Source organism: Pelophylax lessonae (assembly GCF_965119305.1).
Source record: "Pelophylax lessonae genome assembly, chromosome: 5".
Taxonomy (NCBI): domain Eukaryota; kingdom Metazoa; phylum Chordata; class Amphibia; order Anura; family Ranidae; genus Pelophylax; species Pelophylax lessonae.
The window spans coordinates 486,613,481-486,757,659 of record NC_138772.1 but is presented as its reverse complement, the minus strand read 5'-3'; the positions used below and the strand labels follow the sequence as shown (position 1 = coordinate 486,757,659).

At 46.4% G+C, this 144,179-nt stretch overlaps 1 protein-coding gene across 1 annotated transcript; it reads left to right on the top strand.

The window, feature by feature from the left end:
- The first annotated feature begins 28,735 nt into the window (after nucleotides 1-28,735).
- On the top strand, nucleotides 28,736-91,777 carry YWHAZ (tyrosine 3-monooxygenase/tryptophan 5-monooxygenase activation protein zeta). Its single transcript, XM_082259566.1, has 6 exons — nucleotides 28,736-28,905; nucleotides 55,294-55,598; nucleotides 76,920-77,043; nucleotides 87,035-87,198; nucleotides 87,279-87,374; nucleotides 90,750-91,777. The coding sequence occupies exons 2-6, from the start codon at nucleotides 55,305-55,307 to the stop codon at nucleotides 90,810-90,812; spliced, it is 741 nt and encodes a 246-aa protein (XP_082115692.1). The 5' UTR covers nucleotides 28,736-28,905; nucleotides 55,294-55,304; the 3' UTR covers nucleotides 90,813-91,777.
- Nucleotides 91,778-144,179: the final 52,402 nt, after the last annotated feature.

The window sequence follows — 144,179 nt, the reverse complement described above, 5'->3', positions numbered from 1 at the left end:
CATATGCCGCTTGCATCACTTCACGCACAAAGAGGCGATGCTTCGAAAGGCATAGGAGGCAGGGGATGTGGAGTTTGACGAAGCCTCCGTAAAAATTCTACCGGACATCTCCAGCGCAACGTTACAGTGGCGAGGGATACTCAGGCCACTTCTGGATCTTGCACGCCGAATGGGCTTTACCTACCGATGGGGATATCCCCTATCAATCACTTTCAGAAGAGACCAACGCGCTTTTACTCTCTGTGACCTGACTGACCTCCCGGCCTTCTTCTCCTTCCTGGGTGCTGACCCGATTACGGTCCAGAGCTGGCTGCATTTCATCCCACGACCCACCAGCTGTAGCGCATCGTCCACGCCATGGAGAAATCAGCCACCCAGGCCGCAGTGCGAGAGACGGAGATCCCGTGTTGCTTCTCCAGAGGGTTCACGTGAGTCTTGACTATCCCCCTAGAGCCCTTCGCACTGGTCTCCACACCCCTTTCACGAGCAGATGCTGACTTAATATCCTTTCCACAGCTACTTCTCCAATGGACTAAGAGCCCTGTTCTCTAATGTTTCTGTGACTCCGGATATTGCTCGGAGTCCTCTGGACAAACGTACCCTAATCTCGTTACCCCTATAGGGTGGATTTGTTTTGTCCCTCGGAGAAACTCAGAACTACTGGGCCAATACATTACCTTTACATACGGAAGGCCTTGGTCATATTAGAGATTTTTTGTTTTTCTTACATCTTGAAATGTTCTAGTAACCAGATGAAGACCTTTCACAAGCTATTTGGGGGGGAGTTGCTACTGTTTTTTTATACTATAGCTGCTGTTTCAGATCCCTCTCACTCTCTGGGCAGTGACTCTCCGCACAACTGCATCCCCCCTCCTCCCTCTGGGGTTGGTTGGAGGGGGACTTTTTTTACTGCGGGACCTGTAGTGCTTGATGCCTGGACGAGTGAGGGCAGTTATGGGTGTACCTCTTTTCGACATAAGTTGTGCCGTTATTCTGTTACTGTTATTTGGTCCTTAACTTTTGTATTTGTGGGTTTTGCTCTTCCCTGCTGCTGGACTGGGGATGGCCTGTTGCGGGAAGTTGGGGGGGATGGATGGGTGGTACGGAGCCCTGTATGGCAATGGAAGTGGGCAGTTGGAACTGTATATTATTTACACTCCTAACTTGTTAGCTACGCCATGGGTTTGGCTCCCTTCTTCTCATCTCTCCTATCTTGCCTGGTGGAGAAAGATCTTCTTCGCCAGTTGGAGTGTGGGACCGCCATGCCCGGGGAGTGTCTTAATTGCATATACACTGTTCATCCCTGCCTGTCTGCACTTAACTTTATCTATATTGCTGGGAAGTTACGCCATGTATAGGTCACTCTTAGTCATATGCTCTGTTGGGCTGGGGGGGAGGGTTGGGGCGGACTCTGCATGGGCCTTCTCCTTCCACATTCCCACCTAGGCCGGAACACGCCATCACGACAGTTATCGCCGTGGGCCTTAGCGATTTGAATTGCTTGCTTTAGTTGTTCCTGGATCCCTGGTGTCACCCGGATAATCCCTATCACCCATTTCCTCTACCCCTCTCTTCTGGGATCCTTTTCCTTTCCATATCCCTCTGATCACCTCCTACTATCTCTTTTTCTTCCTTTCTCTCCTACCTCCTTCCTTCTTTCTTCCTCTTCCCCCCTTCCTTTTTTTTTCTCTCCTACCCCCCCTCTACAATACCCCTCCAAATGGAAAATATAATCATACTCTCCCTGAATGCTAAAGGTCTTAATATACCCAAGAAAAGAGGTATGCTATTACATGATCTGAAGCATGCAGATATTGCTCTTATACAGGAGACACAATTTAGAGACGATAAAACCCCTATCCTCAAGAATAGACATTACCCAACAGCTTAATGTGCAACTAATGTAGATGTAAAAGCCAAAGGGGCCTCCATCCTAATCTCAAATATACTCCCATGGGCATGCTGTGCCACACTACTAGACCCCAAAGGTCGTTTTGCCTTTGCCAAGGGTCTAATCGGAGATACTCTGGTGACGCTTGCATCAATATATGCGCCTAATTCCCAGCAAGATACCTTCAAGATACCGCCTCCACGACTAGATTTTGGAGACTAAATGAAAGTCTTTTACAGAACCCAGAAGTCTTAACGGATGTCTCCAGGGAACTTCAGTCCTATTTCCAAACGAATGACCTACCAGACTGTGACATAGGAATACTATGGGAAGCACATAAAGCAGTTATTAGAGACGTCTTAGTTAAACATGGGTCTACACTTAAAAAAGGAGAGAGATACAACTTCAATCACTCCTTTACTAGACTACACATTGTAGAGTCTCAACACAAACACGCGCCATTTCAAACTTTAACCCTGGAAATGACGACTATTCGTAAACAAATTGTTTACATTCTACAATACAAAGCTAAAGTGGCTCTCCAACGATGCGAAGGTTATGAAGCGGGGGACAAGTTAGGTAAAGTTTTAGCGAGATCAGTCCGGGAGCTTAGGACAGCCTCATACAGCCCACACCTCATGTCCTCTGAGGGCAAGACACTATCCCTTCCCAAACAGGTTGTGGTACATGTAAAGAGTTTTATTCCTCTCTTTACAATTTACATGACTCCTCCCCTTCCCGTCATAGAAGAATACATCTGCTCATCGTTACTCCCAAAGCTACCAACAGACTTACTGTCTGATTTAGAGAAACCCATCACACCAACTGAGATCCTACAAACACTCAACTCGATGAAACCTAGAAAAGCCCCAGGCCCAGATGGCCTTACCTCCCAATTTTACCAAAATCTTCTCCCGATACTCAGCCCATACATGGTCAAAATTTATAACACAGCCAGCTCATATTCTGCAATTTCTAAAAACAATCTGTAAGCACACATTACCATAATTCCAAAAGAGGTCAAGACAACAGCTTGTGGAAGTTACATGCCCATTTCTCTTCTCAATCTTGACCTTAAGATCTTTACCAAAATATTGGCTCTGCGTCTAGTACACCATCTTCAACACCTTGTCCACTTAGATCAAGTGGGCTTCATCCCATCTAGAGAGGCTAGAGATAACATGGTCAAGGTCCTTAATCTACTCCATGTGGCCAACACATCCCACCTACCTAGTGTATTTTTGGGGACGGATGCGGAGAAGGCCTTTGACCGCGTAAACTGGAAGTTTATGTTTGCAGTCCTTAAGCATATCGGTCTGGGGGAAAAATGATTCAGTGGATTTCCTCTGCATATTCCACCCCGACAGCTCAGGTAAAAGCAAATGGTATCCTCTCTGAAAACACCAAAACATCCGTAACGGAACACCAAACATCCGGAACAGAACGAGACAGGGTTGCCCTTTATCACCCCTTCTTTTTGCCCTCTTATTAGAGCCATTTTTATGCAAGATCCGCCTAAACCCTGACATTAGTGGTATCCCGGTAGGAGAGATGCAGTACAAAATCTCAGCGTATGCTGACGACTTACTATTTTTACTTACTAAATCTGCAATTTATCTTCCCAACCTCATCCAGGAGTTTGAGATTTATGGATATTTGTCTAATTTGAAGATCAGCTATAGCAAGTCAGAGGCCATGGGAGTTGAATTACCGCCACGTCTTTAGTAGTCTCTGGGGTCGAGATTTAGGTTTAAATAGACTGATGTTGCACTACAGTATCTGGGTACATGCATACCCCCTGTCTTGCCCTGTACATTCAGACTTAATTTCCCACCTCTGTTAGCGTCTAGCGTATTCTCCTGGAGAAGTGGAGTGGAGGTCTTCACTCTTGGTTCGGTAGATGTAACCTAATAAAGATGTGCATCTTACCAAAATATCTATATCTCCTTCAGACGTTACCCATTCCACTTCCCTCCAAATTTCTTAAGCAGGTACACTCCCTATTTTCAAAATTTGTTTTGGCTAATAAAAAACCTTGTTTAACTTGCCATTGCCTCACTCTTTCCAAATTATATGGGGACCTGGCTTTTCCTGACATCAAGAAATATTATCTAGCAACCCATCTCGGTAGGATAGTGGATTGGTGCCGCCATGCTGACACCAAACTCTGGGCTCAACAAAACCATTACAAGGATCTCCCTCAATAGAGCCCCTTGGTGTTTTCAGAGCCTGCCCTAAGCCCGTAAGTCTCACCTCTTGATCGGATCCATGCTTTTTGTCGGCATGGGGGCTTGCAAACAAGCCTCTCTCATCAGCCCAGAATCCCCCCTATACCCTGTCCTGGGGAATCCAGGGTTCTTGCCTGGCTTATCCTCGCAACCAATCTCACTTACATAGTTACATAGTTAGTGAGGTTGAAAAAAGACATCAGTCCATCCAGTTCAACCTATGATGTGTGTGTGTGTGTGGTTGCTGTTAACCGTTTCACTTAGAAACTTGGGGATATTTCAGGTATCACACATCCTGATGGACAGCTGCTGGCCATCGATTTCTACTCTAACTAATAACTTATACTCTTATAACTCTTATAAACTCCAGTTCTGGTGCGCACTGCAATTACACCACTTTCTGCATTCCATCCCTAACCCCTGGTGCTTTGACCGCCAGCTGATGCCATTTGAGGAATTTTGCTCGGGGAAGGGGATTCTGCCAAGGGTCCTTTCCAAAATATAGCAGGAGCAGCCCCGGCATTCCTGGATGATAAAATGGAAGGCCGACCTGAACCGGTCCTTCTCGACAAAACAACAACAATGTATGATTCATTTTGCGCTCCCTTCCTTGAAATGCACTAAGATTCAGGAGACCAACTTTAAAATCTTGACGAGGTGGTACTTCACACCTGCTAGACTATGCAGATGCTTTCCTGACACTTCAGACCATTGTTGGCATTGTCAGGGGTTACATATTTTTTTGACCTGTCCTGAGCTCTCTCACTTTTGGTCAGAAGTCCGTAGGATAACACAAAAATTTACGGAACACATCATACTAAATGATCCCGCTTTCTTTCTTTTGCATCTATTCGACATCCCAGCATCGCAGTACAAAAAGTCGATCATCAGACATCTGTTAAATGCCGCAAAATCCTGTATTCCCCTCCACTGGAAAAAGCTAACACCTCAGACTATAGCGCACTGGTTGCAAAAGGTGGGAGGAGATTAATAGGATGGAGGACCTTATCTCCACTGCTCAACACAAATGCGAACAATACTCCAAAATGTTGGGATATGTGGAATCTCTTTGTCCTCTTGGAGGAAGGTGTAGCTTTACTCCAGTCATAATCACTATCCCACGGACCAAGACAGATACGCGAGACCGATGGTTCTCCCCCGATCCCCCTCCGCCCCTTTTTCTTTCTTTTTTTCCCTCCCCTCTTCTTCTTCTTCTCCGCTTTCCTTTTTCTCTTCCCTTTCCTCCTGACACTACGGATTGCCGTTACTAAATCCTCTGGTTTATAAAATTGAAACAATGGTATGAAGTGGGGGGTATCACACACACACTAGATTTGGCACTTCTATATGTTACGCTATATACAAAGGTTTACGGAAACCATATACACTGATTGTGCAAACGTTGTATGTTCTTTTGCTGTACCCACTTTGTGCTTTAATAAAGTTTATATATGAAAAAAAAAAAATGAACAAATCTAACAGGAAAGTGGACCTCCCTCTGCCACAGCTGGTGTGCAGACCCAGAAACTCAAACAAAGAGTCCCATGAAATAGAATGCATTGTCAGGCATTATCTCTGCAGCATATACCAAAAAATGAAATAGCATTGGGTAGACTGACTCTTTAAATCAGCCAAAATAGCTGTTAAATTAAACAAATTGAACAACAAAATACCTTTAAAGCCCTTGCTTAAATATCATTGGCAGCAGAGGCAGGCCGTATTTACCATAAGAAACGTCTGTGTCCACACATACAGCAGCAGATTAAAAGTTGAACAGCTCCAAAATGTAATATTTTTAGTATTTATGTGGTTCTTTTATTGTTGGTTGCTTTTTCCACTTTGTCTTAGTAAATACAGCAGAACTGAGGATAACGAGTACAAGAACTGTTTAGAGCAGTCACAAGTCCTTCTCTGCTTTGGGTATAATTGCTGGAGGTCTGTATTTACAACACTGCCTTTAATTGTGCAATATTAATGGTGCAAAGAGTGGAACACATACAGTAGACCTAGACAGCATTAATACCGACAAGGGCAGAACTACACAGATTGTGCTGAGAGCAAAGCAAAGGCAGCAAAGGTGCATAGTGCTCCATGAATCCCTGTGCCTTGGGAAGATATAAAATCCTTGCACTTCTTTTTCAGAATACATTAGTCTCAGCCTGCTTCACACAGTGAGCTCACTCAATAATCCCCAGTGTATAATTCCCAACCTCTTAGGTCCAGGTCACATTAACAATCCTGTTGCTGATGGCAACTTTCCAGCAACAATATCGATATGACGAGCACCCACTAATGCTTCTCCCTTACTGGGTAAAACACTTCAAAATTGCAACGGAAAAGAAGTTGTGATGAAGCAGCACCTTGTTCCCTTGGCCAGGAAAAAAAGCAGTGCAGTAGGAGTAGGTAAGTGTTCTTCCTGCACTGTTTGTGATATTTTGCTAGTGTGACATGACCCCTACAACTGAAATGTTTCTAAAATGTCCATAAAGTAGGAATGCACCTGGGGTTCCAGCAGGTAGGACAAGAAATTAGTCTTTTCTGCCCCTGAAGGGAGCCACTGCAAACATTCTCCCCTCTCTTCAAGGTAGTAACCACCATGCATTTAAGTGTTGGTACTTGTAGTAAACTTTCAATTTTAAACATTAAGAGGAATCATATAGAACGGCCAATGGAAAGTATCTGTTCTAGCTTTTATTAGCCAAAACCCTCTCCTACTTTTCTATTGAGTTGGCCACTGCAAATTCTCATTGGACAGGCAAATTAAAGAAGAGTTTCAGGTATAAATATTTTTACATGGTAACATTGGTCCAGCCTGTAACCACGTCTTTTCCATACCTGTGGGACCCATCTAGAAGCAGGAAATCACTGTAGTAAATACCGCTTCTCCAGTGATCCCCATTAGTTTCTGGGTCCCGTACCGAGCGACTGCCGGGTTTCATGCTGAACACAGGAGGTTGGCTGCTTAGCATGGGATATAGAAGGTAATAGGGATCACTGTGATAGCAATGTCTGCTACAATGATTTCCAGCTTCTAGACAGATCCCACAGCACAGGTATGCTATCCGCATAAGTATATATTGGTCCAAGCTGGACCAATGTAACTGTAAAAATATCCATATCTTGAATTCCTCTTTTAAAAATTCAGGCCCCTAGTAACAAGGTAAAACAAAATCAGAAATGCTCCCAGAAGGGTTTCTGGCCAATAATGGTGATAACAGTCTATTTATGCTATTGTTCTTAAAGTGTATGTAAACCCTAAAGCTGGCAATACATGGACCGAAATTCTGGCAGTTCAGCATGGACTGGCCAAATACCAATCCATGTGTGGCCGCTGCAGTTGAAAATAGAATTCGATCTAGTGATTGGCTTCCGTTCAATCGCCCTGTCGGATTTTAGCCACTCGGCCAGTGCTGCAGGCAATAGGCTGCAGCGCTGATCAGTGTATTCTGACAATGTCAAAGTCTCCCCGTTGAAAACAAAGACACAGCAGGGAGAATTCCTACATCCACCTCGAATGTGGATGGGAAAACCGGGTCAGTTTTTTTTTGTTCAATCTGCTGGTTGAACGAAAGAAAATGACCCTTGTATGGCTTGTTTTACACATGAACTTTTGTTATTTGCTTTCTTTTGGTCTGTTAAAGATACCTTTAAAAGTACTCTGTAATATGTCTTCAATAACTGCTTGTTGATCCTGCCAGAAATGTATTATGCTCCTGAGATATAGGCAGCTAAATCTACATAAAACAGTGACGAAAACAAAACAAAAAGTACAGCACATCTTTGTCCACTGACGAAAACTATGACGAAAATCAAATCCGTTACCGAACAAAAACGGGATGAAAATGTGAGGCAGGGGCGTTTACCTTCATGAACTAACTTTCGGTTTTCACGGAGCTCTGTCTGCTTCTACTCCCAGCAAGCCAGCGAGTTGAAGCGACTGTGTGCACTGTCCGTAATGACTGCCAGAGACCAGAGCAGCAATGTGCATTACAGGCAGGCCTCCCAAATTCCAACGAGACTGTCCCTCTCCCGACTAACGAGAAGACCACCCACGTCCAGAGCAGATTGTGAATGTGTAGTACTAGTGTACATTACAATTACAGCAGGCCTGAGGCCTTTCCCCAGACCATTTTATGTCCAGAGCACTGTGTATGTATTATTACAGGCCTCCTCAGACCACTGGCAGTGGCATCCAGGGCATTGTGCATTACAGGTCATCCCTCAGACCTGAGATCACCATCCAGCACTGTGCTGCATTACAGGCCTCCTCTGATCAGTGACCACCCGAATGGCGGTATCCAGGGCACTGTGCATTACAGGCCATCCCTCAGACTTGAAACCACCATCCATCACTCTGAAATATTACAGGCCTCCTCAGACCACCGTCCAGAGCACTCTGCAGCATTACAGGCCTCCTCAGACCACCGTCCAGAGCACTCTGCAGCATTACAGGCCTCCTCAGACCACCGTCCAGAGCACTCTGCAGCATTACAGGCCTCCTCAGACTACCGTCCAGAGCACTCTGCAGCATTACAGGCCTCCTCAGACCACCGTCCAGAGCACTCTGCAGCATTACAGGCCTCCTCAGACCACCGTCCAGAGCACTGTGCAGCATTACAGACCTCCTCAGACCACCGTCCAGAGCACTCTGCAGCATTACAGGCCTCCTCAGACCACCGTCCAGAGCACTGTGCAGCATTACAGGCCTCCTCAGACCATCCAGAGTGGCTAAATCTGTATATGCGAGTTTGTGCAAACCTTAATACCATAAATAATAACATGACGTTAGATTTGTATATAATGAGTTTGGAAATTCTATAGAAATCCTTAAATAATGCATTACAATTTAACTTAATACATTCGATTTTAGTTGGCTAAAATTATTTTATTGAACTATTGGAGATTATAGATGACTAAAATTGGACTAAAACTAAAATGGCATTTTAGTCAAAGACTATGACTAAACTTAATATAAAATTCAATACCAAAATTAACACTGCCTTATAGAAGCCTTGTAGGGAAGAGCCAAGAGGAAGGAGGGCTTGGAGCCAAGTTTCACTACATGAAAAATAATTTGCATATAAATTAAGCTACTCAAACTCCAAAGCAGGCCATACAAAGTGTAATTTCTTTCATTTTTTTATTTTTTTTGCTTTAAGAACTTGCATTTGATTTTCCAATCACTAATGGGATCAAATTGACATTTGTTTTTTGACTGCAGTGACGAGAAAATTCCAAAGGACAGGATGGAAAATTTTTCTCAAACAAACAAATTTCTAAGAGTGTATGTACTGCAGCTTTCATTTGGTAAAGTGCACGTGTTCCAAAATTGAATGTTATAAGCCCAAAAAAATATAGTAATTTTAAATGATATTCATCAAGTCAACAAATGTACTAAGTATTTTTGCACAAATTTTCAGCAAGGAATGAGCTCTGTTGCCACCCCTTTGCTCGTTGCTCCAAGAGAGTGGGGTTTCTAGGTATGACAGAACATGTGAACTCTTCTACATGACAGTTCTTGGGCCTGAGCCGGCAATCATGAGGGCATGACATCATCCACCCAGGTAAGCTCCAACACATCAAACACTGAAGCTTACCCAGGGTAGATTGCTGCAACAAAGGAAATTAGGATGGTCATAGTTGGGTTGGTATTTTTTGATCAGCCAGATCAGCCAGAGGGCTGATCAAAAAAAAAACAAATGGATTCCCCCATCCACATATTTGAGGTGGATGGGGGAATCCTGCCTGTTGTACTGTTGTATTATTACAGCGGGGGACTCCTCCACTATCAGAATGCGCTGATCATCGCTGCAGCCGATTGGCTGCATTGCTGATTGAATTCAATTTTTCCAACATTCCTGTTTGGAAAAAACTGACATTAGATCAACTTCTCTCAAACAGGAATGACCATAAATTGATCAAAATTCGAAAATTTTCTATCCATCAATGGCCAGATTAAAGCCCCGTACACACGTAGCGATTGTCGGCCGTAAATATTCAGCCGACGACCGATCGGCCGATTGTAGGCTTGTTAGTATGATGCTTCCAACAGCGCATTTTCGGCCGAACAGAATCGGGTGTGCAGGCATTAAAATTTTTGTTGACCAACACCAGAACGGCCGATTGTTCGCCAGTCAGTACAGAATTCGGCCGACAAACAGCCGATTAGCAAGACTGGGCATGCTCAGAGAAGAAAAAACACATGGAAAGTTAACCATCACATGACATCACTTCTGCAGTCGGCTGTTGTTGGCCGACAAAATTAATGTGCAGTCTTTTGCAGTTTTCAGCCGACAGGACAGCACCAGACAAAAGACGGCCGATCGTTCGGCCGACATTCGTTACATGTGTACGGGGCTTTAGTGTATATATCTTGCTGGTTATGGGGTAGACACTGTTACTTTCCTGAGAAGGGGCATAATGGCAATGGTGTAGACATCTAAAGGCAAATAGACTTTGCACTTTGAAAGAGCAGTTGCATTCTACAAGAACATTTGTTACAGAGCTTAGTAAATGAGGGGAACCTATGTTGACCTCCATCATCCAATAATGTGCAAGCAAAAATGCTGTTTTTTTTATTTTCCTTGCATGTGATTGGGTATTCTTCACCTCATTTACTACGCCCTGGAGCAAATGCCCTTGCAGAGTGCACAGTCTATTTGCCTTATCAACCCTAATGTCTCATTAAATGATTCATACTGGCTGACTGCAAATAATTATATAAATATACGTATGTATTTTTCATGTACCATTAGGTAGCTTTGAAGACAAAAGGTAGATGAAACCAATTTATTGCTTTGATTTTGATGGGGCTGCACTTACTTAGAAGACATTTCTGAGTAAGAAATTATGGGGAGTAGGAGTAGAATAAAGAATTCTTAACACACCACAGCTATTGTACATTGTTACCTTCTTCCAAAGGGATAACGAATTCAGAGAAACACAAAAGGCTCACTTGAAAGGTAAACAGAATCACTATTACCAGCTGTATTACCATTGTGCACACTATGACTTCAGTGTCAATACTGTTTAAAAGATAAACTGTTGCAGCATGGCAATTTGTAGAAGGTGAAGGCCAGTCAATGTGCTTTGACATTCCAAATTAGAAAACATAACGCACAATTTGCCATTTTGATTGTGTAAAAAAAACTCAAAATTGAACTTAACTGTATCTGAACACCACAAACCAAAAACACTATGGGATTCATGTTTAATATTCTAAGCAAACTCGTCCATCCATCTATCCATCTCCGTGTTTTATTTTGTTGAGAAATAACTTTAAAAAACACCCCCCTAGCATTTTTTGGTTTTGGCCATCTTGAGCAAGGGCAGATGTTTTATGTAGCATTTACTTCCTGGGATCCATCTGCTCTTGGTTCAGGCATGCAGACAGGAGGGCATGCTTAAATTAGAAAGCACCTCATGAAGACTCCTAGAATGACATAATTTTGGCCTAGGTCAGAAACCAGAGAAAAATGAAATTTTTTTTTTAGTAACAAGTGATATAATATACCTTCCTGTATATATTTACTAATGCTAGCAGCACAAGAATTAAATAGTTAGGGATGTTATAGAGAGTTTAGCTCCACTTTAAAATGAGCCTCTGCTTTGGGCCCTTTTACTATAGATGTTTACCTTATGGTCCTCTGCCACCCCATTTGGGTACTTCTGGTGTTGGAGAGCAAGTGGCGCTCTCTCTCCTTCCTCCATTAATGCGGTGCTCAGTGCCTTAGTAGCCAATCGCCAGTCCTAAAAGCTGTCACATGGGGATGGCGGGGAGGGTCCTTAGCCCTATGAGGCTGTGACTCAAATCAACCAAGAAGAAAGAGAAGTAAGATATACCTGTGCTCAAATCCCAATAGCTTCTACATGTATATAATCCATCAGGTGCCAAAGAGGTGTGACCAAATGCTAAAACTAAATATGCTGCATGAACCCTCTGCACAATGTTAAATACCTTACTAGCTATTTGGATTTGAGCACAGGTATACAGTATCTCCTCTCTATTGCATTGCAGGTGAGTGACCAGACCCATATTGGCACTATATCCACTGGAGCATTTGTATTTTGCAGAGCAGAGTAGGGACTGGCCAGAGAAGGATTACTTTGACACAGTTGGCCAGCTAAAACATGCATTGCAATCTATGTGAACTAAAAATCCCTGTTTTTTTTGCCAAGATTGTTAGAAAAGGCATATAGCAGTGTGCAGAGGTTTCATCCAGATTTTCTAGTGTCAAACCAACATAGGGTTCACACTCACAGGGCTTTTTTTCGGGAGAACTTAGAGACAGTAAGTATCTACAGTGAAGTTGGTGGGTTATTAGACAAACCTGGTAAATTGCCATTCATACAAAAAGTACAGGATTGTTTTAAAAAAGATCTTTGGCTAAAAAAAAAAAAAAAGTGTTTTACTAGTTTCTAACTTACACGTATACTCCCTGAATGGGATTAGTGACCCACCTTTGACATTTCAGCCCTCCTAAAAAACAGATGATAAAAAAGGACAATTACTGCTGTATTATTAGGTATTCAGAAAAATGTGGTCTACACAAAATAGCAGGAGACACACTGATATAGCTAGGCATCAACGTTTTGTGTAGTACTAATGATAGGTACTAATTCCAGAATTTTTTGTAAAGGCCCTTGGAAGTAGAGCAATATGTTATATGCCAGCTGTGGCCCCATATTTGTTGAAGTGGAAGAAAAGCAAAACCCTAACTATTAAGAAGGTTTCCTCCTACCTATCCTCCAGGTAAAAAAAATCTGTATACTTACCCCTTTTAATCTGCTTCAGGCCAGTCACATGATCCTGCAGCTCCAGCTCCTCTGTGTTATTGGGCGGCTGCTACAGGGAAGAGGAGGGAGCGGCGACAATTGCTGGACCATGAGTGGTTGACGGAAGGGTCACGTCTCAGCTCCTGCAATTCATAGCTATTGTTAAGTTCTCCCTTACTCAGGGGAGCCGGAGCTGCAGGATCATTTACCTGAACTGGATGAAAAAAACTGCTAAGTTACAGATCTTTTTTACACAGGGTATGCAGGATAGGTAGCAGAACGGGGGGGGGGGGGGGCGGGGACATTTTAAAGAATAATTTTTGTAAAGCTGGGCATACATGGTGAAAGGTAATACCCCTTGGTAGGCACACTTCTGCTGGCCAGCCTCTTTTGGACCTGTAAAGAATTTACGAGCACTTGGAAATAAGACTTCAAGACAGGTAGGGTCTTTCAGTCTGTATTCAACGGCATTCTGGTCAGGGCAGCTTATATACAGTTCATAAAGGGGATGTGATATTCGTTTACCAGACCAACTAAAAATGTACATATAATATTTAGGCGCAATGGACATAACATATACTGTACATAGTAGGAAACAGATGTATACATAAGAGGAAAGCAAATGCAGGAAAGAAGCATCTCAGAATAGCAAAATACTGTGCGACCAAAAAATATTCTCACAACTCAGAAACAATGGGAGGAAATTTACATCCTCAACAGCAAAATTGTCTAAGTTACAAAGAGAGAGATTTTCAGTAAAATTAAAAGGCAAAGCATAACTCCAATCATTCAATTAAGCATGACTCTATAACATTTAAAGAAAACATAATTTCAACACATGGATTGAAAAAAATGGACTCAATTCTTTCATCCACGCACTCAATGTGGATGGAGGAATCCTCCCGGGTGAGCTATTGCATTCTGACAGGGGGGAGACTTCCCTGCCATCGGAATACACTGATCAGCATTGCAGGCTATAGGCTATAAATTCTGCTCAGGTAGCAACATTTAGATCCATGTTTGGGCAGGGAGGTTGTTCTGAATTTGATCTACTGATGGACTCGGATTTTCCCTGCTCTAGTATGTTGACCAGTGTATTCTGCCGGCGGGGAAGATTCCCCACTGTCAGAATACAATAGCTCAGTGGGGAGGATTCCACCATCCATCCACGAGTGTGTGGATGGGGAAATCAAGTTAGTTTTTTTATTCAAACCGCTGATTGATTTAAAAAAAACGGACTAATCTATGGGCTGCTATAGGCCAGCTATACACTGAGCGAATTTTGCTCGATTCCCCCATCAGCACAGACAGTGTGGATGCGGGAACTCCTCCTGATGGGTTATTGTGTTCTCCCGGCGGGGGGGACAGGTGGACGGGTGAAGGGAGGAGGAAGCCGTCCCCTCCGGGAGAAGACAGTGATTATTACTAGTGGCTATCGATCAACTTGGTACATTCAGGCTGCCCATACACGATTTGTGTTTTTCTAATCTAATTTTTTTAATTTAAAGTCTAATGCAACATAGGTTTCCTTTTGTTAAGTTTCACCAGTTTAAAGAGGAATTGCACTCTGGAATCTGTACCCAGAAAAAAAGCAGGCAGAGGGCGGAGGACTGCTGATCAAGTTTTTTATTGCAGTCTGTGTTCCTGCTGGGGAGATCTGCCTTTGTACATGTACTGTCACCAAGGCAGGAACATGAGGGTAAATTGAATATGATAAGGATAAATTCTTCAATGGGGACACAAACTCTCTAAAATAGAAATTCCGTTCATTTTGGAAATATTTTTTTCTCTTCGCATTTCCAGCAGAGGAAGTAAAGGGAAGCCTTCTCAGCAAGAAGATTTTACCCCCCTTAAAGTGATTGTAAAGACACAAGGTTTTTTTACCTTCATGCATTTAATGCATAAAGGTAAAAAACCTTCTGTGTGCAGCAGCCCCCCTAACCCCCCTAATACTTACCTGAGCCCCCTCTCAATCCAGCGATGTCCACGACAGCCTTGTCTCTCCAGGGACTCACACTCATGATTGACTTTTGGCAGTCACTGAGCCAATCCGGAGACAGGCGGGGCGGGGCCAAGTCATGGCTCTTTGTGTATAGACACACAGAACCATGGGTCAGGAGCGCACCTGCTTGGGTTCCCCCCAGAGCAAGCTAGCTAGCAGGAGGAGGATCTGTGCTGCTCTGTCCAAAACCATTACACAGAGCAGCTAAGTGTAACATGTTTGTTATTTTAAAGAAAAAAAAAACTAAAACTTTAATATGCCTTTGATGACCAGGCCATTTTTTGCTATTCGGCACTGCGCTACTTTAACTGGCAATTGCGCGATTATTCAATGCTGTACCCCAACAAAATTTCTATAATTTTTTTTACACAAATGTAGTTTTTTGGTGGTATTTAATTACCAGTGGGGGTTTTTAATTTTTGCGATGTAAGCAAAAAAAAAAAAAAAATTAAAAAGAAAAATCCCAATGAGTGTATATTACAAACTATGGTATACAGTATCTCGCAAAAGTGAGTACACCCCTCTCATTTTTGTAAATATTTTATTATATCTTTTCATGTAACAACACTGAAGAAATGACACTTTGCTACAATGTAAAGTAGTGAGTGTACAGCTTGTATAACAGTGTAAATTTCTGTCCCCTCAAAATAACTCAACACACAGCCATTCGTGTCAAAACAGCTGGCAACAAAAGTGAGTACACCCTTAAGTGAAAATGTCCAAATTGGGCCCAATTAGCCATTTTCCCTCCCCGGTGTCATGTGACTCATTAGTGTTACAATGTCTCAGGTGTGAATGGGGAGCAGGTGTGTTAAATTTGGTGTTATCACACTCACTTTCTCATAGTGGTCACTGGAAATTCAACATGGCACCTCATGGCAAAGAAATCTCTGAGGATCTGAAAAAAAGAATTATTGCTCTGCATAAACATGGCCTAGACCTAGATGGAAGATTGCCAAGACCCTGAAACTGAGCTGCAGCATGGTGGCCAAGACCAGGGCCGGATTAAGAGCATCATGGGCTTGGTGCTGAGGATTTTGAAGGGCCTTAAGGGCCGTGCCTTGGCATGCACCCAGAGGAGGAAGGGTGCAGCCATGCATGCCTAATTCAACATGGGATGCTGTCTCTGAAGCCCATAAACACATCCATGCATCGGCAACTGTCCCTCCTTGTCCGGCCTTCGTGCTGTGTGGGGAGGTTCTGAGGGAGCTGCCTGGGGAAGCGAGCATAGAAGCCAGACAAGTGACAGAAGAGCGGTAACAGTGAATATGGCCAACCCGGGGCCTATATAAAGGTATGGGCCTGGAGCTGCAGCTCCAATAGCCCCTACGTTAATCTGGCCCTGGCCAAGACCATACAGCGGTTTAACAGGATAGGTTCCACTCAGATCAGGCCTCGCCATGGTCGACTAAAGAAAATAAGTGCACGTCCTCAGTGTCATATCCAGAGGTTGTCTTTGGGAAATAGACGTATGAGTGCTGCCAGCATTGCTGCAGAGGTTGAAGGGGTGGGGGGAGGGGTCAGCCTATCAGTGATCAGACCGTACGCCACACACTGCATCTAATTGGTCTGCATGGCTGTCGTTCCAGAAGGAAGGCTCTTCTAAAGATGGTTACACAAGAAAGCACACAAACAGTTTGCTGAAGACAAGCAGACTAAGGACATGAATTACTGGAACCATGTCCTGTGGTCTGATGAGACTAAGATAAACTTATTTGGTTCAGATGGTGTAAAGCGTGTGTGGCTGCAACCAGGTGGGGAGTACAAAGACAAGTGTGTCTTGCCTACAGTCAAGCATGGTGGTGGGCTTGTCACAGTCTGGGGCTGCATGAGTGCTGCCGGCACTGGGGAGCTACAGTTCACTGAGGGAACCATGAATGCCAACATGAACTGTGACATAATGAAGCAGAGCATGATCCCCTCCCTTCAGAGACTGCTCTGCAGGGCAATATTTCAACATGATAATGACCCCAAACCTACCTGCATGACGACCACTGCCTTGCTAAAGAAGCTGAGGGTAAAGGTGATGGACTGGCCAAGAATGTATCCATACCTAAACCCTACTGAGCATCTGTGGGGCATCCTCAAATGGAAGGTGGAGGAGCGTAAGGTCTCTAACATTCACCAGCTCCGTGTTGTCGTCATGGAGGAGTGGAAGCTCTGGTGAACTCCATGCCCAAGAGGGTTGAGGCAGTGTTGGAAAATAATAGTGGCCACACAAAATATTGACACTTTAGGCCCAATTTGGACCTTTTCACTTAGGGGTGTACTCACTTTTGTTGCCAGCGGTTTAGACAATAATGGCTGTGTGTTGAGATATTTTGAGGGGACAGCAAATTTACACGTTATACAAGCTGCACACTCTTTACATTGTAGCAAAGTGTCATTTCTTCAGTGTTGTCACATGAAAAGATATAATAAAATATTTACAGAAATGTGAGGGGTGTACTCACTTTTTTATAATACTGTATATTCTGGAATTGTAATTTGTTCATTTTTTTTCTATACTACAAATGGCAGTGATCAACAACTTATAATGGGACTATGATAGTGCAGCCGGCTATCTGATACTAACTGGCGATGGGGGGAACTAACTGCCACTAGTGACACTAATACAGTGATCAGTGCTAATAATATGCACTGGCACTGTACTAAAGAAACTGGCTGGAAAGGAGTTAACATCTAGGGCGATCAAGGGGTTAAATATGGGCCTAACTATGTGTAATGTTTGTAAAGTGTGCTGCTTTTACTAGTTGATCTCTAAGTTTCTCATCCCTGTTTTGCACACAGAGATCATTCCCATTATATAAAGCTCTGGGTTGAATGTCAACACAGAGCTCTGGGCTGTGAAGGTACACAGCGGATTGGCACATCCCGGCCGTGAACCATTGGCCCAGGACTTGCTGACAGTCTCCTGCTGTGTACAATCATAGCAGGAGCCGGCCAGGGGGAGGGGGGAACCTGGAAGTAGGCAGAGACGTAAGTTGCTTTGCCTACAGCGGCCACCCGTCTACAGTACAATGCAGGCAGGCTACTTTAGCTAAAACAGCAAAAAAAAAAATAAATACACTTTCATCACTACCCTAAGACCCTGAAATCTATAGAAATTCTGTTATTATATACTAGTTTTGTTTTTCATTGGAAAGGCGTTTGGTAGGACTAAATTACACTAAATTACAAAGCAATACAAAATTTAGCACTGCCCCCTTGAGGACTGCTTGATATTACACTTTCCGGTCCCCCTGGGTTACCATTAGCAATACTGGCATTCAAATTTTACCAATTTACTTCTTGGCTCAGTCAATGATCTGTCCAGGGATATGTAGTTGTTTTTGTTTTATTTTAACCACTTAAGCCCCGGAAGATTTTACCCCCTTCCTGACCAGGGCCTATTTTGCGATTCGGCACTGCGTGAATTTAACGGACAATTGCGCGGTCGTGCAACGCTGTACCCAAATGAAATTGACATCCTTTTTCTCCCACAAACAGAGCTTTCTTTTGGTGGTATTTGATCACCTGTGCGATTTTTTGATCATGCGCTATAAACAAAAAAAGAGCGACAATTTTGCAAAAATAACAATATTTTTCACATTTTTTTATATGAAATTCCCCCCAAAAAAATGTAAAAATCTAATTTTTTTAACATTTTAGGCCAATTTGTTTTCTGCTACATATGTTTGGTAAACATAATCGCAAAAAGCGTATATTGATTGGTTTGCGCAAAAGTTATTGCGTTTACTAAGGGAAAGATTTTTGTCATTTTTATTGGGGTTTTTTTTAACGTGTAATGGCGGCGATCTGCGATTTTTTTTGCAGGACTGCAACATTGAGGCGGACAGATCGGACCCTTGACTGACATTTTTGTCACTTTTGGGGGTACCAGTGACATTACTACAGTAATCAGTGCTATACATATGACACTGGGAGGGAAGGGGTTAACGTTATTGGAGAGGGAGGGGTTAAGTGTGTCCCTAGGGGCGTGATTTTACTGTGATTGGATGTGGCTGTGTGTGTAACAGCACAGATCAACGGTCCTATATAGCAGGACCGTATGATCTGTGCTTTTACACAGGGGAGAATGACAGGCGGCTTTGTTTACATTAGCCGCCTGCCTTTCTCCCTCTCCACCCGACGATCGCAAGTGACCGGCGGACATCGGGTCCGCCGGTCACACGCGTGGGCTTCTTAGGGAACGCGCTCGCCCCCTATTGGCTCCCAGGCTAGTGACGTACCGGTACGTCACTTTGCTTGGGAGGGGCTGACCGCGGCTGTATATAGTTGGGCGGCGGTCGGCAAGTGGTTAAACAAAGATAGGAGAAGGGAATAGTGGGATACTCCATATTAACCAGAGTTGTATAAAGTACTCGAAACCCATACTTGAGTAAAAGTACAAGTGCTCAATCAAAAAGTGACTTGAGTAGAAGTGGAAGTGCTCAATCAAAAAGTGACTTGAGTAGAAGTACTAAAGTATTCAACATTTTTTGTACTTAAGTATTGCAAGTAGTTTTTTTTTTAAATTTTGCTACTCAAGTACTGAAAGTAAAAGTACCAGTAGTTTTGAAAAAAAAAATTGCTACTCAAGTACTGAAAGTAAAAGTACAAGTACTGTGTTATGTAGTTATTAAAGAAAGAAGTCAAAAGTTTGAACATCATATTGTTTTTTATTATTTCAAATGCAGCTTTTATTTATACATACAGTAGCTTTTATTTTCGTATGCGCTGATAATATACATGTTTTGAGCTTCATGAAACCTGCCATCTACTGTTCTGGCAGTGGTAATTTTTATAATAGTAACGAGTAACTATGCAGCACAAAAAAAAAACAACTATTGAAGTAGAAGTATTGAAATCATCGAAAAAATGTAGTGAAGTAAAAGTGGAAGTAGGAGAAAAAAATTCTACTCTAGGAAAGTACAGATACCGCCTTTCGGTACTTAAGTACAGTAGTGAAGTAGTTCTACTTAGTTACTATACATCTCTGATATTAACTATTCACAAGATGGAGGACTTCTAATACTTGATACAGCCAGGCTGTTGTTTACCCTGTCACTTAGGTGAATTTGGGGTTAAAGCGGAGTTCCGGCCACAAAATCGACATAATCGATTTTGTGGCCATCCGCTAGCTTTTCTTCACTTGAAAAGGAAATAGATAGTTACGATTTTTTTTTTTACTTACCTTGTTATTGTAGAAAGATATACTCACCTTTCTTCCACTTCCTACCTCGGAGGCCGCGGCCCGCGCCGTCACTTCCGGTTTGCAATGATTCCTGGGAGCTGAACGTCATCGCTCCAAGGAATCAATGCGACGGCACCGGCCCCGCTCGTCACTTCCAGTGTGACGCCGCATTCCCTGCTAAACAGCTTCTGGGAATGCCCAGAAGCTGTGGAGAAATGCAGCGCCGCACCGGAAGTGACGAGAGGGGGCGGTGCAGGCGCATTCTGGGAGAAGAGGACACGGAAGAGGACGCAGAAGAGGATCGCGCTGGCTTCAGCTGCCCACATCAGAGATGGCAACGCTGGAGAAGAAATTTTAAAAGTGAGTATTTCTTCTTGCAGGTAAGTGCGAACCGGGACAGATCAGAGGCTAGCCATTGTGGAATGTACTAGCCCTGACTGTCCCGGGGGTATTTTCATTGAAAATATTTTTTTGTGCCCGGAACTCCACTTTAAGTCTCTATCCAGATGACTTGATGAACTAAATTCTCTTCAGGACAATTTCCTAGCATCCTCTTTCTTGACCACTGACACCCGTCCTCTGACTATCTAACTCCAGGGCGGCCCCCATCAGGTCAGGCCCCTTGACACGATCCCATGTACTCACGATACTGTTTTTCTAAGGTCTCCAGTGTCTCCCCCTCCATCAGCTCTCCTGGACCTCTGTGTTCAGCTCCGTTTCTCTGGCCCTCAGGACGACCTCCTGATGCCACGTGCCACTGCTACAGAGGAGGAGGCAGCCGCCACCCTCCCTCCGGGACTCTGCTCACCAGCCAAAGACCCGGCAGCACATGTGCTCCTGGCTTTTTTAAAGTATCCCAGAATGCACTGAGACAGCCTGTCTCTGCCAATCACCAGGACTGTATCAAAGCCTATGTACCCATTGGTCAGGTTTCTTCTCACTGTCCAACATGCCTCCCTATTGGACCAGTGTGAAACACTCTCTAGAGCCAATGAATCACATACTGAGCCGACCAATCTCACAGATCCTGCTCTCTGGTAGGCAGAAAGCAATATAGATTTGCCTGCTGCTCCTCTGATAGGCAGACAGAGCGAAAAACTTTACTCTCCCACTAGCACCTACCTAGGAGGGTGCTACAAAAACAATTATACAAAAAAGTGAAAATACCACCACTTTAAGTGCAAACCAACAGCAGCACAAACATAATTAGTGAATACATGATTATTTAATAATTAATTAAATGTTAAAAGAGTACTCTTGAATAGGAGTACTAAAATAATCCAAAAAGTAAAAAATAAATAAAAATAAGTACAACCATAAATTGTGATTAGAGCGCAGTCCAAAACAAAATAATTCACAACATAAATGTTGATTTAGTGTATCTAAAACTAAATACAGGCCCCGTGCATGAAGAATAAAGTCACCGCAAACCACCCCGATCGACTCTTGGCCCTTTTCCTCTAGTGGTCACTGTTAGTCTCTGAGACCTAGGGCTCCTCCCTCAGGACAGAAAACGCGTACCCCAATTAAAATAAAAGGCGGTCCTCCAGGCAAACAACTCAGTATCACCAAAGACTGTACGAAGGCACTCACCTCAGCTTGTGCAAACTGCGTGTCCCAGACAGGCCAACCGAGATCTTCTCGCAGCGTGTGCTAGCTCTGTTCCACACGTAATATGTAAATTTTCTTCCCCCCGCGTTGTCCAATCTATTGTAAACAAGAGTATTCTCTTCTTCCTGTAGCAGGTCACAGATTCCCTACTGATCCTTTCCTTGATACGTCCTAACTACCAGATCTTCTTTCGGCTTCTTCTTTCTTACAGGGCGGGCGGTCCTCTTTCACATAAAAGTGGTCCAAGCGGCGGATTCGCCGCAGGATCACTTTTATGGATAACAAAAGACGGAAACCAGCTTGTCTCTTAGCAACAGAAGGAAGCCAAGCAGTTTCTATTAGAAGCCGTTTGTCTCCTATCAACAAAAGGAAGTCAAGTGGTTTACATCAGAAGCTGCCTGTGTCCTAGCAACAGAAGGAAGCCAAGTGGTTTACATCAGAAGCTGCCTGTGTCCTAGCAACAGAAGGAAGCCAAGTGGTTTACATCAGAAGCTGCCTGTGTCCTAGCAACAGAAGGAAGTCAGGTGGTTTCCATTAGAAGTTGCCTGTGTTGTAGGAACAGACGGAAACCAGGCGGTTTCTACCAGAAGCTGCTTGTCTCTTAGCAACAGAAGGAAGCCAGGCAGTTTCTAGCAGAAGCTGCCCATCTCCTAGCAATAGAAGGAAGCCAAGTGGTTTACATCAGAAGCTGCCTGTGTCCTTGCAACAGAAGGAAGTCAGGTGGTTTCCATTAGAAGCTGCCTGTGTTGTAGCAACAGACGGAAACCAGGCGGCTTCTACTAGAAGCTGCTTGTCTATTAGCAACAGAAGGAAGCCAGGCAGTTTCTATCAGAAGCTGCCTGTCTCCTAGCAACAGAAGGAAGCCAAGTGGTTCCCATCAGAAGCTGCCGGTCTCCTAGCAACAGAAGGAAGCCATTGGGCGTGCAAAATTATTCAGCCCCCTTAAGTTAATACTTTGTAGCGCCACCTTTTGCTGCGATTACAGCTGTAAGTCGCTTGGGGTATGTCTCTATCAGTTTTGCACATCGAGAGACTGAAATTTTTGCCCTTTCCTCCTTGCAAACAGCTGAAAGTTAAGTGAGGTTGGATGGCAAACTTTAAACGACACTTTTTATGGATATCTTTAAGAAATGGCTTTCTTCTTGCCACTCTTCCATAAAGGCCAGATTTGTGCAGTATACGACTGATTGTTGTCCTATGGACAGAGTCTCCCACCTCAGCTGTAGATCTCTGCAGTTCATCCAGAGTGATCATGGGCCTCTTGGCTGCATCTCTGATCAGTCTTCTCCTTGTATGAGCTGAAAGTTTAGAGGGACGGCCAGGTCTTCGTAGATTTGCAGTGGTCTGATACTCCTTCCATTTCAATATTATCGCTTGCACAGTGCTCCTTGGGATGTTTAAAGCTTGGGAAATCTTTTTGTATCCAAATCCGGCTTTAAACTTCTCCACAACAGTATCTCGGACCTGCCTGGTGTGTTCCTTGTTCTTCATGATGCTCTCTTGATGCTCTCTGTGCTTTAAACGGACCTCTGAGATTATCACAGTGCAGGTGCATTTATACGGAGACTTGATTACACACAGGTGGATTCTACTTATCATCATTAGTCATTTAGGTCAACATTGGATCATTCAGAGATCCTCACTGAACTTCTGGAGAGAGTTTGCTGCACTGAAAGTAAAGGGGCTGAATAATTTTGCACGCACAATTTTTCAGTTTTTTATTTGTTAACAAAATTTGAAATATCCAATAAATTTCGTTCCACTTCATGATTGTGTCCCACTTGTTGATTCTTTACAAAAAATTACAGTTTTATATCTTTATGTTTGAAGCCTGAAATGTGGCAATAGGTTGCAAAGTTCAAGGGGGCCGAATACTTTCGCAAGGCACTGTATGGCCTTGCAACCAGCATATTCAGAGTGAGAGAACTGATGGCAGCCCAAAGATTGCTTTACACTTGCCACCCCTCTGAAAAGCGACCCAAAGGTGTTTAATGGGTGGTGAGGAAGGAGATATCCTTAGGCAGGCCATAGACAGTCCCAATTACTTTCCTGCACACGATTCCCCCATCAACATAGACGGTGCTAACAGGGAAATCCCTACCACCAAGACATTGTATTCTCCCGGCAGGAGAGCAGGGGAAGCCCCCCCCCCCCCCCCGCCCGGAGAAGACAGCGATTATTGCTAGCGACTACAGCAGCTGCTAGCGATAATCGCAAATAAATCCAGCAGACTGGTTGTACCCAAGTTGATTGATTTGGTTGGTACATTTAGCCTGCCCATACACAGTTCAAATCTCGGCCGGCTCATTGAACCGTCTATAGCCAGTCTTACTGTCTGGATTACTCCTGGAAAACTGCACCACTGTGTCATAATCAGTTGCAGCACAGCCAAATAGATGTTAGTTGATCGCGTTCCAGGCTGTAATGCTCCTTGAATGCGACATGCTGTTTCACTTTTGTTGTGGTCGCTGTATGTGTACATCTCTGAGCGGCTACATGTCATGGAGCAGTAAAAGCACAGCTCAACCAACTGTTTTTACAGCTCCCTGGCCACTTTTTTGAATAAGATCTTAAAGGGGTATTTCACCATTGCAAAATAAATGTCCTATGCCGGGATGCCAGTAGATAAATACAAACTGTGCTGCTCCTGTTGCTGTAGGCCATTTTCACACCTCCGGAAGCCTGCATGAAAAATTCCCATAACCGGTGTTTCCTAGTCCTGTCTTGTTGCTAGGGCGTTGCCAAGATGCTTAGCTGACACTCCAGTCGTTGATGCTCCGCCATCACAACACACGTGGCACATGTGGGGTTTTCACATGCTAGAGCAGTGGTGGTCAACTTTCTTGATGTGGGGGGTCTCAAGGGCGGCCACTGACCTCACCAAAGGGCCACACGTAAAGTTGAGTGAATATTCAAAATCTGAGACAGCAGATACACAACAGGATATAGTTAAAGACTATGAGCATGATACAAGAGATGGTCAGAGACAGCGTACATCATACAAGAGATGGTCAGAGACAGCGTACATCATACAAGAGATAATCAGAGACTGTGTACATCATACAAGAGATGGTCAGAGACTGCGTACATCATACAAAGGATGGTCAGAAACTGCGTACATCATACAAGAGATGGTCAGAGACTGCGTACATCATACAAGAGATGGTCAGAGACTGCGTACATCATACAAGAGATGGTCAGAGACTGCGTACATCATACAAGAGATGGTCAGAGACTGTGTACATCATACAAGAGATGGTCAGAGACTCCGTACATCATACAAGAGATGGTCAGAGATTGCGTACATCATACAAGAGATGGTCAGAGACAGCGTACATCATACAAGAGATGGTCAGAGACAGCGTACATCATACAAGAGATGGTCAGAGACAGCGTACATCATACAAGAGATGGTCAGAGACTGTGTACATCATACAAGAGATGGTCAGAGACAGCGTACATCATACAAGAGATGGTCAGAGACTGCGTACATCATACAAGAGATGGTCAGAGACAGCGTACATCATACAAGAGATGGTCAGAGACTGCGTACATCATACAAGAGATGGTCAGAGACAGCGTACATCATACAAGAGATGGTCAGAGACAGCGTACATCATACAAGAGATGGTCAGAGACAGCGTACATCATACAAGAGATGGTCAGGGACAGCGTACATCATACAAGAGATGGTCAGAGACTGCGTACATCATACAAGTGATGGTCAGAGACTGCGTACATCATACAAGAGATGGTCAGAGACAACGTATATCATACAAGAGATGGCCAGAGACTGCGTTCCAATATACAAGAGATGGTCAGAGACTGCATACATCATACAAGAGATGGTCAGAGATTGCGTACATCATACAAAAGATGGTCAGAGATTGCGTACATCATACAAGAGATGGTCAGGGACAGCGTACATCATACAAGAGATGGTCAGAGACTGCGTACATCATACAAGAGATGGTCAGAGACTGCGTGCATCATACAAGAGATGGTCAGAGACTGCGTGCATCATACAAGAGATGGTCAGAGACAGCGTACATCATACAAGAGATGGTCAGAGACTGTGTACATCATACAAGAGATGGTCAGAGACTGCGTACATCATACAAGAGATGGTCAGAGATTGCGTACATCATACAAGAGATGGTCAGAGACTCCGTACATCATACAAGAGATGGTCAGAGATTGCGTACATCATACAAGAGATGGTCAGAGACTCCGTACATCATACAAGAGATGGTCAGAGACTGCGTACATCATACAAGAGATGGTCAGAGACTGCGTACATCGTACAAGAGATGGTCAGAGACTGCGTACATCATACAAGAGATGGTCAGAGACAGTGTACATCATACAAGAGATGGTCAGAGACAGTGTACATCATACAAGAGATGGTCAGAGACAGCGTACATCATACAAGAGATGGTCAGAGACTGTGTACATCATACAAGAGATGGTCAGAGACTGTGTACATCATACAAGAGATGGTCAGAGACTGCGTACATCATACAAGAGATGGTCAGAGACTGCGTACATCATACAAGAGATGGTCAGAGACTGCGTACATCATACAAGAGATGGTCAGAGACTGCGTACATCATACAAGAGATGGTCAGAGACTGTGTACATCATACAAGAGATGGTCAGAGACAGCGTACATCATACAAGAGATGGTCAGAGACTCCGTACATCATACAAGAGATGGTCAGAGATTGCGTACATCATACAAGAGATGGTCAGAGACAGCGTACATCATACAAGAGATGGTCAGAGACAGCGTACATCATACAAGAGATGGTCAGAGACAGCGTACATCATACAAGAGATGGTCAGAGACTGTGTACATCATACAAGAGATGGTCAGAGACTGCGTACATCATACAAGAGATGGTCAGAGACTGTGTACATCATACAAGAGATGGTCAGAGACAGCGTACATCATACAAGAGATGGTCAGAGACAGCGTACATCATAGAAGAGATGGTCAGAGACAGCGTACATCATACAAGAGATGGTCAGGGACAGCGTACATCATACAAGAGATGGTCAGAGACTGCGTACATCATACAAGTGATGGTCAGAGACTGCGTACATCATACAAGAGATGGTCAGAGACAACGTATATCATACAAGAGATGGCCAGAGACTGCGTTCCAATATACAAGAGATGGTCAGAGACTGCATACATCATACAAGAGATGGTCAGAGATTGCGTACATCATACAAAAGATGGTCAGAGATTGCGTACATCATACAAAAGATGGTCAGAGATTGCGTACATCATACAAGAGATGGTCAGGGACAGCGTACATCATACAAGAGATGGTCAGAGACTGCGTACATCATACAAGAGATGGTCAGAGACTGCGTGCATCATACAAGAGATGGTCAGAGACTGCGTGCATCATACAAGAGATGGTCAGAGACAGCGTACATCATACAAGAGATGGTCAGAGACTGTGTACATCATACAAGAGATGGTCAGAGACTGCGTACATCATACAAGAGATGGTCAGAGATTGCGTACATCATACAAGAGATGGTCAGAGACTGCGTACATCATACAAGAGATGGTCAGAGACTGCGTACATCATACAAGAGATGGTCAGAGACTGCGTGCATCATACAAGAGATGGTCAGAGACTGCGTGCATCATACAAGAGATGGTCAGAGACAGCGTACATCATACAAGAGATGGTCAGAGACTGTGTACATCATACAAGAGATGGTCAGAGACTGCGTACATCATACAAGAGATGGTCAGAGACTGCGTACATCGTACAAGAGATGGTCAGAGACTGCGTACATCGTACAAGAGATGGTCAGAGACTGCGTACATCATACAAGAGATGGTCAGAGACTGTGTGCATCATACAAGAGATGGTCAGAGACAGCGTACACCATACAAGAGATGGTCAGAGACAGCGTGCATCATACAAGAGATGGTCAGAGACAGCGTGCATCATACAAGAGATGGTCAGAGACTGCGTACATCATACAAGAGATGGTCAGAGACAGCGTGCATCATACAAGAGATGGTCAGAGACAGCGTGCATCATACAAGAGATGGTCAGAGACAGCGTGCATCATACAAGAGATGGTCAGAGACAGCGTGCATCATACAAGAGATGGTCAGAGACTGCGTACATCATACAAGAGATGGTCAGAGACAGCGTGCATCATACAAGAGATGGTCAGAGACAGCGTGCATCATACAAGAGATGGTCAGAGACAGCGTGCATCATACAAGAGATAATCAGAGACTGCAGACATGGTACAGGAGAGGGTCAGAGAATATGGACATAAAACAAGAGATGGTCAGAGACTATGGACTTGCTTCAGGAGACTGTTAGAAGCTGTGAACATGCTACAGGAGTTTCTGGACTAAGGACATGATACAGGAGACATATTAAATGAGATTGCCAGAAGTCACTGCTATAACAGGCCAATAAGGAATCAGATTAATGTCTGCAGGGGCCCTGAAGGTTGGGCACCAGGGTGCCGTCTGAAGCCTCATAGCAAACAGGGCAGGACAGGGATGGAACACCGGCTATGGGAGTTTTTTGGGCAGGCTTCTGGAGGGCCTCCAGCAATATCAGGTATATAAGTAGAATATTCAGTATAGTTGATATCAGCACAGTTTGTTTCTCACAGGTAGCGCCCCCCAGTGATTTCTTACTATCACCTCACACTGGAGTTGTGCTTCCATGTTACTGGTCTATTTATGTATTGAACATTGCAGTGAGGTGAACAGGCCATGGCGGCCTCTTAGTCTTCCCTATCCCGTGTCCTCTCTATGCCTCTGTCACAGTCAGGACACGTCTCACTGCCTTCCTGCAATCATTCCACCAGCAGCAGCAGCCGGGCCCAGCAGCTAACTGTGACTCTGCAAGGCAAAAAAAAAAAAAAAAAAAGGCCCGCGGGCGCGAGCGCCCCACCCCAACCAGCGCTGCGCGCCCCCGCCCGCCTCAGGGAGGGAGCGCGAGACCTCAGGCAGGCGGTTATTCTGCCACCCAGTCAGCGGTTGCCATAGCAGCGCTTGACGTCACTCTCCGGCCCCTGCTCAGCGATTGGAGGAAACCCCGTGGATTCGGTTAGAGCTTTGAGCGCTCGGAAGAGGACCGGACTCTCCTCCCAGCGGCAGCAGCCAGAGAGACGCTCATTCCGCCCAGCCCCGGGGACCCCGACCGCCAGCAGCTCTCCGCCACAGGTAAGGTGCAAGGGATAGGGCGCCGAAAAGAGGGGGGGAAACGGAAGGGAAGGGCCGGTCAATGGCGGAGAGGAAGCATTGTTCTTAGGGAGGGGGCTGTCCCGTCCTTTCTCTCCTCTCTCCTGTCTTATGACTGAGCTGCTATTATCACAATGGCGGCCGTTGCCCCTGACAACCATTCATCTTGTGTCCATGGTCGTCAGCCAGCCATGAAAATGAGGGCATGGTCGAGCTGTTGCTAATGGCAACCATCCAGGATTGGCTTTGCTGGTTGAATAATACAAGGGCTAGCTTGCAGTGTCATTCAGCTCCATGGGGGGGGGGGGGGGAACTATCAGTCTAAGCCCCCCTCCCCCATAATTGGAGAGGAACTACAAAGCCTAGCATGCCTTCTGGTTGTCCATAGGGCGAGGTGACCTGTCCCTGGATTGGAAGTCCCAGCATGCCCTGTTGTGCTGTCACTGCCCTCCCCAGAGGCACCCAGCACCATGGAAATTCTCTGAGCAGTCCTCCTACCCATGGTCCTTTGCTGCTACCGGATTGGGAGCAAATTTTGGCTAGTGGTAGTAAATTGCATTGATCTGGACTTCTATTAAATGTGTCCAACTACTACCAGATCCACCATGACCCACATGAATGAGAACCTTCACTGACATCTTGGCGTTGTTCCAAGGACAGGCAGGTTCTTCTCAGGTAAGCGTCATAGATCCTGAGGAAGATGGATGTTCCTCACCTCCTTCTATAAGAAGAAAAGGTTGGATCTCGCAGTAGAGGTTGGCTTTTTAGGTCCTTTGCACCGTCTCACTCCAACCTCTCCTTGACACACGGCTCCTTTATTCCCCCCCATGCAGGCAGATCTCACGTGGCCACCTCCATCCATCCAGTGTAAGATGGATTTGTCCCTCACTTCTATAAAGTCAAGGCTGGATCTCACCGTACGGTAGAGGTCGGCTTTACGGGTCCTTTGTATCCTCTCTCCATGACCTCACCTTGGCAATAGTGGAGAGGATCCCCCCCCGCAGGCAGTTCTCATATGGCCACCTCTTCCATCCAGTGTAAGATGGATTTGTCCCTCTCTTCTATAGTCAAGGCTGGATCTCACCGTACGGTAGAGGTCGGCTTTTTGGGTCCTTTGTACCATCTCTCCATGACCTCACCTTGGCAATAGTGGAGAGGAGCACACAGCTCTTTTATCTCCCCCCCCCCCCCCTGCAGGCAGTTCTCATATGGCCACCTCTTCCATCCAAAGTATTTGTCCCTTGCACTGTATCTTGCAGTACTTTAGACATCGGCTTTTTGGTTCCTTTGTACCATCTCACCATGACCTCACCTTGCCAGTAGTGGAGAGGAGCCGATGGCTCTTCTATTTCCCAACTATGGAGCCGTGTACCTGGCTCTGGAAGGCTTATGAGGTCTCGGGAGGGTAGAAATGTGGAACAATGGCTTCTGTGGTATAGAGGCTTGTAGTGCACATACAGAAGAACCTTTCTATGTAGAGAAAGAGGACCCTCCCTCCCAGCTTCTCCTCCTTCCTAGCACCCCATATAAGGAGGCTCGGCTGATCTCATCGCTCTCTTCTATCTACTCCATAGCCTTTCCTGTTGTTTCTGGCCATTATCGCATGTGTGGGTATTGCATTAGAAATGTGCCTGCATTCATCTCCAGCACGTGCACCGTATTCCGCATGGTCCAGCCGTGTCTAGGTATACTCTGTGCAGGGCTGTTGCATGCAGCGTCCTCCACTCCCCTCCTCCATGTTGCATCGATGCAGGTTTTTTTTTTTTTGCAGACATTGCAGCACAGGTGAGGCCACCCCCTCCTCCTCTGTGTCCCCAGGGAGGAAGGGAGGTGTCTCCTGTGCGATCATCTTCTCACTGCTGGGTCAGTGGCGAGTAGACAAGGTGACAGTGGCCATGTTCCTGGGAGGGCTGAACACAAAGGAATTGTGTTGTATGGAGGCAGTCCTAAAATTCACTCCTACGTTGTATCCAGCTGCAACATACAAGGATTGCATTGCAATTTTTTTTGTATTTGTTTCTGGCTGGGTAGTCTTTATCCTTACAATAACGCGCTATTATTGCACCAGACCAGGTTTTACAACCAGGATTAAGGTCAATGTGACCTCTCTAGAAATGCAGTAGTACTGTGCTTAATGATTGTGGTGGTAATGGCATACAGGTTCATTGCGAATGATTTTTATGGTACCATCCGTTCTGGTGCAGCATTAAAGTGATCGATGTAAGGAGGAAAAAAAAAATGATCCAATGCATAAAACATTTAAAGTAAAAGCTATATATATATATATATATATATATATATATATATATATATATATATATATATATATAAAGAGAGAGCGATTAGAAATAACCGATACACTTGGAGAGAGGACAGCCCTTCCCGTGCAAGTGAGTGTTAGAAAAAAAATATCATAGCTGCAGTCAGTATTCTTTCTTTGGGGGGTGTTAGCACTATCTTTTGAATAAGGATTCTTTTGAATAAGGATCTGGGTTGCCCCCCTAATGAGGAATTTTGTAGCAGTCAAAGAATGGCTATTGTGAAGGTGGACCATGGACTCCGTGACCAGAGAATAGGCTTTTCCTGACCTGTACATAGCTGCTGTGCACCTCCCCCACACATTCCTATTACTTGGGGAAAGGGAGGTGTTTATCCAGGTCTCACAGGTTTCTTATTCATGTAAAGCTTTGAGAGAAGCCCATAGGTGTGACTTGTAGATTTGAGATTACCTAGGCATTTCATGGAATGGTTTTTAGTGGCAGCTGTCTAATGCTGAGTGGGTGGGGTGATTTGTTAGGTTTCCCGGAAGAGGGGTCTTCAGTGGATGCCTCAGCTTCCTCTCAGAGGATGTAAATGTTCATTTGAGTATTTCCAGATGGGTATAGTGTGTTTGTTTGAGCTAAAATTTCCGTAGGAAATGTATTTTTTTTTTTTGTAACAATCTTGCACTGTAATTGTAGCTCATTCTGGCTTGTATCAGTGTTGTACAGTGCCCCATCTTAGGCCTTATTATGTGTAGCCTCTCAGGTATAGGTTACATGATATCTTTTTATTTAAGGCCCTATTGGATGTAATAAGCAGCATCCTCATGCATAGATTGCACCATACCTTATTAAGGCCTTAATAGGTGTAGCATCTTGTGCATGGGTTGCACAATGCTTTATTTAAAGTGGTTGTAAACCTCAAACATAAAAATGAACAAAGCGTATCCCTCTATAGCAGGGATCCTCAAACTACAGCCCTCCAGCTGTTGCGGAACTACACATCCCATGAGGCATTGCAAAACTCTGAGATTCACAGAGATGACTAGGCATTATGGGAATTGTAGTTCCTGAACAACTGGAGGGCCATAGTTTGAAGACCCCTGCTCTATAGTGTGCACTTGTCCTAATTAAAAGCACTAAAGCCCCGTACACACGTACCGATTGTCGGCCGTAAATATTCGGCCGACGATCGATCAGCTGATTGTCGGCTTGTTAGTATGATGCTTCCGACAGCGCATTTTCGGCCGAACAGAATCTGTCGTGCAGGCATTAAAATTTTTGTTGGCCAACACCAGAACGGCCGATTGTTCGCCAGTCAGTACAGATTTCGGCCGACAGACAGCAGATTTGCAAGACTGGGCATGCTCAGAAAAGAAAAAAGACAAGGAAAGTTAACCATCACATGACATCACTTCTGCAGTCGGCTGTTGTTGGCCGACAAAATTCATGTGCAGTCTTTAGCAGTTTTCAACAGACACGACAGCCCTGGACAAAAGACGGCCGATCGTTCGGCCGACGATCAGTACGTGTGTACGGGGCTTTAGTGTCATTTCTGTCTGTCACTTTGTTCCTCCTATCAGCATTAACCACTTCTGACAAGTTTTTCTGACATCAGGAGAAAAATGGTGACGGGAGGCAACTCCAGCAGATTGACCGCCTGGGCTCTATTCCTGTGTGCTGTGTGAAGGGGTGTTTCTGTTTCATCCAATCAGCTCCCAGAGCTCTCCTCACTGAGCTCTGCATAATGTAACCTCAACTCTGCCCTTTTTTTTTTTTTTTTTTTTTTCTGAACTCTCAGATAAGCTTTATAATTCGGGACTTTGGATGTAGAGAAGAAAAAACTGCAAATACAGATACAACTTATGTAGGAGGATTTGTTTGATCTCTTTGTATCACCTGAGGGCAGTCCTTTCACTGGGTGTATATATAAGGTTTTGCAACCACTTTAAGGCCTTTATTAGCTGTAGCTTCTTGTGCATTGGTTGCATGGTGCTTTGGTTAAGCCCCCTCTTTTTTTTTTTTTTTTGGTGTAGGCACTCAAACAAAGGTTAATTGGTTTCCCTATTAAAGCAGTAGTAAACCGCAGCATTAAAAAAAAAACACCCTGCAGAACAATGGCATAATGTGCATCACATACTAGCACATTATGAAATGCTTACCTTTTAAAAGAAGCCCTCCAGTGGTGCGCTGTCACCGCCGACACAACTTCCATCTTCACCTGATCTTTCTTTTCGGGTTTGCATGCTCCGGCTGTTTGACTGGCCCAGCCGCGATGACGTCACTCCCGTGGCGCAGAGCTTTTAAGGGGTGATATGCTGTCCCTTAAGAGCGCATGTGCCAGAGATGTCACCGGCTGCATTTGTTGTAAATATCTCGTATTTGCAGATATTCTTTGCACCTACAGGTAAGCCTTAATATAGGCCTACCTGTAGGTACAAGGTAAAGAAAAAAAAAAAAAAAAACTTCCACTTTAAGGCCTTATAGAATGTAGCCTTTATTAAGGAAATAAACGGGTCATAGTTGCCTGGATCTCCCTCGTCTCTGGTCCCCTGCACGGAGCAGGCCTGATTCTCCTCGTCTCGGGTCCCCTGCACAGAGCAGGCCTGATTCTCCTCGTCTCGGGTCTCCTGCATGGAGCAGGCCTGATTCTCCTCGTCTCGGGTCCCCTGCATGGAGCAGGCCTGATTCTCCTCGTCTCGGGTCCCCTGCATGGAGCAGGCCTGATTCTCCTCGTCTCGGGTCCCCTGCACGGAGCAGGCCTGATTCTCCTTGTCTCGGGTCCCCTGCACGGAGCAGGCCTGATTCTCCTGGTCTCGGGTCCCCTGCACGGAGCAGGCCTGATTCTCCTGGTCTCGGGTCCCCTGCACGGAGCAGGCCTGATTCTCCTGGTCTCGGGTCCCCTGCACGGAGCAGCCCTGATTCTCCTGGTCTTGGGTCCCCTGCTGGCGGCTAGGTCCCTACCCCTTGCCAAGTGCCTCCATAGCAAGCCGCTTGCTCTGGGGGCACTCATGGGTGCTAGCTCCTGAGCTGGCTCTCAGCGTTCATAAGACAGAGCATGGCTCAGCCCCTCTCCCACCTCACTGGCTGTGATTAACAGCCAATGGCTTCTGCTGCATCTCAGTCAATCATGTCTTTGGTCTCGTGCACATGACTGGATCAGGCTTGGGAAAATATTGAGGGGGCTTCAGTGTGCAGCTTCATGAAATGCATGAAGGTAAACCTTCAGCCTTTACAACCACTTTAAAGACTTCATTATGTGTAGCCTCTTGTGCATGGATTGCATGGTGCTTTTATTTAAGGCCTTTACTAGGTGTATTCTCTCATGCACAGGTTGATTGGTACCTTTTTAATGAAGGCCTTATTAGGTGAAGCATGTCATTCATGGGTTGCATGATGCTTTACTGAAAGACTTCATTATGTGTAGCCTCTTGTGTGTATGATGGAATCTAGATTTTTTTTTTTTTGACAGTTTGTGACCTGGTTGTATAAAGGAAGGAGGCATGTATATAAAACCCGCTTTCTTAGTGCCCGATGAAGCTTAATTATAAAATGATGAAAGGGCTTATTCATGTCTAGGATTTATATTGTCCTGTAGTCTTCCTCTGTGCCTGCTGCAAGCACACAAAATGATCCTTATTAAAGATGGATTACAAGAGCAGTGGTAGGTGGAGCTAATCTTCATAAAAACCTTTCTTCGAGATGAAATGGCTGGCATATGCAATTAGCGAGGCCTCCACCCTTGCTATAAAACCAGTGCGTCTAGGCAATGTCTGCTGTATAAAACCGTGCTCCCTAATTCCTTTCTGCAAGTAGCTGGACACATTGCAAACAGGTAACACAGGCTGGTCAGGGTGGGGCTCTGCTGATATATTTTTTTTTTTTTTTTTTCAGTTCAGACTGCATTTTTTTTTTCTTCCACAGACTACCCTGCCCCCAGCTGGCCTCCTATCTTATCCTCCATTCGCTGACCGGGAGAAACCTTTTCTTTTTTTTTTTTTTTGCTTCCTCCTAAATTCCAGATACAAATCATTGATTAAAGTTTATTGGATTACTATTTAAATATTATTCTGCAGTTAGTAAAATATCCCCATTTTGCTGATATGATTTTATTTGTTTAGGTTTTAATCCTTTTTTGAGGCTTGTTAATATCAGCATGTGGATACTTTTGGGCTCAGTTGTACTGCATGCTGAGTTATCCCCTGAGCAGGGAGGCTCTGAAATATCAGCACAGTGCGGTTTCTTGCTTGGGGTGTGGTGACTTATTTCTTTTATGCATTTGGTTCCTGTTCATACACGTAAAATATCTCTCGGCTGTGGGATATGACGCCTCTTGCGTGCCTCTGTAGCTTTTCCACATTGTAGAGACCCGCTCAGTAGTGGATCAGCCAGCCTATGACAAGTACATTCAGTAGGATATAGATGTTCTCTGCACACCGCCGGCCTGCTGGATTATGGATAATGGAGGGGATCTGAGGATACACAAAGGCTGTATTTCCATCAAGGGTGAAAGTGGAACCCCACTGACAGCCATACATTGTAGAGAAATGGCATGATAACCTGTGGCAAAATGAATGTTTTCTCAAGGCTGCTGGTTTTAGATTTCATTAATTCTCAGCCATGTCATTAGTCAAGCATTGGCGAGAGTACTGTAGGATATTACATAGCCTGGGAATATGCATGTGCTGAGAGGCTGGTAATGACATGTAGCTTGTGATGTGGGACCAGTGCTAATTGCTGAGAGGCTTAACCCTTGCACTGTCTGGTTTTCTCTGCATAGCTAGGCTGTAGAAAATGGCTGGTGAATTTTATTATTGTGTATGAAGTCGCTGTCAAGTACATATTTCTACCCCATTACAATCAGCTATGTTTAAATATGTTCAATAGATTTAAAAGCTGAAATCTGAAAGTTTAAATCTGTTGGGCAGTACCAATGGGTCTATGTCCAATGCTGCTGTTGCTATTATTTATTATTATTATTATTGCTCAATGGTTATAATCAGAATAACTTAATTGCTCCATAAACAGCCATTAAAGCCCATACCTGGATCTTATGGGATACGATTCAGATTTGTAATATTAGGTGTTTTTATTTATTTATTTATCTTTATTTTATTTTTTTTTTTTTTTTCCTTCTTGTTTTAATGAATACAGCTGGCCATACATGGATTGAAATTTGGCCCGTTCTGCAGGGACTGGATGAATTTTCGATCTATGCTTGGGCTAGCTGGTAGTCAATTGATGTGTGTGCAACCAGCCTGTCGGGTTTTGCCCAAACTATCAGTGCTGCCGGTTATAGCCGGTAACATTTAATCATTTAATCATTGTATTCTGCACAGTACACAGTAGTTCAGCGGAAGTAACTCCCACATCGAATATGGCTGGCCATACACTATACAATTTTCTTATTCAATTTCCTTTAGATTTACCTTAAACTGTGTAGTGCAAGGGCCTGCCTGATTGCATACAAATTGAAAGTTTGTAGGTTTGACCCTATATTACATGGGTTTTGGTAAATCTAAAAAGTTGCACAAGAAAATTGTATAGTGTATGGCCAGCCTAAAGCCCCATACACACACGCAGATCGTCGTCATACAAATGTTCGTCTTTTCTCCCCGGGATGTCGGTGTCTGTTGAAAAGTGCAAAGACAGCACAAGGACAGCACAAGAATTTTGTCCGCAGACTTCAGCTGACTGCAGAAGTGATGTCATGTAATGGTTAACTTTCCCTGTGTTTTTTATTTTCTGAGCATGCCCAGTCTTGCAAATCTGCGGTCTGTCGGCTGATTTCTGTACTGACAGGCAAACAATTGTCCGTTCTGGTGTCTGCAGACAAAAATTTTCATGTTTGCAAGAAAGACTCTTGTCCGCAGATTGTGTGCAGACATCTGTCGGAGGCACCATACTAACACGCATACAATCGGCAGATCTTTCGTCCGCCGACGTTTGTATGACGACGATCTGCGTGTGTGTACGGGCCTTCAGACAAGTGCTGGTTCACACTGGTGCGACTTTCTGATGCGACTTGAGTCGTACAGAATTGCATGACAAGTGAAAAAGCATTATTTTCAATGGTGCTCGTTTACATCAATTCGACTGTGCGGAGCAATTTTTTTCTCTTAGGTTCCTGTACTGCTTTCGTGCAATTTGGCTCAATAGATTATGCTAACTACATTCAAAGTTGCCAGAAAGTCACTGTACATAATTGAATTGCAGTAGTGTGAACCAAGCCTAAATCTAAAAGGAATCCTAAAGCAAAAACCAGACTTTTTTTTTTTTTTTTTTCTTGAGTCCAACTGCATTTATTAAAGAGGTCTTTACCCTAAAGTGTTTTCCTGAATTATGCAGTTCATAACTATAGTGTGTGTCTGTGTTGAGGGGATGCAAGCATTTTTGCTGCATATAGCGGCGGGGAGGAGAGCCGCTCTCACGCTGACTGGCAGGGGGAGGTTCACAGCAGAGAGCGGGCTGATGGAGGCACATAAATTGACCACGATATCCTGGCTCAGCAGCCAAGATTACCGTGGTCAGCACATACAGGGGGATACAGGAACAAGCATGATCAACCAGGTATATTAAAACATAAGGAGGGACAAATTACATGGCATAAGCTCTGTGCTATAGATCATGCTTTAAAGGAACCAGTTCTTTTTTTTTTTTTGCTTGGGGGGGGGGGGGGGGGGCTACAACTACTACTTTAATGCATTCGGTGCATTAAGGCTAACAAAAAAAACTCTCCAGAATCTTCTTGACCATTGGGTTAGACTGCCCCCTACAGGAGTAGGACACTAGGCAGGAAAAAGCTTTACTATGCCTATGAGGCAGTCCCAGGGGGTATACTGTCTCTGCTATAGGTTCCCAGTTTTGTTTTTTTCCTGCCTAGTCATGAGTAAGGACCTAGTTCTTTGCTGGGATCTCTGGTGATATACTCCCACACTCTGCTATAGGCATTCAGTTTTTTTTTTTCTTAGTCAGGAGTTAGGACCCAGTTCCTTGCTGGGATCTCTGGTCCTAGCATTTTTTCCTTTTTTAAATGGAATGTTTTCCTCTTTTAATATTTTCTGTTCCTGTGAGAACTAAAATCAACTGCTGGACTGGGCGATGGACTGGATATTCTAGATCCTTAACCACTTAAGCCCCAGGCCTATTTTGGACACTTTTTGTTTACAAGTTAAAATCAGTATTTTTAACTAGAAAACTACTTGGAACCCCCAAACATTATATATGTATGTATGTTTTTTAGCAAAGACTCTGGAGAATAAAATGGCGGTCATTGCAATATTTCTCTTACGTCCTCCGACAGTCGCCGCCTCTTCATATTCCTCACAATGGGGTATTAGACTTTGCTCCGTAGGAGTAGCTAGGCAACAGAATGTCAATATTAAAGCTTTTAACATATCCCCACCCCAGGGGGTGGTCCCCTCAGTCTATACCCTCCTGCTTCCTGTTCCATACCTCAGTTTTCAATGTCTAGCTTTCAGGAGTTAGCTGGCTGTTTCTGTGCTGGGGCATTTTGTCTCAGCCTTTATCTTTTTATTTTTATTTGAGTTTTTTTCTCTTTCTTTACTTAGCTGTTACTTTTGTCAGCATTAGTTCTTCTGATGAAGAGGATCGTGCGGGCTGGGTCTCGGGCTGGCCCCCCTGGTCGCAGGTTGTAGGCCAGTGGCTTCCCAGCCTGCCATCGAGCGTTCAGTCAGGTATTTTTCCTGGCACATGTGAACGACCCATCCCTGTTCGCTGCAGGGATGCTATGGTGAGGTGGCTACCTCACTGGACGCCATGCGGTTTCGCACCGCAGTCCTCCTGCGTCCTGGCTGCGACTCTCCCTGTCTCATGTGCAGTGGCTTGATCGCTTGTGCGGGTTCCCCACGCCACTCAGCAGGTAAGTGTACTCTGTGTGGGGACCTGTCTGTTTAGTGGGTGTCAGTCTGGGACTGTGTAACCCTGCATGTCTGTTCACACTATGGGTCTCCCTGTCTGGATGCTGCTGTGGGCTGCAAGGAGGGGGGCTGTGATGCACTGTTCTGTGTGCATAACTGTGTGATTTCTCTGTGTGACATGCTATGTGTTGTAGGACATGCTGTGGATCATGTTTTGTGCAACATGCGGCGGCCGCTGCTGCGGTCCGCCATTTTAATGATGACTACAGGCAATGAGGGCTTCTTCTATAGCTGGGAGCGGCGTTTTTGGCGCCAAGCACCGCCATTTTGGCGGCGATCGCTCCGACCTCATGTAGCACTGTATTTACCTCCTCCCCCGGCGGCAATTTTTTTGTAGCCTTCCATAGGCTTTATAGGAGCGGCTTCTATTGCATCACTTCCTTTTCCCTGGGCACACCGATCGATGCAGCAGCAGTGTTCTCTCCAGGTTTTTATCCTCCTTAGTCCTGTTTTCCTTGCCTGTGTTTGTAGTTTTCCCTGTGGGGGTCGCATTGTGCTGGTGTGTGTGTGCGGTGGGCTGCGCTAGCCGCGTTTTTAAAGGGGCAGTTACCCTTTTTTTCTCCTGCACACTTCTGGGGGCATGGATTCTCAGGAAAGCAAATTTCCTCCCACCTTACTGGGTGGACAAGGGACTGCTGCTGTTTCCCCTGAGGGGGGCGATTTGGCCACCGTTGTGGCTAACCTGGCTGCTCAGGTGCAGATGCTTGTGGCTGCTCAATCCACTAAAAGGCCCAGAGTTTCAATCTCCTCTTATTCAGAGGGCGAAGGTGATGGGGCTGCTATGGCTGGGGTCCCTTTATCGGGGTCCCGTTCGTCCCTGGACTTTGCAGGGTCAGAGGGGGATGCAAAGGTTGAGGGGGTTGATGATTCTCCCCCTGGCTCGTCTGAAGAGCTTGCAATCATGGATGAATTGGTTGCTTCTATCAAACAAACGCTGCATTTACAAGATGAACCATGTCCACCTGCCGTTCTGGCTTCTTATGGGACACAGCGGAGGCGCAAAACATCACAGGCTTTTCCTTGCACTGAGGATTTTCAGCGCGCTGTTAGTGAACAATGGCGCAATCTCAAAAAGCCTTTTGCTGTGCCAAGTAGGTTCAAGCTGCGTTATCCCTTCACACCCGCCACTGATGACCGTTGGTGTGTACCACCTCCGGTGGATCACGCGGTGGCGGTTTTGAATAAATCCACCGCGATTCCGGCAGAGGATACCCCGGTGTTCCGGGACGCTACGGACAGGAGACTGGAGTCTCTCGCCCGTCATACTTACTCGGTTACCGGTTCCATGTTGAAAGCTATTTTTGCTTCCCTTATGGCAGCTCAGGCTGTTGCGGATTGGACGCAGGTACTCAGGCGCGTCCTGGTGGCTGATTCTGCCCCGCCAGCGATGTTGGCTATGGTGGATCAGATCCATCAGGGTGTCATGTATTTGTGTGATGCGGAATTGGATGTAATTCCTTTGGCTGCACGTGTGCACAGCGTGGCGGTGTTGACACGCCGTTTGATTTGGCTGAAATGTTGGTCTGTGGACCAATCGTCTCGCAAGACCTTGGCTAATTTGCCCTATTCAGGATCTTGCCTTTTTGGCGACTCCCTGGATACACTGATTAAGGGGATCTCTGGGGGTAAGAGCACGCTCTTGCCCCAATCTCACAAGGCTAAGGGCGCTCAAGGTAAGAAGCACGCTTCATTTAGGCCCCCGCAGGGGTCCTTTCGTGCCTTTCGGTCGCACTATAAGGGCAAGCCCTTCAAGGGTCAAGGCTCCCAAAAGAAACCGTGGGCAGGTAAGCAGAAGTCCGGCCAGTCCGGATCCGCTGCCCATAACAACGCGGCCTGAAGGGACGCCCTCACCCAGTTCTGGGGTGGGGGGACGTTTGCTCGGTTTTCTTCAACCCTGGCTGGCCCGCGTTCGGGACAGGTGGGTTCAGGAGATCGTTCGGTCTGGATACAAGATCGAGTTCCTCTCTCGGCCGGCGAACAGGTTTTTTTCCTCAAACCTTCAACTGTCTCTGGAGCGTTTGCGGGATCTGCATCTGGCGGTGCAGGACCTGCGGGCTCAGGGAGTGGTGGTTCCGGTGCCTCATCGGGACAGATTTCAGGGATTTTATTCAAATCTGTTCACTGTGCCCAGAAAGGAGGGCAAGGTTCGTCCAATTCTGGACTTAAAAGCTCTGAACCGCTTTGTGCGGGTTCGCAAGTTCCGCATGGAATCCCTGCGCTCGGTGGTAGCTGCCCTGGTTCCAGGAGAATTCATGGCCTCCATCGACTTGAAGGATGCGTACCTACACATCCCCATTTTCGAGGGTCGCCAAAAGTACCTTTGATTTGCCATTGCGGAGGATCATTATCAATTTGTGGCGTTACCCTTCGGTCTCGCTTCGGCTCCGCGGGTTTTCACCAAGGTGCTTGCGCTGGTTCTGGCGTTATTGAGAGCCCAGGGTATCTCAATCCTGGGGTATCTGGACGACATTCTGGTCCGGTCTGCGACCAGTCAGGGTCTGATGACGGACCTGTCCGTCACGATGCAAACTCTGCAGGAGTTTGGTTGGACGATAAACTTCCCAAAATCGACGCTGTGCCCGTCGGTTCGTCTTCCCTATCTGGGTATGATTCTGGATTCGGTTCAGGCAAAAGTCTTCCTGCCGGAAGACAAGCTCAAGACGCTTCAGGACGAAGTCGGGTCCCTTTGGGACGTTCCGTGCTCGTCCCTCCGGACGGGCATGAGGTGTTTGGGTTTGATGGTCTTGGCTTTCGAGGCGATTCCCTTCGCCCAGTTTCACACGAGGGATCTCCAGGCGGAGATCCTGTCCAGGTGGGACGGGCGACCACAATCTCTGGATCTTCAGATCTCGTTGAGTCTTCGTACGAGAAGGAATCTTCTATGGTGGCTGCAGTCCCCGGCGGTGTCGGGGGGCAAGTCTTTTCGTCCGTTTTCGTGGATGGTGATCACCACGGATGCCAGCCTGTCGGGCTGGGGTGGTGTTCTGGGGGTTCTGTCTGCCCAGGGTACTTGGTCAGAGGAGGAATCCTCCCTTCCGATCAACATTCTGGAATTGCGGGCGATAAATCTTTGCCTTCAATGTTGGACGGACAGGCTACAGGGCTGTCCGGTTCGGGTTCAGACGGACAATGCCACAGCGGTGGCCTACATCAACCACCAGGGGGGCACCAGGAGTGCCCGAGCGGCTCGGGAAGTGGCCGACATTCTGTCTTGGGCCGAGACACGCGTCCCGGCGATAACGGCAGTTCACATTCCGGGGGTGGAGAACTGGCAGGCGGATTATCTGAGCCGTCAGACTCTGGACCAGGGGGAATGGTCGCTCCACCCGGAGGTTTTCCAGATGTTGTTCGCGAAGTGGGGTCTTCCGGATGTGGACCTGTTCGCGTCTCGTCTGAACAGCAAGGGGGGAAGGTTCGTGGCAAGGACGCGCGATCCTCGGGCAGACGCGTTAGTGGCTCAGTGGCATCAGTATCGGCTGATGTATGCATTCCCACCAATTCAGTTGCTGTCCCGGTTCCTTCGCAGGTTGTCCTCGGAACCAAGAACGGTAATTCTGGTGGCGCCGGACTGGCCCCGCCGGTCTTGGTACGCAGACCTCGTGAATCTGGCGGTCGACGCTCCATGGCGTCTGCCTCTTCGGGAAGATCTTCTGTCTCAAGGACCGATATTCCATCCTGCTTTACAGTCGCTGGCTTTGACGGCCTGGCTGTTGAGACCGAGGTCCTGAAGGATAGGGGTCTCTCTCCAGAGGTCATTCATACTTTGATCAATGCTAGAAAGGCCTCTTCGGGGAAGATATACTACCGTACTTGGAAGGCCTACTTTACCTGGTGTGAGTCCAGGGGGTACTCTCCTCGCTCATATTCGGTTTCGAGAGTGTTGGCTTTCCTTCAAACGGGCGTGGACCAGCGTTTGGCGTTGGCCACGATTTAAGGGTCAGATTTCTGCTCTGGCCGTTCTTTTTCAGCGCCCTGTGGTGTCTAATTCTCTGGTTAGCACCTTTTGTTCAAGGGGTGCGGCACCTGGTCCCTCCTCGGAGGGAGCCTTTGCCTCCATGGGACTTGAACCTTGTTCTGTCCGTGTTGCAACATGCTCCCTTTGAAAAGATCAGGGAGATCTCGTTACCTCTGTTGTCCAAAAGGTCGCCTTTTTGGTGGCGATCACTTCAGCTCGCAGAGTTTCGGAGCTGGCAGCTTTGTCGTGCAGGTCTCCGTATCTGGTACTCCACTTGGATAAGGTGGTCTTGCGTCCTAATCCTTCTTTTCTTCCGAAAAGGATTTCGGAATTTCACCTCAATGAGGACATTGTCTTGCCTTCGCTTTGCGCGAAGCCTAAGCATCCGAAGGAGGTGGCTTTGCATTCCTTGGATGTTGTCAGGGCGATCAGGGTTTACCTGAATTCGACAAAATCCTTTTGCAAGACGGATTCTCTTTTTGTCCTTCCTGAGGGACCTCGGAAGGGCATGGCGGCGTCGGCTTCTACCATCGCCAAATGGATCAGACAGACCATTGAGCAGGCATATGCTTTGAAGGGGAAGGTTCCTCCTATGCCTGTGAAGGCGCACTCTACCAGATCTCTGAGTACGTCTTGGGCCTGTCGTCATCGGGCCTCTGTGGCCCAGGTGTGTAAGGCGGCGACTTGGTCGTCCGTTCACACTTTCTCAAAGTTCTACAAAGTGGATGTTCAGGCATTGGCAGATGCTTCCTTTGGCCGCAAGCTTCTTAGTGCGGCAGTACCTTAAGGTCCCTTGTTTTTTTGGGCCCTTGGCTGTTTGGGATGTTTTTTATCCCTATGTTATTTGTTCTTCCTGGGTTGTTGCTCCTGTTGAGCAAGCTTTTTTTCATGTTGCCCAGTTGGTTTCCTTCCCTTGGTAAGGTTACTTTCTCTGATGTGGAGACTGCGTTGCCTTTGGCGCGGCTGCGTTTCCCACCCCTCATGTTTGCACTGCTTTGGGACGTCCCCATTGTGACGAATATGAAGAGGCGGCGACTGTCGGAGGACGTAAGAGAAAACGGAATTTCTGTAAAATCTTACCTGTAAAATTCCTTTCTCTGAGTCCTCCGACAGTCGCCGCCCCCGCCCCTCTTTTGGGGTTTGTGTATGTACTCTACTGCTATTCTACTGAAACTGAGGTATGGAACAGGAAGCAGGAGGGTATAGACTGAGGGGACCACCCCCTGGGGGTGGGATATGTTAAAAGCTTTAATATTGACATATTCTGTTGCCTAGCTACTCCTACGGAGCAAAGTCTAATACCCCATTTTGACGAATATGAAGAGGCGGCGACTGTCGGAGGACTCAGAAAGGAATTTTACAGGTAAGATTTTATAAAAATTCAGTTTTTTTGTTACGCGGTATTTGCGCAGCGGTCTTTTAAAACGCCTTTTTTTTGGAAAAATTTTGAAAAATCACAATTCATTGCATTTAAATAAAACTAAATAGTAAAGTTAGCCCATTTTTTTTTTTTTTTTTTATATATTGTGAAAGATGGTACGTCGAGTAAATGGATACCCAACATGTTACGGTTTAAAATTGCGCACACCAGTGGAATGGCAACAAACTACGGTCAATAGAAATCTCAATAGGCGACGCTTTAAAATTTAACGGTTACCAGTTTAGACTTAGTGTAGCTCTTTTTTTTTTTTTTATTATTGCACACGCTCTGGCGATCGTGGCGATAACTCACGTGTGGTTTGAACAGTGATTTCATTCGCGGCTCGACTTCCATATACGTTTTCTTTCGTGTGCGAGCTAACGGCGACGGGGCGGCTAAAAATTTTTTTCCTTTTTTATTTTATTTATTTATTTTTTTTTTTTTTTTACTTTTATCACAGGTTTAAAAAAAAAAAAAAAAAATCTGATCACTTTTATTGCTGTCACAAGCAAACATCCCTTGTGACAGCAATATGCAGTGACAGGTACTCTTTATGGAGGGATCGAGGGTCTAAAAGACCCCAAACCCCTCCTCTACACTTCCATGTATTCAAAATGCCGAAAAAAGCATTTTTGAAACGGCCGCCTTTAGCAGCAGAGTAACCCGGACGTGATGTCATGGACGCTGCCTCTGGGTTACGTCATCGGAGACCCGAGCGAAGCCGCTTCCGGCTTAGATCGGGACTCCATCCAGCCGGCGGACGGGGGGTCCTAAGGGCTCCCAGCTGTTATCTTGGGTTTGAGGAGCGGATGGGTTCACATCCGCGGGTCAGTGCCGCACACGGCCAGGCCCGAACAAAAATTTAGACAGCGGTTTTGCTGCCTGCCGGACGCTGTGTTGGAGGTCCCAGTGAGGGTGGCTGAAGCCACCACCCTCCGTTTGGACATCCACCTTCTCCCCCTTTGTCCCTGGGCAGTCGGCTCCGGCGGGCTTCGCGCCCAGGTGGTGGGAGGCCCACAGAAACTTGGGCCGCGGCCTGCCGGACGCTGTGTGGGAAGCCCAAGCCAGGGTGGTTAAAGCCACCACCCTTTGTTTGGGCATCCACCCTCTCCCCCTTTGTCCCTGGCCGGACGCCCACAGAAACTAGGCCACAGGTCTCTGTGTGTGTGTGTGTGTGTGTGTGTGTGTGTGTGGGGGGGGGGGGGGGGTGTGTCGTCCCTGTGAGTGTCCTGTAGCCAACCGCCTTCCCTTGGCTGGGATCTGTGTGACTGGGCCTCTGCCAAAATTCACGCTGCAACCAGCTTGTGGCCTTCCTTTGAAGTGGGGGTAGTCTCCTTTTTGATGACAGCATGCTGCCATTATTGCATATGGCACTTTCCCTTTTAGCGCTGCAGACCATCTGGGTACCTTGCCTGCGCACCCGGGGCCATTAATTTTCATGCGGGCCTCCTAAGGAGGGGCTTGGAGGGCGACCCTCCCCCCCCCCCCCCCCCCCCCCCCCAACTGCTCTGGGTTGGCAACCCTCACCTGCCTGTTTTGTGTCTATGTATATAAAAAAAAAATGGAGTTACGGCTGCTGCAGCGGAGGTCTCGGTCCTTTTTTAGTACCACAGGCTCTCCAAGGCGTCAAGGGTGTTTCCCCCCCCCCCCCCCTTCTTCCGCTACTTGACAAGAATGTCACAAAACAATGGGGTTGTCCAAAAAGCACTTGTCTTGGTTATGCTGTGTCTTTCAGAGGATTTCTTGCTTGCAAGTTGGCACTGGCAGTCCCATCTATAATGGAATCGCCTGTTTCCAGAATCTACTTTACACCCGGTTGTTGAGCTCTTACCTTTTACAGCTCCGGGTGATAGGAGGGCGAAGGCTCCGGCCCAGCATATGTTCATTGTGGCTGGTTCGGCACTTAGGCCGGTATTTACTATTGCCCTGGTGTCAAACGCAAACGAGTGGGCTAAACCTTTTGGCCTGGGACCTGTGGTGGGGGGGTTCCCTGCCTTTGCAGAGCCTGTGGACCGTTTTGTCCACCTGGATGATCTTCTTCTGCGAACAGTCCCCGATGGATTGCAGGGAAAGTAATCAGCAAAGTCTGAAGGAGTCTGGTGGGATTCTGATTTTCAGAAGTCTGTTCTGGTTCCGTCCACCAAGTTGGACTGTCTGTCTATGGTCTTGACCTCAGCCAGAGTGTCTTGTCTCTGCAGGATGCAATTCTGCGGCTGCTGTTTAGCAAACCGTTGTCTTTCTAGGCCTACATGCGTGGGCCTGACGGTTTCTACCTTTTTTGAGGCGGTTCTGTTCCACTGTTCTATTTGAGATCTCTGCAAAAGGATTTCTGTCAAATGGGACAAGGTCCTCAGTCTCTAGATAACCTGATCCTGTTGAGCTGGGGTACAAAAGGATCCCTAAATTGGTGGCTTCGTTCCCTGGCACGTCGACAGGGCTGTTCTTTCCTTCCTTTATACTGGACGGTGGTCATCTTGGATGCCAGCCTGTCCGGGCGGGGAGTCGTTCTCGGCACAGACTGTGCTAATGGGGTCTGGATTTTGGAGGAGACTGACGATCAATGTACTGGAACTTTGAGTGTTCAGACCTTGTCTGGATCTTTGGACAATTGTCTTTGGTGATTGACATAGGCCACAGCCAAGGCATTGGCTGATTAGATTTGCCAAAGGGGCACAATAAATATTCTGGCGGCTCAGGAAGTAGCCGGCATTCTAAGGTGGGAAGAACATTCGTTCCAGCTCTCTCTGCTCTACACTCTACAGGAGGGGAAAATTGGCAAATGACCTCAGTCGACAGGTGTTGGATCAGGGGGAATGGTCACTTCAAAGGTATTCTTCAGTTGTGTCTCCGGAGGAGTATTCCCGAGGTGGGCCTGTTGGCCTCTCGTCTTAACAGTAAGGTACAGGTGTGCAGTCTTGGGATCCTCTAGCAGACACCACATACGCACTAGTGGCTGTCTGGGGTCAGTATTTTCTGAATTACGCCTTCTCCCCCCTCAAGCTTCTGCCAAGCCTCCGGGCGCAGGGTTGAGGCAGAAGGAATCCCTGTCATTCTAGTGGCTCCAGACTGGCCTCGCCGGTCTTGGTACCCTGATCTGGTATCGCTGGTCGGCTCTGCTTCTTGGAGAGTTCCTCTCGGAAAAGATCTATTGGTCCAAGGGCCAATCTTCCATCCTGCTTTACAGTCGCTGGCATTAACTGCTTGGCTGTTGAAAGCCAGGTGCTGAAGGCTAGGGGGTTGTCTGAATCAGTGATTCCCACGCTGGTAAAGGCTAGAAAATCTACCTCCTAGGAAGATTTACCATTGCGCCTGGAAGACGTACATTGTGTGGTGTGAGTCTATTGGCAGTCACCCCCCCCCCCCCCCCCATTCCCTTTCGGTGGCATGGATTTTGGCATTCCTCCGAGGTGTTGAGCAGTGCCTCAAAACAAAGGGCCAGGTTTTTCGGCCTTGGCGTTCTTCTTTTACTGTCCTTTTGGCTACGCATTCTTTGGTTCGCACCTTTATTCAGGAGAATAAATGACTTGGAACCCCCAAACATTATATATATATATATATATATATATATATATATATATATATATATATATATATATATATATATATATATATATATATATATATATATATTTTTTAAGTTAGAGACCCTAGAGAATAAAATGTAGATCGGTGCAATACTTTGTCACACCGTATTTGTGCTGCGGTCTTACAAACGCAATTTTTTTTGGGGGAAAATGCACTTTTTTTAAATAACTTTTTTTTTTTCTGTATATTGTGAAAGATAGATAATGTTATGCCGAGTAAATGGATACCCAACATCTCATGCTCGTGGAATGGCGACAAACATTGGTACTTAATCTCCATAGGTGACGCTTTAAAAATTTCTACAGCTTACCAGTTTAGAGATGCAGAGTAGGTCTAGGGCTAGAATTATTTCTCTTGTTTGAACATTCACGGCGATACCTCACGTGTGGCTTTAACACCGTTTTCATATGTGGGCACGACTTGCGTATGCGTTCGCTTCTGCTTTTATTTTTACACTATCACTTCCTATTACAAGGAATGTAATCATCCCTTGTAATAGAAATAAGCAGGACCGACCTCCGATCTCACATCTACACTAAAAAGCAAAACATTTTTTTCACTATGGGTAAAAATAATGGGCCCTTTAAGGCCATTGGGAGGAACCGATTTTCCACTTTTACCAATGGCTCTGGTAAGTAGGGAAAATGACCAGGAAGCGGTGTGGGGGGGCACCTCTCCCGCTGCCCATAAAAGTGATCCCACAAATACGCCTCTGGGACCACTTTTGTGTGAAAGAAGACCGCCCGTCCTGTAAAGAAACACCAGGGTTATGACCGAGATCTGCTGCCATAAATAACCCTCCGTATTTAACGTCGCAACGTAAAGTTGCGACACAAAACTGGGGTGGGTGGTTCGTAAGTGGTTAAAAATAGTCCACTTATACAGTATGAAGTACTTATAGTATGAAGTCCTACAAATAGTCCACGATAGAGTGTGAAGTTCCACCTTTTTTAAGCTATACTAAAAGGAGGGCAATGGGGGAATATAGGTTTGGATTATACAGTAGGTCTCATCCCGAGTAAATGACAAAGGAAGAAAAGAAGTTCCCCACAGGGTGGGACTGTAATGACCTACGGGTACAAGTCAAATAGATGTAAGGGGAAGTATTAAAAATTGTTATTAAATACTCATTATAAATATCAAAAAACATAATGGTGTGATGGCAAAATGACAAAGAAATTGGTTTTAAATTGATTGTAGACACAGCAAACTGGCAAAAGGCATATATAAAACATGCATGGCTTGATGTGACACAGTGGCTCACAAGTGAGTATATGCAATACAAGGCAAAACCCAACGCGTTTCGGAATGCTATTCCTTCTTCACGGTATCGGATGTCTTGTAATCACCTAAAATGTTATAATTGATCATAATAGTCAGTATGCTTTGTTTAGAGATATATAGAATTTTGACAAATATTGGTCAAACCGATTCATTTGAATCAAACATGACCAAATATAAGGCCAATGAAGGCCCAGATGATAGACTTACATTATCAAAGCCAATGAAAAAAATCTAACAATTAAGATTTTAAAAGCAGAGGACTGGATAATTGGCAGCAGCGAAGAGGAGGTGAACAAGGGAAGGTGGTCCCAGAGTTACCACCGCAAAACAGTCTCCCCAACAAGAACCGAGACCCCAAAGCAAAGCCAGCATTTGGGGGTACAACCAGAATGGATTAGAGACACCTTTAAGCTATACAACTTGGTCAAGGACCTCCTCAGACTGTAGGTGGATAGTGAAGGGTCAGCAACCCACTGATAAGGTCAACACTACTCTCCTGTCCTGTCAACCAATACCCTCTGTGCTCAAACCTGCTTTAAGAATTTGGATGTGCAGATCTCTGCCTCTGTTGCTGAAGGCAAACCCTTAAGCGCATCTAAATCCAAAAATAAAACTTTTATATATTGTGGCTTACCATTCCTTGTGTTGGCTGGATTGGTTTTATTTTTTCAGGCAAAGTACATGTTTTGCAAGCACAGAAAAATGCTGATCCCGACAGATTCTGCATCCTTGTAACTTCCTGAACACAGAACTGAAATCCCAAACAATGTTGGCTTTCCAAGCCATCTTCTGTAAACGACGCAATCCTCCCAAAGTAATGGGGCGGGGGGGAATCCCAAATCGGAATTGCTGCCTAGGAGTAAGATGCTGCTCCCCAATAAAAAGTGCAGTGAGTGAGCTGTGTCGCTAATTAGGTAATGATGCCCCCCCCCCCAATTGTTTTCAGTTTTAAATTGAAGCAAATCCCGGATGAGCCCCCAATTGTTTTACTAATTGTTTTCGCAGATTCCAGATGAGCCCCTAATTGTTTTGTTATTTCTGGATGTATGTCAGTTGCAGTAAATCCAAGGAAATCACTTAGTATATTAAATATGCCTTTACTAAATGAAAATGCTCTGTATACAGGAATACAATTCCAACAGAGCACTACAAATAAGCATACATGCATATCTTACCTATCTTTTCCCTAGAAACGCTCTAGAATGTGTGCAGTAGGGATGTACTTGCATAGCTTCCATCCTAGTTGATTGCGATTTTTGTAATATTACTTTTAGATTACAATTTGATTTCAAGCAATTATAGAAGAATGGGTTCTTGGTCACTGCAATTTTTTTTTTTTTTTTTTTCCGAAGTCTATTTTTTTCTTATTGTACTGTAGCTTGTAGTGCTCTCTTTTCAGTTTATGCTGCTGGTCTATTTACCTTGAAGTTCAGCCATTTTCACATTGGCTTCACACCATTTTTTTTTTTTTTTTGAGGAATGCATTTTTGTCTCCACTGATTTGAGAACTAGTCTTGTGCTTGATTTAACAATCGCATGTGTTAGAGATCCCCACATGAAAACTGATGTTTACTAAAGCTTACCCTTGTTGTGTCTGATAATACACAGATGTGATATAATATACATCCTAGGACAGGAAGTTTGTCATTGGCAGGATCACCTGTAGGGGGGGGGGGGGATTCTTAAGTGGTTGTAAACCACGTTTTTTTTCTGCTCTAGGATCAACTCCCAAAACGCCCAACAAGACAAATCCTATTCGTTTCAATGCCCCCTTTTCACATCTGAGCGTTTTGACGTTTTATGCAAAATGCCCAACGTATTAAAAAGTACATGAGCTTCTTTTTGGGCAGATTACAGGCGTTTTTTATTTTTTCCCATTGGTCACTTGTCAACCTAAAAATGCCTGTAAATGGCAACGCCAAGATGTGAACGTAGCCTAAGACGTGAAATCCGAACAAAGCATATCCCTCCTATAGTATGTACTTGTCTTCATCCAGAGCACTAAGTGTTATTTTGGTCTGCTGCTTCTTTCCTCTGCTATCAGCATGAATCATTTCTGACAGAGGAGGGAGCTCCAGCTGAATGACAGCCTCAGCTCTGTTCCTGTGTGCAGGGGTGTGTGTGTCCCATCTCTGAGCTCTGCAGTATGTCATTTTATAATTTAGTTCTTTGGATGCAGAGAAGAGAAGGCTGCAGATAATCAGATACCACCTATGTAGGAGGATTTGTTTAATCTGTGTATCACCAGAGGCCAGTCACTTCTCTAGGTAAGTGTAAGGGTTTACAACCACTTTAAAAAAGTGCAGGCACCACATTAAAGGGCTGGTAAGTAACAAAATGCTATTTTTCTTTTTGGTTTTAGATACTTTACCCTTCCCCTGAAATCTTTGAAGTGCTCCCTGCTTCCTTCCATACTGTTTTGATAAATGTCAGTGTGTCACACTCTGCTTTTCAGGGCTCTGCACCACAGTCTAGTCTAAGGGGAGTTTTTGTACTTTGCTCATCCCGGCAGCAGGCTTTTAATGTCTAATTCTGGGCAAAACCTTCAACCCTTCATTCCAGCCACCTTTTACCCCATCCAATTAGACTTCTTTCACCTTTACCTTGTAAAGCCAAATATACTTACTAAAGAATCCTCTTCAGGTATTACACCACCACCAATCTGAATGGGGGGACCACAAATATAGCTCTGTCCCTCCACTCCCCTCTGCTGATGTTCCTCTTCTCTTTGATCTTGAGAGGACCCCCATTGCAGGTGTGTTTTTTTTTTTTTTTTTTTTTTTTTTTTTCTTTCATGTGTCCATGTCAACCCAGCACTTTTCCTATAGAAATTGGGGGGGGGGGGGAAAAGAGGGATTAATTGTTATCCTGGAGTGGGGCATTAAATGAATGGCTCCTGTGAGTGGGAAGAACAGGACCTGATCGTAAAAGCATGAGAAAAGGATGTGCACTGATCAGGCACACACAGCAAAGATGGTTGTTGGTGTGGGGACAAGTTCTGCCTTTTCAGGGGTGCTGGAGGATGGCATATGAGGCCACTTCAGTGGAAAGCTGGTCATACATGGCTAGAATTTCGGCTGATTCCTTCAGATGATGAAGGGAAAAAAAAACATTGGAGTCAGATAGATAGAAAATTGTTGGCCTAACAGATTGTATGGCTGAATTTGCATCGCATTCGGGTCAGTCGCACATCACCCTTTTTTAGTTTGCACCAGAATCGGATTGCATTGGTGATCACACCTATGCGATCTCATTCATGTCAGAACTGATAGTTCACACTGCGATATGCGAACTGATCTGGGGGTGTCGTTAAATTTGTATTGACGCCCCCAGCGATTCCCTTTATGGCAGTGTGAACTGCCTGCGAGTTGAATATGATCACATATATGTGAACCGGCCCTCAGATCAGCATGCAGTCACTAAGGTATTCAAGCAGCCGGCTGCTGAGATGACAGATCCTTTGATTTGATGCTGTTTAGTGTGGATGTTTGTGTGTAGGAGTAGCTCAAGCCTTCTAAAATTGAAGTAGAGCTTGGTAGTGAAAGAGTGTAACTAAAAGCAAATTTTAGGTTGATTAGAACTCTAATAGAGGGGACATCTTTCAATGGAGACACTAGTTCTGGTGACACTTTAAGATTCCCTTCACTTTGGAAGGACTTCTGACACAACTGAAGGGAAGGAGTTATAAACCTCCCCTTACTCTATCCAAAATGGGGAATAAAAAAGTTTTGCTTTTAGTTACACTTAAAGGAGCAGCATCACCTGGATAGTCTTCTACCCAGTGTGAAATGTTCAATTTGTGAAGCTAGAATAAAGAGTGTCACTTCAGCATTTTTTATATTCCTGATGAGTCTGCTTGTCATAATTTACTTCTTCTTTTTTTTTTTTTTTTCTCACACAAATAGAGCTTTGTTTTTGGTGGTATTTAATCACCACTGGATTTTTTTTTTTTTTTAAACTTTCTGCTATAAAACATGTATTCTGCTACATATATATTAGGGATCGACCGATTATCGGCAAGGCCGATATATCGAGGGCCGGTATGCACTTTCCCTGATATATCGGTATTGGCCCCGGAGGTTACCGATATATTACTGTATGTAAAATCCTAGCATCCACTTTATTAGTTTTTTTATATAATGTCCAGTATGTGTTTTTGTAATCTTAATAGTGTGAAATACCCTCATTATATCACCGCTTGGCCCTTCCGTGACTCCCAGCTGTCAGTGGGGGGAGGAGAGGACAGCAGAGTGGGAGATGTAACAAAGGTATTTCACACTATTCTAATCTAATACCCGACACTTCTGTGTACATTGGGGAGGGACTGAGATCCTCCTCTGATAGCTATGAGGAGAAAATAGCAGAGTGGGAGATTAGCAAGGAGAGCCCGGAGCAGCGATGTAATGAAGGTATTTCCCACTATTCTATTACAAAAACCCACACTGGACATTATATAAAACACTAATAAAGTGGATTCTAGGATTTTAATGACCCTAAACTAGGTTCACACTTGATTCCTGCCAGGGAGGGAAGGAAAGACCGCACATTACAGCTGAAAGACCTACCCCACATGTTCAGTACCAGATTTATGTAAAAAATTAGTCTTATTTATTTTTCAAAACTTTAAATGTACAAAAGATTGGCCGATACCGATATGCAGTGGCCAAAAGATTGGTATCGGCAACGAAAAAGCAATATCGGTCGATCCCTAATATATATTTGTTAAAAAAAAAAACTCAAGTGTATATTAATTGGGTTTGCGCAAAGGTTATAGCGCCTACAAACTAAGTGATGTACTGTAATTTATTTTTTTATACTAGTAATGGCAACTTATAGTGGGACTGCATTATTGCGGCAGACAATCTGACGTTCTCTGACACTTAGTGGGAACCAGTGACACTAATAACTTTGATCAGTGCTAAAAATATGCACGCTCATTGTATATTGACGCTGGCTGGGAAGGGGTTAAACATCTAGGGCGATCAAAAGGTTAAGTACCGGTTCACACATGCAATGTCTTGCGAATTTTATGGCTGAATTCGCATTGCATTTGGGCCTAAGTCGCACAGGACCCTGTTTTTTTTTGGTCCGCACCAGAATTGGACCGCGTGGGTGTTCACACCTATGCGATCCGATTCATGTCAGAATTGACAGTTCTCACTGCAATATGCGAACTGATCTGGGGATGTCGTTCACTTTGCATTAACACCCCCAGCGATTCGCATATGGCAGTGTGAACTGCCTGCGAGTCGAGTGCGATGTGGATTCGCAGGGTTCCCGCATCTCATATGTGTGAACCGGCACTTATGTGTGATGTGCGATTTTGCACAGAACGGCTGCCCTGTAGTCGTAAATCTTCTATAGAGTGTTTAAGAAGTGGCCAATCCATTTGGACCACGCTGGCTCAAATTATTTTATATGAAAGCCAAAAATGGAGTTCTGGTTACAATTTTGTAGTGCGTGTAAAGGAATAAAAATGTAGAATCTGGTGGACTGGACCCTGTATGGCAGATTGAGGTTTTTTAAGCACAACTGGGGTCATGTTTGTAGAATCTACTATTGATGTCTGTGGTGAGAATTCATAAAATGTACACATACCCAGCTTCCGTATGAACAAACCGGGGTTTCCTCTACTGCTGTTTCATGTTACTTTGAAGGACTTGAGGTCTAACCAGCGTAACACAGTGGCTGATAGTGTCCTGCACTTGTAGCTGTATGTCCTAAAGAATGTCTGACTTTCCTGAAAATCCCTTTCAAGCAGATAAAGGATCCCCTGTGTCAGAATCCTACACCTGCACAGCCGCCTTCTCTCACTTGAAGGTTGCAAGGTTTTTGCTGTATTTGCCAGAATTTTTATAATTGCATATTCAAGAATTGTAGTTTAGTACGACAAAACTCATTCTATTTTTATTTTTTCTCATTCAGAACCATTCGCCATGGATAAAAACGAGCTGGTCCAGAAGGCCAAATTGGCTGAACAGGCAGAGAGGTACGATGACATGGCAGGCTGCATGAAACGAGTGACAGAAGAAGGTGCTGAACTATCCAATGAGGAGAGGAACCTTCTCTCAGTGGCCTACAAAAATGTAGTAGGCGCACGCCGGTCGTCCTGGAGAGTCGTCTCTAGTATTGAGCAAAAGACAGAAGGAAGTGATAAAAAACAGCAGATGGCTCGGGAGTACCGGGAGAAGATTGAGACTGAGCTGAGAGATATTTGTAACGATGTGCTGGTGAGAACATTTACCTGATGTACATTGCCAACTTTTTTTATTTTTGTGGAAAAATAGAAAATCTTAGATCTATGAGACCACTCCTACTCGTCCTAAATGAGCCTGATGAGTCTGAACAGGAAAAAGCTGTGTGCCCATGATGCAGTGCACCAAAAAAATTCAATTACATTTCACCTGTAGAGCAGCAGTAGCGTACTGCAGTTCAGTAATCCTTTCACCTAATTTGGGTCTGGGTTACTCCCAGCACACAGTTTTGGTAGCCTAGTAGTGTCATGTAACTTTATCAGCTCCCTCATAACATAGCAGTCTGTAAATTTTTTTTTTTTTTTTTTTTTTTTTCCTGCGCCGTTTTTTTTTATTTTTTTTAGCAAGATCACTGGTAAATCAAATTTCTCAAGAGTAGCAGTAGGGTACAGTGCCCTAGATTTGTACTGCTGGCACAGGAGTGCCTAGGCACACTCGCCAGAAAGTGCACTGCTTCCTGTATGACCATTTAAATCAGAATAAATCCTGTTACTATGTGATGCACAAGCCTCATAAAGTAAACCAAAAACTTCCTGACTGAGCCCAAATCTTCCTTTTTCCATATAACACATGCTCCTCTCCCAGACACTGCAGCCCACAGTGGGAGGTTTCACCAACTGCAACAGTGCTCCCAATCCAGAAAGCAATGGGCAGGACCAGGTGTGGCTGGCTGCTGATTGACAAGCTACAGGTATATGAATCGACAGTGCTAATAGCCACGCCCCCTGCAACATTTTAACCACTTAAAGACCAGCCGCCGAAGATATACTACGCAGGAGCAGGTCTCAGGCGCGTGCGCCATGGACACGCAACCGCTCTGCAGCTAAGCAACGCGTCCAGAGGCTGCGATGGCCGCCGGGAACCCGGCGATTGCTGCATGGACTGACAGAAGGCGATGTGCCGTTGTAAACGCGACACACCGCTCATCTGTCACTGATTGAAACAGGGCTCCTATGTTCCTGTTATCTCCGAACACAGAAGCCCTGTTTCCATCCAGTTTCCATCCACCAAGTCTGGCCCCCACACATTTAGAATCACCCCCTAGGTACGCATTTAACCCTTTGATCGCCCCTGGTGTAAACCCCGTCCCTGCCAGTGTCATTATTACAGTAACAGTGCATATTTTTAGCACTGATTACTGTAATGTCACTGGTCCCCCCCCCCCCCCCCGCCACCCCCCTAAAAGTGTCAAATGTCGCAGTCCCGCTAAAAATCGCAGATCACCGCCATTACTAGTAAAAAAATGACCTAAATCTTTCCCCTAGTTTGTAGACATGATAACTTTTGCGCAAACTAATCAAACTTATTGGGATTTTTTTTTTACCAAAAATATGTGGCAAAATACAAATTGGCCAAAAATGATGAAAAAAAAATTAATTTTGAATTTTTTTTTTTTTTGGGGAATGTTATATAGCAAAAAGTGACAAGTACTGCTTTTTTCAAAATTGTGGCTCTTTTTTTGTTTATAGCGCATAATCAAAAACCACAGCGATGATCAAATGCCACCAAAAGAAAGCCTAGTTTAATTTTATTTGGGTACAGCGTCGCACAACCGCAGTGCCGAATCGCAAAAAAATGGGCTGGTCATTAACCACTACACGACAGCCCGCCGCAAATATACTGCGACAGGCAGCCACTCCTGGACGAATCGCCGTACATGTACGGCGCTCGCTCTTGTAAGTCTAGGGGGAGCGCGCCGCTGCCGGGGTACCCCCGCTCATTAGCGGGGAAGCCAGCGTGTGTGACAGGCGGCTCCGATTGCAGCCTGACACTCTCGATCTCTCACCGCTGAGAGAGAATGGTTGCTATATTGAATTGCATGTCTCTATGGTCATCTTAGAAGCCAAGGCCCCCACAGTTAGAATCACTCCCCTAGGCTTACATTTGACCCCTTGATCACCAACAAGGTTAACCCCTTCCCTGCCAGTGTCATTATTACAGTAACAGTGCATATTTTAGCACTGATTACTGTAGTAATGTCACTGGTACCCCCAAAAGTGTCAATGTCAGTCAGCGGGTCGATCTGTCCGCCGCAATTTCGCAGTCACGCAAAAAAATCGCAGATTGCCGCCATTACTAGTGAAAAAAAAACAAATAAAAATGACAAATCTTTCCCCTAGTTAGTAGATGCAGTAACTTTTGCGCAAACCAATCAAAATACGCTTATTGCGATTATTTTATTTTTTTTTTTTTTCAAAATTGTCGCTCTTTTTTTGTTGCGCAAAAAAAAAATTGCACAGATGATTGAATACCACAAAAAGAAAGCTCTATTTGTGGGAGAAGGGCGTAAATTTAGTTTGGGTGCAGCGTCGCACGACCATCCAATTGTCTGTTAAATTAATGCAGTCCTGCATCGCAAAATGGGGCCTGGTCAGGAAAGGGGTAAAATCTTCCAGAGCTTTAGTGGTTAAGGGGACAAATCCTTCCGGTCCAGAAGTGGTTAATATCCTACTGTAATGCAAGGACATGTAGTGTACATGACAGCTCTGCTCTGAATTCATGAGTACGGTGGCATAGTTCCCACCCCATCACAGGAAGAGAGCTGTTGCCCAGAGCGGCAAAAGGTGTTTCCTTTCCCCGCCTATTTTGACAGAATTGTCGCTAAAGAGTGGAGACGACCAAAGCGTGCCCTTCGGGTCCAGAAGCAACTTACTAGGCATTACCCTAATGAGGAGTCCCTTATTAAGAAGTGGACTGTTCCACCAGTGGTGGACCCTCTGGTTTCGTACAAGACAACCATAATTCTGGTTGAAGAGTCCCCGGCCTTTAAGGATCCAGTTGACAGGGGGGGCGGAGGCTGTGACCCGCAATATGTATTCTCATGCTGGTTCGGCACTGAGGCCGGTATTCACCACTGCCCTGGTGTCGCAAACTCTGAGAACAGCTTCCCCCTGCCTTTGCTGAGCTGGCAGACCAGCTGGTCCAGGGGCCTGCAGTTTGTGATGCCTCTTTTGGATGCGGCTCTCCTAGTGGCTTGGCTCTCTTTTTGGCATGGTCCTTCGGCATGTCTTTTGGCTCAAATGCTGGTCTGCGGACCAGACTTCTAAAAAGGCCTTAACTGATCTCCCCTTTCAAGGGGGATCGCCTGTTTGGGGCTACCCTGGATAACATTATTAAAGGTCTAACAGGGGGAAAGAGTACTTTTCTTCCGCAGGCTACTAAAGGCAAGGAAGTTCGTCGTAGACGTGGGAACTCCTCAGCTCATACATTTTTATTTATTTTTTTCGACGCTCAGGGTTCGACTGACGAGGGCTCGAAGCCTTTCAGGGCTTCCTCTGGAGGATCCAAATAAACCTGGTCTGGCAAGCGGAGAGCGGGCTTCTCCAGACCCGCGGACAAGGCTTCTTCAGCATAAAGGTGCACCCTCACCCGTATCAGGGGTGTGTTGGCATCCCTGTTTGTTTTACAGACCCGTGAACTTCACTGGTACAAGACAAGTGGGTCCACAAAGTCATTCGGACCGGCTACAAGATCGAGTTTCACTGTTGTCCCCCGGCAAGGTTCTTTCCTTCCATCTTGCGACTGTCCCTGGGGCAGTACAAGACCTGTTGCTTCAAAGCGTGATTGTCCCGTTTCCGACTTCGGAACATTTTCAGGGTTTTTACTCAAACCTGTTTACAGTTCCCAGGAAGGAAGGTAAGGTGCGTCCAATCCTGGACCTCAAGGAGTTTAACTGCTTTGTGTTGGTGCAGAAGTTCAGGATTGAGTCCATTCACACAGTGGTGGCATCCCTGCACCAAGGGGATTTTCTTGCCCCTATCGACATCAAGGATGCTTACCTTCACATTCCAATATGTGCCGGTCACAAAGAGCTTCCTCTGCTTTGCTGTGGGAGAGGAACATTATCAGTTTGGCGTTACCCTTGGTCTCGCCTCTGCTCCTTAGGTCTTCACAAAAGTGTTAGCCCCTGTGCTAGCATTGTTACGCCAACGGAGGGTCGCAGTACTGAGCTACTTGGATAACCACCTTCTGCGCGTGGAGTCCCCTACTTCTCTGGTGGAAAATCTGGAAATCGCCATACGAGCTCTGAGGAGTTCGGCTGGATTCTGAATTTTCAGAACTCTGCTCTGGTTTCGTCCACAAGCTGGACTATCTGGGTCTGACTCTGGACTCGGCCTTAGCCAGAGTACTCCTTCCTCTGGACAAACTCCCAGAGATTGCAGGCTGCAATTCGTTTCCTGCTTTCCAGCAGATGGTCATCCCTCCGGACTTGCATGAAGGTGCTGGGCCTGATGGTGTCTACCTCAAGGCGGTTCTGTTTGCACAGTTCCATACGAGGTCCCTGCAAAGGATTATTCTGGTCAAATGGGACAAGACTCTGCAGTCTCTCTGCACAGGGCATCTGGAAATTGGGAAGAGTCCAGACTACCAATTAATGTCTTGAAACTCTGATCGATCGGACTGTGCCTGGACCATTGGATGGATAGCCTTCACGGATGTCCAATGTACATTCAGTCAGACAATGCCACGGCCGTGGCTTATGTCATTCACCAAGGGGGCACAAGAGGTGTCCTGGGCGGCTCTAGAGGTAGCCAGCATTCTAAGGTTTTCCACCGTATACCTTCCTGGGGTGGATCAAGGCAGAAGGGATTCCTTTCATCTTGGTGGGTCCGCACTTGACTTGCCGGGTTTAGTATGCCAATCTGGTGTGGCTGGTCGCCAATGTTCCTTGAAAGCTTCCTCTCAGGGAGGATCTGCTGTCCATGGACCAATCTTCTATCCTGCTTTAGTCACTGGCTTTGACGGCTTGCTTGTTGAACGCCAGGTGCTTCCAACGCTGTTAAAAGCTAGGAAATCTACTTCTGGGAAGATCTTCATACGTGGAAGACGTACATTGCGTGATGCAAGTCTCTTGAAGTTCATACTCCTTCTCGTGGCTCGGATCTTGATCTGCCTTCATCGGGGGGTTGAACAGAAATTTGCCTTGAGTACCATCGAGGACAATGTGTCTGTCTGCTTTGGCAGTCTTCTTCCAATGACCCTTGGCCACACACTCCCTAGTGTGTACCTTTTTTTTCAGGGTGCCCCAACATTTGGTTCCTCCAGTGCAGTCTTCGTTGCCGCATTGGGACCTCAATTGTGCTTTTCGGTACTCCAGAAGCCTCCCTTTGAGAATCTTCGGGAGATTCCTTTGCTTACGCTGTCTCAGAAGGTGGCTTTTTTTTGGTGGCAATCACTTCAGCTTCTTAAGGGTGTTGGAACTGGCGGCGTTATGCTGTCCACCTTGCTTGGTAATTCACAGGGATAAGGTGGTTCTTCGCCCCTGTCTGTTCCAAAGGTTGTCTCTGATTTTCGTTTTATCAAAGACATTGTGTTGCCTTCCTGGTGTCCAAGGCCTAAACAATTGCCTTGCATGCCTTGGATGTTGTTCGGGCAATTAGGGTGTACCTGGCAGCTAAGGAGTCTTTTTTTACAAAATTGGGCTCACTATTTGTGCTCACGGATGGGCCTCGGAAAGGGTTGTCTGCTTCCTCTGCGACCATCTTCAGATTGATCAGACAAACAGGGGTTCAGGCCTATATTATCAGGGAGCAGGTTCCTCTTTCCCATCAAGGCGCACTCTACTCAGGCACTTGATGCCTCCTAGGCCTTCCGTCATCAGGCGTCAGTGACACAGGTATGCAAGGTGGCCACCTGGTCGTCAGTGCACACTTTCACAAAGTTCTGACCCGCTCCCTGATTGGCCAGGAGGAGGATCTCTGTGACAATAGCGAATTTTCATTCGCTATTGTCTCACAATGGGCGGGCTTGGGCGCAGATTGGTCCCCCCCCCCCCCCCTTCCCCAGCCGCCACAGTAAAATAGTTTAAAGTACCTCGGGCGGCCCGGTACCGGTCCGCGGCCTGGGGGTTGGGAAACATTGGTTTAGAGGACTTAATCCTCTGAGGGTGTATTGTTTTTTTTTTTTTTTTTTCATTTGGGTTCCAGTTGTTTTGGTTGAGCTCCTGTTGGGTACTGTGTAGCCTGGGGAATTTTTTTTTTTTTTTTTTCTGTTCCCACCCCTCATGTTTAACACTGCTTTGGGATGTCCCAATGGTTATGAAGATCAGGAGCTGTGTCCATCAATGAACGAAAGAGAAAACTGGATTTTTGATTTGCATAATTATATCCATTTCTCTGATGTTTAGCAAAAAAAAAAAATGGGCCCGTTAAGGCCATTGGGCAGAAGCGACATCTGACGTCGCTTCGGTCCTCCAAGGCTTTAGAGTCGAGTGTGGGCCATCTTGGCCTCACTCAACTTCCTGCACAACGCCTAAGAGGACCGGATCATTTCCCCACTACTGACGACTCCGGGATGCGGCAGGAGGGGCACTCCCCTGCTGCCTATAAAAGTCGTCCTGCGGCGTGTCAGCTGCTGGGACCACTTTTATGCGAAAGAGGACCACCGGCTGAGTAAGCAAATACTTGGGTTTGCCATAACACCAGCATTTAATGTCAAAGTACCGACGTAAAACTGCGGCGGACGGTCCGGAAGTGGTTAAGGAGATATAGGTGTGTTTTGTGTGAAATGCACACACTTTAAAATACCAAATGTTATACTTTTCTGCTCTGTGCAATAGTTTTTGCATGGAGCAGCCCCAATACTCCTCTTTGGGGCTGCTGGCTCCTCCCTCCAAAGTGACCCTATAGCAAGCCGCTTGCTGTGGGGGCACTTATGCGTGCTCGCTACCTCCTCACTGGCTGTAAATTACAGCAGCAGGAGCCAATAGATTCCGGTACTGACTCTGAGCCAGTGAGGTGGAAGAGAGCCGAGAGGACATCTGCTCCCATGTACATTGCTGTATTAAGATTGGGCACAGGTAAATATTAGAGGGGGTCGGAGAGAGTTGCATGCAGACAATTTTTTACCCTAATGCAGAGAATGCATTAAAGTGTTACTAAACACACAACAGTAAAATCAGCCTGTAAATGCAGTAAAGCTTGCTTGTTGTACTCTGTGGAACCTAAGGGGTTAATCCTCTGCATTGTGTAAAAAGACTGTTTGATCCTGTCTTCTCTGATCCTCCCCTTCTTCCACAGTCCCCAAATCTCCTCATAACATCAAGCGTTTGGAGTAACTCTGTACATGCTCAGTTTGGTGTGTATTGCTAGAATTTTTTTTTTTTTTTTTTTCTTCTTCTTCTTGGGAAGGGTGCATAGGATCAGCACAGGGCCAATCAGCACTGTCCAGACAGATGGTCAGGGGTCCTGCAGCCTCATAGGACAATTGGAGGAGAACCTCCTACAAGCTTTAACCAGACACTGATAGAAGTCACAAGACTGCTATATACTGCTGATGAGAAGGTGTTTAGCATTTCCATGTTCTGTCTACTGTGGGAGACCAGATATAGTGAATGCAGGCTCCTGGGTTTAGTCATACTTTGAGGTTAAAAAAAAAAAAGAAAAAACCTTCTTGCGTTAGAGCCACTTTAAGTATTTGGCAGAATCCACAGCCTGTGTGTATAAACCCCTTAAATAAGAGGTAGAATCTGGTGTCTGTAGGTTTCAAAACATTATTGCTGTTACTGCTGTGTTATGGAAGTCTGGGTAAATCATATTTACTTTGTGTTTTAAGCTGAATCAATTTATAGATTATCTGTATTGTCAGGTTTCTTGCCGCTGTGTCTAAAGCTGCTAGGTTTGCAAATTAGGGTTTTTAGGACTTGTTCACATAAGGTGACATGTGGAAATGGGTGCAAAGTTGCCCCTTTTTTTTTCCTGCACTGCACAAAAACTGTGCTACCTTTTTAGCATTCACTCTTAATGGCACCCGCACAAACCCAGCAAGCGCATGTACCTGCCAAAATGCATGGTAATGAAGTAATGGCATTTTGGTACAAGACCATTTTAAACATGCCCGCACCTTTTTTTCCTATTTCTCTTAGGACAGCCTATTGAAGTAAATGGAGAGTCCTAAATACGACACATGGGACCACGCAAAAAAAAAAAGCACACTCCTCGGGTGCACCTACTGGTGTGAATGGATGCTTTCAGTCAGTTGTTGGAGGGCTAGGATGTACTGATAAGGTGTAGCTGCCATAGGTTCATTTTTCTGCATGACTGCTTTTTCGCAGAGCAAGGATATTTTTCCGAATTTAGGTTAGGTTCAGTTTTTGTGCTTTTTGCTTTCGCTTTTTTTTTTTTTTCCCCACGTTTTTCAATGTGCACAGATATGCATTTTTGATACGTCTTCATGTGCTGCAGCACACAAATGTGAACAGGCTTTATCGAAAACCTTTCCTTCGACGTGCATTATGTGTGAATCGGTCCTTGGGGTAGGGTTATGGTTCTAGAGGGTAGTAAGTGTGTCTGTTGCTGAGCTGGGATGGTGTGCCAGTCTCCACAACCGTGTGAATAATCTGATGATCCAGATAATGACATTATCCACACTTGAAGTTATTCACAGGCCAGCCACCCAGGGCAGATCTCTCGGTGAGAGTGACTGGTAGCGACAGACATGCTGGTGCTCAGTTGGATCGCTGTACCACAAAGATGTCCCCTTTCTTGTGTCTGTGGCTCTACCACTAACACATAACGTTACACAAGTAGTGAAGGTGCTGACCCTTTAGATAGGGGTTTATTTACTAAAACTGGAGAGTGCAAAATCTTGTGCAGTTCTACATGGCAGTCACTCGTTTTCTAACTTCACCTTGTTCAGTTAAGTTTTGACAAAAAAATGGAAGCGGATTGGTTTCCATGCAGAGCTGCACCAGATTTTGAAAACTCCAGTTTTAGTAACATAACCCCTTTGTGTGTTTTTTCTGGATGTTAACTCCTTCATGGCCTGACTCGGGGCTCAACAAACCTCAGGCTTCCATGGTGACCAGAAACCGCATCCTGGCGCCTGGGTTGCCACCAGCCCACTCTCTGCAACTCCTGCGCCTCCTGAAGTCTCCGTGTTTTCCTCACCGGCATGCAGTAGTCTGATCGGCTGTGAGTGACATGGGAGGGAAGGGGCGGGCCTCAGGCAGCTGCTGTCTCCCCCCCCCCCCCCCCCCCAGAGCCCACCTACATGGTGCTGGGGGGGGGGCATATCTTGGTGGAAGGGGACCCAGTAGCCTCCACCTAACAGAGTAGGCAAACTGTGAGTACTCTTGGTGGGAGGTTTTCTGGTAGAGTATGGTGCAGGGGAGCTGCCTGGTCTGTGTTTTTTTTTCCTGTGTCCATGCTATGACATGCTGAGTCGTCACTCCTTAGAACTTGGGACTGCGACATTGCGGCGGACAGATCGGACCCCTGACTGACACTTTTGGGGTTACCAGTGACATTACTACAGTAATCGGTGCTATACATATGCACTGTTTCTGTAAAAATGACACTGGCAGTGAAGGGGTTGCCTTTTTTAGAGAGGGAGGGGTTAAGTGTGTCCCTAGGGGCGTATTTCTAACTGTGATTGGTTGTGGCTTGAGGTGTAAGAACAGTGATCAACGGTCCTACATAGCAGAACCGTATGATCACTATTCTTACACAGGGGAGAATGACAGGCGGCTTTGTTTACATTAGCCCCCTGCCTTTCTCCCGCTGTAACCGACTATCATGAGTGCCCGGTGGACATCGGTCCGCCAGACACAATTGCGCGCTCGCTCTCCAGAGCCTCACAGGCTAGCGACGTAGCCCTACGTCGCTTTGCCTGTGAGGGGCTGACCGCCGCCGTAAATAGTCGTGCGGCGATCGGCAAGTGGTTAAAGTGTCGCTAAGGCAGGGCTTGACAAGCTGCCGCCAGCCCATCCACCACTGCCAGTGGAACCAGACACCAGCAACTCCTCGGGCAGCCATCCACTCCGCTCCGACCACCTTTCTTCCCTTGTGTGGGGAAGCGATGATTGGGCAGCCTCTCTCCTCTGCATCATCCGGAGCTTCCCACTCCCTCTTGGCGCTCCCCTAATCAGGAGGGGACCCGGGGACAGCGGCTTCTGCAATTGGCTGGTCGGGAAGATAACGAGGATGGCGTGCGGAGGAGCCGACAGTGAGCCCAGGCTCTATCAGATGGCTGAGAGTGACCTGGCCGGGCCCTGCTGGGAGGGGGTAGCCCGAGATGGGCCCAGGAGCTGGCAGAACTCTACTCTCCAGGTGAGAGGAGACACCCTAGGGGCCCCACCCACAGTGTAAAAGGAGTGGGGATACTGTGTGAGAGGAATGTATGGGGGGGGCACTGTGTGAGAGGAGTGTATGGGGGAAGGGGGGGGGGACACTGTGTGAGAGGTGTGTGAGTCTTGCCACATTGTCCCAGCAATAGGTGTTCTCTGCCTGATGTATCCTGCAATTGGAGAACAGGCAGCTTAGAGACCCACCCATTACATCAGAGTCCCTTTGTTAGCACCTCCCTTAGAGATTACCCCCCCCCCCCCAAAATTAGATAAGTCCCTTTTTGTTAGCACCCCCTTACCCCTTAGAGACTCCCCCCCCCCCCCCCCCAATTGGATCAGAGTCCCTTTTAACACCCCTGTTAAAGATCAGAGTCCCTCTATGCTAGCACCCCCCTTAGAGACCCCCCCCTTAGATTAGTCTCTTCATATTAGAACCCCCCCCCCCCCAATTATATCAGAGCCCCCCTTTTATCAGTGACCCCCCCCCCCCTTAGAGATCAACGGTTGACCTTCTTCTGTCGCCAAAAACCAAGCCCTGCCAGTCAAAAAAAGAAACGGCTACTACTCTTGGCTATCCAAGATTCAAAGATGCAAATTTATCAACCCCTGCACTAAGGCTTCATTTAAATGTGCAGTTGGGTGGTAGAGATGTGCAGTAGAGACATGTTTTTGCCACCCTTAAAATGCAATGGGCAGCAGATGAGGGTGTTTTACATGCCGCAGTTACGATGTATTCGCACATTAGGAGTTTCCCCCATAACAGGTTTTTAGTGTCATCATTTCTGGCCAGCCTATAACCCTGACGTAAGCGTTGCATTGGAATTATTGACTGGTTGCTCTGCTGTAAGTTAGGGTTCCCTGGGGTGCTGACAACCCACGCTACGCTAAAAAAAGAAAAAAAAATCGGGCTCCTAGATTTAAAACAAATTTGTCAAGCCCTGGCCTGACTGTTGTGGTAGTAGATTGATTTAGTTATCAGATGTCCGTTTTAAAGCGTTGGTCACAGACGGCTCTTCTAAGGATTCACCTTCATCACTGAGTAGTCATAGTTGAAGCCTCATTTACAACATTGCAGTCTTAACTTCAGATGGCCATTTATTAACAAGACCAGGTTGTATCGCCCTGTAAAAGTTGAATGGGGGTAGACTAGAAACCAGCGGGTTGTATATGAGTGGAACTGCCCACACCAGTCATTACTGCAGACTTAACGAGTGGAAGTTGCCACTCAAGTAAAAGTAAAATGCGGAACCCCTTCAAGCAGAATTACTGTGGTAGGGACATCTAGCATTTGCCATGAGGTGCAGGTTTGCACTGCATGCTTGTACATTATGATGTACCTACCTCTGGGTGTGATCTATTCCAGTCGTCGTAAAGTCTGAACTCTCCCATATTCTTGCCATCCTTGCCCGTGCTATATTGTTTCCCTCTTTCTCGGGTCTTGCTTTGCCCATTGGGCAGGCATTGATGTAACTCCTGCACATGCACACCTCAGTTACAGTATCTCAATACTCTGCTGCATAATTGGCAGATTGAAGATCTATTTCTAGCAGATTCGTCTTTTTTTTTTGGCAAGACTTTTACCTAAGACCCTTCCTGCTGGCAGTGTTAAGGGGTTTTGTCACCTTTCACTTCTGTAGGTGAACAAACACCTGATTGAATTTAGTTTTGACCGATTGTGCTGGTTGTTAGGTGTAGCCATAGAATTCTGCAGAAATTGTAAGGTACATACTGTTCACTTACCCTAATCCATGTGAACACACTTTTCAGGATACACATTGAGGTTTGCTCTACCTTCCATGTTTGTTTTGTTCAAAAAAATATGTAAATTGGAAACACAAATGTAATATAGTGTAGCTTGGAGTCCTTGGATGTGGTGGCTGTATGAAGGTGATATAGATAGATAGAATTTTTTTTTTTTTGGTGATCCTGCCAGTAACACTCTGTCCTCGGGTGACAATGCTCAGTTGCATACTATATCTGTGGAGAAGCTTGATATAAGAATGCACAGAATAGCACTGGATTTTCATTAGGATCAAGTTATCTTTTTACACATCAAACAATGATAACCACGCTTTTAATGGTATATTAACCAGAGAAAAAGAAAGCAAATAAAAGGTGTTCATTGCTGGGTTTACATAAGCTATAAGGTAGACAATTAATTAATCCCCAAACCTCCCCTGGCGGTATGATTCTTTTGGATTTTAGGTGCTGAAAGCGGTACCGTTATTTTGCATGTAATTCTTGTGAATGAGCAGCCCAAACCAACTGTATACATTTATTTTTATATATATATATATATATATATATATATACACACACTAGGGCTAAATGATTAATTTCTGTCGACCAACCTAACGATTTATTTTTATTTTATTTTTTTTGCTTAATATTTTTTTGATTAGCTAATTAATCCTGTAATTAATACAGACCCCTCAGTAAGCCCTCCCACCTAGTACAGACCACTTGGTAAGCCCCCCTCCCAGTGTAGACCCCTCAGGCTCACCTGCGATCACATGATGCTGCTGGAGTGGGAAGGATCATCGGCGTTGGCGGCAGTCTGCAGCCACAGAGAATCCGCTCAGTTGATGCGCAGCCGCCCCGGGATGTCATGCCGCTCACAGCGGCTGACGTAGAAGAGCCGGACACTCTGTACTGGAGCGCAGCGGGGGCCGGTGCAGTGCAGCCTGCAGCGGCCCCAATCAATGCAGCGGCCCGGCCGGCAATGCGAGCAGGGGGCGTGTGACGTGACGCGTTGACGCCTTTCACGCACGTCAACGAATTTTCGTAGTCGACGAGTCGTGGCGGCTCTAATATATATGTATGTGTGTGTATAAAAAGTACAGTAAAACTGCAGGAAGAGGCACTGGGGGGCAATCTAATGTGATTTTTTTTTTTTTTTTTTTTTTTTTAAATGGTACCGCTAATAGTGAGCAGACAACGGATCTGCACTGTATGAATCATGGAAATGCTGGATTAAAATCATGAGGGAGTGAGTGATGTTTTTTAAAGCAATCTAGTGAGCTGGCCAGAACCACCTCTGAAGGGAGTCTATTCCACATTTTCACAGCTCTTAGGGTGAAGAAACCTTTCCGTATTTGGGAGACGAAATCTGTTTTCCTCTAGGTGTAAAGAGTGCCCCCTTGTCCTCTGTGTTGACCTTAAAGTGAATAACTCAACACCAAGTTCACTATATGAACCCCTTATGTATTTATATATGTTGATCATATCCCCCCTTAATCTCCTCTTCTGAAGAGAGAATAAATTCAGTTCCTCTAATCTTTTCTTTGAGAGACCGACAACCTTTTCAGGAAGGGAAAAAGACAGCTTAGCATATTCCACAAAATATATGTATTAGGGCTGCACGATATTGGAAAAAAAGTACATTGCGATATTTTTTTTTTCCCAACAATATATATTGCGATATTGAGAGAGCCATCAATACAGGCAACACCAGGCTAAATACAGGGTTAAAACACACATATACTATACAATAAAATGCAGTATTGTGATGATTAAGGCCTTGTGAACTGATAACTTCCTATGCTCTCTTCCTCTGGGGGGACAGTTATCATTCAGCATTGTTCCCAGCTATCTCTATTGACTAACCCCCCCCCCCCCATGTTACAGAGAGGGGGAGGTGTTATATAGTCCTAACATACTTCCTTCCTAGTGTGACAACGCTGCTCCTCCTAGATACAGTACCGTTGTCACCCTAGGAATAGAAGTATGTTCCTAGCAGGATCAGCAGGTGAAAATAAAGAAGAAAAATAAGTTGTAAGAAAACAATTGTAGCCCCCCCCCCCCCACCCACCTCTACAGACCGGTGAGCTGCAATAGGTTTCATTTCTGCACTTGAAGGGCTAGTTCAACTTTACAGAGCGAACACTGCACACAATCTCCACCCTCCCAATTCTCAAATAATTCCGATTTCCGATTCTAAATGGTAAACTGTGCGATTGTACGGCTAGAAGGTAAATCAGAATGACACGGTAAGACGGAAGAAATTGGAAGAGACAGACGGGGAGCCGGAGACAAATAGAAGACATAATAGACTGGCACAGCGGAGAGGAGAACTTGAACCATCAGAAATCAGTGCCTGCCATTGGACAGGAAGATCTATAAGCAGAGAAATCGGGACTCACAGTTGTGGTAGAAGAATACAGCCTGACAACATGCGGGACGGATGTCGGCATTAAGTTCGTCCTGCAACTCTCCTGACCGAGCGGTGAGTAGCGGCACAGCGAACCAATCACATCGTGAGTAGCGGCACAGCGAACCAATCACATCGTGAGTAGCGGCACAGCGAACCAATCACATCGTGAGTAGCGGCACAGCGAACCAATCAGGTGTGCAGGCACGCGTGATTGGTTCCCTGTGCCGCTGCTCACGGCGTGCTGCTCAGTCAGGGGAAGCTGCAGGATGGACTTAACATGCAGGACGGTCGGGCTGTATTCTTCTACCTTCCTTCACTGTGAGTCCCCAATATCGGCTGATCCGGCGATGTGACTATCGCCCACTCCTGCAGCACGATATTCGATGTTGCATCGAATATCGTTCAGCCCTAATATGTATGTATGGTCACTTTCTTCCACTGTAAAGGGGTTCATTGTATTGGTTCTTCTAATGTAGATTGTGGTTCAGGTAGTAACCACTGTGTGCCTTTCAGGAGTGATTATAGAGCAGGGGTCTCTGAGCTATGGCCCTCCAGTTGTTCAGGAACTACAATTCCCATCATGCCCTAGTCATGTCTATGAATGTCAGTTTTACAATGCCTCATGGAATGTGTAGTTCCACAACAGCTTGAGGGCCGTAGTTTGAGGATCCCTGTTATAGAGTTAAAAGGTGTTTTGTTTTTTTTTTGTTTTTTTTTCCTTAATGCGTTCTCTCCATTGCGTAAAAACCTTCCAATACCAATGCCCCTAGCCCCCCTCCCTAACCCTTATTGGGGTCTTGTATCTTCTAGTGCTGTGTACCCAGCTTCAGTTCTTCTCTCCCCACTCAGGGGGAGCCATTGGCTCCTGCTGCTGTCGGTCAAATCTTGAAAGGAGGGGGTGGGGCTGAGCCATGCTGTGTGTGCCTATAGACTCACACATCCTGGCACAGGATTGAGCCTAGACGAGTGCCCCCATAGCAGGGGGCTTGCTATGAGGGCTTTTAGAAGGGAAGAGGATTGGGGGACCCTGAAAGAGGAGGTTTGTGGCTGCCCTGTGTAAAACCATTAAACAGAGCAGGAAAGTATAACGGGTTTTTTTTTTTAAATTTACAGTGAACGGTTGCACTGGCCTTGGATTCACTCAGCTGTACCGAAACGGCGAGGTTTATTAACCACTTTACCACTAGAGCATTTTGCTGTCTTACGTCTGGGCCACTTTTTGCGATTTGGCGCTGTGCGACTTTAACTGACAATTGCGCGGTCGTGCGACGCCGTACCCAAACGAAATTGACGTCCTTTTTTTCCCACAAACAGAGCTTTCTTTTGGTGGTATTTGATCACCTGTGCGATTTTTACTTTTTGCGCTATAAACAAAAAAAGAGCGTTTATTTTGAGAAAATAACAATATTTTTCACATTTTTTTTATATGAAATTCCCCCCAAAAAAGATGTAAAAACCAATTTTTTTTTTAAAATTTTTGGCCAATTTGTTTTCTGCTACCTATGTTTGGTAAAAAAAATCGCAATAAGCGTATTTTGATTGGTTTGCGCAAAAGTTATTGCGTTTACTAACAAAGGGAAAGTAAGTAATGGCGGCGATCTGCAATTTTTTTTTTTTTTTTTGCGGGATTGCGGCGGACAGATCGGACCCTTGACTGACATTTTTGACACTTTTTGGGGGTACCAGTGACACTACTGCAGTAATCAGTGCTATAAATATGCACTGTTACTGTAAAAATGACACTGGCAGGGAAGGGGTTAACTTTATTGGAGAGTGAGGGGTTAATGTATGCCTGGTGCTTACTGACGTGGGGGGGGGGGGGGGGGGAGGTGACTGAGTGAGACAGGGACAGATCGGATGTCCAGCTATGCTGAACACTCCGATCTGTCACTGAGGAGATCCGCCCGCTTGTGTTTACACAGGCGGGCGGATCTCCACACTAGATCCCAGACGATCGGGGCAGAGCAGCGGCCTCCCCTGGCCCCGACTCCCGCTGTGAATGAAAACAGCGGGAGCGCGCCTCCGGCGGCGCTCGAGCGCCGCCTACAGGGGAGGAGTCTGGCGACGTAGGTCTACGTTGTCAGACGGGAACGAGCCACTTTGCCACAGTACTATTACAGTACTTATTGGTAAAGTGGTTAAACCACTCCAACCAAAACGTTTTTTTTTTTTTTTTTTTTTTTAATAACTTTTTACTTAATACAGACCGGCGAAGGATTAGACCTGTCATGTTTTATACTGATGTTTGGAGAGATTTTCGCACACTTCATGTCCTGTAAGTGTTGACACCTGGACAGGAAGTGAAAGGAGTTTCTTCAATAGAATACAGACACCAATAATAAAACAAAAACTGCTGGTTATAATAGCTACATTCTCCTACTCTAATTCGAAGCAAAAGTGTGTTGTGTCTTTTTTTTTTTTTTTTTTTTTTTTTTTTTTTTTTTTTTTCCTGGAGGTTTTCCCTCTTCCTGCCCCACTGACAATGTTGTCACTGTTATGGGAAGTAGTGGGAAATCTACCCAGTAAGGCCATAGGGAGCAAACAAAGTTCACAACCCTACCCCATTTTACCCAAAAAAGGCAAACGTTTGTGTGGGAGATACTTTAATTTTCCAAATTACACAAAAAAAGCAGCAGGAATTTAGTTGCATAGATAAATGCAATGTCTCCATTCTTGTAATAGTCTGCTGTGAAGGAAGTTGGAAAAACGCTGATTTGTGGTGCAGAGGATGACAAACACAATACAAACCTGATGCAATATGCCATAAGTTTTATTTAAACAGTCTACTCCTTTTTTGAAGTCCAAAGTCCTTTTCGATATATTGTTGGTAGCACTTTGCTGTGAGGGCATGTGTCACTGGGTGTGTCAGGTGACATAGTAGTACTCCATTTATCACATTACAGCCAACTCCTACTCATGGCTTCCCATAACCCAGAGAAAGCACCCTCCTAGCAACACAACAGCCGCATAGTGCTGTTCCTAGACAGAACCTATTCCTGTAAACACTAAATGTAACCCACCCAGAGGTGCCTCTCAATGTACTGAGCACATCTTTGCATGGACAAACCACAGGTTAGGGATGAGCCAAAGTTTCCAGCTCACCGCTGACATGATGAAAGACCTCTCCCAAAGTCGTCTTTTATTACACCCTTGTGACATTGTGCCAGCAATGCAACACTGAGCCCTTCTGAGTCTGCTGCACGCAGATGTGTGAAGGATGACGTTCCCCCTGATGTGTGCATGATAAAACCAGCCCCCATTCTTGCATAGGGAAAGCACTTTACCAACTCAATTCTCAGGAACATTTTTTTCAACTTTTATACAATTATTCAAGGTGAAGGGCACTAGAGAGTTTTTGGTTCAGTTATACTGACCTTTTTCTTTCTAATACTATTTCCAATCTTGAATGTAGAGCACATCCAACGGAGGAGGAGGCTGATTTCAGATCATTGGAGACAGTTCAATAGCCTTGGTTTAGGTTTGACCTCCTATTATATGGTATTTGGTAAATGTAAAGGAAAATTGTACAATCAAATTGTATAATATATGATCAGCTTTAGCATATTCTTGGAACTGGAATAACTCCCCACCTTTCTTTAAAAGCTAATTTTTATTGGGTTTGTACATAATCGGGTAACTCATACATTGTGGCAATCCTGTTAACTCCCCACTGTTTTAGGTCCTTAGACTAGATTTAAAGGCTTTTTTTTTTTTTTGGTCATCAGCAGATCACGGGTGCAATGCAAGGCATTTGCAGACATTCATTACAGCTGTCTGGCCAATACCTCCCATATGGGCAGATAGTGAAGTGCAGGCAAATCAGTGAACCTTGAGAGCTTTCACCAGCACCCTTGCAGTTCATTGAAAACTGCAATCTGTCTGCTGCAGTACAGATAGGACTTGTAGTTCATTTACAGAACACTGTTTTGGAATTCACAGCAAGTGTGGGCAAAGATTCCCCCGCCAGGTGATCAGGGGTGCGCGGGCAGGTGCTTTATAGTAACACATTTTTTATATATATATATATATATATATATATATATATATATATATATATATATATATATATGGTATAACATGTTACAAAAGGTGAGCGTCTTAAATCTGACCATGTATGTCCATGACTGTACACCTAGTTCTTGGTAGGATCACATTGGTAAGTATTTGTGTCTTTCTCTGAAAGAGTTGTTGGGGTTTTGTTCATTTAGGCTCGGTTCACACTTGTGCGATGCGGGAACGCTGCGAATATGCATCACATCCACACATCTGGCAGTTCACACTGCCATATGCAATATGCAGGGGGTGTCAAATATTAACGACACCCTCAGTTTGATCGCATATGGCAGTGCGATCTGACAGTTCGCATAGGATCGGATCGCACAAGTGTGAACCACTGTGCGATCCGATTCTGAGGCGGCTCAAAAAATGCCTCATGTGCGTGTTTGGTGCGGATACAGTGCGAATTCAGCCATACGAAGTGTATGGCTGAACTCGCATCCGCACATGAGATTGCATGTAATGAAGGAGCAGTGTGCTCCGAATTACATGCGATCTCGCAAACCGCAATAATGGGAACCGGCACTTACATCTTGGTTATGATTTGTGGTCAGTTTGAGAAATGACTTCAATGTATTTCCTCCATTGTTTCAGAATTTGAAGTGCATGTCTGGGCGGCAAAATAAACGACCTCTCCTGTACACCTCTGCTGTATACATGCATCTCTCAATGCTTTGTTTCTCTAGCACAGCCAATACAGAAACAATACTTGTCAGTCCTGTTAGAAATCCAGTAAGCTGCTAACCTCCATTGTGGGCTGAGAATACGGCCTCTTAACTGTGATTTCGGGAAGTGTTGTCAGCTGTGTTTTTTTTCCCCTGCTGGTCTACAGAGCACCTTCCCCTCTCCTCAGCTAGATAAGATCAGGATGAACAGTTTTTTTATATATTATAAACTAAAGGTTCTGGATGCAAGGTTATCTCTAAGGGGCAGACAGGATTGGTTTACCTGGCTCTGCCCACTATCCTAAGATGAGGAATAACCTCCTGTTTTTTGGATTTGTGGTGAAAGGTGGGGCATGTAGATAGAAAGCTCTGATGTGCTTGCCACTGGTTCATTGGAGGGCTTTTAATTCCCTTTGGTTTCACCTTACAATAGCCTGTTAGGTTATACCTTGCTTCCAATCACGTCATAGAAGTCCTTTTCTATGCACTGATTATCACTGATTATGGCTAACAAGCCTGAAACTGGTGTGTGCAGTCTGAAATAAATTACTCTATAATAAGGCTTTATCTGTGTTCTAACCCAGTGGTTTTGCATATAAAGTTGGTCAAGGGGAGGATGGAATGGTTTACATTGCCATGCCCACTATCCTAAAATAGGCAGCTAACCCCATTGTATTCAGTGAGGAGGGTGATTTTGCAGTGTGATGTTTGGCTTGGTAGCATGTGACCCACTGACCCCCACATAAACTCAAAGCGGAAACATTCCTCTGAGTTTATAGCATTGATTGAAAGGAACAGGCATGGTCCATACTAAATTAATCTGAGGGGGGGGGGGGGGATAGGGCCTTTGAATGCCGACAAGTTAGTACATGTGATGAGCTAAAGCATGATGGCCCTCGGGAAAAAATTAGGAAAGTTATAGTTTGACTGCGTAGTCATCAAAATGCAGACTGATATGGATCTAACTTTCCTGCTGGCATGCTTAATTGGCCGAACTTCAACACATGCCAGCCTTCTTTTTTTTTTTTTTCCTCCAGAACAAGTACACCTAAAGTTGACTTCTGCTTTACAGTGGAGTGGGCCAGGGTATAATTTGCTACCAAGACTTCTTGCCATTCATAACTCCTAAGGGGGGAATCTCTCTCCACCCCTGGAATGGTTGTGGCAGTGTAAACTGTGAAATGCTTGTGTTCATTGACCTTTGTATTTTCTGTATATTTCTGGAGAGTCCATTAAGGAGGCCCAGACAAGCTGTCATTCTTTTTAGTATATGCTGAAATGGGGGGGGGGGGGGTGCAAAGCATCAGATGAATCTCTTCCCTGTTCCACTTTTAAAATGACTCCAACAGTACAATGCAGCCATCCCTTTGATGCATTGTTCTGTGCTTGGGTGACAACACCTGGCCTGCCGTAATAGTCAAGTACGGCTGACCATGTTCTCTGCCAATTCCAATTGGCCTGTCGTCATGATTGCAGTCCTTACTGATCAATAAGAACATGCAGGAATGGACAGCACCTGACAAATCAAGGAAATGTGCTGGTTACAGCAGCCAAGAGTTTTGGGCAACCAAACCTTTATTGGACCTTTTTCACTAGTTAAGTTCCATCTCACTTCCTCTCCCAGTTGCACCCTGTAGTTTTAGGGTGTCTTCAAGACAGGAAATGAGGGGGAATTTTCTCAACAGGGACACAGAGCAGTTAAAACCCAACAGATGTTCTAGCCCATACCCACTCTACCAGAAATGTAAAAAGTCCGAAATGAGCTAGATGTAGGCCGGTTCAACAGGAACTTGGGTACAACCAGCCTGTAGGATTTTGCATGCGATTATTGCTAGTGACTGTTTTAACCTCTAGCAAAAATCACTGTGTTCTGCGCCCCACATTCTGAAATTAAGCCAATACTATTGGCCAGAGTGATTTCTGCCGGGCAGTAGAAATACAGGCCTGGCGTCAGGGAGAGAGCAGTGCAAGAGCCTGTGATGTGGTAAGTGACAATGAGGTGAAATGACCCTTGCCACTGGCCACCATTGTGCAGTGGGGCTTAACAGCACTGCCACTGACCAACGTGGTGGGCTAGGAAGGGAGTTAACCGCTTTGCCACAGACCACCAATATTGGGGTGATTACTGCAGTGGGATTTTTTGCATCCGTGCTGGGGGTTGTTGCATCCACTGACGTCCATGCTGGGGGTTGTTGCATCCACTGACGTCCGTGCTGGGGGTTGTTGCATCCACTGACGTCCGTGCTGGGGGTTGTTGCATCCACTGACGTCCGTGCTCAGGGCCAGCTTTCATTTTTAATTAAGCTAAAGCATCAGATTTGTAAATATTAACGCATATTTTGTTTCCTTGCTTTCAGGGTCTTCTGGACAAATACTTGATCCCCAATGCATCCCAAGCAGAGAGCAAAGTCTTCTACTTGAAAATGAAGGGAGACTACTACCGTTACTTGGCTGAAGTAGCTGCTGGAGACGATAAGAAAAGTACTTTATTTACCCATTTATTTTTAAATTTTTGAATGAAACATGATTTGCCAAATACAAGTACAAATATATGTAAACCCTGGTTCAGTATCTTAGCTGCATTTAAAGGACAAGGAATAGCTAGGAGTCCTTGTGATAGTCTGTGTGGCTGAGAGGCCTGCAGGGAACTGGTCTGTGTGCTTTTAATGGCTTAACTATAGAATAGTGTGAATATTGATGGGGAGGACCTAGCTGCCTAACAGTCCATTCACATTTGTGTGAATTCAAAATTGTTAAATTTCCATTTCGACTTTACTGTGTGACTTGATGCGATTTTGGATAAGTGCGACTTTGACCAATGTGATGTGCCCTTCAAAGTCGCACAAGTTGCATGTATGTCATACAGATGCGACTTTAAGAGTTTACATTGAAGTCTATGACCCTCAAGTCTTATGAAAATCAGAACAAAGTAGTGCACTACTTTAACCACTTCCAGACTGCCCTTCTCAGTTTTATGCCGGTAATTTGACAGTAAATACCGGTGTTATGGTAGCAGATGGCTGCCATTCTCTGTTATTTTCTTACTCAGCTGGCGGTCCTCTTTCATATAAAATTGGTCCCAGTGGTGGATTCGCTGCAGGATCACTTTTATGGGTGACGGGAGAGGTGGCCACCCCTCCCACTGCTTCCCGGTCTGTTTTCCCGCCTACTGGAGCTGTCGGTAGCAGTGGAAAATTATCTGATCCGTCCATGTCCCAGGCAGGAAGTCGAGTGAGGGCAAGATGGCCCCTATTCAACTCTATGGCCTTGGAGGACCAGAGCGACCAGGGTCCGCATGCAGGAAGCTGTGGTGTAAAGGGGAGGGGCCGGCGTTCTTCTGTGTCACTGCAGGCAAGGCACTGGATGGAGTGCAGCACCACCGTCTTGCTAGACTTTTTTTTTTTTTTTTTTAACTATAGCTGAATTCACTGACATTTTCTGCTTTGCCAGTTGCATGACCCAATGCAAAGAATACACACAGGGTAACCTTTATTGGGTCCTGTTCACCCCATTTTGCTGATACATGCTTGCTTGCATTGGTGCTCTGTAATGCCATTCATTGTAGATGCACCCTAACACACCAGAGTTACAACTTGCGGTAACAGTACTGCAGGTTGCAGTGTGCTGCACTAGCAAATGAAGAAACATTTTTTGGTTAGTTGTGGTGCTTTGGGCAACCAGTGTAAAAAATTGATTGCCTTAAGCCGGGGATCTCCAAACTGCGGCACCCCCAGCTGTCGCAGAACTACACGTACCATGTCTGACATTCACGGACATGACTAGGCATGATGGGAATTGTAGTTCCTGAACGACTGGAGGGCCATAGTTTGGAGTCCCTTGCCTTAACGTATTGAATGTGTTTAAAGTCATGATCGACCGATATCGGTTTTTCGTTGCCGATTACCGATATTTTGTACCGTACAAGGTATGCATAGAACAGTTTACAAGAATATAATATTTTAAGGTAAACCGGTGAAAACAAACTATAGGCAGCAAAGACAACCATAATCATATTCCACATGGGTAATAGAACTTCGTGTACAGGTCCAAAGCAGGCCAGCATGGTATAAAACTGACTCAAAGATCAGGAAGGGTCAATGATTTCCAATGCAAAGGGTCTCTGTGTCTTGATGATAGTCGCCCCCTGGAATAGCCCATCTTGAGCAGGTAATTCAGGCCTCAAGGAGCACAATCCCCAGTGCAGAAAAATAAAAAAGAAACCTGCTGCACGAGTATTCAAATGGTGCTATTTTTAATGGCATCTCCACTCATCTAGCAAATATCCGTATATTGCAGGGGTATTGAATTAAAATTTACAAAGGTCCAGTCAATAAAATATTCTTCCAGCAGAGGTCCGAATCACATGTTTGTGCGATGGCCACCCTGTATCCTCACAACCAATCACTTGCTTGTTAACTTGGATAGCCCCCGTCCTCTGTCTATAGCTGTCCTGCTTCCAGCTGTTGGCTCTGTGAGACTGGCAGTGGTGATGGCTGTGGGCAGAACAACTCTAAAGGGTGGGACCGCAGGGGTCCGGATGAGACATTAACTGGGTCCGGATCTGGACCCCGGTCCGCCATTTAGTGATGCCTGGTATATTGGCATCCACTAAAATGCATGGTACCCCAGTGCCATGTATTTTGGCATGGTGTGATTTAAAAAAAAAAAAATAAATCACTTGCACATTTACTATGTGTAACCAGCGTAGAGCAGCCCATATATTTTTATATATATATATATAACACAGGAGAACGTCCAAACAGTGAACGCACTCGGGCGCACCTCCTGATGTTCCCAGTATGTTATATGATCGTCCCCTGCTAGAACATGAGCTACGGTGGATGTAAAAAGTCTACACACCCCTGATAAAATGTCAGGTTTCTGAGATGTAAAAAAAAATGAGACCAAGATAAATAATTTCAGAACTTTTTCCACCTTTTGTGATCTATAAACTGTGCAACAATAAACTGAAATCTATTAGGTGGAGGAAAGTAAAAATAAAATATGGTTGCATAAGTGTATACACCCCTAAACTAATACTTTGTTAGCACTTTATTTTATTACAGCACTGTCTTTTTGGGTATGAGTCTATCAGCATGGCACATCTTGACTTGACAATATTTTCCGACTCTTCCTTTCAAAAACACTCCAAATCTTTTAGACTGCTAGGGCATCTCCTGTGCACAGCCCTCTTCAGATCACCCCACAGATTTTCAATCGGATTCAGGTCTTGGCATGGCCCAGCCAGAGCCCAAACTTTAATCTTCTGGTGAAGTCCTTTCTTTGTTGATTTGGATGTATGCTTTGGGTCGTTCTCATGCTGATGAAGTTCGTCTTCGTGTTTAGCTTTCTAGCAGAAGCCTGACGGTTTTGTGCCAATGTTGACTGGTATTTGGAACTGTTCATATTTCCCTCTACCTTGACTTAGGCCCCTGTTCCAGCTGAAGAAAAACAGACCCAAAGCATGATGCTGCCACCACCATGCTTCACTGTGGATATGGTGTTCTTTTGGTGATGTGCAGTGTTTTTTGCGTCAAACATATGTTTTCGAATGTCCAAAAGGTTCAACCTTGGTTTTAATCAGACCAGAACACATTTTCCCACATGCTTTTGGGAGACTTCAGATGTGTTTTTGCAAAATGTAGCCGGGCTTAGATTATTATTTTTTTTTTTTTCATAAGAAAAGGCTTCCGTCTTGCCACTCTACCCCATAGCCCAGACATATGAAGAATACTGGAGATTGTCACATGGATCACACAGCCAGTACTTGCCAGATATTCCTGCATCTCCTTTAACGTTGCTGTAGGCCTCTTGGCAGTCTCCCTGACCAGTTTTCTTCTCGTCCTCCTCAATTTTGGAGAGACGTCCAGTTCTTGGTAATGTCACGGTTGTGCTGTATTTTCTCCACTTGATGACGGTCTTCACTGTGTTCCATGGTATATCTAATGCCTTGGAAATTTAGAAATTCTTTTGTACTCTTCTCCTGAATGATACCTTTTGAACAATGAGATCCCTCTGATGCTTTATAAGCTTTCTGCAGACCATGGCTTTTGCTGTAGAATGCGACTAAGAAAACATCACAAAAGACCTACTAGAACAGCCGAACTTTAGTTGGGGTTTTTGGGGTCCTATTTATTGAGTTTGGGGATGTAGCTGTGTTCAGAATTCGGCAATCACTCTGTTATAAGAGGTTTATAAGTTTAGTTATTCCCCCCCCCCCTTTAAAATATTTCAGTTTGTTATCCAGAGAGTTGTACAGTTTATAGGTCACATTAAAGGTGGAAAAGGTTCTGAAATGATTTAGCTTTGTCTCATTTTTCTTTTTTTGACATCACAGAAAACTGACATTTTAACGGGGTAGACTTTTCATATCCACTGTAATTTCAGTATGGATGCCTGGATCTAGTACTTGTGAACTATTTGATTTTGAAACTACTGTGTATATAGTAGGTCTACCAAACTCAAAATTAAAGTGTGATCTGTTCATTTTATAACTACCCTTCAATATCCTAAGCAAAAAAGAAAGTTTACTTTGGAAACAAAGCCTGATATAGACCCAGAATGAACTATGAGTCTTTTACAGAGTACACCTTTGTAGAGCCCTCATGCAATTGGTTGGTTTATAGGAGAATTTGTACAAAGTTTGAGCAATGGGTGTGTACAGCTGCATAGACTGACCAAAAGGGTAACGCACACCTTCAATGTAGAGTTGCTGTGCCTGGCTCCCCTTTAGTGCAGGGAGTTGACAGGGGGTGGGTTGCTGACAGCCTGGTTGGGGGGAGAGCTGGGGCTGGGTGTGAGAGTAGCTAATTTTTGTATTTTACTTTTTAGCGATCGGTACAAATATTTTGAAAGCATTTGTCGCATCATATGGGCTATGTGGCAGCCCTGGCTAATCGGATGACTAGGTCATCCTATATTTGTATGTATTGTACTGGGGAAAAGTAGAAATAGTTGTAACTTCCCCACATGTTTGTCTGGAAGTGCATACATGTTTGCATATCCAAATGAACTTGAAATATGTATTTTCATGCACTATAGCTAGATCTTACAGCTAAAAAGTACTATGCTCATTTCCATTTATTCCTTTGGAGAAAGGTTATGTGGAGAAATACACCAAAGTGCAGCAGGGAATGGGATCACTGCCTTTCTGTGCAGTGGTGAAATCTGTACCAATATGGATGGGTATAGGATCCAAGTTGCATTTTCCCTGCTGCAAGATATTATAGGTTACTGCAGAGAACCATAGGTGGGAATAGATTCGTAGAGAGACCACAGCCATAGGCAAATTTCACAACTAGCATAATTTTATATTTCACCAAATTACTTAATAGCAACAGAGTACACCTAACACAGCCAGTTATCAGCAGTGTGTTGTACAAGTTAGAGTTCTGAGCTAGATAGTTGAGGAGCCAGCAGACCCTTCTATCACTCATAAAAGCAGGTTGTGAGGTAGTAGTCTTTAAGTATCTCACAAAAGCGAGTACACCCCTCATATTTTTGTACATATTTTATTCATTATTTTATTAATCTTTTCGTGTGACCGCACTGAAGAAATTACACTTTGCTACAATGTAAAGTAGTGAGTGTACAGCTTGTATAACACTGTAAATTTGCTGTCCCCCCTCAAAATAACTCAACACACAGCCATTAATATCTAAACCGTTGGCTACAAAAGTGAGTACACCCCAAGTCAAAATGTCCAAATTGGGCTCAATTAGCCATTTTCCCCTCCCCGATGTCATGTGACTTGTTAGTGATCTAAGGTCTCGGGTGTAAATGGGGAGCAGGTGTGTTAAATTTAGTGTTATCGTTCTCACTGCCTCATACTGGTCACTGGAAGTTCAACATGGCACCTCGTGGCAAAGAACTCTCTGAGGATCTGAAAAAAAGAATTGTTGCTCTACATAAAGATGGCCTAGGGCTATAACAAGCTTGCCAAGACCCTGAAACTGAGCTGTAGCACGGCGGCCAAGACCATACAGCGGTTTAACAGGACCGGTTCCACTCAGAACAGGCCTCACCATGGTCAACCAAAGGAGTTGAGTGCACGTGCTCAGCATCATATTCAGAGGTTGTCTTTGGGAAATAGAAGTATGAGTGCTGCCAGCATTGCTGCAGAGGTTGAAGGGGTGGGGGGGTCATCCTGTCAATGCTCAAACCATATGTTGTATACTGCATCAAATTGGTCTGCATGGCTGTCATCCCAGAAGGAAGCCTCTTCTAAAGATGATGCACAAGAAATCCTGCAAAGAGTTTGCTGAAGCAGCCTAAGGACATGAATTTCTGGAACCATGTCCTTAGTCTGATGGGACCAAGATAAACTTATTATTGTAGATGGTGTCAAGCATGTGTGGCGGCAACCAGGTGAGTAGTACAAAGACGTGTCTTGCCTACAGTCAAGCGTGGGGGTGGCAGTGTCCTGATCTGGGGCTGCATGAGTGCTGCCGGCACTGTGGAGCTACAGTTCATTGAGGAAACCATGAATGTCAGCATATACTGTGACCTATTGAAGCAGAGCATGATCCCCTCCCTTCGAAGACTGCCGCAGGGCAGTATACCAACATAACGACCCCAAAACACCTCCAAGATGACCACTGCCTTGCTAAAGGAGCTGACGGTAAAGGTGATGGACTGGCCAAGCATGTCTTCAGACCTAAACCCTGTTGAGCATCTCTAGAGCATCCTCAAATGGAAGGTGGAGGAGCGCGAGGTCTCTACCCTCCACAAGCTCTGTGATGTCATCATGGAGAAATGGAAAAGGATTCCAGTGGCAACCTGGGAAGCTCTGGTGAACTCCATGCCCAAGAGGGTTAAGGCAGTGCTGGAAAATAATGGTGGCCACAAAAAATATTGAAACTTTGAGCCCAATTTGGACATTTTCACTTAGGGGTGTACTCACTTTTGTTGCCAGTGGTTTAGACATTAATGGCTGTGTTATTTTGAGGGGACAGCAAATTTTACACGGTTGTACAAGCTGTACACTCGCTACTTTACATTGTAGCAAAATGTCATTTCTTCAGTGTTGCCACATGAAAAGATATAATACATTTTTTACAAAAATGTCAGGGGTGTACTCATTTTTGTGCAATGCTGTATCTTGGCAATACTAATCGCACATGGGGCAAATGTTCCCTGCCTGCAGTGCATTGTTCCTTTGCATTTTGGAGGAAACCACTTGGGAAGTGATTTGTGCACTTATCCTTCCCTACATGAACCAATTGGATCCTACACAGTGGAAGTGATGTCAAAAGTGGTAATGCTTCCTTACTCTTTAGAGAGAATTACACCATCATGGAAGAATTGTGGAGTTGTCACTTCCAGTCCATAAGAATCCCCCATCTGCATAAATCTCTTTTGAGGACTGACTGTATACATGCAACAGCTGATAGTACACTGCCATTTTATTTCTGTCTGCACCAACCATAGTGCTGTGGGCTGGGATTGGCCAGACTGTCTTCTCCCTTCTGTCTCTGGCTGTGTATGGACGAATTCCTTGCTGTGCTTTACATATTCATATTATTATAGTTAGACAAACTTCTGGCACCTGACAAGTCAATTGTTGAACAGTGACTACATCCAGATGCATGGCTCTCTTTTGGGTTTTCAGACCGCTGCGTGTTTGGTGGCTGTCCAAATACAATAGCCAGCAGATGATAGTCCTTCATCCACATTGCTTGGAGTGGGTAGGGAAGTCGATCACTCATTGGACCACGGGGCCGAAAGAGAAATCTTCAACATACATGGCTAGCTTTAGAGATGGTTGTCACAGGAACAAGTGTTGCCATTCAAAGATTCTACCTCTATTCCTGTTCTGGTGAAAAAAAAAAAAAGGGGGGCACAGAGGGGTGCACCATAAAGTGCAGTATTAAAACGGTGTTTAATTGGGCAGCTAAATGTGCACTCCCATAAATCCACAAGAAGGAACGCAGCTAAATGTACACTCGCATAAATCCACTAGAAGGAACGCAGCTAAATGTACACTCGCATAAATCCACTAGAAGGAACGCCTGTAATGTAACAGCAGCAGATGTCTGTGTATGGATTGTCCTCTCCATAGTCCAGGATGTCGGTGGCAGAACTGCAGGTGGAAGGACATCCGGGACCTCAGTTGACTGCGAAAGAAGTGACGTCATGCCTGGGATGGGCAATGGATCATCCAAAGCGTGACGTCACTTCCACGGTTGCTCCGGATGTCCTTCCACGACAGCTGACGGGCGGTACCCGGGCTCTCCCATCCATGCAGTTCTGCCACTTTTGCCGACATCCTGGACTATGAAGAGGACAATCCATACACAGACACCTGCTGCTGTTGCATTACAGGCGTTCCTCCTTGTGGATTTATGCGAGTGTACATTTAGCTGCCGAATTGTTCCTCAGAGTGAACTTTGCCATTTTTTTTTATTAGTATCAGGATGGTGTTGTGCATAAGCATTTTCTGGGATAAAGGCTTCATTGCATAAAATGTGTTCAGAAATGGAAACCCTATTAGTGAAGTTCACTATAGAAACCCTAAATGTTACTTGTATGATTCAGAGGAGAGAATGGGGAACTGGTCTTCACATGCCTTTTTTATTATTGGCTAAATATGTTGACCATGAACACCCAGCTTTCTGAAGGTTTATTCTGTAAAGGTGTTGCAAGAGGTGTGGCAAACCACAAGCCAGCCACGAATCAGACTTCAGATTGGGGTCTGTCTGACCAGTGATGGATCACTTCTGATTACTAGATTATGTCTAAATCTACAGGATGTCTGTGCTAACTGGGCTCCCAGACTATAATTGTATAAAGAGAACCGGCTACAACTGGCATTTTTAAAGAAAATATTAGTCGAAATGTTCAGTCCTCACAAGTCATCATAAATGTCCTAAAGTGATACGAACTCTTTTTTTTTATTTTTATTTTTTTTTATTCTTTAACCACTTCAATACCGGGCACTTTTCCCCCTTCCTGCCCAGGCCTATTTATAGCTTTTAGCGCTGTTGCATTTGGAATGAAAATTGCGTAGTCATGCAACACTGTACCTAAACCAAATTAGTCATTTTTTTTCCCACAAATAGAGCTTTCTTTTTGTGGTATTTGATCACGCAAGGTTTTTCCTTTTTTGCTAAACAAATAAAATAAAACCGAAAAGTTTGAAAAAAAAAAGTTTTGTTTGTTATAAAATTTTGTAAATGCGTTTTTTTCCTGCACTGGTGGGCAATAATGGGCACTGGCGGGCAGCACTGATGGGGAGGGCACTGGTGGACTCCCTGAGCCCTGATTTTTGGTCATGGGTGGGCATCCCTGGGGTCATGGGTGGGCATCCCTGGTGGTTCTAGTGCATTCCCCCCCCCCCCCCCCCCCAAGGGTCTGCACTGGTAATCAATGCTCTTATTACCAGTGGAGACGCCCCCCCTGTCAGGAGAGCTGCAGATCAGCTCTCCTCTACTCGTGCTTGTTGGGCTCGAACTGAGGAAAGCCGATCATGGCTCTTCCTATTTCCTATTGATTGGACACAGCTAGTCACATGGTAAAGAGCCTACGTCAGTAGGCTCTTTACCGAGATCAGAGATGCGGTGTGTCAGAGTGACACACCGCAGCACCGATCACCGCTCCGCACCCACTCCCACCACCATGATTGACTGTAGGCAAGACACACTTGTCCTTGTACTCCTTACCCGGTTACCGCCACAGCCACTTGACCCCATCTGAACCAAATAAGTTTATCTTGGTCTCAACTCTCCTCAGACTACACGACATGGTTCCAGTAATCAATGTCCTTAGTCTGCTTGTCTGCAGAGAACTGGCCCTCGCACCTTTCCTGCAGCTGCGGCACCCCCCTTGCCTCTGCCCCCATCCTGTCTAGGTAGTCAGCAGCAGAGCGAACAGAACTCCTTTGCCAGATCCTGTGCTTCTCTGTGCTGCTGTAAAAAAGGCTTGTCTTTGCCCAACCCCCCCTTCTCAGCAGCCTGCAGCAGAGAGGGCAAAACTCCTCCTACAGATCCTGCACCTCGCTGTGCAGCCACAACACCACCTTGTCTCTGCCTCCCCTGGTCTCAGTATTCAGCAGACTCTGTAAGCCGACTCCAGCCATCCTCTGGTCTTCCTCCAGACCTTGCACTTTCTTCTTCCCAGATCCACCCGCATCTTCCTGGCAGTAGCACAAGGTAAGGGGGTGCATTGTGATATAAGGAAGGATGGGCGACTTATGATGGTGGGGGGCTCTTGACATCTCATGTAATGGTGCGTGGGGTGCTCTGGACATCGGGTCTTAATAACCGGTCCTTTGAGGGCAACCATAATGCTGATGCGGCCCGCAATTAAATTGAGTTTGACACCCCTGCACTATATGTTCCTTTTTTTTTTTTTTTTTATGGGGTAAAGTTCCACTTTAAGAATCTGAAATGAGAACCGTTTTAGCATTTACACATTGCATGGAAGCTGTGAGAGAAAATCGCTAAAATCTAACCGTTTCCCCTTGTCATTGCAGCAATTGTGGAGCAGTCTCAGCAGGCATACCAGGATGCTTTTGACATCAGCAAAATGGAGATGCAACCAACACATCCCATAAGGCTGGGCCTAGCTCTGAACTTCTCTGTCTTCTATTACGAGATCCTGAACTCCCCGGAAAAGGCGTGCTCTCTGGCAAAAACCGTAAGATCATCCTGAGATTATTTGTTACGTGTGTATGGCAGATTTTAATAGTTCCCAGCAATAACCAACTTTTCTTTTAGGCCTTTGACGAAGCTATTGCTGAACTCGATACCCTGAGCGAAGAATCATACAAAGACAGCACATTAATAATGCAATTACTGAGAGACAATTTGACAGTAAGTGTACATCAGATTGTAAAGAAATGACACTGCATTATGGGAGTATAACAAGTTCCGTGCAGTGTTAAAGACCCTGGTGCCGAACCAGTTATTTCAGCAAAAAGGAAAAAAAAAAATTCTATTGAAAATATAGGCTGGGGTGGGAAGAGGGGACACTGCATCGCTGAATTGAATATATGGCTCTTGTGTGTTTTTATTGGTTTTAAACTTTTTTTGCCAGGAGTTCAGCTTTAATAATTCATGTTTTGTTAGATATTGCATGTTTCAATTTTTATTTCCGAATAGAGATTTTTAATTGCAGATTTTACCTGCAACACTCCCTGCTGGTAAAATCTAGTTTCTTTTTTGTTCATTGACGGACACAGCTCCTGTCATTCTTGACCATTGGGTTATGCTGCCCCCTACAGGAGTAGGACACTAGACAGAAAAGAAACTTCTGGCTACACCCATTGGCTGTCCCAGGTGGTAGACCCCTCTCCCTGCTTTAGTCACTCGGTTTTTTTTCTGTCTAGTCTGCCTATCTTTGGTCCTGGCAATTTTTTAGATGGAAATTTCTTTTTCCTCCTGGATGTTTCCTACTATCAACTACAGGACTGGGTGACGGCTGGATAATCTAAATCCAGTAGTCACCCCAGTCTGGCCAGCCCGCACAGGCCTTAGCTACGCGCTAGGCTGTCCGCAACATAGCCCCGCTGGACAGAGACTGGCCCTGCGAGTTAAACGTCTTGCCAGGTCGCATACGACCTGGCCTCGGCCCCTGAGACGCAGCGTTCCTCCTTGCCAACAGCCGCCCCCCCCCCCATTTCGGTGGAGAGGAGGATCTGTCTGGAGTGGTGCCCACCTGGTTCCTGGTATGGTGAGTAGCTGTCCCCTCTGCCCCTGGAGGGTTTTGGGGTGGACGGGGGTCCCTCCTTCCCGCAGGCACCCCCTCCTGTCTTTGGGGGTTCTATGACACAGACAGATCGCAGGTTCAGCTTTTTCTGAATCCTGTGATCTCCTCCTGTCTGTCACTGAGAAGACCTGCCTGCTTTGTTTACATAAGCAGGCGGGTCTTCTCACACTTTCCCCGACAATCTGGGAAGAGAGGCGGCGATCGCCGCCTCTCCTCCTCCGGCCCGCTGCCGGAATCGCATGAACTCCAGCGACGTAGATCTATGTCGCTGGACCCAGGAGAGCCGCAGTAGGATTACTGTGAGCAGTCGGCAAGTTGTTAAGTTGGCTTTGGACCTTAAAATCCCATTATGGGCAGGACTCAACCATACACATGCACTACAAGGGTTAAATAGTCATTTAGTCTAGAGCCAGGGGTCTCCAAACGTTCTGAACAAAGGACCGGTCTACTGTCCTTTAGCCCTTCGAGGGGTTAAAGTGCCCGGTTGAAGTACAAAAAGCCACAGGGTCAGTGGGAGCATAAAAAATTGTTTCTGTATTCAGAAGGATTAGTGCCCCATCATTGGTATCAGTGGGAGGAATAATGCCTAATTGTTTAAATCAGTGGGAGGAATAATGTCCTATTGCTGGCATCAGTGGGAGGACACTATTCCTGTTGCCCATGGAAGGAAAAATGCCCCATAGTTTGTCAGTGAGAGGAATGGTGCCCCCTTGTTGGTGTCAGTGGGAAAAATAGTGCCCTGAGGGCCACATACAGGCAAGCAAAGGGCCCACGGGAGACTACTTGTCTAGAGAATGAGAAATGTTATGCAATACCTTATTCCTCTCTCCTGTAGTCTCCCTGCATCTGTTCAATTCTTTCCCAAAGCCTCTCCTCTAAGATGCTCCAGCCACCGGTCGCACAATGATGTCATCACATAAAATGCAGGACCAATGGCCTTGCATTGTATGTAAGGGATCACCCAGAGCGTAGAACTGAAAAGGAGAGCACCAGAGAGAGCGGAGGAAGGTAAATATTTTACCATATTCCTCTAGACTTTAACTCTTAGGGTCCTTTCACATGGGCGGTCCGATCCGTATGTCAGTTTTTTCATCGCATTTTTTTTTGCGGATGAAAAATGGACATAATGCATGTCAATGGGATTGCTGATGTCAGCGGATGACCAATCCGCTGACATCCGATTTGCGTCCTTTCCTATCAGTTCCGTTTTTTGGAACGGTAGAGAACCCTATTTTTCTTCCGTTTAGAAAAACGGAACGGACGCAAAAATGGATATCAGCGGTGTCATCCGCTGACATCCGCAATCCCATTGACATGCATTATGTCCCTTTTTTCATCCGCAAACGGATGGGATGATAGACGGGCATACGGCCCGAAAAACACAAGTGTCATCCGTGTCCGTAAAAAAAAAAAAAAGTGCCAGAGTGGATCAAAAAACAGTCCGCTCCGTGTGAAAGGACCCTTGGGGTTTCAGCAAGGGTGTTTTTGTGTAATTTTTGGAGTTCCATCCGAATAGTCTGTGGTACCTATTACTGAGAAGCAGGTAGTATATAGTGCCTCCAAACTTTCGTTCCAATATCCCTGTGTAGATGCTGCATTCCAGGCCTGTTGTGGGTGAAATGTGCAGGCCGCCCTTACAGACCTCCTTAAAAATGTTGACTGAAAGGCTGTCTCTGGCTTCTGTAATGGTCATTGACCCATAGCAAGCATGTAGCAAGAAAACTAATCGTGCCTAACCTGCATACTTTGTAACAGGTCAGTACCTCTCATGCTGATTGATGCCAGAGAATCAGCATGACAGACAGGGAACTACGTTTTTATTTTTATTTTTTCCTCTCTCTCCAGATATAGGCACATATAGACTTTCGATATCTTGGTGGAGTGAGTGAGATGATATAGATGTGTGTGTGTGCGTGTGTGTGTGTGTGTATATAGTATGTATGTATGTCTGTAGGTTTTGCACAAAGCGGCCCCATTTCTCTCTGAGCTCCCCTGCCAGAGCATCTATTTGCTGCTCCTCTTCAAGTGCCCCCATAGCAAGGAGCTTGTTATGGGGGGAACTTGTGTGGGTACACTCCCAAGGCTGGCTGTGATCGTCCATAGACACCAGGCTCAGCCACACCCCCTGCTCCCCCCCTTTACAGGATTTGATTGACAGTAGCAGAAGCCAATGGCTCCCGCTGCCATCAGAGCCTCCTGTGAAAAATAAGAGCTGCTGCAGACAGGACAGCACTGGATAAGGAGAAAACAATGGTAAGTGTTTAGGGGGGGCTGTGGGGAGCTACTATTGAAAGCTTTTTTTTTTTTTTTTTTTTTTTTTTTTTAACCTTAATGTAGAGCATGTGTTAAAGTGAAAAAAAAAGTTTGCCTTTAGAATCATTTTAGGTGAATGTGATGGCTTCAAGAGTCAGCAGTGTGTTTGGATACTATTGGTTAATGTGGACGGAATAATAAACACACAACTTTTTCTTTTCTTCCAGTTGTGGACATCAGACAATCAAGGAGATGAAGGCGAAGCAGGAGACTGCCCCGGAGAGAATTAATCGGCCTTCCTTTTCTGTCTGCCTCATTCTAAAATTTCCACAATAGACCATTGTCATCCTTACTGTCCCACACATAGGTTTATTTTTTTTATTTTATTTTTTTTTTTTTGTTTACAATTTATGAAAGGTTTATGTTACTTCTATTTGAATTTCTATATTTCCCATGTGGTTTTGTGTTTAATAGGGAGTAGGGCCAGTTAACATTTTGGGGAGTCAATTTTTTTTTTCCAACCTCATAATGTGACCAATATGGGGAATATGGAATTTTTATACAGGTTTTAAATGTTTGGCACAGTACTTCTGGTACATTGTAGGTTACCACAGGGCCCAATGTTTAATAAAATTCCCATATTTAAACAAGGTGACCAACTTGTGTATTGCTGTAACTCCAAAAAAAAAGAGGGCATTTGGTTAGCGCTGTGGGTGGAAACAATAAGCTCCTCCCTTTAGCACAGCCATACATATTCATTGAGCGATTCCTGTGATAGCCAATCAAAATCACGAGTGCAAAACGGTTCACATTCCATTCTCACAGTTTAGCTAACGTTTGCTTTTGTTTGTTGCTATTCTCCATTTTATTTGTATTTAAATTGTTTAAAACGACCTAAGATCAAAAAAAGAAAAAAAGAAAAAAAAGAGAGAAGTACTTGATACATTAAAGATACGTACATGCTTGGTATCCATTAAGTCACTATATATATCAAGCACAGCAGAAAAAAAAGAAAACCCATATATTTAACTTTTAGTTTTATTTTTTGTTTTTGATACTTGCCTAACATGCATGTGGCTGTAAAAATACAATACAATATAGTTAGCAGGGGAAATAACTTGAGATGATGGCTAGCTTTGTTTAATGTCTTATGAAATTTTCATGAACAATCCAAGCATAATTGTTAAAGAACATGTGTAATAAGTTGATGTAAGTGGAATAAAAGTTTTATGAATGGACTTTTCAACTACTAAAACTGTGGTTCAAAATGTATGTCGTTTATTTTTTACTGAAGCAAGTACGTGAGCGCTTTGCTTGTGTAAATCAAGGTGACAGCGCCATGTTTGACCCATCTGGTTTATAAATTGGAATATTCCCTGGGCTCCTTGTGAAAGTGCTCTGGAACGTTGTCCAACTACGCCTTGCTGGACTGGCTGGTGCGACAACTACAAATGCCTGGGCCTGCTGTGCGTGAAAAGCGGACAGATGCTAAAGCTAAGCTCCAGGGAGATATAAGACACAAATTTATCCAGCTGTATTCATTAATACACCATTAAAATATTTTTTAAATGCAAGCAGTGTAAGTACCTGAATTTGACTTGATATTATCAGGAGTGGAGTATGACAGGGAGAAACAGTACAAGGAGCTAAATGGTTCATGTGCTGACAAGAAGCATGCTGATAAGAGAAGAAACCAGAGGCAAATGAGCTCATTACTGTGCTGCCTATCCTTTCACTATACAGTCACCGGCTGCTGAGGTGGGTCCAGGAAGACCTGGGTTCAGAGGAAGTAGGTTAAATGATGCTGACCATCAGACAGGACATCTAGTAGCAGAAAAAAGTACTCCCAAGGGGAATGCTTGCATTGAAGGCAACTAATGCAACTAAAGCTGGTTTGGAAATTATACCTTTTTAAAAGGACTGTTTATATTGTTGTTTTAGGACAAAGTTCTGCTTTAAGAAATAAATTACAATAACTACTAGCAACCCTTCAAAAATCCACTATATTGCCTTATCAGCACTAACTGAAGTTTTAAAATATGATTGCTTGTACGGATCTCTAGTGAAAATCCTGACCTGGAACAGGTTTGGATCTGCCCAGTGATCGGTTTGATATGGCTGAATACTTACTAGGCACAACATTTTAATTGGTCCTGCGATCTTCAGCGTCCAGAGACACTTCTAGGTCACCATGCCACCTCCACAGGCACACTTCCCGGCAGTGGCGGCTGGTGCTCAAAATTTTTGGATGGGGCGCAAAAAGAAAAATGTAATAGGTGTTGATTCACGGCAAAAAAACACGGTAAAAAATTGCGTGACTTTGACCTCCCACAAATGTGAAAGGGGCCTTCAGTAATCAAGAAACAGTGCCTTGAAAAAGTATTCATAATTACCTCTTGAAATCCACATTTTGTCATATTATTTACAACAAAAACATAAATGTATTTCATGTGATAGACCGGCACAAAATTCTAACTTGAGAAGTCCTTGTAGTAGTTCTGTCCTCATCCAGAACAGGGAAACTGCCACTGCCCACTCTATTAGGGATGTCCCCCCCTCCTATGATAAGGAGTCCAGACAGGCTGCTGAGCCACCCTCCCATTCCTAGATTCACACAAGTAAATTGAGTAAACTTGCCACATTTTAATTCAGTTTTAATATTTCCCTTAGTTATCACTGATGAAGGTCACACAGTCTTATCATAGGAGGGGGGACATCCCTATTAGCAGAGTGGGCAGTGGCATCCTTCCCTGTCCTGGATGAGGCCAGAACAAGGACTTCTCATCATGCCACCAGTCCAGAACCATGATGGAACCATCTTATACCAGGCCGCTGTGCCATTTTCTATTGATAAATGTATAGTGCCAGGCCACAGGCCAGCAGCCTGCTTAGCAGTGTACACAATATAAGAGACAGTGCAGGCCAGGCCAATTACATTGTACATCAGGTAAAGACAAGTGCTATGCTGCAGTGCTAACCCAAAAGCTTAGCTTAATCTTAGCCGCCCATATCCAGACCAGGAGCTGCTGCTGGCTGGGAGAGGAGGAAGAGGTGTCCTGGCCTGGTCAGACTTTGAGTCTGCAAAGTTCCCCACCGGACTCCGCAGTCCCGCACACAGGAGAGAGAGGAGACACTGAGGCAGCGGCTGCTTCAATTATCACTTACCTGCTCTTGGGCTGGCTCTCTCACGACCGGACCGACTGCAGTGTCACTGGCGTCTGCTGCTGCTGCTGCTGAAGAGTGACGGAAGTCGGGAGAGATGTCTCCACCAACCACGCGCGCCGCTGCTCCTCCTCGCTCTCTGACGGACGGTAAGTGACAGACGCACGCACCGCCCCCAGGCGACGTCAGCTGGGCTGTCCTGTATGATTGGTCCAGGCTGGAGTCTGGACCAATCACAGACAGGACTACAGTGGGGAGTGTCGGGGGACGCATTGCTCTGCGCCCTGATGACACCCAGAAGGCCGCCAATCGGCGCCTCTGTGTGGCAGCACGTGGGATGCAAACTCCCCCCCCCCCCCCCCCCCATAGCCAGCAGTAGGTCCGGCGCCCCTAGTGGGCTTCAAATGGTAATTTTTTTTTTCTCTTGCGTCCTCCGACAGTCGCCACCCATTCACACAGTCTTCACTTATGGGGTATTGACTTCCATCTCCATAAGACTTGTAAAAGAACAATAAATCTACATAGTCACACCATGGGGGACTGTCCTTCTAGTCCAATACCCCCCTGCAATAGTCATCCCAATTCAGTTTGTCTTCTGCCTAGCTTCAGGAGTGGATAGGCTTCCCTGTGCTGAGGCTACAGTCTCAGCCTTTCTTCTTTTTTTTTCTTTTATGATTTATTTTCAAAAGCTGTAATTTTTTTCTTTACATTGCTAGCTGTTTATTTTATCAGCACTAGTTAGTGGATCTTCGGATGAAGACGGCGTCTGCGGAGCCGGTAATCTGACTGACCGTCCTGGTTATCCAGGACAGAAGGTCAGTTGGAATCCCTGCCCACCATCGAGCGTTTCGCAGGCTGTGTTCGCCCTGGTCTTACAAACTACCCATCCCTGTCCATCAGGGATGCAGCCATGTGAGGTGGCTACCTCACTGGACACAGCATATGTTCGTCCGTGCACTACTAGTTTCCTGCGTTTTTTATCTGGCGACACTCCCCTGCCATCTGAGGGTGGGCGGTTTCCCGCTTGATATAAGGCACCCCACGCCATTGGGTACAGGTAAGTACATTCTGTGTGGGGCCTCTGTCTGGGGTCGGCAGTCCATGTGTGTCTGTGGTGTCCCCTGTGTCTGTGTGTTTTGGGCTCCCTGGTCCCGGTCCCTGCGGGGTTTTTATTCTCTCACAGCAGCGCTGTGTGGGGTTTTGGGGGTCCCTCTCCTAAGGTCACTTTAGGGTGCTTGGGGATGCAGACACATGTGGCGACCGCTGCGGGGTTAAAAACCGCCGGTCCGCCATTTTAAGTGTGAGCAGCATGTCTGGCTTCACTGTGGGCGCTCATACAGCATGCTATGTAGTGTATTTTCGCGCCTTGCGGCACCATCTTGTGGGTGGCAAACGATCGTTCCGAGCACATGTCGGCAGCCATCTTGCTGAAGCCTCCCATTCGTTTCCATAGGCATCCATTTTCCCTTGGCCTGCAGCTTAGTTCAGCCTCCAGCGGTGACATCACTTCCTCCTTTCTCACCGGAGCGACCGATAGAGCTGGTAACACTGGGGTTCTGTCCTGCTGTTTTTTTCCTGTCCTGCCTTGTGCAATCTTCCTGGTCAGTTTTGTCCCTGTGGGGGGTTCTGTGTGTCAGTCTTATAGCGGTGTGCTGGGGGGGGGGGGGTCCGCAGTGCACTTAAAGGGACAGGAATCCCAGGACAGCAAATTCCCGCCAGCTTTGGTGGGGGATTCAGGGTCCTCTGAATCCCCCACTGTCACTAATTTGGCTGCTGTTGTGGCAACTTTGGTGTCAAAAATGGATGTGCGGATGTCTGAACGTGCTGCTAGGAAAAGGCCTAGGATTTCCTTTTCTTCTGATTCTGAATGTGACATGGTTGCTGTAGGTAGCGTGGCCCTTTCAGGGTCTTGCTCTTCTCAGGACCCACAAGAGTCTGAGGGGGAGGCGGAGGTTGCAGGGTGGATGATTCCCCCCCTGGGTCACCAGAGGAACGCGCAGCTATGGATGAGTTGATCCTAGCAGTAAAGGAAACACTACATTTGGAGGATGAGCCCACCCCTCCGGGCGTCGTGTCCTCTTTTGGTACACACAGGACCCACAAGATGGCGCAGGTTTTCCCTTGCCCCGCAGAGTTTCACCATAAGGTGAATGAGCTATGGCGTAATTTAAATTACACCTTCGTGGTGCCTAAGAAGTTTCAACTTCTCTACCCTTTTGCGGCTACTACGGCTGCGTGCTGGTGTGTGACTCCAAGTGAATCACACAGTGGCCAGGTTGAACAAAGCTACCCTTCTGCCCACTGAGGACTCCCCGGTGTTTAGGGATCCTACTGATAGGAGACTGGAGTCTCTTGCCCGTCATTCCTACATGGTGGCGGGTTCCATGCTCAAGCCTATTTTTGCCTCTGTGATGGTTCAGGCTGTGGCGGATTGGACCAAGGTGCTCAAACGCACCCTCGTGGCCGACTCTGCCCCTCCCACTACAGTGGAAATGGTGGAGCAGATTCATTGTGGGGTCATGTATTTGTGCAATGCGGCTCTGAATGAGGCTCCCTTGGCGATACATCTGTCCAGTGTTGCTGTGGTTAACCGTCGCTTAATCTGGTTAAAATGCTGGTCGGCTGACCAAAAATCCAGAAAGACGGTAGCTGATATCCCCTATGCGGGGTCTCGCCTTTTTGGGTAATCCTTGGACGAATTGGTTAAAGGAGTCACGGGGGGTAAGAGCACTCTGCTGCCCCAGAATCCTAAGGGCAAGTTTTTCCGCGGTAAGCGGGGCCCATCCTTTAAACCTTCTCAAGGGTCCTTTCGTGCCTTCAAGGCGCAGAACAAGGGAAAACCCTTCAAGGGCCAAGGTGGCCAGAAAAAGCCCTGGTTTGGCAAATGAAAATCGGTGCAGCGGCTCAGTCCGCCTCTGCCTGATGGGGCGCCCTCACCAGTTACAGGGGTGGGGGGACGTTTGCGTGGTTTCCTCCAACCATGGCTGCTCCCAATCACGGACAGGTGGGTTCAGGAAATCATTCGGTCAGGGTACAAGATCGAATTTCTTTCACGGCCGGCAGACAGATTCTTTCCCTCAAATCTTCATTTGACCCCAGGGCGGTTACAAGACCTGCATCAAGCGGTACAGGATCTCCTCGCCCAGGGGGTAATCGTCCCGGTGCCTCATCGAGACAGGTTTCGGGGGTTTTACTCAAATCTGTTCACTGTGTCCAGAAAGGAGGGCAAAGTACGTCCGATTCTTGACTTAAAAGCTCTGAACCGCTTTGTGCGCATTCGAAAGTTCCGCATGGAATTGCTCCGCTCGGTGGTGGCCTCCCTGAGTCCGGGAGAGTTCCTGTCCTCTATCGATCTAAATGATGCGTATCTACACATCCCCATTTTCAAGGGTCATCAGAGGTACCTCCAATTCGCTATCGCGCAGGATCATTATCAGTTTGTGGCGTTACCTTTCGGTCTCGCTTTGGCTCCAAGGGTCTTTACCAAAGTGTTGGCTCCTGTTCTGGGCCTGTTGCGGGCACTGGGCTTTGCGGTCTTGGGATATCTGGACGATCTCCTGTTAAGATCGAGTGCCAGTCAGAGCCTGTTGCGCGATCTGTCCACTGCGGTCCAGACGCTCCAGGAGTTCGGTTGGACCATCAACGTTCAGAAGTCGACCTTGTCTCCTTCGGTTTGTCTCCTCATATTTGGGAATGGTTCTGGACTTTGCTCAAGCAAAGGTGTTCTTACCGGAGGACAAACTCCGGACCCTGCAGTCCGAGGTCGGGTCCCTCGGGGACAACAAATCCTCGTCACTCAGGACCTGTATGCGGTCCCTGGGGTTGATGATATCAGCCTTCGAGGCAATTCAATTTGCACAGTTTCACACGCGATCTCTCCAAGTGGAGATCCTGGCCAGGTGGGACAGACTACCTCAGTCCTTGGACCTGAGTGTGTCTGAGTCGCCAAACCAGAATGGATCTCTTGTGGTGGCTTCAGTCCCCGGCTGTGTCTGAAGGAAAATCCTTCCGGCCAATTCTGTGGACGTTGATAACCACAGATGCCAGCCTGTCGGGCTGGGGTGGCGTCCTGGGCAACCTGTCTGCCCAGGGCACTTGGTCGGAGGAGGAATCCTCCCTTCCAATAAACATTTTGGAATTGAGAGCGATCAGGCTGTGCCTGCTCCACTGGTCGGATCGTCTCCAGGGCCATCCTGTTTGGGTGCAGACGGACAATGCCACTGCGATGGCTTGCATCAACCACCAAGGGGCACCAGGAGTGCCCGGGCAGCCCAGGAAGTGACCAGTATTCTGTCTTGGGCCGAGACTCATGTCCCGGCGATATCAGCAGTTCACATTCCGGGTGTAGAGAATTGGCAGGCCGATTATCTGAGCCGCCAGACCCTGGACCAGGGGGAATGGTCCCTGCACCCGGAGGTATTTCAAATGCTGTGTGCGAAATGGGGATCTCCGGATGTGGATCTGTTCACGTCCCGGCTAAACAACAAGGTGGGAAGGTTCGTGGCAAGAACTCGCGATCCTCTGGCAGACACCGCGGATGCGCTGGTGGTGCCTTGGCATCAGTATTGTCTGATATGCCTTTCCTCCCGATTCAGTTGTTGTTCAGGTTCCTTCACAGGTTGGTCTCTGAACCAACATTGGTGATTCTGGTGGCGCCGGACTAGCCACGCCGGTCCTGGTACGCGGGCATCGTTCACCTGGCCGTCGAGCCTCCATGGCGGCTGCCAATGCGAGAACATCTACTGTCTCAGGGTCCGATCTTCCATCCTGCTTTACAGTCGCTGGCTTTAACGGCATGGCTGTTGAAAGCCAGGTCCTGAGAGACAGGGGTCTCTCCTCAGAGGTCATTCCTACTTTAATCAAGGCTAGAAAAGCCTAGTCTGGTAAGATTTATTACCGTACATGGACAGCTTATTTTGCCTGGTGTGAGTCCAGGGGCTTCTCTCCTCATTCTTACTCGGTGGCGAGAGTGTTGGCTTTCCTTCAGTCTGGTGTGGACCAGCGCCTTGCGTTGGCCACGATTAAGGGCCAGGTATCTGCACTGGCTGTTCTTTTTCAGTGCCCTGTGGCATCTAATTCTTTGATTCGCACCTTCATTCAAGGTGTGCGTCACTTGGCCCCTCCTAGAAGGGAGCCCCTACCTCCATGGGACTTGAACTTGGTTCTGTCAGTGTTACACGTTCCCCGTTTGAAAACATCAGGTAAATTTCGTTACCTCTGCTGTCTAAAAAGGTTGCCTTTCTGGTGGCGATCACTTCGGCTCGCAGCGTCCTGCCGCTCCCCTTACCTGGTGGTTCATAGGGATAAGGTGGTCTTGCGACCTAACCCGTCCTTTCTTCCAAAGGTGGTTTCGGATTTTCACCTTAATGAGGACATTGTTTTACCTTCGCTCTGTGTGAATGCTAAGGAGGTTGCCTTGCATTAGTTGGATGTTGTCAGGGCGATCAGGGGTTTACCTGTCGTCGACTGAATCCTTTCGAAAATCGGATTCCCTTTGTCTTTCCTGAGGGACCACGGAAGGGTATGGCTGCGTCTGCGGCGACCATATCAAAATGGATCAGACAGACAATTGTACAGGCCTATTTGTTGAAGGAACGGGTACCGCCCTTCCCTGTCAAGACGCACTCTACCAGAGATGTGAGTACGTCCTGGGCCCTCCGGCATCAGGGGCCCAGGGGTGCAAGGCTGCGACTTGGTCGTCAGTGCACACTTTTTCCAAATTCTACAAAATTGATGTTCTGGCACCAGCTGATGCCTCCTTTGGCCGCAAAGTTCTCTGTGCGGCAGTGCCCTAGGGGACCCTGTTTGTTGTTGCGGCTCCCTGGCTGTTGGGGTTGTTGGGTTATTTGCTTTCCTGGGTTGTTGCTCCTGTTGAGCTTTTTTGTTGTCCAGACGGTTCCCTTGCTGTTCATGTAAGGTTCCTTTCTCTGATATGGGTACTGCGTTGCCTTTCTGACGGTTGCGTTTCCCACCCCTCATGTCTACACTGCTTTGGGACATCCCCATTGGTAAAGACTGTATGAGTGGGCGGCGAAACTGTCGGAGGACGTAAGAGAAAACTGAATTTTTGTAAAATCTTACTGTAAAATTCCTTTCTCTGAGTCCTCCGACAGTCTCCTCCCCCGCCCCTCTTTTGGGGTTCTTATACACTTAACTGCTTGCTACCAAACTGAGTTGGGATGGCTATTGCAGGGGGGGTTTTGGACCAGTGGAACAGCCTCCATGGGTGTTTCTATGTAAATGTTTTGTTCTTAACAAGTCTTATGCCTAGCTACTCCTGTGGAGAGGAAGTCAATACCCCATGGGTGAAGACTGTATGAGTGGACGGTGACTGTCGGAGGACTCAGAGAAAGGAATTTTACGGTAAGATTTTACAAAAATTGTTTTTGTTTGCGGTCTGTACTGTACTCCTGTTAGAGAGGGTGAATCTCCCTATTTGTCCTCTACCTTTACCGTTGAAAATGAAAGTTAAAAAAAAAAAAAAACATATTTATTTTTATCCCCAGAATAGGCATGGAGGGGGGAAGTCTTCCAATGAGGAAACTAGTTCTGGTGATCCACTGGGGTTCCCTCACTTTGGAGTGATTTCCTCCCACTTTGTTTTGGCTATGGGACAGAAAGTGATCGGAAATCTCTCCAGTGAGTTAGGAACCTTAGATTGTTAGCTCTAAGGTTCCTAAGGGCAGGGACTGATGTGAATGTACAATGTATATGTAAAGCGCTGTGTAAATTGACTGTGCTATACAAGTACCTGAAATAATAAATAATAAAATAATTAAACCCAGATGGAGAAAAAAAACCTATGTGTTAGAATGTTTCCTTATTCTATCCAAAATGGTGTGGTTTTTTTTTTTTTTTTTTGTAAGTAGAACTATTGACCCTGGCTGGTTTGCATAGTGTGGTCCAGTTTTGTCTTCTGATCTTACCTTGCACATGTAACAGGGATGTGGTTAAACAGGGTAGATATGACATGGGTAATATGGAAATCACTTGGTGGTGGTTCCTAGAGTCTCACAGGTTGGACACCCATCCTTCTCCTCTGTTGCCTTGCTAATCTGGTTGCAAAAGGTCAGACCTTCTCTCTCCATATTTGTTACAGGTCACTAAAGCAACAAGCGCCAAGAAACTAGTTTTCTCTTACGTCCTCCGACAGTCGCCGCCACTTCATAATCTTCACTAATGGGGTATTGACCTTTGCTCCGTAGGAGTAGCTAGGCAACAAGATTTGTTAATCTAAAAGCTTTTAGCATATCACACCCCTAGGGGGCGGTCCCCTCAGTCAATACCTCCCTGCTTCCTGCATTCTCAACTCAGTTTCTAATGCCTAGCTTAGGAGTAGCTGGCTGTTCCTGTGCTGGGGCTCTCAGTCTCAGCCTTCTATCCTCTTTTTGATTTTATTTTGAGTATTTTTCTTTCTTTTACTTAGCTGTTCTTTTTTATCAGCATTAGTTTAGTTTCTTCGGATGAAGATGATCGTGCGGAGCTGGGCCTCGGACTGGCTGCCCTGGATCCCAGGGCTCAGGGCCAGGGGTTCCCCAGCCTGCCATCGAGCGTTCAGTCAGGTTTCCCTGGCATATTGAACGACCCATCCCTGTTCGATGCAGGGATGCTGCCTGTGAGGTGGCTACCTCACCGGACGCCATTTGCGGTTTCGCACCGCAGTTCCACTGCGTCCTGGCTGCGACACTCCCTGTCCTCAGTACAGCGGTTTGGTCGCTGGAGAAGGCTCCCCACGCCATCCGGACTGGTAAGTGCATTTCTATGTGGGGACCTGTCTGTTTTGGGTGTCAGTCTGTGACTGTGTGACCCTGCATGTCTGTGTATGTGCTAAGCTCCCTGTCAGATTCCTGTGTGGAATAGCTGCCTTTCTGTGGGCTGCGGGGGGGGGGGGGGGCTCTCCCGCTCTGCTATGTGTACTGTGTGGGCAGACTGGGCTTAGACATGCTGTGCGGCGGCCGCTATTGCGGTCCGCCATTTTTTTGCGGCAAAATTGTGGTGTCCGGCCCTGTGTGGTAGGGCGCGGTGTTTTGGCGCCAAACGCCGCCATTTTGGCGGCGATCGATCGTACAGCCACATGTCGGCGCCATTTTCTCATTGCCCAAAAATGCCTCAGCCGAGCGGCCATGTCTGTGTAGCCTGCATAGGCTTTATAGGGCGGTCAGTCATTACATCACTTCCTTTTGCTCTGGGACAGCGATCGGTGGCAGCAGCCTGTGTGGTCTCTCCAGGTTTTTACCTTTCCTTATCCTGTATTTCCCTGCTCAGTGTTCTTATCCCTGTGGGGGTCGGTACATACTGTAGTGTGCGGTGGGCTACGCTCGCCGCGGTCTTAAAGGGGCAGTACTCCTTTTTCCTATTATTGCTGGGGCATGGATTCTCAGGATTGCAAGTTTCCTCCCACCTTGGTGGGGGGCCAAGGTGCTGCTGCATCCCCCAAGGCTGCTATTGTGGCGAACTTGGCTTCTCAGGTGCAGATGCTAATGGCTGATCGATCCGCAAAACGGCCCAGATTGTCTATTTCCTCTGATTCAGAGGGCGATGGGGCTGCTATGGCTGGAGTGCCCTTCTCAGGGTCTCGTTCATCTCTGGACCTTGGGGGGTCTGAGGGTGAGGCTGAGGTAGAAGGGGTTGATAATTCTCCCCCTGGCTCGCCTGAAGAGCTTGCACTCATGGATGAGTTGGTTGCTTCTATCAAAGAGACACTGCATTTGCAGGATGAACCATGTCCTCCTTCGGTCTCGCTTCGGCTCCGCGGGTTTTCACCAAGGTGCTTGCGCCGGTCCTGGCTTTGTTGAGAGCCCAGGGCATCTCTGTCTTGGGGTATCTAGATGATATCTTGATTCGGTCTGCGACCAGTCAGGGCCTGGTGAACGACCTGTCCGTCACGATGCTGACTCTACAGGAGTTCGGTTGGACGATAAATTTTCCAAAGTCGACGCTGTGTCCGTCGGTTCGTCTCCCCTACCTGGGGATGATCCTGGACTCTGTTCAGGCGAAGGTCTTCCTGACGGAAGACAAGCTCCGGACACTTCAGGGCGAAGTCAGGTCCCTCAGGGACACTCAGTGCTCGTCCATCCGGACATGTATGAGGTGTCTGGGATTGATGGTCTCGGCTTTCGAGGCGATTCCCTTCGCCCAGTTTCACACACGGGATCTTCAGGCGGAGATCCTGGCCAAGTGGGACGGGCGTCCGCAATCTCTGGATCTGCGGATTTCGTTGAGCCGCCTCACCCAAAGGGGTCTTTTGTGGTGGCTCCAGTCCCCGGCGGTGTCGGGGGGCAAGTCCTTTCGTCCTTTGTTGTGGACGGTGATCACCACGGATGCCAGCCTGTCGGGCTGGGGTGGTGTTCTGGGCGTTCTATCCGCCCAAGGAACTTGGTCGGGGGAAGAATCCTCCCTTCCGATCAACATTCTGGAATTGCGAGCGATAAATCTCTGCCTTCTGCGTTGGACGGACAGGCTTCAGGGCCGTCCGGTTCGGGTGCAGACGGACAATGCCACCGCGGTGGCCTACATCAACCACCAAGGGGGCACCAGGAGTGCCCGAGCGGCTCGAAAAGTAGCCGACATTCTGTCTTGGGCCGAGACGCACGTCCCGGCGATATCTGCAGTTCACATTCCGGGAGTGGAGAACTGGCAGGCGGATTATCTGAGTCGCCAGACCCTGGACCAGGGAGAATGGTCCCTTCACCCGGATGTCTTTCAGATGTTATGCGTGAAGTGGGGGTCCCCAGATGTGGACCTGTTCGCGTCTCGTCTAAACAACAAGGTGGAAAGGTTCGTAGCAAGGACGCGCGATCCTCAGGCAGACGCCTCAGACGCGTTAGTGGCGCCCTGGCATCAGTATTGTCTGTATGCCTTTCCACCGAGTCAGCTGCTGTCCAGGCTCCTTCGCAGGTTAGCCTCGGCACCGCACACGGTGATTCTGGTGGCGCCAGACTGGCCTCGCCGGTCTTGGTACGCAGACCTCGTGAATCTGGCAGTCGACGCTCCGTGGCGTCTACCTCTTCGGGAAGATCTCCTGTCTCAAGGACCGATATTCCATCCTGCTTTACAGTCGCTGGCTTTAACGGCCTGGCTGTTGAAAGCCAGGTCCTGAAGGATAGGGGTCTCTCCCCTGAGGTCATTCCCACTTTGATCAAGGCTAGAAAAGCCTCTTCGGGGAAGATTTACTACCGTACTTGGAAGGCGTATTTTGCCTGGTGTGAGTCCAGGGGGTACTCCCCTCGCTCGTACTCGGTATCGAGAGTGTTGGCTTTCCTTCAAACGGGCGTGGACCAGCATTTGGCGTTGGCCACGATTAAGGGTCAGATTTCTGCGCTGGCCGTTCTCTTTCAACGCCCTGTGGCATCTAATTCTTTGGTTAGCACCTTTGTTCAAGGGGTGCGGCACTTGGCCCCTTCTCGGAGGGATCCTTTACCTCCATGGGACTTGAACCTTGTTCTGTCTGTGTTACAGCATGCTCCCTTTGAGAAGATCAGGGAGATCTCGTTATCTCTGTTGTCCAAGAAGGTTGCTTTTTTGGTAGCGATCACTTCGGCTCGCAGGGTGTCGGAGCTGGCGGCCTTGTCCTGCAGCTCTCCCTACTTGGTGATTCACTTGGATAAGGTGGTCTTACGACCTAACCCTTCTTTTCTTCCGAAACGTCTTTGCTTCTTTCTGGACCCGTGGACTTCCCTGGTACAAGACAAGTTGGTCCACAGTCATTTGGTCCGGCTCCAAGATCGAGTTTTGCTCTTGTCCCTGGCAAGGTTTGTTTTACTTCCAACCTGCACCTGTCCCCAGACCAGTTACAGGGTCTGTTTGGGGCGATACAAGACCTGTTCCTTCAAGGGGTGATTGTTCCCATTTCGGAACGTTTTCAGGGTTTTTTTTTTACTCAAACTTGATCACAGTCCCCAGGAAGGAAAGGTGCATACAACCCTGGACCTCAAGGCGCTAAATTGCTTTGTGCGGGTACAGAAGTTCAGAATGGAGTCCATTCAAATGCTGGTGGCATCCCTGCGTCGGATTTCCTCGCTTCTATAGATATCAAGGCTGCCTATCTTCGCATTCCAATATGTGCCAGTCACCAGCGTTTTCTTTGCTTTACTGTGGCAGAGGAGATTTATCGGTTTGTGGCGTTATCCTTTGGTCTCGCCTCCGCTTCTCGGGTCTTCACAAAAGTGTTGGCTCCTGTGCTAGCCTTGCGGGGGTCGCAGTACTGGGCTAGTTGGATAATCTCCTGCAAGGGGGGTCTCCTGCTCTGGTAGAAAACCTGGAGATCACAATACAAACTCTGCGGGATTCTGAATTTTCAGAAGTCTGGCCTGGTTGCGTCCTCAAAGCTGGACTATTTGGGCCTGACTCTGGACTGTGCCGATGCCAGAGTGCTCCTTCTTCTGGACAAACTCCAGAAATTGCACGCTGCTTTCGTCTCCTGCTGTCCAACAAATGGTCGTCCCTCCGGACTTGCATGCGGTTGCTGGGCCTGATGGTATCTACCTTTTGAGGCGGTTCTGTTTGCACAGTTCTATACGAAGTCCCTGCAAAGGGTGATTCTGACCAACTGGGACAAAACGCTGCAGTCTCTGGATAATCGGATCTGGTGGAGTTGGGAGAACAAAGGAGTCCCTAATAATGGTGTCTTCCCTCTCAGGCGCTTCAGCTGGGAAAATCCTTCTCCCCCTTGTATTGGACAGTGGTCACCACGGATGCCAGCTTGTCTGGCTGGGGAGGCGTCCTCAGCAGACATTCTGCTCGGCGGATCTAGACGCTGGAAGAGTCCAGAGTGCCGATCAATGTCCTGGAACTCCGAGCGATCAGACTGTCTGGATCACTGGACGGATAGTCTTCAGGGATGTCCATTGTGGATTCAATCGGACAATGCCACAGCTGTGGCTTATGTCAATCCCCAAAGGGGCACAAGAAGTGCCCTGGCAGCTTTGGAGATAACCGGCATTCTAAGGTGGGCAGAATGCCCTCTGCCGTACACCTTCCCAGGGTGGAAAATTGGCAGGCAAACTACCTCAGTCAACAGGCGCTGGACCTCAGGAATTGGTCCCTTCATTCAGAGGTGTTTTTCATCAGCTGTCTTAGCTGAGACATTCCTGAGGTGGATCTGTTGGCATCTCGGCTCAACAGAAAGGTGCAGAGATTTGTGGCTCGGTCAAGAGATCCACTGGCAGATGCCACAGACGCACGCTGGTGGCCCCGTGGGGGTCAGCCTAATCTACGCCTTCTGTCCTATTTTGCCCAGACTCCTGTGCAGGATTGAGGCATAAGGGATTCCGGTCATCCTAGTTACCCCGGACTGACCTCGCCGTTCTTGGTAGGCAGATCTGGTGCAGCTGGTCGCTGACTTTCCTTGGAAGCTTCCTCTCAGGGAGGATCTGCTGTCCCAAAGACCGATCTTCCATCCTGCTTTACAGCCGCTGGCTTTGACCGCTTGGCTGTTGAACACCAGGTGCTAAAAGATTGAGGTTTGTCTGAGTTGGCGATTCCTATGTTGTTAAAAGCTAGGAAATCTACTTGGAGAAAGATCTACCATTGTACGTGGCAGACGTACATTGCATGGTGTGAGTCTTTTGGGGTGCACCCTCGCTCCTCCTTGGTGGCTCGAATTCTAACCTTCCTTCAATTGGGGGTTAAACAGAAGTTGGCCTTTAGTACCATCAAGGGCCAGGTGTCAGCTTTGGCGATCTTCTTCGAACAATCTTTGGCCACACACATCCTGGTGCGTGTACCTTTTCTTCAGGGTGTCCGAAATTTGGACCCTCCAGTGCGGGCTCCGTTCCTGCCTTGGGATCTCAATTTGGTGCTTTCAGCTATACAGAAGCCTCCCTTTAAAAATAGTTGGAAGATTCCCATGCTTACACTATCCCAGAAGGTGGGCTTTTTTGTGGCTTTCACCTCTTTGTGCAGGGTGTTGGAACTGGTGGACTTATCCTATGTTTCACCTTTATCTGGTGATTCACAAGGATAAGGTGGTGCTTCTCCTCTGTCCGTCATTCCTTCCCAAGGTAGTGTGTTGCCTTCTGTGTCCCAGGCCTACTTATCTGAAGGAAATTGCCTCGCATGCCTTGGATGTGGTCCGGGCAATTAGGGTGTACTTGGCAGCTACCGTGTCTTTCAGGGAGTTAGACTTGGTGCTCACGGAAGGACCTCATATAACCCAATGGTCAAGAATGACCGGAGCTGTGTCCAATGAACATCAGCGAAATCGATTTTATGGTAAGTCAAAAAATAACTTTTTTTTTTTTTTTTAAAAAGCAGGCATCTGGCTTATATAGTTACTTAATGACTTCAGGCCCTGACGAAAGGGGGTTCAGGACCCCCAATGCCACACCATTAGAGCATCCCTATGATTAACAGGGTAGTGTGATGACCTATTGAAAGACCCAGGTCAGCTGTTGCCAGTGCACTTTCCCTTTTAACCTTGGGAAGCAAGGTGTGCAGGGAAAGCCAGACTTTTATGTTAAACCCTGCCCTTGAGCTGTAGATCCAGAACCATACTAAAACATGTGGGCTCATTAAAAATGTAAGGAAAGAGGAGTTTTTTATATTCATATACCATGTAGAGCAGGGACTCCAGCCCACACAGGAAAACTGGTTCTTGTCTCCTGCAGGTAGTGGGAATGAGCCCTTCTTTTATGAAGTTCTTATATCAGTTTGCATCGCTCAGATAGAGCTGATGCTATGGAGCCATTGATCTAGTTTAGATTTGTCTGCTTTAACCTTGCTGCATTTCCTCAATGCGAGAATGGGACTTCTTGGGAAGAAACAGACCAAATATAAGGAGGAGCCAAAGGCAACTAGAAAGCTGTGCAGTGAACAGACAGCACTACCGTTTTGGAACACACACGTCACTTCCTCAAAGGCAATATGCCCAAACTGAAACATCTGTAATTGCTGTGATTAGAGACGTGTTTGGGTTCCTGCTTGCCTGATCCTGCGAGGAAGCTGACTGAACTCCACTAATCACAGGCACTGAGACCTTTCCCAGTCTGTGCAGTTGGGAAATGTCTCACTGTCTGTGATTAGCTGTGTACAGTGTCTGCTTCCTGGCGCGAGTGGGCACTTGGGAACTCGAACATGCCCGAGCCCATCTCTAGCTGGGACTTAGCAAGAGGGTCTTTTACTTTATTTTTTTAATATTTGTACAAATCCAGCTCTTATGCATATCTTTTTTGAATGACACCTTGTCAGGTTAAAGTTAATGCACTTTGAGGTGCTCAGCTTTGAAAAAAGTTGTGCTGTTCTCTTGATTTACTGTATCGGGAAGGTTGTAGCTGGCTTCCTGGACATCGATCTGTTGACTTGTGAAAGATCCTGCTCTGACGCAGCTTGAAAATGCAGAAGGAACCACTATCTGACCTCAGACACCTATATAGTTCCCCTACTTAGATTGGTGTACAATATTCCCATTGCACACATTTCTGGCGTTAGTGTTAAACTAAACCCAGGAGCCTGTATTCACGATAGCTGTTCTCCCACAGTACACGGAAATGCAATTATTTTATGAAATATAAACTGCTAAATATCTTTTCTAAGCAGCAGTATATGGCAATCTTGTGACTTCCATCACTGTCTGGTTAAAGCTTGTGGGGGGGGGGGGGGGGGGGTCGTTCTCCTGGCTGTCCTATGAGACTGCAGGACCCTGACCCTCTGGACAGTGCTGATCACATGCACCCTCCCTGGAAACAAAAAAAAAAAAAAAAACACTAGCAATACACACCAAACTGAGCATGTGCAGAGGGACTCCAAAGGCTTTGTCTTATCAGGAGATGGTTTGAGGTTTGTAGAAGGAGGATCAGAGAAGACCGGATCAAACAGCCTTTTTCCACAATACACAGGATCAATCCCAGATTTTACCGTTGTGGGTTTAGTAACACTTTAAAGGAGTTGTAAAGGCACAAGGTTTTTTTTTTACCTTAATGCATTCTATGCATTAAGAGAAAAAGCCTTCTGTGTGTAGCAGCCACTCTAGGCCCCCCCCTCCCTTATAGTTATCTGAGCCCCCTCTCTATCCAGCGATGTCCGTTAGTCCCTCGGGCCATTCAGGATTCTCCCTTTCTTATTGGCTGGGACACAGCAGCGCCATTGGCTCATGCTGCTGTCAGCAAGTCAGGAGAGAGAGGGGGTGGGGCCAAACAGCAACTTCGTGTCTCAATGGAAACACGGAGAAGCAGCTTGGGTGCCCCCCCTAGCAAGCTGCTTGCTGTGGGGTCACTCAACAGGTGGGAGTGGCCAGAAGCTGTGAAGAGGGACCTGAGAAGAGGAGGCTCTGGGTTGCCCTATGCAGTACCACTGCACAGAGGAGGTAAGTACTGTATAACATGTTTATTTAAGAAAAAAAGACTTCACAATCCCTTTAAGCGGGTTCTGTAGCAACTTGTAGCTGGAGACTAATAACATCATAAAGTCAAAGGATGGATCACCAGCACCCTACAGATCTTCAAATTGACATTCAAACGTTTAAGTGAAACTAAATTCTATCAATCAACATTTACTATTTTATTTCCTATGCAGCTAGCATTGATAAATTAGAAGGTATATTATATTTGCTTAAACTTTTTTGCACATTTTTTTCCAGTTGCTTTCTGGTCTAGAACAAAATGTCATGCATCACAGGAGTCTTCAGGGGCATTTTTTTTTTTCTTTAATTGGGAGGATGGGCTTTCTCAGCTAAGCACACCCCACACCTGTATGTGTGGGCTAAGAGCAGATGGGTTCCAGGAAGAAAAAAAATCTACATAAATCATCTGCCCTTACTAAAGAGGGGCACAGCTAGAAATGCTAGTGGTGTTTTTTCTTACGTCCTCTGACAGTCGCCGCCCCTCATATAGTTTTCACCAATGGGTATTGACCTCTTTTTTGTTTAATATGTTTTTATTGAATTGTATATATAATTATACAGACATGAAAAGAAGGTCTCCGTAAACACAAGAAATACAGTTACATAATCCCTACACAAATTTAACCACATAAATGACACTCATAAAGAAGAGGAGGTAAAGGCCTAACGGCTAAGTGTTCATGAAAAATCTGTATTTCAGGGATTGTAAAACATATTGATCCAGTTGTTTGAACGGGGACGCTCAGAAAAAGCAAAGGAGAAAAAAGAAACACTGAAAAAAGGAAAAGAATAGGGGAGCTAACAAAAGGAAAGGGGAGGGAAAAGAGGGGGGGGGGGAGACTCCCTTGGTGTTACACCAGCCTTAACATTCTAACCTGAAAAGGCGTCAACCATATACGAGGCATATATATTAGAGTGAGTAAATGTTAACCAACAAGACCAAATCTTACGTGCCAGAGGTGCCTGACCACGGAGGTCCAAAGTCATGTCCTCCAAATAGTAAATACGTTCAACCCGCGTGCAGCCATTGGGATATCGAGGGGACCGCTGGCTGTTTCCAATATTTTGGAATTAATGCTTTAGCCGCATTTAAAAGGTGAGGGGTGATAGATTTACGATACTGTGCGGGATGGAGTTTGGTGTCATGAAATAAAACTGACCACGGATCTTTAGCAATAGGTGAACCCTGAATCACCTTAGCTAGAGATAATACAGTAGTCCAGAAGGGGCGGATCACAGGGCAGAACCACCAAATGTGTGCATGCGTGCCTCTGAGCCCGCAACCTCTCCAACAGTTAGCCGAAAGAGATGGCATCATCCTCTGTAACTTGGCAGGGGAATAGTGCCATCTAGTAAGAAGCTTATAATTGGCTTCTGCCGTCCGGGCCGAAGTTCCTGAGCTATGGGACAGTTGAAGAATAACCTCCTGTGTCGGTGTAAGAGTACATTTGAGATCTAGCTCCCACTGGTGGGGTAGAGCTAGGGCGTAATGTGTCTAAAGCTTTATAAAACTGAGATAATAAGCCTTTACCTAGTTCAGAGCGTGATAGGATTTGTTCGATCGGATTCAGAGAGTGCATATGGCGTATAGGATGAGGAAGTGCTTTCACAAACTGCTGAAGTTGATGGTATTTCCAATAGTCCATAAATGTCTTTGATGCAGAACGACATATCTTAGAGAGTGGGAGTATTCCTTCCGTCCCCGTTATATGATGCAGAAGAGTGGCGTTAGCCTGTGGGAGCCACTGGGAGAATGAGTGATCTTTATAACCAGGCGGAAAGAGACAATGACCTAAAATCGGCATAAGCGGTGAATTGTATGAAATTTTGTGAAGCTTATGAAGCGTGTCCCAGACGTGGAACACCGAACTGGTTAAGGGCGAAATGGCGTCAGCTAGAGTTCTAGCTGCCGGCGTTATCCAGAGTTGGGTATACAAAAAAGTATTTGACAACTTCTGTTCCAGCTGGACCCAGAGCTTTACATCTGAATAAAATTTCCAGTCGGCTATCCGTACCAGGGAGACGGCAGTCAGGTATCTCCCAAAATTTCCGACTTCGCAAGGTTAATTTTAAAATTGGACAGGGCGCTATATCTGTCAAATTCAGAAAGAAGATTGGGCAGGGATATCATGGGTTGTTGTACGTAAAAGAGAACATCGTCCGCGTAAGCCGCGTATTTATGTGACATAGACCCGACTGTAATGCCATGAATAGAAGGGTTCGCTTGAATTCTAGCCAAAAACGGTTCCAAAGACATGACAAAGAGTATAGGGGAAAGCGGGCAGCCCTGTCTGGTCCCATTGGAAAGCGTAAACGGTTCACTAAGGGTACCGTTAACTCTGATCTGAGCAGTAGGGGATTTATATAGGGCATTAATCAATCGGAGTAGACGGGGACCCAGGCCAAACGCCTGAAGTGTGGCCGTCAGGAGCTCCCAATCCACCCTGTCGAACGCTTTTTCAGCATATTAAAAAAGAATAGCGCGCAAATGCAAAAGAAATTACTACCAAATCTGAAGACAATCCATAAATAAAAATGGGGATTTGGTCCCACCATATGGCCATATCGTGCTCAAGCCCACTACTGCGTCAAAGTACCCCATTATCAGTGGGTCCTACACTATCCATGAAAAAGAGATGAATCCAGCCTTTCTAACCCTTGGAGATAATACTCCTTGCTGGGAAAGATGTGCAAATGCACTACAGGGGACTCCTCCTATATCCACTTGATGGTGGACACTGATTGAGTACAGGTGTGTGTGGGGGGTAGGGAGGGTTGCTCAACCTCGGTGGTCTGGTCAGAGAGCAACAGGGTGGGCTGGGAGTGCCGGCGGACAAGGGATAAAAGAGAAATTGTGCGGGACACATTATCCCTAACCTCACATCCAGAAACAAAGCCAGTTTGGCTATTAGCAATACATTCGGGAAGAAAAGGGAGCAATCTATTGGCGATTACCTTGGCATATAGTTTAGCGTCGATATTTAGGAGAGAAATGGGGCGATAACTAGGACATAAGGAGGGATCTTTACCCTCTTTCGGATTCACCGTGACATATGCGTGCAGGGTCTCCGAGCGCAAAGGAGAATCTTCCGAAATAGAATTTACATAAGAAGCCAGATGGGGGAGAAGAATATCAGTGTACTGTTTAAAATAAAAGGCCGAAAAGCCATCAGGGCCTGGGGCCTTGCCCGCTGGCATAGAGGTTAAGGTATTGACCTCTTATCCATAGGAGCAAGCTAGGCATAAGACTTGTTAAAAACAAAGTAATTTACATAGACACACCTGTAGGGGGCTGTCCCTCTGGTCCAATACCCCCCTGCTATCAGCATTCCCAACTCAGTTTGTCTTCTGCCTAGTTAGGAGTAAGATAGGCTATCCCTGTGCTGGGGCTACATGTCTCAGCCTTTCTTCTTTTGTATTACTTTATTTTATGCTAAGTGTTTTTTCTTGCACGACTAGCCTTTTATTTGTTTCCTGCGCTTAGTTAATCGGATCTTCGAAAGACTACAGTGTTTGCGGAGCTGGGAATCGGACTGATTGTCCTGGTGTCCCAGGACGGAGAATCTTATGGAATACCAGCCCGCCATCGAGCGTTTAGCAGGCTATGCGTATGCCCTGGCCTCGCAAACGACCTGCCTCTGTCCTCAGGGGCACAAGCCCGTGAGGTGGCCACCTCACCAGGATGCCGCGACAGCGGTTAGTCCGTGCGACGCATCCTAATTGGCTGACGACTCCCCCGCCATCTGGGGTGGGAGGCTCCCTTTGTTTAGAGGCACCCACGCCACCATGGAACGGTAAGTAAATTTCTATGTGGGGCCTCCGTCTGGGGATGACAGTCTGTTAGTGTCTGTGCTCTACCCTCATGTCTGTGTTCGGGGCTCGCTTCCCTCCCGGTCCCTGCGGGGGCATTCACTGCACATAGTCCGCTGTGTGGGGGTCCCTAACCCTGTCAGCACTGTGTGTGTGTATTATGGGGGTGCAGACATGTCGGTGCGGCCCGCTGCGGTAAAAAGCAGCGGGGCCGCCATTTTGGGTGTGGGCAGCTGCTCTAGCCTCAGTAAGGGCACTCGGCGGCATTCTCTATGTAGTGTTTTGGCGCCCTTCGGGCGCCATCTTGCATGTGGCAAGGTTTTCTATTTGCACATGTTCTTCGGCCATTCTACCGGAGCCTCCAATTGACTTCCATAGGCAACCATTTTTCGTTAGTCCGAATCTTGTTTAACCTCTAGTGATGTGACATCACTTCCTTTCCTGCATACAGAGGATCGTTCAGCAGCGTGGTAACACTTCTGGGGGGTGCTTTTTGGCTGTTTTTGGGGAATATTCCTTTGCTTTTATTGCTTTTCCTAATCAGTGGGGTGCTTCAGTGTAATCCTTATTGCAGTGCATTGCGGTGGGTTTGCCGCGATCGCGACTTAAAGGGCCAGCGCCAGAAAAGTTTTTTCATGGAGTCCCAGTACAGCAAATTCCCCCCAGCTTTGGTGGAGGATTCAGGTACGTCTGAATCATCTGCGATTACTGCTGCACTTGCGACTTTAGCATCCAAGGTGGATTTATTGATGTCAGAGCGGGCTTCTAGAAAAAGGCCTAGGTCTTCTCATTCCTCTGATTCTGAGTCTGATATGGTTGCCTTGGACAGTGTACCCCCTGAGGGGTCTCAGTTATCTCCATCGGATGGGGAGGCGGAGGATGAGGCTGGGGATGATTCCCCCGCCGGGACGGCCAGAGACCGCGCGGTTATGTCTGCGCTTATTGCCTCTGTCAAGGATACACTACATTTAGAAGATGAGCCCACCCCGCCGGGTAAGCAGTCTTCCTTTTGGGACTCGCAGGACTCAGAAGGTGGCACAAGTGTTTCTTTGTCCCGCTGAGTTTCACGAAACAGTGAACGAACAATGGCGCAATTTAAAACGCTCCTTTGTGGTACCAAAACGGTTTCAGTTCCGTTATCCCTTTGTGGCTCCTACGGATTCGCGCTGGACCGTGTCCCCTAAAGTGGATCACACTGTGTCCAGGTTAAACAAGGCCACTCTCATGTCCGCGGAGGATTCTCCGGTGTTCAGGGACCCTACGGATAGGTGGGTGGAATCTCTTACTCGCCACGCTTATATGGTGGCGGGTTCGTTGATGAAACCTATTTTCTCAGAATCGTCTTCCAGGACAGCCCATGAAACCTTAGGGCTCCTCCCCCAGGACAGGAAACACATTCCAAAATTTAAATAAAAAGGCGGTCCCTTGGTCCTCACCTTCAGTATTTAGTGTTTCCTCCGGACAGGGGGTAACATGTTCCTGGAACTGAAGCTCCCGGTCTCCTGGACTGTCCGTGGAAAGACTTGGGAAATAGGCATCTTCTCCTGCCCATAGCGGTACCCCTTAGTGCCGCAGTAGGGGCTGACCACTGTCTCCTGTTCTCGAGGCCACATTGGCAGGACTGTGGATGTAGTCAGGTGGAGCGCAGGGGGAGTCCTCTCCGTTTCTGGCAGGGCTGGAGCAGCACACGCTGTGTACCCGTGGCACCGCCGACTTCGGAAGATTTGAATTTGGCGCCAAAACGGAGAGGGCGGAACTCAAGCGCTTCCACTCGCGCCTCACAGGAAGTGACACACGTTGCTTCCGGCGCAGTGACGACATCCGCGGGCGCCAGGAAACCCTCGTTCCAGTTTCCGGAGGCGCGAACAGCTGAGACAAATGGGAGACTGGTGTTAGGTGAATCAGCACACGCTGTGACCACCGGACAGAGCGATGGATCCCACGGCAGCGGCTGCACAGGTGGTAGAAGCCGGCTCTGGCATCGGCACCTCACAGGTAAGCAATGGGGATGGTGTGGGCCCTACTGCATATACCTGGCAGATCCCTGCAACTATGACCAAGCACAGGGCTTTGAGGAGGAGGAATCAGAGTCCTCCCATTCCTCTTTGGAGGAATCCGGGTCAGGGGAGGAACCTTGGAAATTGAGGAGGAGAAGGTGCAACTCTCTAAGCATGATCTTATGTATGCTAACCATAAGAAGCATGCTAGAGTTTTTCCTGTGCATAGCTCCCTGTTGGATACAATCAAACAGGAATGGAATACGCCTGACAGGAAACCTTTTTTTCCCAAAAATTTGAAAAGAAGGTTTCCCTTTGACGACAGCAAGGAGCAGCCATGGAACAAAATCCCTAAGTTGGATGCCCCTCTTGCCAAAATATCCAAGGGTACAGACCTGGCATTTGAGGACTCGGGGTCACTGAAAGACCCAATGGATAAGAGGACTGACACCACGTTACGTAGAGCTTGGGGAGCCTCTATTATGAGTCTGAAGCCAGCCTTGGCATCCACCTGCATAGCCAGACACCTAGAATTATGGTTGTCACAAATTCAATCACATCTATCAGCCGGAACACCTAGGGAACAGATTGTAAAATCTTTCCCACTCCTATTTCAGGCAGTGGGGTTTTTAGCGGATTCTTCAGCCGAGTCGGTAAGAATGGCAGCAAAAACCTCAGCCTTGGCTAACTCAGCCAGACGAAGCCTATGGCTCAAAGCATGGTCAGGGGATTTTACTTCTAAATCACGCCTCTGTGGTCTTCCCTTTACAGGCGACCATCTCTTCGGCCCGGGCCTAACAGAGGCTCTGGAACGCACGGCTGATAAAAAGAAAGCATTTCCAGAAAGGAGAAAGTACCCTTATACCCAAAAGAATTTTCGAGGCAGGGGCGAACAGCAGAGATCTAGGGAGCACTGGACTGGGCATAAAGGTAGGGGGAGGGGGAACATCTTGTTTAACCCTCCTCAACACCCCACCAAGCCCCAATGACTCCCTTTCTTAGAGTGGGGGGGAGATTAAGGGCCTTCCTCCCTCAGTGGATGGAAATTACTTCCAGCCCTTTTATTCTGGACTTGGTAGGCAGAGGGCACAAGCTGGAATTTTGCTTCCAGCCTCCAGAAAGAACCTTAGTTACAAGTTTGCCCAGGGATCCAACCAAAGCCGCCGCCCTGAGTCTCTAATTAGGGGACTTATTAGATCAAGAGGTGATAATCCCAGTCCCCAAGGAAGAACAGGGCAAAGGGTTTTACTCTCACATTTTTGTGATAAGGAAACCTTCAGGGAGTTATCGGTTGATTCTGAATTTACGCAATCTGAATCTCTCCGTTAAGACTAAGGTCCATTATGATCACCCCCTACTTGGACGACATTCTGGTGGTGGCGGAGTCATATCAAAAGCTGAAAGCAGACCTCCTAATAGTTCAGGAGTTTCTGACTTCACTAGGCTGGATCATCAACAGGCAAAAGTCCTTCCTAACACCCTCTCAGTGAGTAACTTACCTTGGATACGAGATTTCCTCTCGAGATCAAATGATTTTTCTCCCACAGCTCAAGATTTGGAAGATGCACCAGATGGTAGCCTCTTTACAGACCAATTTATGGGTCTCCTTAAGGTACATAACAAGGGTAAAAGCCTTGATGACCTCCTGTTTCCCAGCGGTCCCCTGGGCACGGTTCCAGCAACGTCCCCTCCAGAAGTTTTTACTAAGGAGCTGGGAAGGACGGCCAAGTTCCTTGGAACAAAAAGTAAAGATTCCCACCAAAATAAAAAGAACTCTATGGTGGAGGAGATCTTCTCTTCACCTATAAAAAGGGCTAGGCTGGGCCATCCAAGTGTCACAGAGGATAACCACGGATGCAAGCTCTTCCGGATGGGGGGCATATCTGCAGAACAAGTGGGCGCAGGGAAAATGGTCCCCATTACAGATAAAAACCTCATCGAACCAGAAAGAACTTATGGTGGTACAAAAGGCCTTAGAGTTTTTTCAGGTAGATATAGAGGGAAGTCATCTACAAATTCGGTCAGACAACGTAGCAACCGTGGCGTACCTGAACAAACAGGGAGGTACACGGAGTCAGGGTTTACAGTCCATAGCCCAGAAGATTTTTGTCTGGGCCGAGCTGAATCTAGCATCCATCTCGGCTATTCATCTGAAGGGGACTCAGAATGGTCTAGAAGACCATCTCAGCCGCCACCAGGTGAATCAGGACAATTGGTCCCTCAACCCAGAAGAATTTGCAAACATCGCAACCTCATGGGGTCTTCCATTAGTGGACCTATTTGCTGCCCAGACAAACAGGAAAACAGACCTTAGGCATCGACGATTTTGCCAACCCCTGGACTTTCAAACTTTGTAATGCCTTCCCTCCGGTCAGATTAATCCCGAAGGTCCTCCAGAAATTCATCCAGGAAGACACAAATATGATCTTGATAGCCCCCTTCTGGCCCAAAAGGCCATGGTTTGCACGCCTTCAGGCACTAGCTTCCAAACCTCCAATAGTCTTACCCTGGAGATAGGACCTATTGACACAGGGTCCGGTGGCCCATCCATATGTCAAAACCCTAAATCTGACCGCTTGGTATCTGAAGAACAGATACTAGGCTCTCAGGGGTTCTCAGACAAAGTGATCAAAACTTTGATCAGCTGTCGGAAGCCAGTCACAAGAAAAATATATGCTAAAATATGGAAGAAATTCCACTTTTGGATGGCTGGGAATCAGAGACAATCTCCAGATGTACCATTTTGGAATTTTTTCAAGAGGGCATCGACAAGGGTCTCTCCCTTTGGACTTTGAAAGTACAAGCTGCTGCCCTTAGCGTTTTTCTTCAGTTTCCTCTTAGGGAAAATCCAATTATAACTAATTTTTTTAGGGCAATTGCCCGAACAAAGCCGACCGTGATAAAAACGTGTCCAGCTTGGAATCTATCCTTGGTTCTTCAGGTTTTGGTAACCAGTCCATTTGAACCCTTGGAGGATTTATCAGTAAAATTGCTCACCCTAAAAGCTTTATTTTTAGGTATTGTTTGGTATTGGGATCTCTTCATTCAAGGACTTATGTGAACTGTTGCATATATGGACCTTTTATGAACTTTTATGTTTTAGATCTCATCCTATTTATTATTGATATTGGTGTCACTATTGTTTACATAATTATGTTTATAAGTTTCACAGAATTAGCGCACTACACATTTTAATTATTTGTACACTTAATTATCCTCACTGGGTAATCGGATTTTAGTTGCAGCTTTTTTAATCGATTATTTATCAGCGCTCCCTTTACACATACCATTTTAGATTATGGAAAGGGACAAAAAAAAAAAAAAAAAACAGCATAAGCACTGCACTGTGCTGTATTCATGCTTTAAAGGAACATGATCAATTTTTTTTTTTTTTTTTTGGGGGGGAGGGAGAGATTGAGGGAAGTATTCCAACATAACGACCCCAAACACACCTCCAAGTCGACCACTGCCTTGCTAAAGAAGCTGAGGGTAAAGCTGATGGACTGGCCAAGCATGTCTACAGACCTTAACCCTATTGAGCATCTGTGGGGCATCCTCAAACAGAAGGTGGAGGAGCGCCCCTGCTCCATGATGTCGTCATGGAGGAGTTGAAGAGGACTTCAGTGGCAACCTGTGAAGCTCTGGTAAACTCCTTGCTCAAGAGGGATATTCTAAATCCTTATGGTCTTCCTGGTCCAGCCAGCGAGTGCGTGTAGACCTCAGCTCCACGCTAGGTCAGCCGCGAAATAGCTCCACTGGACGGGGGCTGGCCTTCGAGTTAAACATCTCATAAGGGCGCATACGACCTGGTCTAGGCCTGAGTCTCAGTGTGCCTCCATGCCCACAGCACCCCAATTCTGATGGAGAGGTGATCTGCCTAGAGCGGTGCCCACCCGGTTCCATGGTATGTTAAGTAGTGTCCCCTCTCCCCTGGTGCACGAGCAGGGCATAAGTTCTGCACTGCAGGCAGACCTTGCTTCCTGGTATGCACTGACGTTTTCCCCAATAGGAAGCTGGCTGGGCTGAGACTCAGCTACCTATTCGCTGAGGAGGTAGCAGGAGGTGGGCTGCACCGCCTTCCCTTGCCTCTCAGCCAATGTGTGCATTGCCCATTACTTCCAGCAGGCTTCCTGTGAAGTGGCATGGAGCTGCTCTGCAACTGCAAACGGAGGTGAGGATGAAGAAGTGTGTTATGCTCCATATTTAAAAACTGCTAGCAGTGCCTTCCTTCCTCCCTCCCTGCCTCTTTCTTTCTCTCTTCATCCATCCCTTTTTCTTTCTTTCCCTCTCTCTCTCTCTCCCTCCCTCCATCCCTATTTCTTTCCCTCTCTCTCTCCCTCCCTCCATCCCTATTTCTTTCTCTCTCTCTCTCTCTCTCTCTCTCCATCCTCTCTCTCTTTCTTCCTCTCTCACCCCCCTCTCTCCCTCTTCATCCTCTCTCTCTCTCTCTCCATCCTCTCTCTCTCTCTCTCCATCCTCTCTCTCTCTCTCTCTCTCTCCATCCTCTCTCTCTCTCCATCCTCTCTCTATCTCTCTCCATCCTCTCTCTCTCTCTCTCTCTCCATCCTCTCTCTCTCCATCCTCTCTCTCTCTCCATCCTCTCTCTCTCTCTTTCCCCGTCCCTCTTTCTTTCCCCCTCCATCCCTCTTTCTTTCCTTCTCTCTCCCTCCCTCCCTCCCTCTTACTTTTGTTCTTTCTTTCATCTTTTCTTTCTCCATCCCTCTTTCTCTTATACTTTTCCTTCCTCCCTCTCTTTTTTTTTCTTTCTCTCTCTCCATGCAGGGGAAAGGGGGGGGGGGGGGGGTTGCTGTGTCCACCACCACTCACTGATGTACTAACTCCCTGCTTTTAATTTAACCAGTTCTGGACCAGAAGATTTTCCCCCTTCATGACCAGGCCATTTTTTGCGATTCGGCACTGCGTTATTTTAACTGACAATTGCGCGGTCGTGCGATGCTGTACCCAAATAAAATTGATGTTCTTTTTTCCCCCACAAATAGAGCTTTCTTTTGGAGGTATTTGATCACCTGTGAGATTTTTATTTTTTGCGCTATAAACGAAAAAAAAGCGACAATTCTGAAAAAAAAACAATATTTTTCACTTTCTGCTATATAACATTCCTTTTAAAAGAAAATTAAAAATCAAATGTTTTCATAATTTTAGGCCAATTTGTATTCTGCTACATATTCTTGGTAAAAAATAATCCCAATCAGTGTATTTTGATTGGTTTGCGCAAAAGTTATCACATCTACAATCTAGGGGAAAGATTTATGTAATTTTTATTTATTTTTTTTATTAGTAATGGCAGCGATCTGCGATTTTTAGCAGGACTGCAACATTGCGGCAGACAAATCGGACCCCTAACTGACATTAGATAAAAAAAATTACACCATGCTTGAAAGTCGGAACTGGTCACTAAAACTTTTGAATCCCACCACTGGCTCCATGTTATCTGGTTGGCTAGGTTTAGCCTTTTGGGAATTTTTTCTGCTGTGTTCTTTCCCACCCCTCATGTTTAATACTGCTTTGGGACATCCCAATGGTCAAGAAGATTCTGGAGCCGTGTCCATCAATGAATTAAGAGAAAATTTGATTTTTGTCTTACCATAAAATCCTTTTCTTTGTTGTTCATTGAAGGACACAGCACTCACCCCTCTTTTGAGTTGGGTATTTTTCTTCTGACACTGCTTGCAACTAAACTGAATGCCTATAGCAGGAAGTGGCAGTATACCCACTGGGACTGCCCCATAGGCGTGGTAAATCTTTTTCCTGCCTAGTATCTGACTCCTGTAGGGGGCAGCATAACCCAATGATCAAGAAGATTCTGGAGCTGTGTCTGTCAATAAACATGAGAGAAAAGGATTTTACGGTAAGACAAAAATCCAATTTTTTTATTTGAATTTACTCCTGTACAGTAAATATCAAACTGGAAGAAGGAAGGGTAATACTTGGAGCCAATCCAACGCTGTTGCATGTCCTTGTGCTGATAAGGAGTATGCTAACAGGAGGACAGATCAGAGTGAGCACAGCTGATGACTTACCAGTGTGTTGCTGCTGCTTCAATGTCCAGTCTACAGGTTGTGGGTCAAGAGGTGACACTACTCTATTGCCTAACCCTAGCAAAAAAAAAAAATGGTGTCACTGTTCTGTCTGTGTTATCAGAAGTATATAAATCTCAAAAATAGCTGGACAGAATTAAAAACCCTTTGGTAGATAAGTGGGTATTTAGCTGTTTTCCTGGAGTTCAGCAGTAATGATTCTACAATGAATAGGATGATTTATAGTCAGCTGACGAGTGTTCATAATCATTCTAATGGTGTCATTCAAATGACGAACAAAGCATTTAGTTATATTGGTGTAGTGACGTTTAACAGATCACAGCCTCCAGTTCCATTCGTTATAGCTTGTCCCTACTAAACAGAGACATGACCTTGCTGAGGATTGGAGCCTCCACACTTCAGGTTAGCCAGGACTTACAAGCAGATGCCGTGGATATTAGAGATAAGCTTTTGGATAATCGCTGCATGAGTACAGGCCAACACAGCCTGGTCACATCATTTCCCTATATTTATTTCCTCTGTCACACACAAGAAGTTTCCATGTTGGCTTCTCATAGGCAGACATTGTTTCTGAGCAGATGACATCTGCATATTTGCATATTGGCTGCTTTGCCTTTGTGCATGGTAGTGACGTGTTGGAAAATGAGCCTGGACAGAAAACCTATTGTGGATGGCCATGGTATCATTATTTGTCACAGCAACCATAAAGAAGGACTTCAAAGTTAAAGGACAAGTTAACTGAAACCTGAAGAACCTACAAACTAGGTTGTAGGCATAATCGACACGAATCAGTGAAGCTCTCAAGTTATTAATACATCATTACTTGTATTTTTGAAATGCAAGCAATGTAAGTACCTGATTGTGACTTGATATCAGTCTCTTACAACCCCTGTACAGCAGAACTCTGGAAAGGGAAAAACAGTACAAACAGCTAAGCAGTTGTTCTGCAATGTTCATGTGCTACCAAGGAACATGCTGATAGGAGGAAAGAGCAGAGAGACAAACTCATCAGTCTGCTGTATCTATTTTGCTATCTAGTCATAGGCTATGGGCAGTCCCTGGTCTACAGGTCCTCAGTTTTTTTCTGCCTAGTCAGGAGTAAGGATCTAGTTCCTTGCTGGGATCTCTGGTCCTGGGAATTTTTGTCTTTTTAACCACGTAAGCTCAGGAAGATTTTACCCCCTTCCTGACCAGACCCCTTTTTTCAACTTGGCACTTCGTGACTTTAACTGACAATTGCGCGGTCATGCAATGCTGTACCCAAACAAAATTTACGTCCTTTTTTTTGGTGGTATTTGATCACTTCTGGGCTTTTTATTGTTTGCGATAATAATAAAAAAAAAGCACAAATTCTGAGAAGAAATGACATTTTCAACTTTGTCTTTTAAAAAATATCCAATATACTCAATTTATGTCATATATTTTGGCCAAAATGTATTTAGCTACATGTCTTTGACAAAATAAATTTCAATGAGCGTATTTTTATTGGTTTGCGCAAAAGTTATAGCGTCTACAAACTATGGTGTAAATACTGAAATTTACGCAGCTTTAATTTCTGACTGCCTATCTCATTTCATGAAGTGCTAAAATGGCAGGGCAGTACAAACCCCCCCCCCCCCAAACTACCACTTTTTGGAAAGTAGACATCCTAAGGAATGTCCTGAGAGGCATGTTAAGCTCATTAAATATTTAATTTTTTTGTCACAGGTGTTTGAAAAATGACTAAATAGTTCCTCCTGTATTGAACTGTATTGTAACTGTATTGTCTTCCTTCACATTGTAAAGCGCTGCGCAAACTGTTGGCGCTATATAAATCCTGTATAATAATAATAATAAAAAAATATATATATATATTTTTTTACACAAAGTTGTCATTGAAATGATATATTGCTCACACATGCCATGGGTATATGTGTAATTACACCCCAAAATATATTCTGCTGCTTCTCCTGAGTACAGGGATACCACATATGTGAGTCTTTTTGGGAGCCTAGCTGTGTACAAGACCCCGAAAACCAATCCCCACCATCAGAATTTCAAAGGGCGTACATTTTTCATTGCATTTTCTCACTACCTATAACGGTTTAGGAGGCCCTGAAATGTCAAGATACCACAAACCCCCCCCCCCCCCCAAATGACCCCATTTTGGAAAGTAGACACCCCAAGCTGTTTGCTGAGATGCATGGTGAGTCCATGGAATATTTTATATTTTGCCACAAGTTTTGGGAAAATTACAATTTTTTTTTTTACCACAAAGTTGTCACTAAAAGATAAATTTCTCACACATGACATGGGTATATGTGGAATGACACCCCAAAATACATTCTGCCGCTTCTCCTGAGTATGGGGATACCCCGTATGTGAGACTTTTTGAGAGCCTAGCTGTGTACGGGACCCTGAAAATCAATCTCCATCTTCAGGTTTTCTAATGGCGTAAATGGTTGATTTTACTCCTCACTACCCATCACAGTTTCGGAGTCCCTGAAATTTCAAGATAGCACAAAACCCCCCAAATGACCCCATTTTGGAAAGTAGACACCCCAAGCTATTTGCTGAGAGGCATGGTGAGTCCATGGAATATTTTTTATTTTGCCGCAAGTTTTTGGAAAAATACATTTTTTTTTTATTTATTGCACAAATACACTATATAATTCCAAATTGTTTGGTAAAATTTAAAAGATGATCTTATGCAGAGTAAATAGATACCATTTAAATGCTTTAAAAATTGTGCACGCCTGTGCAGCGGCAACAAACTACGTACATTTTTAACCACTTAAGCCCCGGAAGATTTTACCCCCTTCCTGACCAGGGCCTATTTTGGAATTCGGCACTGCGTGACTTTAACGGACAATTGCGCAGTCGTGCGACGCTGTACCAAAACGAATTTGACGTCCTTTTTTTCCCACAAACAGAGCTTTCTTTTGGTGGTATTTGATCACCTGTGCGATTTTTTTGATCATGCGCTATAAACAAAAAAAGAGCAACAATTTTGCAAAAATAACAATATTATTCACATTTTTTTATATGAAATTCCCCCCAAAAAAATGTAAAAATCAAAATTATTTAACATTTTCGGACAATTTGTTTTATGCTACATATGTTTGGTAAAAAAAAATCGCAAAAAGCGTATTTTGATTGGTTTGCGCAAAAGTTATCAAGTTTACTAACAAAGGGAAAGATTTTTGTCATTTTTGTTGTTTTTTTTAACGCGTAATGGCGGCAATCTGCAATTTTTTTTGTGGTACTGCGACATTGCGGCGGACAGATCGGACCCTTGACTGACATTTTTGACACTTTTGGGGTTACCAGTGACATTTCTACAGTAATCAGTGCTATACATATGCACTGTTACTGTAAAAATACACTGGCAGTGAAGGGGTTAACTTTTTTTGAGAGGGAGGGGCGTGATTCTAACTGTGATTGGCTGTGGCTTTAGGGGTAGGAACAGTGATCAACGGTCCTACATAGTAGAACCGTATAATCACGATTCCTACACCGGGGAGAATCACAGTGGTAACCTGTAAAGACTTTTAAAGGCTTTTAACCGCTTGCCGACTCCGCACAGTATATTTACTGCGGCAGTCAGCCCCTCACAGGCAGAGCGACGTAGGTCTACGTCGCTAGCCTGTGAGGCTCTGGGGAGCGAGTGCGCGCCGCCGGGGGCGCGCTCCTGCGCGGTCACGGACCCCCCCGCTCGTGTGACCGGCGGACCCGTACAGGTTACCACTGTGATTCTCCCCGGTGTAGGAATCGTGATTATACGGTTCTACTATGTAGGGCCTGCCTTTCTCCCTCTCCACTGACGATCACCGAGTGACCGGCGGACATTGGGTCCGCCGGTCACACGAGCAGGGGGGGGGTCCGTGACCGCGCAGGAGCGCGCCCCCGGCGGCGCGCACTCGCTCCCCAGAGCCTCACAGGCTAGCGACGTAGACCTACGTCGCTCTGCCTGTGAGGGGCTGACTGCCGCAGTAAATATACTGTGCGGAGTCGGCAAGCGGTTAAAAGCCTTTAAAAGTCTTTACAGGTTACCACTTTAGACTAATGAGCCATACACACTATGAGATTTTCTGAAGACTTTTTCCTTTAGATTTACCAAAACCATATAATATGAGGTCAAACCTAAAGACTTTCAATTTGTATGCAATCTGGTAGGCCCTTGCACTACATAGAAAAGGTAAATCTGAAGGAAATCTGACAACAAAAGTTGGATAGTGTGTATCCAGCTTTAAGCACCTGTCTGGTAATATGTTTATGTAGACCAGTCAACAGAACTGTGTTTAAGGCCATAGGAGCAACCAGGTATGCTTCAATTATAAGTACCCTATATACTCGAGTATAAGCCGGCCCTAATATAAGCCGAATAAGGAAAAAGTCTTCAGAAAATCTTATAGTGTGTATGGCCCTTTACAGAGGAGGTCTACTGCAAGAATTACTGCACTCGACCTGGCATTCGCGGCAATACCTCACATGCATGTTGAAATTGCGGTTTACATATGACACTAGACCACCGCTTGCATGCGCCTTTGCTCGCAAGGACGGGGGGGGCTTGATTTTTTTTTTTTTTTTTTTAATTTTGCTTTTTTATGTTATTTTGACACCTTTCCTTTCATTTTTTTTTTTTATCATTCTTATTGTTATCACAGTGAATTTAAATATCCCCTATGATAGCAATCTGTAGTGACAGGTACTCTTTTTTTAAAAAACTTCAAACCTCTATTCTACGACACTATTGACTAGCAATACACAAAACTCAGGGTAGAAGGCTGCCATACTCCATTGTCATCTAACACACTGAGAAGTGGAATTATTCCCCCCCCCCCCCCCCCCAATCCAGGGCTGTGTGGGGAGATTCCATTTCAATCTCTGGTTTTTGATAGCATCTCGAGATTCTCTTTTAAAACAGTATTACCTTGTTTATCCCTTTTTAAACATACACTATCCTAACATATGCAGACTTAAAGGTTGAAACTATAATTCGTGCTAGTTTTTATACTTATGATGATGTATATGTCTTTTTATGCAGGAGGTCGGGAGCTACTATAAAGTATTCAACATCACCCAGTTGTCCACCAAGCCAAAGCTCTGCTCTTTCATCTTGATACACTCTCATACTTACTTTTAAATGTTATATTCTGGTGATTAAGTGTTTCGACATTTTGCATACCTTTCCCCCCCCCCCCCCAAAATTCCCCTTACCCATCCCCCCCGTCTACGGTATCTCACACCCTGAAGTTCAAGAAAACTTGTTTTACTTTCTTCTATGTTCCAGCAGAAGAGTGTTGCTTCGTAAATCGTTCAATGTGATTTCTATGCATCTTATTACTGTTTCTTGTTATGCATTGTATGCCTCAATCCTAAATAAATCTTTTGTGGAAAAAAAAAATTGGGGTCTTTTAGGCTACATTCACACCTGAGCGTAGCGTTTTCGCGCGTTTTTTACCGCGATTTTACCGCGATTTTACAGCGATTTTTGTGCAGGCGTTTTTAGATTGAATGGAGACCAATGGAAAACGCCTGTAATCTGCCCAAAAAGAAGCTCATGTACTTTTTTGAGCGTTGGGCGTTTTGCTTACAGCGTGTCAAAACGCTCAGATGTGAACAGGGGCCATTGAAATTAATAGGATTTGTCTTGTTGGGCTTTTTGAGAGTCGATCCTAGAGCAGAAAAACTCCCCAGAAACGCCCCAAAACGCCTACATGTGAACGGAGCCTAAGACTCTAGATCTCTCCTCTGACCTTAACGCATCTGACCACACCAAAATTGGTGTGATAAAATACTTTCCCAATTTCCCAATGGCGCTGTTTATTTCTGACGAAACAGAAGTCATGAAATGCTCGTAGCTTACGGTATCTTAGGCCATAGAGATGATTGGAGCCATTCTCATCTCCAATCAGCTCTATGGTTAGATAATTGAACTACCGGCTGCACTCTCGGGTTAACCGGTGGGACAGGAGAGCCCGAGAAAAACCACGGAAGCCGGCGGTGTAAAAGCAGTCTAGCTCAACAATTATCTGCTAGGATTGCTTTTACATGTAAGCCGACGGCTGGCTGTAAAAAACGATACCAAGGTGATGCCTAAATCTGCAGGCATCATCCTGGTATAACCACTCAAAGTCCAGCAATCGTACCAGTACATTGCTGGTCCTTGTTTGGCATATAGTGTAGGTTTTTTTCACCACAGGAATATTGTGTAGTATTACACACCATTAACCGCCACATGACAATATTCCATGTATACCCAAAAGGTATTTTAACTGCAGTGCTGAAATCAGCCGATCCACAGCTGCTGCCATCAGAGGTATCCATATATGCTGTGCGCAAACGCTGTTTGTATCAGAATATATAAAATCAATGTGGCAGCCGACGGGTACCTGCAAGAGAAACAGGTTAACAAAAGAATGAAAAACAAACAAAGTACAGTAGGAAGAGTAGAAGAACATAAAAAATGACTGACACGACAGCTGTTTTTGTATTTTTTTTTTTTTTTTTGGAACACATTTTTTTCTGCAAACTGCGATTTTCCAGCTTGGGTATCTCAAAATGTCGATAGCCATCGAACATCTTTCGAGACCCTGTGTTTGTGTGCCCTACACTATGTCGTGCTGTACCCTACACTAATACTCTACTAGTGTATGTATGGTAGCGCTCGAAACATTCCCCGATGCAGAGACCAGGTTGGTCAGGACATCTGGGACAATAATAGCGGGTGTCATGCCTAAATCCGCGCCTGCTACAGACACGACATCTTCTTTGGGGGTGTCTTTGGGTAGGGATACGCGGGAGGATATGTGGAAAATGTCTCTCATGCAACCAGCTCTCTGCATCTGGAAGGGGAAGTTGGGCAGGCATGCCTCCTGGGTACAGGTAGGCAAGGATGATCGCTTCCTGGAATTCCCGGAAGGATCCAGTTCGTCCTGACGCCCTGTATAGGACAAAGGCGTTCAGCATAGCCAATTGGTATAAGTAAACAGACACTTTTTTGTACCAGCGTCTGGCTTTACGGGCAACTAAATACGGCGCCAAAAGCTGGTCGTTAAGGTCCACCCCTCCCATATTAAGGTTATATTCGTGGACACAGAGGGGTTTCTCCATAACGCCAGTTGCCGTAGGAACTTGGATCGTCGTGTCTGCGTGAAGGGAGGACAGAACATAAACATCCCGTGTATCCCTCCACTTCGGACAAATTGCTTGCAGTGTTTTCAAGCAGGCTCTCGCCCCCCGACTAAGACAGGAATTTACAAGCAGTTGGGGGAAGCCCCGGCGATTAGATCGCACGGTGCCACATGCGCCAATTTGTAATTCAGAAAGATGACTAAATAGTGGCACACTTGTTTAAAAGTTGTCCACGTACAAATGGTACCCCTTTCCAGGTAAGGGTGACACCAAGTCCCAAACTATCTTGACGCTGCTCCCTATGTAGTCTGGGCAGTTGGGGGGCTCCACACAGCTATCTTTCCCTCATAGACCCGGAAACTAACTGTATAACCTGTGGCCCTGTCACACAGTTTATACAGCTTGACCCCGTAATTGGCACGCTTGCTGGGGAGGTACTGTTTTATAGCAAGGCGGCCAGTAAATTTAATCAGGGACTCGTCAACGCAGACAACTTGTTCGGGGGTAAACAAGGCTGCAAACCGCTGATTGAAGTGGTCTATGAGGGGCCGAATTTTGTGGAGCCGATCATATGAAGGGTCTCCCAGAGGACGACAGATTTCATTGTCGCTGAAATGCATAAATCGCAGAATTTGCTCATATCTCGCCCTGGACATGGAGGCAGAGTACATGCGCATATGGTGAAGTGGGCTAGTGGACCAATATAGCCGCAATTCACTCTGTTTAGTTATGCCCATGTGAAGGAAAAGGCCCAGAAAGATTTTAAAATCGGAAACCGTTATAGGTTTCCAGCCGAATTGTCTGGCAAGGGGCGAATTTGGGTTGGCGGCGATAAATTGTCGTGCGTATAAATTTGATTGATCCACAATAGATCCGTAAAGATCTTTCGTGAAGAACAGCTCAAAAAAGTTCAGGGGCGTAAAACCAGCTGTCTCCATGTGGATTCCAGGTTGGGCAGTGAATGGGGGAAGTACTAGCGCTGTAGAATCAGTGGGTTTCCAATTAGAATATGCCAGCGCATCAGGGAGGGCACTATGGGCTCTACGGGCCTGTCTTCGAATACGCGGTGGCTGCGGGCCACTACTCGTGCTAGCCACTGCACCAGCTTGACCTGCACTTATGGGACTCGCCACGTCACCAAGTGTTACTGCAGTGCTGGTTGTACTAGGTCCAGGGTGTACTAGGCCGCCGGTGCTTGCCAGGTCACTAGAAGGATGAGTGGCACTAGTAACCACACTCTGCTCCATACGAGCACCCTGCGATTCCTGCATCTCAACAACTCAAGAATGGGGCCGGGTACGCCTGGGTCTAACAGGGACCCATCTGTCATCGGAGCTATCTGTCAGGGAGCCGCTGCCGTCATCAGGTTCATATACTGACTCTGATTCTGCCAGTGTAGCTTCCCCATCGCTATCATCTGACACGGCCAGTATACTATAAGCCTCTTCACCACTGTACCAACGTTTGGTCATTTTGGTAACTAAATTTACCGGTACAGTAGTGCGACTCACAGGTAATAAAAGCACCTGGTTGTCAAGGACTATTTCAAGCGCTACCAAAAAAAACTGCTAATGCTAGCAGGGATCAGGCCTGACTCTGCTAACACAGCGGTTTTGTGTGTTGTGTTTTTTTGTAAGTGACAGTAATCTATTGATTACTACACTTACCTGGGTGAAAGGGTTAAACGCAGGTGCTGGCAGGAATCAGTGCTGATCGTGCAAACACCGCGTTTTGGGAACCCTAAACTATGGGGGCGCTAGTATAGTTCTGATCAGATCAGATATTGATCTGTTCAAACACTATACTAGTAATGGAAGTGTATGTGCGTGCGGTAATCAAGGGGTTATTTCTAACTATGCGCCGGGGATCTGCGCTTTTTTAGACTGACACTAACACTAGCTAATGTTACCTGTGTCACTAATAATAGTGATTAGAAAAAAAACTGTACACTATAAAAGTGACACTGTGACAGGGCACGGAAGGGGTTAACTGGGGGCGATCAGGGGGTTAAATCTTTATTGGGGGGGTGGCGGGGACCCTAAACCTCCTTTGGGATAGAAACTAACTCGCTAGCGCAAACTCAAGTCACAATCACACTAATACAAAATACAGTAAAACTATATTACGTGTGTATTAGTGTGCAATGTGACAGGGGGTAAGGGGTTAACTGGATGTGATGGGGGGGGGGTCAGGGGGTTAAATCTTTATTGGGAGGGGGTGGCGGGTATCCTAACGATAAAAGGAACGGTGGCAAGCGCTAAACCTGGTCACAAGTCACACTTATACGGGTATATAGAAAACGCTATATACTGTATACAGTGTGTGTTGTGACCAGTGTTGGTCATCTTACTTTAAAAAAGTAATTAGTTACAGTTACAAATTACTTTTCCCAAAAAGTAATTGAGTTACTGACTCAGTTACCACATTGAAAAAGTAATTAGTTACTCAGCAAAGTAACTGACTTTTTTTTAATATTCTATAATGCAATTACGTTCTATGAGATCTTTAATAGTGGTGGCGGTGTGGCACACTGTGGGGGTCTGAGTCCTGAGTCCTCCTGACTGTGAGTAACTATATTTTGTTTTGTTTTTTGGTACCTGCGGCCTGGAGTGGCTGGCTGTTGGTGGTGTGGCACACGAGTGGTGGCAGTGTGGCACACTGGTGGTGGCAGTGTGGCACACTGGTGATGGCAGTGTGGCACACTGGTGGTGGTGGCGGTGTGGAACACTGGTGGTGGTGGCGGTGTGGAACACTGGTGGTGTGGCACGCTGCTGGTGGTGGTGTGGTGGCCGGTGGGTGGTGGCTGGTGGGGGTCTGAGACCTGAATCCTGACTGTCTGTGACTGAGTTTTTTTTTTTTGGTACCTGCTGTGCTGGGCTTGCTGGTGGTGGTGTGGCCTCTGGCCTGGCAGGCACACTGTTGTCCGGGTCCCTCTGGCTCCGTCCTCCTGCAGGCCTCAGGCCTGCCTGTCTGTGCCTCTCTCCTCTTCTGGGCTGGCTGTGTGCGTTGGACTGGTGGTGGTGGACTTCCTGCTGCCCAGTGCCCTGTGGTGGTGGTGGAGTCTCCTGGACTATATCGTTTTGTAAGTAACTGCCACTGGTTGTTTTATATATATTTTGCCAGTCTGGCAAAAGTAAGGTCCCCCATAGATCCCCCTTCAGTGCAGGCCAGGGCAGGTCTCCCATAGATCCCCTTTAGTGCAGGCCAGGGCAGGTCCCCCATAGATCCCCATTTAGTGCAGGCCAGGGCAGGTCTCCCGTAGATCCCCCTTTAGAGCAGGCAGGTCCCCATAGATCCCGCTGTAATGCAGGTAGGTGCCCCATAGATCCCCCTTTAGAGCAGGCCTGACCAGGGTGAGGGTCCCCCATATTTATGCATCCCCCTTTAGAGCAGGCAAGGGAGGCAGGTCCCCCATAGATCCCCCTTTAGAGCAGGCCAGGGCGAGGGTGCCCCATAATTATACATCACCCTTTAGAGCAGGCAAGGGCAGGCAGGTCCACCATAGATCCCCTTTTAGAACAGACAAGGGCAGGCAGGTCAACCATCCCCCATAGATCCCCCTTTAGTGCAGGCAGGTCCCCCATAGGAGTCCCTTGCCTGATCTAAAGGGGGATGTATAAATATGGGGGACCCTCACCCTGGCCTAGGCCTGCTCTAAAGGGGGATCTAGGGGGTACCTGGGATGGCTGACCTGCCTGCCATTGCCTGCTCTAAAGGGGTATTTATAAATATGGGGGACCCTCACCCTGGCCTAGGCCTGCTCTAAAGGGGGATCTAGGGGGCTCTAAAGGGGTATTTATAAATATGGGGGACCCTCACTCTGGCCTAGGCCTGCTCTAAAGGGAGATCTAGGGGGCTCTAAAGGGGTATTTATAAATATGGGGGACCCTCACTCTGGCCTAGGCCTGCTCTAAAGGGGGATCTAGGGGGCTCTAAAGGGGTATTTATAAATATGGGGGACCCCCACTCTGGCCTAGGCCTGCTCTAAAGGGGGATCTAGGGGGCTCTAAAGGGGTATTTATAAATATGGGGGAACCCTCACTCTGGCCTAAGCCTGCTCTAAAGGGGGATCTAGGGGGCTCTAAAGGGGTATTTATAAATATGGGGGACCCTCACTCTGGCCTAGGCCTGCTCTAAAGGGGGATCTAGGGGGCTCTAAAGGGGTATTTATAAATATGGGGGACCCGCACCCTGGCCTAGGCCTGCTCTAAAGGGGGATGTAGGGGGGACCCCCAAGATCCCCCTTTAGAGCAGGCCTAGGCCAGGGTGAGGGTCCCCCATATTTGTAAATATCCCTTTAGAGCAGGCAACCCCCTAGATCCCCAATTAGAGCAGGCTTAGGACAGGGTGAGGGTCCCCCATATTTATAAATACCCCTTTAGAGCCCCCTAGATCCCCCTTTAGAGCAGGCCTAGGACAGGGTGAGGGTCCCCCATATTTATAAATACCCCTTTGTTAGAGCAGGCAATGGCAGGCAGGTCAGCCATCCCAGGTCCCCCCTAGATCCCCCTTACAGCAGGTCAGGGTGACATTCCCCCTTAAAGCAGGCCAAGCAGGGTTCCCAGGCCTCCAGTCCAGTGAGTCCACCACAACCTACCGTTACAGTCCTCCTCTGTTCTTCTCCCGCGCTGGACAGTCAGTCACAGAGAGATCACTGCGCAGCCGCGCACGCAGGTCTCTCTCCAGTCTCCACCACGACTCCACTTTGTGGGCGGTGCCACTGCCGAACAGGAGGCGGGAGCGGACAACCCGAGGGAGGCCTGAAGCTCCGCCCCTGAGCGATCCGATTTCAGCAGACGGCCCGCAGAGTGAATCACTACTTTCGGCGCGGCGGACACTGCAAGGACCGCTCACGGACACCAGTGTCCGTGTGCAGACACCTTGCCGACCCCTGAATACAATTACATCTACTGCCATCTAGTGGCGGTAGATGTAATTGCGGTAATGCAGCCGAAAGTAGCGGCAGCGGCGTTACAGGGACAAAATGAGTAATCTGATAGATTACTCGTTACCCTCAAAAGTAACTGCGTTAAGTAACGCCGTTTACTTAAACGCAGTTACTACCAACACTGGTTGTGACAGGGGGTGTAGGGGTGATCAGGGGGTTAAATATTTATTGGGGGGGTGATGGGGACCCTAAACCTCCTTGGGACAGAAACTAACTTGCTAGCGCTAATTCAGGTCACAAACACACTAATACAAAATACAGAAAAAACAGAATTTTTGTAAAATCTTACCGTAAAATTCCTTTCTCTGAGTCCTCCGACAGTCGCCGCCCCTTCATAATCTTCACCAATGGGTAATTGACCTTTGCTCCGTAGGAGTAGCTAGGCAACAAGATTTGTTAATATCAAAGCGTTTAGCATATCACACCCCTAGGGGGCGGTCCCCTCAGTCAATACCTCCCTGCTTCCAGCATTCTCAACTCAGTTTGGTAGCATAGCAGTAGAGTACATAAACAAACCCCAAAAGAGGGGCGGGGGCGGCGACTGTCGGAGGACTCAGAGAAAGGAATTTTACGGTAAGATTTTACAAAAATTCCGTTTTCTCTTTTGTCCTCCGACAGTCGCCGCCCCTTCATAATCTTCACCAATGGGACGTCCGAGAGCAGTGTAGACATGAGGGGTGGGAAAAAAACGCAGCCGCGCATAAAGCAACGCAGTACCCACATCAGAGAAAGGAACCTTACCAAAGTAAGAGAACCAACCTGGCAACAGGAAAACGTGCTCAACAGGAGCAACAACCCAGGAAGAACAAGTAACCCAGGGGTAAAAACACCCCAACAGCCAAGGGCCCAAACAAGGGACCCTAAGGCACTGCCGCACTAAGAACTTTACGGCCAAAGGAAGCATCTGCTGATGCCTGAACATCCACTTTGTAAAATTTGGAGAAGGTGTGAACGGACGACCAAGTCGCCGCCTTACACACCTGGGCCACAGAAGCCTGATGACGATAGGCCCAAGACGTACTCAGAGATCTGGTAGAGTGCGCCTTCACAGGGAAAGGAGGAACCTTCCCCCTCAAAGCATAGGCTTGCACAATTGTCTGTCTGATCCATTTGGCGATGGTAGCAGCCGACGCCGCCATGCCCTTCCGAGGTCCCTCTGGAAGGACGAATAGGGAATCCGACTTGCGAAAGGACTTAGTCGATGACAGGTAAACCCTGATCGCCCGAACAACATCCAAGGCATGCAAAGCCACCTCCTTCGGATGCTTAGGCTTCGCGCAAAGCGAAGGCAAGACAATGTCCTCATTCAGGTGAAATTCCGAGATCCTCTTCGGAAGAAAGGAAGGGTTAGGTCGCAAGACCACCTTATCCAAGTGAATCACCAAGTAGGGAGAGCTGCAGGACAAAGCCGCCAGCTCCGACACCCTACGAGCCGAAGTTATAGCCACCAAAAAGGCAACCTTTTTGGACAACAGAGACAACGAGATCTCCCTGATCTTTTCAAAAGGAGCATGTTGCAACACGGACAGAACAAGGTTCAAGTCCCATGGAGGCAAAGGCTCCCTCCTAGGAGGGGCCAAGTGTCGCACCCCCTGAACAAAAGTGCGAATCAACGAATTAGACACCATTGGGCGCTGAAAAAGAACGGCCAGCGCAGAAATCTGACCCTTAATCGTGGCCAGCGCCAAACGCTGGTCCACTCCAGTTTGGAGGAAAGCCAACACTCTCGACACCGAGTATGAGCGCGGAGAAAACCCCCTGGACTCACACCAAGCGAAGTACGCTTTCTAAGCACGGTAGTATATCTTACCGGAAGAAGCTTTTCTAGCCTTAATCAAAGTAGGGACGACCTCAGGGGAGAGACCCCTATCCCTCAGGACCTGGCTCTCAACAGCCATGCCGTCAAAGCCAGCGACTGTAAAGCAGGATGGAATATCGGTCCCTGCGACAGAAGGTCTTCCCAAAGCGGCAGACGCCACGGAGCGTCGACTGCCAGATTTACGAGGTCTGCGTACCAAGACCGGCGAGGCCAGTCCGGTGCCACCAGAAACACCGTATGTGGTTCCGAGGTTAACCTGCGAAGGAACCTGGACAACAGTTGAATCGGAGGGAAGGCATACATCAGGCGATACTGATGCCAGGGCGCCACCAACGCGTTCTGGGCGTCCGCCCGCGGATCGCACGTCCTTGCCACGAACCTTTCCACCTTGTTGTTCAGACGAGACGTGAACAGGTCCACATCCAGAAGACCCCACTTCGTGCACAACTTCTGGAAGACATCCTGGTGAAGGGACCACTCTCCCTGGTCCAGGGTCTGGCGACTCAGATAGTCCGCCTGCCAGTTCTCCACCCCCGGAATGTGCACAGCTGTTATCGCTGGGACGTGCGTCTCGGCCCACGACAGAATGTCGTTTACTTCTGGTGCCCCCTTGATGGTTGATGTAGGCCACCGCTGTGGCATTGTCCGTCTGAACCCGAACCGGACGGCCCTGAAGCCGTTCCGACCAATGCAGAAGGCAAAGTTTTATCGCTCGCAATTCCAGAATGTTGATCGGAAGGGAGGATTCCTCCTCCGACCAAGTTCCCTGGGCGGACAGAACGCCCAGAACACCACCCCAGCCCGACAGGCTGGCATCCGTTGTGATCACCGTCCACGACAAAGGACGAAAGGACTTGCCCCCCGACACCGCCGGGGACTGGAGCCACCACAAAAGACCCCTTCGGGTGTGGCGGCTCAATGAAATCCGCAGATCCAGAGATTGCGGACTCCCGTCCCACTTGGCCAGGATCTCCGCCTGAGGACCCCGCGTGTGAAACTGGGCGAAGGGAATCGCCTCGAAAGCCGAGACCATCAATCCCAGACACCTCATACATGTCCGGATGGACGAGCACTGAGTGTCCCTGAGGGACCTGACCTCGTCCTGAAGTGTCCGGAGCTTGGCTTCCGGCAGGAAGACCTTCGCTTGAACAGAGTCCAGGATCATCCCCAGATAGGGAAGACGAACCGACGGACACAACGTTGATTTTGGAAAATTTATCATCCAACCGAACTCCTGCAGAGTCTGCATCGTGGTGGACAGGTCGTTCACCAGGCCCTGACTGGTCGCAGACCGAAGCAAGATATCGTCCAGATACCCCAAGACAGAGATGCCCTGGGCGCTCAATAAAGCCAGGACCGGCGCAAGCACCTTGGTGAAAACCCACGGAGCCGAAGCGAGACCGAAGGGTAACGCCACGAATTGGTAATGATCCTCCGCAATAGCGAATCGAAGGTACCTCTGGTGACCCTCGAAAATGGGGATGTGAAGGTACGCATCCTTCAAGTCGATGGAGGCCATGAATTCCCCCGGAACCAGGGCAGCCACCACCACCTTGCCCTCCTTTCTGGGCACAGTGAACAGATTGGAGTAGAACCCCCGAAATCTGTCCCGATGAGGCACCGGAACCACCACTCCCTGGGCCCGCAGGTCCCGCACCGCCAGGTGCAGATCCTGCAAACGCTCCGGAGACAGCTGAAGATTTGAGGGGAAAAATCTGCTCGCCGGCCGAGAGAGAAACTCGATCTTGTATCCAGATCGAACGATTTCCTGAACCCACCTGTCCCGAATGCGGGCCAGCCAGGGTTGAAGAAAACCGAGCAAACGTCCCCCCACCCCAGAACCGGGTGAGGGCGCCCCTTCAGGCCGAATTGGTATGGGCAGCGGACCCGGACTGGCCGGACTTCTGCTTACCTGCCCACGGCTTCTTCTGGGAGCCTTGGCCCTTGAAGGACTTGCCCTTGTATTGCGACCGAAAGGCACGAAAGGACCCCTGAGAGGGCCTAAACGAGGTATTCTTCTTACCGCGAACCGACTTATTCTTGTGAGTGTGGGTAAGAGAGTGCTCTTACCCCCGGAAATTCCCTTTATCAGAGTATCCAAAGACTCGCCAAAAAGGCGAGATCCCGCATAGGGAAGATTAGCTAGAGTCTTGCGAGAGGATTGGTCAACCGACCAACATTTCAGCCATATCAGGCGACGGTTCAACACCGCTACACTGGAGAGGCGTGCAGCCAAAGGGACCAAATCCAAGTCCGCATCGCACAAATACATGACACCCTGATGAATTTGATCTACCATAGCCAATGTTGTCGGCGGAGTAGAGTCAGCCACCAGGGTGCGCCTGAGCACCTGCGTCCAATCCGCAATAGCTTGGGCTGCCATAATGGAAGCAAAAATAGGCTTCAGCATAGAACCAGCAACCGTATAAGCATGACGGGCCAGAGACTCCAATCTCCTGTCCGTAGGGTCCCGGAACACCGGGGTATCCTCAGCAGGAATCGCAGTAGATTTATTCAAAACTGCCACCGCGTGATCCACCTGAGGCGGCACACACCAACGCTCATCAGTGGTGGGTTAAATGGATAACGCAGCTTGAACTTACTTGGCACAGTAAAGGGCTTCTTTAAATTGCGCCATTGCTCATCAACAGCGCGCTGAAATTCCGCAGGGCAGGGAAAAGCCTGCACTGTTTTGCGTTTCCTTTGTGTCCCATAAGAGGACATCAAAGCAGCAGGACTTGGTTCATCCTGCAGACGCAGTGTTTCCTTGATGGAAGTAATCAACTCATCCATGAGTGCAAGCTCTTCAGGCGAGCCAGGGGGAGAAGTATCAACTCCTACCTCAGCCTCCCCCTCAGACCCCACAAGGTCCAGAGATGAACGAGACCCTGAGAAGGGCACTCCAGCCATAGCAGCCCCATCGCCCTCTGAATCAGAGGAAATAGATAACCTGGGCCGTTTTGCGGATCGATCAGCCATTAGCATCTGCACCTGAGAAGCCAAGTTCTCTACAACAGCAGCCAGATCAGCCCCCTCGGGGGATGCAGCAGCCCCTTGGCCCCCCACCAGGGTGGGAGGAAACTTGCAATCCTGAGAATCCATGCCCCAGTATCAACTGAAATAAAGGACTGCCCCTTTAAGACCGCGGCGAGCGCAGCCCACCGCACACTACTGGATGTACCGACCCCCGCAGGGATAAGGAGCACTGAGCAAGGAAATACAGGATAAGGAAGGTAAAAACCTGGAGAGACCACACAGCTGCTGCCACCGATTGCTGTTCCAGTGAAAAAGGAAGTGATGCAATGACTGATTGCCCTATATAGCCTATGAAGGCTTCACAAACATGGCCGCTCGGCTGAGGGAATTTAGGCAATAAGAAAATGGCGCCGACATGTGCTTGTATGAGCGATCGCCGCCAAAATGGCGGCGCTTGGCGCCAAAACACCGCGCTGTACCACACAGGGCCGGTCACCACAGTTTGCCGAAAAAAATGGCGGGCCGCATCAGCGGTCGCCGCACAGCATGTCTGAGCCCAGTCTGCCCCATACATCTCACACAGCAGAGCAGGAGAGCCCCCCCCCCCCCGCAGCCCACAGAAAGGCAGCTATCACAGGAATCTGACAGGGAGCTCAGCACTTACACAGACATGCGGGTCCACAGTCACAGACTGACACCCAAACAGACAGACAGGTCCCCACATAGAAAAACACTTACCATTCCGGATGGCGTGGGGAGCCTTCTCTAGCGACCAAGCTGCTGTACCGAGGACAGGGAGTGTCGCAGCCAGGACGCAAATGGCTTCCGGTGAGGTAGCCACCTCACAGGCAGCATCTCTGCAGCGAACAGGGATGGGTCGTTCAATATGCCAGGGAAACCTGAACTGAACGCTCGATGGCAGGCTGGGGAAACCCCTAGCTCTCAGCCCTGGGATCCAGGGTGGCCAGTCCGAGACCCAGCTCCGCATGATCATCTTCATCCGAAGAAAACTAAACTAATGCTGAGAAAAAAACAGCTAAGAAAGAGAAAAATACTTGAAATAAAATCAAAAAGAGGATAGAAGGCTGAGACTGAAAGCCCCAGCACAGAAACAGCCAGCTACTCCTAAGCTAGGCAATTGAAAACTGAGTTGAGAATGCTGGAAGCAGGGAGGTATTGACTGAGGGGACCGCCCCCTAGGGGTGTGATATGCTAAAAGCTTTGATATTAACAAATCTTGTTGCCTAGCTACTCCTACGGAGCAAAGGTCAATTACCCATTGGTGAAGATTATGAAGGGGCGGCGACTGTCGGAGGACGTAAGAGAAACAGTATATTACGTTTGTATTAGTGTGCAACGTGACAGGGGGAAAGGGGTTAACTGGGGGTGATCAGGGGGTTAAATATTTATTGGGGGGGTGGTGGGTATTTTAAGTGAAAAAGGGAGGGCTGCAAGCGCTACACCTGGTCACAAATCACACTTATACGGGTATATAGGAAAATGCTATATACTGTATACAGTGTGTGTTGTGACAGGGGGTGTAGGAGTGATCAGGGGGTTAAATCTTTATTGGGGGGTGGCGGGGACCCTAAACCTCCTTTGGGACAGAAACTAACTCGCTAGCGCTAAGTCAAGTCACAATCGCACTAATACAAAATACAGAAAAGTATATGTACTTGCGGCGGTCGGCAAGCGGTCAAGAACTGTTGACACTACAGCATGATGCCACATAGGATTCGTCATGGGCAAGGCAAAGCTTGCTCCACACCCTGAGCACACTATACCTAGGCTAGAACTTTGTGCTGCTGTACTGGCTGTTGAACTAGCAGAACTAATAACCTCAGAGATGGATATTGACCTCAAGGATATTCAGCTCTACACAGACAGCAAGGTAGTTACATAGTAGTTTGAGGTTGAATAAAGACAATTGTCGATCCAGTTCAACCTGTATAGGTATGTGTGGCTGTAATCATCTTTCATACCCCTGAATGTTCTGAGCATTGAGATGTACGTCCAAGAGTCTTTTGAAAGCAACCATACTTCCCACAGAAACCACCTCTTGTGGTAGAGAATTCCACAATCCTGTAGCCCTAACAGTAAAGAACCCCCTGCGTTGCCTGAGGTTATAACACTTCTCCTCTAATCGCATTGTATGCCCTCGAGTCCTCATGGAATCCTTTCAACTGAATAGCTTTTTTTCTATGCTGAGATCACCATTGAGATATTTATAAATTGCTATCATGTCCCCTCTCAGGCGTCTCTTCTGCAGGGAGAATAAATCAAGTGATTGCAGATGCTCTTCATAATTAAGGTCCTCCAATCCCCTAATTAGTTTAGTTGCCCTTCGCTGGACTCTCTCCAGCTCCAACACAGCCCTCCTGAGGACTGTCGACCAGAACTGGACAGAATACTCCAGATGTGGTCGGACAAGAGTTTTATTATAGTTTTATCTCTGGAATACATCCCTTTCTTTATGCATGCCAATATTCTGCTGGCTTTGGCAGCTGCCGCTTGACATTGCATGCTATTGCTTAGTCTATCCTCTACCAAGGCTCCCAGATCTTTCTCCATTTTTGATTCCCCCCAAAGGTTCCCCCCCTAAAAAGTGTATTGTGCTTTTATGTTTTTAGTCCCCAAGTGCAAAACCTTACACTTCTCCACATTAAACATAATTTGCCATGTCGTTGCCCACTCTGTTATTTTGTCCAGGTCATTCTGTAGGATATCTGCTTCATGCCGTGCAGTTATTGCCCTGCCCAATTTTGTGTCCTCTGCAAAAACTGATATAGAACTACTGATCCTGTCCTCAATGCTGTTTATGAATAAATTGAACAGGGTTGGTCCCAGGACTGAGCCTTGGGGGACCCCACTTACCACCTCAGACCAGTCTGAGTATGCGCTATTTATTACCACCCTTTGGACACGCCCGTTTAGCCAGTTCCATATCCAAGAGCAAACCTTGCGGTCGATGCCTGCAGACCTTATTTTATAAATTAAGCGCTTGTGGGGAACTGTATCAAACACCTTACGAAATCCAGGTACACCACATCAACTGGTCTCCCCCTTTCTAGCTTACACCTCACCTCCTCGTAGAATGTTAAGAGATTGGTTTGAGAAGAACACCCATTTGTAACCCCGTGCTGATGATGTTGTCTTTAGCAAACTCTACGATATAGGTCCTTATCATCCCCTCCAGAAGTTTACATACTATCGATGTCAGACTGACAGGCCTATAATTTCCCAGGACATGCTTCTGCCCTTTTTTGAATATCGGTATCACATTAGCTTTCCTCCAATCCCCTGGTACATTTCCTGTCATAATACTGTCAGCAAAGATCAGGAACAGTGGTCTAGATGTAGTCTTACTAAGTTCTTTGAGTACTCTCGGATGTACGCCACCCAGGCCTGGTGATTTATTTTTGTTAATTTTATCCAGCCTTTCCCTGATTTCACTCTCTGTTAGCCATAGTGGCAAGTCCTGTGTATTACTACTAACCATACAGTCATGGTAAGTGTACCCCTCCTTTTCCTGTGTAAAGACTGAGGAGAAAAAAGCATTTAGCACAGTTGCTTTTTCAGTGTCCTCTGTAACCATCCTCCCATCATTGTTAAGTATGTGTGCAATATGCTCTGCCCTAGTTTTTTTGCTGTTGATATATTTAAAGAATTTCTTTGGGTTATTTTTACTATCCTCCGCTATTTGTCTCTCAAAGTTGATTTTAGCCATTTTAATTTCGTAAATACTTTTCTTATTTGCCTCCTTGTATTGCTCGAAAGCCGATACTGTGCCCTCTGATTTACATTTCTTGAAGGCCATTTTTTTTACCCCTAAGTTTTTTAACATTACGGTTTAGCCAGCCAGGTTTGGCTTTGTCTCTTCTAAATTTATTTCCCATAGTGCTAGGCTACATCTACAATGAGACCAGATTTTTTAAGTTTACGTTAACAACAGAGTGTTGAGGATTAGGAGATCCACTAGTCCAACATAATGGCGCTACGTACCTACTGACTATAATCCTGCAGACCATGCTACAAGAGCCTTTGCTGCATGTAACCTGAAAGACACAACATGGTTTACAGGACCTGCATTCTTGTACAATGCAGAACAGACGTTTGCTAAGAGTGACACTATTGAACTAGTAGATCCAGACTCAGATACTGTACTGACATCCGTCCTGAAATCTCAACATTTCATACTGCAACTTCAGGTTGCCAGCTTAAATCTAACAGATTTACCAGATTCTCAAAATGGAAGGCACTCGTTCGAGCTATTTCTTGTCTTATTCATATAGCTCGTTCATTTAAAGGTGACTCAAGCAGCTGTGACCGCAAAGGGATGGCACCATTGTCAAAGGATCAGTTCAGCATTAGAGCTACAGCAGTCTCAGGATCTTATCATCCGCACTGTACAGCATATGAAGTCTACGCTAAGGAGATTGACTCTATCTTGAACAGAAAACCTATCCCTAGTTACAGTCCCCTGAGAAAACTTGACCCATTCCTTGATCAAAATGGACTACTTAGGGTAGGTGGTCGTCTAAGCCAACCTAGAGTCAGATGAGAGAAACCCTCTAATAGTTCCTGGTCATCCCCACATTGCTTACTTGATTGTATCACATCATCACTCCCACGTCAAACATCAAGGAAGACTGTTCACAGAGGGAGTTTTACGAGCTGCTGGCCTATGGATCGTCGGAGCTAAGAGATGCGTGAGTAACATGATCTTTAAATGTTATTTGTCGTAAACTTCGTGGCATGCTACAAACACAAAAAATGGCCAACCTTCCAGCCGACAGACTTGCTCCAGCCCCTCCTTTCACCAATGTTGGCCTTGATTTTTTTGGCCCTTGGTCTGTTGTCGCAAGTCACACCAGGGGAGGACACACAAACAACAAACGCTGGACAGTAATATTTACCTGTATGGTCATCAGAGCAGTGCACATTGAAGTTATTGAGTCTATGTGCACTTCAAGCTTCATAAATGCCCTCAGGCGCTTCATCGCTATTCGAGGCCCTGTAAAACATATCCGCTCAGACAGAGGCACTAACTTTATTGGAGCAGCCAGGGAACTGCACATCCCTTCAAACATGGACACCAAAGGGGTAAAGAAATAGAGACCAAGGCTGCTCATGGACTTTAAACCCACCTCACTCCTCTCACATGTTTGGAGCATGGGAAAGAATGATAGGCAAAGCCCTCAGAATTCTAGACTCCATCTTTCGGCAAATAGGGACCTCAAGACTTACCCACTAGAGCCTGGTAACCTTCATGGCAGAGGTCTCAGCCATCATCAATGCCAGACCTCCAACTCCAGTCTCAAATGACCCAGATGAGCCTGTTATGCTCACACCAGCAGCACTCCTTACACAGAAAACTGGAGTGATCAGTGCTCCCTACGGGAATTTCACCCCTAAGGACTTATACTTGCGCCAGTGGAGACAAGTACAAAGTCTAGCAAATACCTTCTGGGACAGGTGGAGGAAGCAATATCTTTCTACCTTACAGCCACGTACTAAATGGCAAGATAACAAACCTAACCTGAAAAAGGGAGACCTTGTTCTTGTTAAAGACTGTCAGTCTCAAAGGAATGAATGAGTCTCATCACTAACCCCTTTCCAAGTGAGGATGGGAAGGTCAGAAAAGTGGAAGTCAAGATCCACAGAAACAAGGAGACAAAGTTGTTCCTCAGACCAGTTTCTGAACTAATTTTGTTGTTGCCATCTGAGGAATAAATAGTGGTATCTGATGATACCAGGCAGGGAGTGTCATGCCTTCAGCCTATGGAAGAAGTAATATTTCTTGAACTTGCAATACCGATATTGTCCACAAGATGCCACTGTGACAAAAGACTACTGATGGACAGTACTCCACGGTATTTTCCTGTTTTATCACTGGTAACTAGCTCCACCTCTTACTGAAAGTTCTCTATGAAAAGACTCCATTATCAGCACACCGCATGGAGGAGCTAGTCCTGAAGCTCATGTTCCTGTGGAAGATTCCTGAATCCTTCTAGGAAGCATCGCTGGTATGCCTCAGAACTGTTAGCTGTATACCCAGTGCATATCTTGTTTATGTTCATGTACTGATTGTATGTTTTTTATGTTTATTTCCAGTTTCACCTGATAGTCATCCTATCGCATGTATCCTTTCATATCATATTCGCAATCCTGTTCATTATTCATCCTATCTGTTCATCATAATAAAGCATACAAGTTACAGACAGACTGGTTATAGGATGGAAGGTTTATGCTGTATGTTGAGCTACATACACGCCAAGCGGCAAATGTGTGGTGAGAACAGAACAGTGGTGCTTTGGGCAATGTTCTATTGGGAAACATATCCTGAACATTCTTTTGGATGTTACTTGACACGTAGCACTAAACATTGTTGCTTAACAAATACCTTCATGGAAACTGTATTCCCTGATGGCAG

What these genes read in the sequence shown, in the direction of transcription:
- YWHAZ (XM_082259566.1), top strand. Translation starts at nt 55,305, where the DNA reads ATGGATAAAAACGAGCTGGTCCAGAAGGCCAAATTGGCTGAACAGGCA. An exon ending in TGCTGGAGACGATAAGAAAA is followed by an intron (nt 77,044 to 87,034) that starts GTACTTTATTTA and finishes TTGTCATTGCAG; the next exon opens with CAATTGTGGAGCAGTCTCAG. An exon ending in CGTGCTCTCTGGCAAAAACC is followed by an intron (nt 87,199 to 87,278) that starts GTAAGATCATCC and finishes CTTTTCTTTTAG; the next exon opens with GCCTTTGACGAAGCTATTGC.